General features: G+C 37.7%; 20 protein-coding genes, 1 long non-coding RNA gene, 1 other non-coding gene and 1 pseudogene across 24 annotated transcripts; 11 read left to right on the forward strand and 12 right to left on the reverse strand.

The window, feature by feature from the left end:
• Positions 1 to 18,692: 18,692 nt before the first annotated feature.
• On the forward strand, positions 18,693 to 21,281 carry LOC18010801. Its single transcript, XR_002897437.1, has 6 exons — positions 18,693 to 18,925; positions 19,024 to 19,205; positions 19,719 to 19,792; positions 20,033 to 20,244; positions 20,392 to 20,537; positions 20,848 to 21,281. It is a non-coding gene; the product is annotated as an uncharacterized LOC18010801 (long non-coding RNA).
• An 8,038-nt stretch (positions 21,282 to 29,319) lies between these two features.
• On the forward strand, positions 29,320 to 31,699 carry LOC18010418 (protein MANNAN SYNTHESIS-RELATED 2). Its single transcript, XM_006392962.2, has 6 exons — positions 29,320 to 29,540; positions 29,889 to 30,039; positions 30,133 to 30,203; positions 30,301 to 30,386; positions 30,475 to 31,054; positions 31,154 to 31,699. The coding sequence occupies exons 1-6, from the start codon at positions 29,439 to 29,441 to the stop codon at positions 31,430 to 31,432; spliced, it is 1,269 nt and encodes a 422-aa protein (XP_006393024.1). The 5' UTR covers positions 29,320 to 29,438; the 3' UTR covers positions 31,433 to 31,699.
• A 1,112-nt stretch (positions 31,700 to 32,811) lies between these two features.
• LOC18010419 (putative B3 domain-containing protein At2g27410) lies at positions 32,812 to 33,774 on the forward strand. The gene has a single exon (XM_006392963.1). It carries the CDS (start codon positions 32,812 to 32,814, stop codon positions 33,772 to 33,774), a length of 963 nt encoding a protein of 320 aa, XP_006393025.1.
• Positions 33,775 to 34,476: 702 nt separating this feature from the next.
• On the reverse strand, positions 34,477 to 36,179 carry LOC18010577 (probable LRR receptor-like serine/threonine-protein kinase At1g51820). Its single transcript, XM_006392965.2, has 6 exons — positions 36,112 to 36,179; positions 35,811 to 36,031; positions 35,591 to 35,717; positions 35,436 to 35,498; positions 35,164 to 35,356; positions 34,477 to 34,813 (listed from the first exon to the last, which is right to left on the reverse strand). Exons 1-6 carry the CDS (start codon positions 36,158 to 36,160, stop codon positions 34,477 to 34,479), a joined length of 990 nt encoding a protein of 329 aa, XP_006393027.1. The 5' UTR covers positions 36,161 to 36,179.
• A 662-nt stretch (positions 36,180 to 36,841) lies between these two features.
• On the reverse strand, positions 36,842 to 40,516 carry LOC18010411 (metal tolerance protein C4). Its single transcript, XM_006392967.2, has 13 exons — positions 39,932 to 40,516; positions 39,766 to 39,820; positions 39,160 to 39,292; positions 39,012 to 39,067; positions 38,796 to 38,910; positions 38,607 to 38,664; positions 38,399 to 38,517; positions 38,137 to 38,256; positions 37,951 to 38,052; positions 37,783 to 37,855; positions 37,542 to 37,609; positions 37,361 to 37,421; positions 36,842 to 37,266 (listed from the first exon to the last, which is right to left on the reverse strand). The coding sequence occupies exons 1-13, from the start codon at positions 40,197 to 40,199 to the stop codon at positions 37,136 to 37,138; spliced, it is 1,359 nt and encodes a 452-aa protein (XP_006393029.1). The 5' UTR covers positions 40,200 to 40,516; the 3' UTR covers positions 36,842 to 37,135.
• A 2,738-nt stretch (positions 40,517 to 43,254) lies between these two features.
• LOC18010567 (GATA transcription factor 28) lies at positions 43,255 to 45,979 on the reverse strand. 2 transcript variants are annotated; one of them, XM_024150590.1, is made up of 8 exons: positions 45,728 to 45,979; positions 44,942 to 45,268; positions 44,686 to 44,778; positions 44,480 to 44,613; positions 44,240 to 44,371; positions 43,813 to 43,918; positions 43,631 to 43,699; positions 43,255 to 43,533 (listed from the first exon to the last, which is right to left on the reverse strand). In XM_024150590.1, the coding sequence occupies exons 2-8, from the start codon at positions 45,245 to 45,247 to the stop codon at positions 43,468 to 43,470; spliced, it is 906 nt and encodes a 301-aa protein (XP_024006358.1). In that variant the 5' UTR covers positions 45,248 to 45,268; positions 45,728 to 45,979; the 3' UTR covers positions 43,255 to 43,467. The 2 variants fall into 2 exon arrangements, with proteins under 2 accessions (XP_024006358.1, XP_006393030.1); XM_006392968.2 differs by having other exon boundaries at positions 43,263 to 43,533; positions 44,692 to 44,778.
• Positions 45,980 to 46,119: 140 nt separating this feature from the next.
• Positions 46,120 to 50,584, forward strand: LOC18010702 (mannosyl-oligosaccharide 1,2-alpha-mannosidase MNS1). The gene is made up of 14 exons (XM_006392970.2): positions 46,120 to 46,471; positions 46,842 to 46,889; positions 47,111 to 47,272; positions 47,547 to 47,659; positions 47,793 to 47,858; positions 48,009 to 48,183; positions 48,738 to 48,827; positions 49,001 to 49,125; positions 49,212 to 49,277; positions 49,374 to 49,482; positions 49,580 to 49,678; positions 49,767 to 49,847; positions 49,938 to 50,108; positions 50,199 to 50,584. Exons 1-14 carry the CDS (start codon positions 46,313 to 46,315, stop codon positions 50,415 to 50,417), a joined length of 1,683 nt encoding a protein of 560 aa, XP_006393032.1. The 5' UTR covers positions 46,120 to 46,312; the 3' UTR covers positions 50,418 to 50,584.
• Positions 50,427 to 53,147, reverse strand: LOC18010752 (KH domain-containing protein HEN4). Of its 2 annotated transcripts, none has more exons than XM_024150240.1 (7): positions 52,484 to 53,147; positions 52,023 to 52,400; positions 51,682 to 51,933; positions 51,378 to 51,594; positions 51,190 to 51,251; positions 50,887 to 51,072; positions 50,427 to 50,787 (listed from the first exon to the last, which is right to left on the reverse strand). In XM_024150240.1, the coding sequence occupies exons 1-7, from the start codon at positions 53,105 to 53,107 to the stop codon at positions 50,650 to 50,652; spliced, it is 1,857 nt and encodes a 618-aa protein (XP_024006008.1). In that variant the 5' UTR covers positions 53,108 to 53,147; the 3' UTR covers positions 50,427 to 50,649. The 2 variants fall into 2 exon arrangements, with proteins under 2 accessions (XP_024006008.1, XP_006393031.1); XM_006392969.2 differs by having other exon boundaries at positions 51,378 to 51,591; positions 52,484 to 53,107.
• A 421-nt stretch (positions 53,148 to 53,568) lies between these two features.
• On the forward strand, positions 53,569 to 56,352 carry LOC18010564 (FT-interacting protein 1). The gene has a single exon (XM_006392971.2). The coding sequence runs from the start codon at positions 53,841 to 53,843 to the stop codon at positions 56,175 to 56,177; it is 2,337 nt and encodes a 778-aa protein (XP_006393033.1). The 5' UTR covers positions 53,569 to 53,840; the 3' UTR covers positions 56,178 to 56,352.
• A 326-nt stretch (positions 56,353 to 56,678) lies between these two features.
• On the forward strand, positions 56,679 to 59,139 carry LOC18010756. The gene is made up of 9 exons (XM_006392972.2): positions 56,679 to 56,998; positions 57,362 to 57,559; positions 57,676 to 57,778; positions 57,871 to 57,950; positions 58,030 to 58,107; positions 58,205 to 58,296; positions 58,379 to 58,490; positions 58,581 to 58,706; positions 58,813 to 59,139. The coding sequence occupies exons 1-9, from the start codon at positions 56,729 to 56,731 to the stop codon at positions 58,939 to 58,941; spliced, it is 1,188 nt and encodes a 395-aa protein (XP_006393034.1). The 5' UTR covers positions 56,679 to 56,728; the 3' UTR covers positions 58,942 to 59,139.
• Positions 59,140 to 60,181: 1,042 nt separating this feature from the next.
• Positions 60,182 to 62,082, forward strand: LOC18010753 (F-box/kelch-repeat protein At1g51550). The gene is made up of 2 exons (XM_006392973.2): positions 60,182 to 60,629; positions 60,860 to 62,082. The coding sequence occupies exons 1-2, from the start codon at positions 60,182 to 60,184 to the stop codon at positions 61,861 to 61,863; spliced, it is 1,452 nt and encodes a 483-aa protein (XP_006393035.1). The 3' UTR covers positions 61,864 to 62,082.
• LOC18010596 (kelch repeat-containing protein At3g27220) lies at positions 61,982 to 64,023 on the reverse strand. The gene is made up of 6 exons (XM_006392974.2): positions 63,712 to 64,023; positions 63,139 to 63,560; positions 62,863 to 63,033; positions 62,672 to 62,777; positions 62,375 to 62,581; positions 61,982 to 62,288 (listed from the first exon to the last, which is right to left on the reverse strand). The coding sequence occupies exons 1-6, from the start codon at positions 63,892 to 63,894 to the stop codon at positions 62,118 to 62,120; spliced, it is 1,260 nt and encodes a 419-aa protein (XP_006393036.1). The 5' UTR covers positions 63,895 to 64,023; the 3' UTR covers positions 61,982 to 62,117.
• Positions 64,024 to 64,363: 340 nt separating this feature from the next.
• LOC18010886 lies at positions 64,364 to 67,156 on the reverse strand. Its single transcript, XM_024150366.1, has 3 exons — positions 65,654 to 67,156; positions 65,436 to 65,566; positions 64,364 to 64,949 (listed from the first exon to the last, which is right to left on the reverse strand). The coding sequence occupies exons 1-3, from the start codon at positions 67,154 to 67,156 to the stop codon at positions 64,364 to 64,366; spliced, it is 2,220 nt and encodes a 739-aa protein (XP_024006134.1).
• An 836-nt stretch (positions 67,157 to 67,992) lies between these two features.
• On the reverse strand, positions 67,993 to 70,260 carry LOC18010448. The gene is made up of 2 exons (XM_024150367.1): positions 68,538 to 70,260; positions 67,993 to 68,390 (listed from the first exon to the last, which is right to left on the reverse strand). The coding sequence occupies exons 1-2, from the start codon at positions 70,258 to 70,260 to the stop codon at positions 67,993 to 67,995; spliced, it is 2,121 nt and encodes a 706-aa protein (XP_024006135.1).
• Positions 70,261 to 70,763: 503 nt separating this feature from the next.
• LOC18010449 lies at positions 70,764 to 73,571 on the reverse strand (annotated as a pseudogene).
• Positions 73,572 to 75,966: 2,395 nt separating this feature from the next.
• LOC18010638 (RNA-binding protein Y14) lies at positions 75,967 to 77,984 on the forward strand. Its single transcript, XM_006392984.2, has 4 exons — positions 75,967 to 76,348; positions 76,758 to 76,894; positions 77,235 to 77,386; positions 77,662 to 77,984. Exons 1-4 carry the CDS (start codon positions 76,075 to 76,077, stop codon positions 77,705 to 77,707), a joined length of 609 nt encoding a protein of 202 aa, XP_006393046.1. The 5' UTR covers positions 75,967 to 76,074; the 3' UTR covers positions 77,708 to 77,984.
• Positions 77,985 to 80,760: 2,776 nt separating this feature from the next.
• LOC18010767 (ABC transporter G family member 12) lies at positions 80,761 to 84,119 on the forward strand. The gene is made up of 8 exons (XM_006392986.2): positions 80,761 to 81,085; positions 81,519 to 81,598; positions 81,699 to 82,163; positions 82,248 to 82,370; positions 82,450 to 82,581; positions 82,679 to 83,239; positions 83,400 to 83,507; positions 83,600 to 84,119. The coding sequence occupies exons 1-8, from the start codon at positions 80,836 to 80,838 to the stop codon at positions 83,963 to 83,965; spliced, it is 2,085 nt and encodes a 694-aa protein (XP_006393048.1). The 5' UTR covers positions 80,761 to 80,835; the 3' UTR covers positions 83,966 to 84,119.
• Positions 84,120 to 84,802: 683 nt separating this feature from the next.
• On the reverse strand, positions 84,803 to 87,360 carry LOC18010635 (myrosinase 4). Its single transcript, XM_024150489.1, has 12 exons — positions 87,172 to 87,360; positions 86,992 to 87,052; positions 86,806 to 86,864; positions 86,624 to 86,699; positions 86,405 to 86,482; positions 86,233 to 86,320; positions 85,878 to 86,121; positions 85,648 to 85,766; positions 85,315 to 85,532; positions 85,199 to 85,230; positions 85,015 to 85,111; positions 84,803 to 84,915 (listed from the first exon to the last, which is right to left on the reverse strand). Exons 1-12 carry the CDS (start codon positions 87,358 to 87,360, stop codon positions 84,803 to 84,805), a joined length of 1,374 nt encoding a protein of 457 aa, XP_024006257.1.
• Positions 87,361 to 94,747: 7,387 nt separating this feature from the next.
• Positions 94,748 to 95,589, forward strand: LOC112082831. The gene is made up of 3 exons (XM_024150368.1): positions 94,748 to 95,304; positions 95,385 to 95,403; positions 95,515 to 95,589. Exons 1-3 carry the CDS (start codon positions 94,748 to 94,750, stop codon positions 95,587 to 95,589), a joined length of 651 nt encoding a protein of 216 aa, XP_024006136.1.
• Positions 95,590 to 97,211: 1,622 nt separating this feature from the next.
• LOC18010770 (myrosinase 4) lies at positions 97,212 to 99,783 on the reverse strand. The gene is made up of 12 exons (XM_024150487.1): positions 99,595 to 99,783; positions 99,401 to 99,461; positions 99,215 to 99,273; positions 99,033 to 99,108; positions 98,814 to 98,891; positions 98,642 to 98,729; positions 98,287 to 98,530; positions 98,057 to 98,175; positions 97,724 to 97,941; positions 97,608 to 97,639; positions 97,424 to 97,520; positions 97,212 to 97,324 (listed from the first exon to the last, which is right to left on the reverse strand). Exons 1-12 carry the CDS (start codon positions 99,781 to 99,783, stop codon positions 97,212 to 97,214), a joined length of 1,374 nt encoding a protein of 457 aa, XP_024006255.1.
• Positions 99,784 to 104,419: 4,636 nt separating this feature from the next.
• On the forward strand, positions 104,420 to 109,146 carry LOC18010782 (ABC transporter G family member 13). The gene is made up of 9 exons (XM_006392989.2): positions 104,420 to 104,704; positions 106,339 to 106,418; positions 106,543 to 107,004; positions 107,093 to 107,215; positions 107,300 to 107,461; positions 107,555 to 107,839; positions 107,927 to 108,199; positions 108,291 to 108,398; positions 108,480 to 109,146. The coding sequence occupies exons 1-9, from the start codon at positions 104,494 to 104,496 to the stop codon at positions 108,834 to 108,836; spliced, it is 2,061 nt and encodes a 686-aa protein (XP_006393051.1). The 5' UTR covers positions 104,420 to 104,493; the 3' UTR covers positions 108,837 to 109,146.
• A 370-nt stretch (positions 109,147 to 109,516) lies between these two features.
• On the reverse strand, positions 109,517 to 111,668 carry LOC18010529 (protein TRAUCO). The gene is made up of 2 exons (XM_006392990.2): positions 110,368 to 111,668; positions 109,517 to 110,088 (listed from the first exon to the last, which is right to left on the reverse strand). Exons 1-2 carry the CDS (start codon positions 111,566 to 111,568, stop codon positions 109,823 to 109,825), a joined length of 1,467 nt encoding a protein of 488 aa, XP_006393052.1. The 5' UTR covers positions 111,569 to 111,668; the 3' UTR covers positions 109,517 to 109,822.
• A 467-nt stretch (positions 111,669 to 112,135) lies between these two features.
• Positions 112,136 to 112,244, reverse strand: LOC112083205. The gene has a single exon (XR_002897502.1). It is a non-coding gene; the product is annotated as a small nucleolar RNA R71 (small nucleolar RNA).
• Between the last annotated feature and the right edge of the window lie 19,190 nt (positions 112,245 to 131,434).

The following is a 131,434-nucleotide window of genomic DNA, read 5'->3' on the forward strand; positions in this document are numbered from 1 at the left end:
TTGAAGCTTTAAATGCTTTTCAACTGATTTTTAAATCTGTAGTAACTAAATAACAAAGCTCATAAACTCATAATCTTTTTAATTATCTCCAATTTCATCTCCGAAACTTCTAGGTTGATTTACAATATCATGGGTGATGTATTTTTGGTGATTGATGCATAACCATGACCAGAGTTGTTTTTTTTTTCGGTGAAATTCAGAGTTCTTGATTCTTGAAAGAACTGATAACAAGCTCAAAAGATATAGATAATGATACATTTCATTTTCAATAGTTTCTATATTTGTATCGCGAAAGTAGACTTTACCGTGAAGTCTACTAGTCAATGAAGAATAGTTTTGCAATTGACCTTTTAAAAATTTCTAATGAGTAGACTTCACCATGAAGTCTATTCATTGAAGTCTACTCATTATCCTTTCGAAAAAAATAAAAGTAGACTTCTATTGACTTTGGATGAGGGAAAAAGGCCGATTAGTACCTCAACACCATCATCTGGTACCAATAAATACCCAAACAATTTTGATAGGTTAATCAGTACCTGAACTTATTAAAATCGGTAAATACATACCTCAATAATGTTTTTTTGGCCAATTAGTACATTGACTTTCTCTCTGTTAGTCAAGCCCGTTAATTTGCATACGGAATCCGACTCAGATGCCACGGTGGATGCTGTGTTCGAATGAAACCAATATGACGTCATTTAAAGTTAAAAATCAGGGGAAGAAAAAACAAAAACGACGTCGTTTTAAATTTATTATACATTAAAAAAATCAAAATTGAAATTTTCGGAATCAAAATCAACACCAAAATTGCAAACCTAAACCTACCATGAATCTCCGAAGAAGCGTTAGAATTTGACGATGAAGTCATTCCGATTTGATTTTGAACACCACCCAAATCCTAACTATCGATGTTTTTCTCCCACGAAAGAATATATAGATGGTGTATTTTTTTAATGGATAATAAATTTAAAATGACGTCGTTTTTGTCTTTTTTTCCAGATTTTTAACCTTAAACGGCGTCGTATTGGTTTCATTCGAATAGAGCATCCACGGTGGTATCCAAGTCGGATTCCGTTTGCAAGTTAACAGATTTGACTAAGAGACATAAAGTCAATGTACTTATTGGCCACAAAAATATTGTTGAGATATGTATTTACCGATTTTAAAAAGTTCAGGTACTGATTAACCTATCAAAATTGTTTGGGTATTTATTGGTACCAGATGATGGTGTTGAGGTACTAATCGGCCTTTTTCCCCTTTGAATGAAGTTTCCAGAAAATATATATTATTTTTGTAGTTGACGGAGAGATGAGAGAAGAGGCAAGAGGGAGAGGAGAGAAGTGCCATTTAGGAGAGAGGAGAGAGTTTTTTACTATAAAATTAGGTTTCATCTTATATATAATCAGATAACAGTTAGATTAATTATTTTTGGTTTAGCAGACTTCATACGAATTTTTCAAAAGAAAACTTCATAAGAAGACTTCTTTTTTTAATAAATATTTTTGGTTCTATTACCGTTTATATCTCTGTTTGGAAAATTTTATCAATTACGAGAATTTTTTTTTGAAAAGGATAACTTTTTTGGTTTAATAGACTTTTACTATCTTTTATAATCGTTGGTTCAGTTGTGATTTAAATCTTGATTAAGATAATTTTTTCAGTTTAGCAGATTTCTATATGAAATCTAATAGTGACAAACCTTAAATCAAATATTTTGGTCTCAATATTCTAAATCATAAATTAAAACTTATGAATATGAAAAAATAATTAATATTCATCAAAATTCCATATATAATTTATGATTATAAATTTTAAATTAAAATTATTTTTTATTATTTTATAATTTAATACATAGTAAACTTCACCTGAAATCTACAAACAGACTTCTATAATTTTTAATAGACTTTTGGAAGAGTTACAATCGTAATTGAGACTTCTATTTTTTATTTGTTCATAGATGATTGTATTATAATTTTACTACTCCTTTAACTTACTTTTGATTTAAGTTGAATAAAGAGTATATTTTTGTTTGTATTTCAAATCAAGTTTTATGTTAGTTTTAGCAAATTCTCCTATATCTTAAAGGATACAATAGTATTCTCAATTTGTCCTATATTTACAATTTTTCTCATGGAGCTTTGGAGACGCAAGGCTAGATATTGGCTCTAAGACTAAGCATTGCTCAAGGTTTTGAATCTCTTTTTTGTTTTGCTTTGTTTTGTCAACAGTTTCGGCAGAGCTGTGCTTATAATGTATTAGAAAAGACATTTGTCTCAATCCTATCCAAAAATATATAAATTTAAGAGCCCACTAATTTTTAAAAGTTAATCCCTAATTTTAAAAATTAATCACAGTATAGTGGTTAAAGTCAATTTCTAACTAGGCCAAACGTACTGATTAGTTTACAATTACAGCTTAGTCTGGTATTTTTTTTCAGACAATTGTGAAAGTTTTATCCACATTTTTCAACAGTAGTTATTTTTTTACCACAAATTCAGATATCTAAATTGTTTTAGTCAACACTTCTTCAATTCTTACACTTTGCTCTATTTTGTCAAATTAATTTTTATCCTTCTTTCTATCTAAATTTGTTTGTACTTAGTGACTGAGCCACATGAAGTAAGTCGGGGTCATTCGCCCCCAATATATTTTAAAACATTGGTATATTTATTGAAGCTTAATATTAATACATCCACTTATAAAATTCTTATTCATTTATTTATGTTCCCAATGATGAAAATTTCTGGCTCCGTAAATTGTTTTTTGAATTTTTTTTTTGTCTAACCGAACTGCTGCGTTTAACATGAATTTAATAACTTCAAAAAAACAACTATGTTTGTGTTTTTTTCCAATATTTTGACATATAAGACTTTTATCCAAAACATATATAGTAAACCTTAGATTTTTATATGTTAATTTTTTTTTCAATATTTTGTAATTATATGACAAAAACTCCACTTTTTAATTTTGCCTTAAGCCCCTAAAAATCTTCGAACGGCACTGAGTTTCAAAACTATGAAAACGAAAAAAGAACTCTGTTTCTTCATTTTTAAGATAACAGAGAAGATGCGTTTGGGCGGATATGGTTGACACTGCTCTGCTCTAGCTTGAACACACATACAGTATCAATTTTCATATAATACATGTTGTTAGTAAAACAAAATGAAAAAGTTTACCCAACTAATTTTTTGATATTCAAATCTGATTTCCATTAGTGCTGATATATGATATCACACAAAGAGGCAAACACAGTAATTTAGATCAGAAGTTCGGCTTTTATTAGATCGGAGAAATACAAGTGAGTTCGTTTATAGAAAAAATAAACGAACTAAGACTTAAGAAATTAAGAAGCTAGCAATATCTTAAGTTCTCGGTTTCTAAGTCTCTCGGGATTTTCTTGTGTCCTCTGGTGTCGATTCCTCTCCCTTTATATATGTACTCTAAGTCAGTCTTCGCGAGACGTCTCCTCAATATGGGACCGAGAAGACTTTCTTTTTTTTCTCGATAGTTTCCTTTTCCCTTCGGAAAATTTTCTTTTTCATCCGAACTCAAGATCCTTCTCGATTCCTTTGAGAAGTTCCGACCGACTTTGTGTTTAATGGGCCATGTTCGGCCCAGGAGCTCGCTTGGCCCGATTTTCACGGTACAGTTCCTTTGTAAACCGGGCTTAACTCGTGCCAATCTTGGTTTGTACAAGAGAAAACCAGAGATGCGGTTTTCATCTACAACAGTTAGCCCCCCCCCTCTCAGTTCGGCGAAAGGGGATTGCTTTTTGTCAAACTCATTCGAGTTAGAATTCGAAATAAGGTCACAAATCGAGTTCGGCAATCTCATTCGATTTGTTTTCACGGGCGTTTCAAAACCCTAATTTAATGTGGCGCGTGAAATCTGGAAATTTGTGAAAATCGAGGATCCACGACTCCCACTGTTTCTTTATAACGCGAAGTCCACCTCGCATTCATTATCTCTGCTTCAGCATATATAAAGTACGCCGCTCTCACTTCTCTCTATATTTACTTCTCTCTCAAGTTTTTCATTTGTTAGATCTCTTAGTTCTCTCCGCCGTTCTCTTTGAATTTTCCGATCAATCTTCAAGCTTTTCCGGTCCATCTTCAATCTTGCCAATCCATCTTCAATCTTTCTGATCCATCTTCAAACTGTTCTTTAAAATTTCTTCATCCGACCTCATACCCCGATCTTAAAATGTCTTCTGATTCCTCTCCAAACAACAAATCCTTTAACCAAATCCTTCCGGAAGATCGTCGCGACTCCTCCGAGCCGAGCTCCTCATCTCAGAGTTCTAGGTCGGTGAGTAATCCTCCGACTTTAACTCGCAATAACTCCAGATCGGCGGGTGCTAGCAGTAGCCGACCTAGGCCGAGACTTGAGTCACCCGAACAGTTGACGAACGAGGCTAGAGAAACGAGGGTCCAGATTGCTTCGGATGCCGACGAAGATGATAACGATGAGATCGAGGAGGTTAACGAACTCGAGGTAGGAAACCTCGAGGAGGAAGACAACGTCGAGGTCAACCGCCAAAGCTCAACCGTCCTTGCGATGTGCCTGCGTTATCCTTATCTCTAGGGATGATTTGCTCCGTACTTGAAGCGTGCAGACTCACAGAAGGTTCTGCTTACATTGCCCTTGATGCCGGAGACTGCCCATGAGATGTCCCCGAAGACTACATCTGCATCTACTCGGACTACTTCACCCAGTGCGGACAGACGCTTCCAACCCCATCTCGCCGGCTCGGCTACTGTAATCGTCAAGGTGTGGCTCTCTCGCAGCTGATGCCCGCATCGGTGACGAACTACACGGGATTCCAATCCCTGTGCACCGAGCTCAACGAAGATCCAACCAACCGCCTCTTTGAAGACCTCTTCTCAGCCAATCTTCACCCGAATAAGGATTGGTTCTTCGCAGCTAACGCCAAGGCTGGGAAAGATATCGTGACCGGGGTGAAGCTCAGCAAGTACAATGACTGGAAGTCACATTACTTCTTTCTCGAAGTTAACAAACTCACCATAAGCGAGACTGACATACCAATTCAGTCAAAGTAGAAGATTCCGATCGGTAGCTTTAGATGATCTCACTCTTCTTTCGATTGCCTTTTACTTTCTTTTTAACCTATCTTGTTTGTTTGTGTAGGTTGTCATCTTTCGAGTATTTTCCTCAACTCCAGACTTACAACAGAATTCCAAACAGCCTTTAGCGAAGCCGGTAAACGCCGTTGGCCTAAAGCTTGGGAAGAAATCCTTCGATGCCAAGCTAAGAAATCCAATAAACGTTACTTAGTCATTTTTCTTTTCCTCTTTACTTGTATTTATCCAAACTCATTCTCACATTCTCCTTGCTTTTCTTTCTTTTAATTAAGGAGCCGAAACCTCTTAAACCAAAGAGCTGAGCTAAGAAGCCACGTCCTCCTTCCAAGCGTCCAGCACCAAAACCACGGACCAAACGCTCAGCCAAGAAACGCTCGACGATGCTTTCACTCAATGAGATCCCGACTTTGTTCGATGACGATGAGCCGAACGATGCGGTTAAAGACCCTATTCCTACCACTGAGGGGGTCGAACAAAGAGTCGATTAGGTGCCTCCCGTTGTAAACTCTCCTGACCAAGCCGGTCAGAAAAAGACGGAGAAGAAGAAGTCTTCGAAGAAGTCTAGGAGGGCAGAAGGCATTCTTCAGCTTCAAGATGCAGATGCCGACCTCAACCCTGGTGGTCCTACGGCCTCCGAGCTTGCGACTCGCTGCGATCAGAACAAGCCGTCCAATACTCGAAAGAGGCAGGATCGAGAGCGCACCGATGAGTCTCCTCAATCCAAACCGGCAAAGAGGTCCAAAGTTCAATTTGAAGCGTGCGCCGACCTTTATCAAAAAATCTCTGGCGAGGTGCCCAACATGCCGAAAGTCTCTGAGCTGCGGTATCCCAATATGTACAAGGAAATCGCCAAGACGACCGCCGTGGTAAGTTTTCAATTTGACTTCCTCTTCGTTTCTAAGTATTTCTTCTTATAATTCCTGACTTTCTTTTATGTTCGTAGCTCGCCAGTCAAACCAATACTCTGGTTGCTGGGTACGAGCTCGCCTTGTACGAGGAACAACTGAGGATCCAGGAGCTAGAGGACCAGTTAATAAGGTCGCAGAGCGGCTTGGAACCAAGCTTCAGATGAACGATGAGCTTCAGAATGCCGTTGAGTTGCTGAAGCAGGAGAGCTCCGAACTTAAGGCCGTGAAATCCAAGCTGAAAAAAGCTCAAAGCTCCTATCCTGGAAATTTAAGCAGGATAAGGAATGGCTGCAAGGGATGGTGGCTTGCGAGAGAGATCGGGCAAAGAAGGTTCATACTAAGGCTTGTGAACGCTTGGAGAAGGTCATTCGGAGCTTGGATGATGCTGATTAAGCCAGGAAGCCTTACCTCATGGTGAATCAGCTTACCGGAATCCTCGGCTTCATCAAAAATCTCAAGAAGAAGGGACTGTACGAGGTGTCGGCTGAAATGGTGGCGGATATTGAATCGAAATACGCAGCGGCGATGCAAGAGTTCAGGTCGGTTGACGCGTGCATCCTCACTGAGGAAGATAAGCGCATGTCGCCCCTTACAGAGTCGGATGCTGGCGAGCCTGCTGAAGATCAGAACCAGGTCGAGATTAAGCAGTTCGGGTCGAACAAATATATGATTAACGCTGAGCAGGCCGACGCTTCAAAAACCACTTAACTGTTTTTTATCTTCTATTTTTTCTTTGTTTTGTCGAACTCAATTGTCTTTGGTGGGTTTTTATGTGTTGAATATTTTGCTCTTGTTGTGCTTTTATCATTATTTTATCTATCCAATTTCTTTATCGTTCGCAAGAATTTATTTCAAAAATTATGCTAAGTGTCAGAACAGTCTTAGATAACCTCGGATGAATGCTCTAGCTCGGTCCGAATATGTTTATATCTATCTTTATAGCGAGTTACGTTAACTCGGCTTACGCTTGCAAGTTTTGAGAACTTGGTTTACGATGCGAATCTGAGGAGTTCGGCTTTTGGTGCGAGCGTTGGGAGCTCGTCCTGGGGGACCCAAGTGAGTTTTACCATACTGGAAAAGCGAGTGATCGAACCCTTGTAAACGCATGATATGAACTCAAGGTCTCCTAAGTTGAACTAAGTGTGCGAGATGGGCTTGTCTTATTGTTCTTGGTGACTTAGAAATTTTATTGTGGGGCTGGTCCCAGCTTAATAATGTGAAGTTTACAACGACACCGTGCGGGTGTTAGCAAGACGGATCTCGACTTTTTGAGTTTGCATGCATGTGGAATGCTATCGAACAACTGGCCAGGAAGTCGATGTAATAAATTTTTAGTTCGGTCTTTTGTAAGTACGGACTTAGGTATCTCAAGATTGCACTTAATGAAATTGTATTGATTTTATAGCTGGACTCGATGACGAACTGCCTACGTACCCCTAAAACGGGATCAAGCCATTCGTAGTTCTAAGTACAAAAGATGTTCTCTCCGAACTTAAGAGTTCGAAGGTTTTTTTTTAGTTCGGAATCATCAACCTAATAATAGTAACGCCTGAGATGCATAGAGTTCCATGATCTTGGAATTGGGGTTCCGTCCATCTTCATGACTTCGTAAGGTCCTTTCCAGTTTGCGCCGAGTTTTCCTGCATTCTTCTCTTTGGTGTTCTGGTAGACTTTGCGGAGGACAAGTTCGCCGTCTTCGAAGATGACCCTTAATCTTTTTATTGTAGTAACGAGCTGCCAGCTGTTGGTAGTTCTGTATCCTAAATAATGTCCGTTCGCGGTGCTCTTCGACTAAGTCGATCGTGTGAACCATCATGTCTATGTTGATGTCCAACTGTTGTGTGAGCAATGTTCGGAGAATACTGGGAACGTTCATTTTGGTGGAGCACATGGCTTCTGTTCCATACGCGAGAAAGAAAGGTGATTGCCCAGTGGAGTGACGAGGCGTAGTTTGGTGAGACAAAGAATGTTGTCGAGTTCGTCTGCCCATGTTCTCTTTGCCGTGTCTTGCCGTTTTTGGAGGCTGTCGATGATTGTCTTGTTTGTGGCTTCAGCCTGTCCGTTTTCTTGTGGGTATCTCAGAGTGGAAAAGTTCAGACAAATCTTCTACTTAGCGCAGAAGTCAGTAAAAATGATGGAAGTAAATTGAGTGCCGTTGTCCGTGATGATTTCATACGGTACACCGTGTCGACAGATAATGAACTTCCCGATAAACTTTTTGACATTGATGCCGTGGATTTCAGGATATACTTCAGCTTTGACCCATTTGGTGAAGTAGTCGGTAGCGACGAGCACATATTGCTTATGGCTGGTTGATTGACAAAAGGGTCCGATAATATTCATTGCACATCGCATGAAGGGATATGGTACCGTAGAAATCATTAGGAATTCAGTAGGAAGGTTGATCATTGGACCGTGTCGTTGGCACTTCTCGCAACGTGCGGCACATTTCTCCCAGTCCGAGAGCATCATGGGCCAGTAGTAGCCAGCTTTTTTATTTTAAACGCCAAGGAGCGAGCTCTGGAATGATTTCTTCCTTCGCCTTCGTGCACTTTTTGCATGACTTCATGATGTCGTTTCCGTGGACACAGGTTAAGAGCGCGCCGGATGCATCACATTTGAGTAAAGTATCCTTAATGACAATGTATCGAGCTGCGCAAGCTTTAAGGAATCGAGATGCCCACTTGTCTGCAGGGACCGAGCCATCGCCGATGTAACCAACGATTTCCAAGGTCCAGTATTCAGACTCGTCCTCGCCTTTAGCTTCAATATCGATTGGGACGTGTTGGCCTTCGGACTCATCGTCAGGATTTGACTCGGTGTCACTTGGTGCTTCGGGTTCAACATTAAGGTCAGCGACAGGCTCTGCGATTTTTTTCTTCCTTGTTAAGGGTGGTGCTAAGTTCGGATGTGTCTTGTAATCGCGGCGTCGCGTGATGATGTTGTAAACGGGCACCGGGTCGATACTATGTCGATCGATTGCCTCCTGGGATCGTTCGTCAAAGTTCGAGATCCAAATTAGATGCCAGAGCAGCTAAGGCATCGGCTGAGGCGTTCTCGTCGCACGGTATCTTCATGAGCTCAAAGGTTGAGAAGTCTGAAGCAAGGTCTTTTACGATTTTCAGATACGCATCCATGCGATCATTCTTAGCTTTGTATTCGCTGTGAAACTGGTTTGCCACAAGCTGAAAGTCGCAATATGCATGAACGTGTTCAGCGTCGATTCTCTTAGCGAGTCGTAATCCAGTGATAAGTGCTTCATATTCGGCTTTGTTGTTTGATGACGGGAATCTGAGACAAAATCATTGCTCGTGGATCTCGCCCGATCATGAGAAGGTGGAGGAATGCTATTTCAAGAAGTGAACGAGGGTCTCCCGGATCTTTGGGTCGAGCTCATCGCCGATACCGACCTGGCGCTCTGGTCAATTCTCATCAATGCAGACTTGAGTGATGACCTCCTGCTTAGGTTTTGTCTTCTGAAATGACGAGGTCGGTTGTTGAACCCTGTGAGATAATGATGCAGGCTTGATTGACTGATCGGTGTTTGCACTTGTTGATGTAGCACGACCGAGCGATGGCTTGGTTGCCTTTGAGGGTGTATATACCGTCGGAGATTGGGAACTTGAGGCACTGGTGAAACATTAAGAAAAAGGACTTCATCGCATGGAGCCATGACATTCCCATGATAGCATTATAGATCGCTGGTTTGTCGAGGATGAAGAATTGGATGATCTTTGCGACTTCGGCGAGGTAGAATAGGATTTTCACTGTGCCGACTGTCATACAACGTTCGCCGTCAAACCCGGTGAGTGATTCGATGAAAGGTTCGATTTTATCAGCTGGGATGTCAAGCTAGTCGAGTTCGTCTTTGAAAATTATGTTGACTGAGCTGCCGGTATCGATTAGTATTCGGCTGATTTCGACGTTGTCTAGAAGGAGTTCGACGACTAGAGCGTCATTGTGCGGCTTATGCAGTCTGATCGTATCGGCTTCAGTGAATACCAATGGAGTTCCTTTCGGGGTATCGTGCAGGATTTAGGCGTGATGGCGGCCTGCCGGCTGTACTCCTTGATCGCTTGAACTGAGTAGCTGTAGGCTTCGATGGCTATCATGATCATATTAACTCGCTTTCTGGCTTTGGGGGCATGGTTCTCGGGTGCAGGCTCGTTGCTATTTTGTTGATCGGGTTGGGCGGGTGGATTCGGTAACATCGGTGGAGGATGTGGTAATGCTGGGAGGTCCTTTGCAAGTGTCTGCAGTCTTCGATTGTGGAATTCACAGAATAACGTCTCATCTTGGTCCTCATTCTTACGAATCCATTTGTTGTTCCATTGCTTGTTCGGCTGCTAGATAGCGTTGGTGTAGAACCTCTTATGGTTCTCGTATCCTCTAACGTAACCTGATTAGGGTTTGTAAGTGTCAGCTTTAGGTTGTTCGGGATGTTTGGCTGTGTACCTTTGATCGTGAGCTGCTTCTTCGTCCTCTTCTGTTATGTAATTATTAGCTCAGTGCAAGCTGTCCTCCAGGGTTTGAGGTGGATTATGTTTGATCGCGCTTTGGAAACTTGTTTTCATCCAGGCTCCCTTCTGCAGACATAGGAGGGCGGCTTCATCGCTCATTGTACAATGAGCGACAACTGTTTTGAAGCGGTGGATGAAGTCGCGGTGGCTTTCGTTTGCACCTTGAGCTATTTGTCACAGCTCGGAGTTTTTGGTATTCTGTCCGATGAAATTAGAGAAGTGCTTGACAAAAGCCATGGTTAGCTCCTTGTAATTATTTATCGACTTCGCCTCGAGTTGTGAGAACCAGTCGAGAGCAATTCCACCTAGACTTTCAATAAACATTTGGCATTGGACTGCGTCCTTTTGCTTCAGTAGACCTGAACTGGTATCGGTTCATGCAGATCCCGAACGAGGTCAAAAAGTGTTGTGGATCAGTGTTGCCTTCGTAGATCTTGATTTTAAGTTTTTCCATGTGTCGAACGGGTGTGCCCGCTATGTGCGGGGTGAAAGGCATTTTCTTTGTCTCCTGGATTACACGGTCAATCTCCGGCGACGCGCTCGTTGCTTGATGAATCTTTGACATGATCTGGCAGAGTTGTGCCTTCATTGCATCGAACTCAGCGTCATGATTTGTATCCGTCGGTGTTGGACCGTTTGCTGACCCGAGAGCGGCAGATCTGTGCCGAGGGCTCCGACGGCGGGGGGCGTTTGTCCATTCCCGATTTTGGCGGTTTCGTTGGGGGTTCCCCCTGTTCGGTTGTCTCCGTGCTCATGTTCGAGGGGATCCTGGTGTTGGGTATTGATAGGATCTGTCATTGCCGGTCCAAATTTTCCGTACTCCGATCTAAAAATTGAGTTTTCTGTTAAGCCTCCCTATCTGGCGCACCAATTATTGATATACGATATCACACAAATGAAAAAAAAACAGTAATTTAGATCGGAAGTTCGGCTTTTATTAGATCGGAGAAATACAACTGAGTTCGTTTATAGAAATAATAAACGAACTAAGACTTAAGAAATTAAGAAGTTAGCAATATCTTGAGTTCTCGGTTTCTAAGTCTCTCGGGATTTTCTTGTGTCCTCTGGTGTCGATTCCTCTCCCTTTATATATGTACTCTAAGTTGGTATTCACGGGACGTCTTCTCGATATGGGACCGAGAAAACATTCATTTTTTTTTCGATAGTTTCCTTTTCTCTTCGGAAACTTTTCTTTTTCATCCAAATTCAGGATCTTTCTCAATTCTTTTAAGAAGTTCCGACCGACTTTGTGTTTAATGGGTCATGTTCGGTCCAAGAGCTCGTTTGGCCCGAATTCTCCGGTACAATTCTTTTGTAAACTGGACTTAACTCGTACCGATTTTGGTTTATATCGGAGAAATCGAAAATGTGGTTTTTACCTCTAACAATTAGTCAATTGATTTTTTGTCATTTTTAAAAAGGAAAATCAGATTTGAACTAGAAAAGAGATTGGAATATATTTTTTTGTACTGAGCTTTTCTTCCCCTTTGTTTTCCAAGAAACGGTGTTCATATCATAACAAATACTACCCGTGCATGAGATATTATCAATGTAATTAATAAATGTGATAACTTGGGAAATAAACGGTACGAAAATTGCACCACAAAAAAACGGTACACAAGGATGTAATTAGGAAAAGTTAAACACTTGAAGACGTCGCAGGCTTGTATACATAATTAATTTTGACTTGAGTAATCTATACTATAAAAGTTGGCCAACTCTCTCCAGTTTTGTGCCACGTGTCCAGTAAACTTAAACCTTTTTCCTCCTAAAATTTAAGATTTGTTATAACACATATCATATATGGACTCTTATACCGGCCCATTAGGCCCATCAGGGCATTGTACTTAACCTAGATTCCCTATGTACTCTATATATACATTCCAGTGATTAATAAAGTTTCTAAGTTTTCACAACACGTTATCAGCACGATAAGACTCTCTGAGCGAAAAACCCTAATAAATCCGGCCACCACCAAAACCCTAAAAGCAAGTCGAAACTTAAAAGACGCATATCTTCAAACCGTGAGGAACCAGAAGACGATCTACATATCAAATCGAAGCCCTCGACGAGACGAATCTACTGGTGAAAACCGTTTGTCGATCCAACGTCGGACGCGCCCTCACGCACACTTACAGTACACGACGATCAACCGAAAAAAAAAAAAAACCAGATCCGAGTTTTTCCTTCTTCAACCAGCAGCTTCTCCAGTTTTGGTGATCAATCCTTGGAATTTGTAGCGGCTAACTGAGGTCTATTAGCTCCCAGTTTCATTAGTCTGTCAGAAATCCAAAGGTGGAAAAGGTATCTTCTAAAACTGAGAGCCATAGAACCTGTTGTTTAAACACTTCAAAACCCTATCGATCTCTAATTGATTGAAAGTGTTTGATACTCTGATGATTGATTGATAACTTGTTGATTGATTGTTTAAATTACAAGTTTATGCATGTTCAAAGGTTTTAAACTCGTTTTATAAAACCCTAATCTACAAAAACCTAACAACCGTTTTTGGCCATGTTTATGGCATAAACCTATTCGATTTTCTTCATGTTTAATAAGCTTGTTGCAGCTTATTTGATTGTTGATTCTCTTGCTTGAAACACTTGATTGAATAAACTAAGAAAATCAACCCTAAATCCTAAGCTTGATTCACGATTTTGTAATCTTCAAAATCGTAAGTCATAATGCTTAAACCCTAGTCCTTTTCACGTGATTTCTTTGTTGTCCTTGTGAAATTATTAAAACCATCGACCACAGATCCTATAGATCTCGAAATCACATCCAAAATATGTTTTCCAAACCGTTAAAACCCTAGATAAAACCCTAATCATATTCGGTTCCCCTAGGGTTCCTCCTAAACCGCCTAAAACCGGCTAAACCTGGTTCTCATTAACCGAAATTATATTCGGCTTTAACCGATTAAATCACAGCTATTAAACCGACATCATGTTCGGGGTAACTAAAACCATACCCTTTAAAATTTACTATTTCCGAGAAAGTTCCCTCTAATAGAAAGTTTCCTCATATAAAAACTTTCCTCATATAGAAATTTTCCCGACATAGAAACTTTCCTCATTTAGAAAATTACCCAAATTAGAAACTTTCCAAATTTAGAAACTTTCCTAAAATAGAAATATTCTCAAAATAGAAAGTTTCATCATCAGCATTCAAAATTTTCTCAAAACAATCCCTAACAAAATCAATCTCATGTTTCAGATGTCAAACATTCAGAAATGTGAATTCGAGGCCCTTCACGTCTCCAGGGATAACTACCTCGAGTGGGCCCTAGACATGCGCTTGTTCCATGCATCGAAAGAACTCGATGCGTGTATTACCGACGGTAACACCGCATCCCGTAAGGGACAGTCTCAGGCGATATGTCACATACGCCATCATCTGGCCTCGAGCCTTAAGCAGCAATATCTCACTCTTGAGAATCCACTTGAATTGTGGCAAGCGCTGAAAAAGCGATATGACCATCAGAAAATGGTCCAGTTGCCTCAGGCAGATTTCGACTGGAAGAACCTTCGGTTCCAGGACTACAAATCCGTAGATGATTACAACAACGAACTCTTTCGTATTGTTGCCATCCGGAAACTCTGTGGCGAGGATGTGACAGATAATGATCTCCTCGAGAAAACATTATCCACATTCAGCATAGAGAATGTTGTGCTCCAACAACAATACCGTGCAATGAAACACACATTGTACGAAGACTTGTTGTCCTGTCTTCTCCTCGCTGAGAAGAATAACCAGCTGCTTATGAGGAACAGCGCTATGAGGCCCCCGGGATCGGCTCCTGTCCCAGCTTCTCGTCAAGAGTCCTACCATGTTCAACCCGATAGATCCTCAGATCACCGCCGTGGACGTGGTAATGGACGTGGTAATGGCCGAGGACATGGACGTGGAAGACGTGGACGCGGACATGGTCGTGGCAACCGACCTAACCTCAGTTATGGTCCTGGTCGTGGTCGAGGCATCACCAAGCCGACCCGCCACACCAACCCCGATCACTCTGCTTGTACCAGATGTGGGATGTTCAACCACCCAACAAAGCAATGTCGCACCCCCAAGATCCACTGCGATCTATACCAGAAGTACGGAAAAGCTCCTGCTGAAGCCAACATGACTCAGCCAGTCGATGCTGCTAACCTGGAAGGTGACGACCTCTTTGATGATGAGAACACCACAAACGAGCAGACCGACCCCATGGACTATGAAACAGCTGATCTCCTCGATTAATTCAATCATCTGAAACTCTGATACAATTTGATTTTGTTCTTTATTTTTTTTTCATTTTGGGATTTGTTTCATTTTTTTTTTTTTTTTTTTCCATTTGCCTTTATTCTCAGACACTGCTTTACTTTATGATTTATCACATTTTCTGAATTCCTCAATACTGAATTCTATCTTCTATTCATAATGAAGCACACCAGCAAATGGAAACCATAGTCGTAGATAGTGGATCCAGCCACACTATCTTAAGAAACAAAAGTTACTTCATAAACCTAACCTATCAAACCACAAATATTAGCACCATCGCGGGTCCCTCAAACCTTATCGAAGGATATGGCCATGCCTATGTGTTGCTATCAAATGGCACACAACTTGAAATACCAGATGCTCTATATTCTCCTAGTTCGAAGAGAAATCTTCTGAGCTTCAAGGATATAAGACAGAATGGTTTCCACATAGAAACCCAAGGTCAAGGGAACAAAGAATCCCTCCTAGTCACTAAAACCGTAGACGGCCATAAACAAATCCTCGAAACCATACCCGCGCTCTCTACTGGACTTTACCATGCTAAAGTCAGTATGATTGAAGCTAATACCACTCTCAAAGCCCGGTTTACTGATTATACTATTTGGCACGACCGGCTCGGTCATCCCGGTGCAAATATGATGCGTAAACTAATTCAAAACTCTCAAGGGCATACCCTCAAAGAAAACTGAGCTTATCCTCAACACCTCATGTGCACAGCTTGTTCTCAAGGCAAATTGATCACTCGGCCTTCACCAGTTAAAATCTCTAAACAAACACTTCATTTCCTAGAAAGAATCCAGGGCGATATCTGTGGACCTATACATCCATCTTCCGGACCATTCCGGTACTTCATGGTCCTTATAGACGCATCGACCCGTTGGTCATATGTTTGTCTCTTGTCCTCTCGGAACCAAGCCTTCGCTAGGTTCTTGGCCACTAAAGACTATCCGCCTTGACAATGCTGGTGAATTTACCTCACAAGCGTTTAATGACTACTGTATGGCCATGGGGGTAACCGTGGAACATCATGTAGCACATGTCCATACTCAAAATGGATTGGCTGAATCATTCATTAAACGCATTCAATGGATAGCCCGACCATTACTCATGAGATCAAAGCTCCCGGCCTCAGCATGGGGACATGCAGTATTATATGCTGCTGAACTCATACGCATCCGGCCATCTAGTGAACACAAATATTCCCCATCCCAACTACTCTCGGGTCATGAGCCAGACATCTCCCATCTCAAAACATTTGGGTGTTCAGTATATGTACCCATTGCTCCACCACATCGAACCAAAATGGGACCTCAAAGAAGGATGGGAATATATGTTGGTTTTGACTCTCCCACCATCATAAGATATCTCGAGCCAACCACTGGAGATCTCTTCAAGGCCAGATATGTGGATTGCCAATTCGATGAATCGGTATATCCCTCTTTAGGTGGTGAGACAAACAAGCTGGTCAAAGATCTTTCATGGAATCAAACATCATTAAATTGGCAAGATCCTCGGACTCTAGAATGTGATTCAGAGATCCAAAAGATTATTCATTATCAAAAGCTAGCTAATCAATTGCCAGATTCCTTTGCTGACCCGACCAAAGTAACCAAATCGTACATCCCAGCTTGTAATGCACCAGTACGAATAGCTGTCCCAACGGGACAGACCCAAGTTGCTACAGAGTCTGCACCACGTCTCAAACGGGGCAGACCTCTCGGTTCCAAAGATAAGAATCCCCGGAAATCAAAGAAAGGTGCAATAACCGAAACCGGGATTCCTGCAATATCAGACATAGCCGCGGCTGAGACTCAATCTAATGAACCCTCAATAGAAGTTCGGGACGCCGAATCTCCAGGTTCAGAAGATAACAATGAGATCTCCATCAATTACAATATGTCCGGAATACAATGGAATCGAAAAGAAGTCGACTTAAATGCACTCTTTGCATACAAAGTAGCACTTGATGTTGCGCTCACGCAAGAGGATCTAGAACCCACGTCAATAACACAGTGTACACATCGAACAGATTGGCTAAAATGGAAAGAAGCCATAAACGTGGAGTTAAAGAGTCTCAAACTCAGAAACGTGTTCGGTCCGATCATCCGGACCCCATCACACATCAAGCCAGTGGGCCACAAATGGGTCTTTGTGCGCAAAAGGAACGAACTCGGTGAAGTCGTTCGATACAAAGCACGGCTTGTAGCACAAGGATTCTCACAGAGACCCGGAATCGATTATGAGGAGACTTATTCTCCAGTGGTGGATGCAACAACATTCCGATTCCTCATAAGTCTGGCCATAAGAGAAAATCTTGATCTGCGGTTAATGGATGTTGTAACCGCATATCTCTATGGGCCCCTGGACAACGAAATATATATGAGACTCCCAGATGGCATTGAACTAAAAGACAAAAATGCATCTCGAGATCAATACTGCATCAGGCTGAACAAATCCTTGTATGGACTGAAACAAAGTGGGCGTATGTGGTACAACCGCCTCAGCGATTACCTCATCAAAGAAGGCTACAAAAATGACCCCATCAGTCCATGCATCTTCATCAAGAAGTACTCAAACAAAGGATTTGTAATCATAGCAGTATACGTGGATGATCTAAACATCCTCGGAACATCTGGTGAGATCTCCCAAACAGTCGACTGCTTAAAAGCAGAATTCGAAATGAAAGACCTAGGCAAAACAAAGTACTGTTTGGGATTACAACTTGAGTACATCAAAGGAGGAATCCTTGTGCATCAATCGGCTTATATCGAAAAGGTACTCAAGCGATTTAATATGGACCAAGCTCACCCATTGACCAGCCCAATGGTAGTTAGAAGCTTAAGTGATGACCCTCTTGGTCCCAAAAAGGATGATGAAGAAATCCTTGGTCCTGAAAAGCCATACCTCAGTGTTGTAGGAGCGTTAATGTACCTGGCTAGTCACACTAGACCAGACATATGTTTCGCCGTGAACCTCCTCGCTCGATATAGTTCATCTCCAACTCAGAGGCACTGGAACGGTATAAAACATCTCCTAAGATACCTTCGAGGTACTCAAGACTTAGGACTCTTCTATACTAACCAAAATAAAGATGGGTTAGTCGGCTTCGCCGATGCAGGATATCTATCAGATCCGCACACTGCCAAGTCTCAAACTGGCTACGTTTTTACGCATGGAGGAACAGCCATCTCTTGGAGATCAATGAAGCAGACACTCACTGCCACTTCATCAAACCATGCTGAAATCCTAGCCATTCATGAGGCTAGTAGGGAATGCGTCTGGCTGCGCTCCATGACTCAGCACATCCGCAGAGATTGTGGTATGGACGAAGACACACAGCCCACGGTGATGTATGAAGACAACGCGGCATGCATAGCTCAGCTCAAGGAAGGATATATCAAAGGAGATCGGACGAAGCACATTCTACCGAAGTTCTTCTCAACCTCAGACTGGCAGAAGGACGGCACTCTCAGCGTTCAGCAGGTCCGATCCAGTGAGAATTCAGCTGACCTCTTCACCAAATCATTGCCTACTTCAATACACCGGAAGCTCGTCAAACAGATAGGAATGTATAGACTTAGAGATCTGCAGTGATGCTACAATCAGGGGGAGTAATGCGTGTTGTACTCTTTTTCCTTCACCATGGTTTTGTCCCACTGGGTTTTTCCTGGTAAGGTTTTAATGAGGCAACATTCCCCAGCGCATTATCGAGATCCCGATTGAGTAGCTGACCCGGTTCACTCGTCCAAGGGGGAGTGTTATAACACATATCATATATGGACTCTTATACCGGCCCATTAGGCCCATCAGGGCATTGTACTTAACCTAGATTCCCTATGTACTTTATATATACATTCCAATGATTAATAAAGTTTCTAAGTTTTCACAAGATTCCTTTAGTTACGATTTCATTTCGTTTCTTTCTTTTCATCTCCCCTAACTTTTTCCCATCTTTGCATCTGCCTCTCTTCTCGACTGCTCAAGTTCCCAATAATCATAAATTTGCTATCAGATGAACGAGAGTATAGGAACCCAGCGAGAAGGACTCAAGACCCATATTTATATAGAGCACTTACATCGGAAAAATCTACGCTACTCATAACTGGACGCTGTAGGAGCTTGCCACAATCAGGTCGAAACTATCTTTGTCTGAGTCTGATGTTGAGCCGTCTTCCATTCATTGATTCTCTTAGCGATTTTTTAAAACCCTAACCATTCTTTTCATTGCAGCTCAACCGCAGCAGCGAAGCGTATTGTCCATTTCGTGGCGGAATTTGCTTGTCTGCGTAGTAATTCAGATGTTGATTTTGATTGGGACGATTTTTTTAGATAAATTTCTCAAGTTTCTAATTACTGGTTCTGTGGATGTAAATAGAAACGCTAGGTTCAGGGCGTGTCAGATAATTTCTGAGGTATAAGCATTAGGGTTCTTTCTCCTACAAATTGTAGCATTTAATTTACTTGGCAAAGGTCTTTGAGGTCAAGTATAGGATTATCTAGAGTTCTACCACCATTGTCTTCGTATTTGGAGTTAAATCAACTGTTTAAGCATACTAATGTTGGTATTGATCATATTCTAATAAATGTTAGAAATGTGGAATATAATTTACTGACCTTTGGATTGCTTCATTGGGTGGAATAGGATTTGTGGTCGTGCTTTCGTCATGATTGAATATTTTCTTGGTTGCCATGTTCTTCACGCGTATGCTGAATCAGGCTTGTTAAGTAAAGTCGTCGAGGTTTTTAATTATGTAGTTGAGTTTTACGGTTCTGTGGCCGATGTTATTGCTTGCAACTTGTTGTAGGGTTTATAACATATTCTTACATGATGCCTTTGATACCAGTTGAATTAGCACATGCATTTCGGTATCTAGCTTCTGTTTCTCACAAAGCTTGTGGTGTTTGGTGATATTCTTGAATTACAGAAGAAGTCCCTTGAGCTCTCTGCTGGTAAATAGAACTTTTGAGCTCGATGAATTTTTGGATGCTTTCCAGTCAGGTACTACGACATTTATAGGTTCAAACTTTAACAAGGCGTTACTAAGTCTTGGTGCTTTGTGTACTATACGTTCACGCACTCTTTCCATATAGACAGTCTGTACTTGGGTTGATCATATATATTGGAACTGTTTAAGCATAGTAATGTTGGTGTCGTTTTCGATTCTCAAGATCAACTTTCCTTTTCTGGGGTGGATATCATTACCCCTGTTTAGAAATTGATGGCTAGCAAATATCTCAGGTCTAAATGGTAGTGGAAAGACATATCTGGTCCACTGTATGTGGAAGACTTGACAAACCATCATTGGATATCAAAGAATTTGGATTAGGGAATGGCATATTTTCTTCCCCCTTACTGGCCTTATACATGTTTAAGGACACTGAGAGACCAAACTATACACCCTCTATCTAAAGAAGAAGCAGAGAAAGGGGTAGCAAAGTTGTACACCGATGGTAAGTCCGAAAAGTCATTTACTTTGAAAGGTCTATTTGATTCTCAAATTACATGATCTGTATCTATTACCACCATACGAGAACTAAAGTAGAAGTTATTTGATCATCCTATCTCTCATACATGTGGAATATTGGTGTAAATAACAGGAGAAAGCTCAACAGAAGCTGGAAGCGTTCTGGATGCTCATTTGAAAACCATGTTGAGAGACTACTAAAGTAAGCTCTTCATCTCCGATTGGTCCAGCTCTGCATCTCTATTCCAGCTCAGCAACAGTCTTCTTTGCTTTCCTGAAGTAAGCTCTTCTTGGCATATCACATTAGCATTAGTTATTAGGCATTAAGTTCGAAAGCATATGAGTTTGAAGATTTAGGTCGGAGCATTGGGATGACATTTTAGAATTATTATTTAGTAATATCCACTAAAAATTATTGTGTAAGATTTGATCTTGTGGAGACTAAAGATAACAGCAAATCTTTTTACATGAATGTGTTTATGTGATCTGTCTTACTGGTCATTTTGTACATCACGTGAGAGTTTTTGGATTCAGTTTAGACAGGTTTATGCATAAGTCAAAAGCTGATTGTTGTTTTCTCTTCTTACAGGTGAGCTATTAACTACAGAAGCACGAAGACGTCAAAATATCTACGACAAACTCAAATCAACACAATCTATCACTTCAGCTCTTTTGGTCATACGTGAACACCTCCCTTCAGGACAAGCTTGTTTAAGAATAAACATCGACGCCGAAAAAATTGGGAACGTTGCTAGATTCATCAACCATTCTTGTTGAAAAGTGGAGACTTGATGCACAGAAGATGTATGACTAAATCTGCGAGAGAGGTGATTGTTATGATAATTACAGTACTTGAATGCTGATCAAGGGTAATTTTAGTGAAGGGAAGGTAGAAGAAGATAGAAAAAGATGATTGAAGACCGATGGGGAAAGGTTGGAAACAATTTTAATTTTGATGGCATATAACGTAAATACAAAGAGAGTCTCACATCAACAAGGACAATATATTATCAAACAAAATAAATTAAGCCTACCAACGATTATATTACAAATCATTAACAATGAAAAAAAAAACAATTTAAAAACAACATGACGAGGGAAAGCATCAATCGGCAAGCACTGAAACATGAGAAAATTCTAAAATCTTTCACTTGGAATATAATTTTTTTTTTTTTAAAATGATATGGCTGTGGACATATTGGAGAAAGAGAACGAATGGCATCAAGCAAAGAAAGAAGCATTACAATGGGTTACCCCAGATCAATTGAAAAAAAACTATTTGTCACGATGATAATACATTGTAAAGTTATCAATCCTTCAAGGTTGTGGAATAATGTAACTCGCCCATTGAAAGATCTTCGTCAAGTTCAAACAAATACAGAAGAATCAAATAACAAAGAAAGAAACCATAACAAAGAATAAGATGAAAAGTAGGGAAAAGCAAGTCACATTCAATATTACAAAAGGTATGAATAGTTACTATGTAGCAAATATGTATTGGAATATATCCAAATAAATAAAATATAATCAATTACTATCTCATAAATGATAGAACATTAGACCAAAGAAAAATCATTTGAATATATCCGCATGTCTATGCGGGTTTTTTTTCTAGCTAAGTTGCTCAGCTTTCTTTAGCTAAATGTCATATCAGCAGTGGAGAAAGTGATATTTGTCCTCTTAAATTATAATTAATAAATTTAAAGATTAAGTTACCATTTAAAAAAATTTAAAGGCTTATTATTAATTAACTCTTAAATAACATTATATAAATGTTAAATACAAATTTATGTTATAATTAATTTAAAATATTGATAAATTTTTTAAATTTTTTATATAATTCTATATTACTTAGTAATATTTAATATATATTCTAAAATTTTAAATTTTAAAATATATTTATAATAACATACAAATAAGTAACAAATCATTATTATATTAATTTTTATGAAAATATAATAATATATTTTTGAAATAGTTGAAAATAAAAACCCACACGTATGTGCGGGTATTCACCTAGTTATATCATGAAATCAGTAATGCAAAACGCTTAATACCAGGTTCTGTATGTTACAATAAGAAATTTATTCAAGTTTACACTCCAAATTTTGTGACTTTGTGAGTGTAATAAAGTTTTGATTATTACTCGTATTGGTGTGTAAATAAATGTATTCTAAATCGTTCCTTTTTCTAAGAAAAATGTGGAATTATTTATAGGGAATTTATATATCTTCTGTTCCATTAGATATAAAATTTTAGTTAAAAATACAACATTTGAGAAATACATTACTTTTAATCTTTTTATTTAGTGAAAATATCATTTAAGATCTAATTAAATAACTCAATCAAAAAAAAAAATATTTCAGAACACAGATAAAAAATAAAAAATTAAATTAAAATTAAATAAGTTCCAAACAATACTAATTTAAGGAGTCTGACGGTTTTCTATTAGAGCATCTCCAATGTATTCCCCCATTTTTATCTCCAAAATGGGGGAACTGCAAAATGAAGTTGGATTTCTCTCCAATGTATTCCTCCATTTTCAACTCCAAAAAGAATATTCTGAGTATATTCTTTCTTTTTATTTTATTGTTAATTACTAATAATGCACTCTATTTATAAAAATTACAAATGAATTCATTTATTTTTTTTTCTCTTAAAACTTTCATAAATTATAATATTATTCTAAATTCAACCACTATAATATAAAAATAACATTACACACCATTTAAAATAAGAATATAAAGTATATTTTAATTTAAATATCACCATTTTAATTTAAATATCACCAAGTGGCATAAAAAAATCTAAAATGAAAAGAAAAATCGATGATGGAACATCAGCTGTTATCAACTCAGCAAAATCCGCTCAATCTGGTTCATTTGGACAATATTTTAATGATCTTGGTGGATCTGGAAGCAGTTTACCATATTTTTATTAATCAGTTGTTGTAATAAATTTATTTTATGTTATTTGTAATTTCGGTACTTCTTATGTATTTTTAATTTTATATTATTTTTAGTTTCAGTTAATTTTCTTATATTTTTTATTTTCTATTCTCAAATTTTAAATATATCTATCCTTAATTTTAAATTAAATATATATAATATAAAGGATTAAATTATAATTTAAAAATATAGTTTTAAGAATTAATGAAAAGTAAAGGATTATCTTGTAAATAAAAAAGTACACCTGCAAAATGGAGTTGAAAATGGGGTTACTCCATATTTGGAGGAAAAAATTTGCAGGTGAAAATGGGGTAGGGTTGGAGAAGAATTTCCTCCAAAATGGCATTTGAAGGAAGAAATAGGGTAGGGTTGGAGATGCTCTTAGTAGTGGAAAATTCTGTTGTACAAAAGAAAATAATCGAATAACTTTCTTAATATACACAATTGTGCAAAATTGCTCATTTTATTCAGATTTTATTTTCTATATCTGATAATCTAATCGGTACTTTAAAGTTTTAAACCAAAGAGAAAGAAATCTCAGTTGTACTCCATTTGTCAAAAATGCAAACTTGCTTAACAGAGACTACAATAGTAAATGATGGTGGCAACTGGCTAGGCACTTGTCAATTTTTATAACAAAGAAATGCAAGATTTTATTACTAAATTGAATTGTAGAAGATGGTAATTAAGGGAAATTATTTTTATATTTGAGTTTTACAGGTCTTGTTTTATCAACACCAGTACACCACCACTTGGTAAGACAAATGACTAAGGGGGTGTTATTCAATCATGGTTTTTAATAGAGTTTAAATCCATCTATAATCCATTGTTATTCAATAATTGATTTTGATTTCTCCTTCAAAATCCAATGTTATTGGTTCATGTATTAACAATCTCTTCATTAATAGAGTTTGAAATCCATTGTTATTCAATTAAAGAGTTGAATAAGTCAATTAAAATCTTATGTTATTCATGTTTAACAGATTCTTACAACTGATTTTAAGTGAAAGATTTTAACTGAATTTGAACCTATTTTTATGTGTTAAATATAGCAATCAAAATCTAACCTTTTACCCTCAGATTTTGATAATTATAAAATTCAATACAAATAATTATTAACATTTGTTTTTTTCTTTCTTCCCTCCATGTATTAATCCATCGAATACATCATTCTTCATCCCTCCAATTTTTTTTCTTTTCCCTCCATTTTGTCTTTTCATTATTCATACGTCTTCTTTTTTCCTAGTCCATTTCTCTCTCCATTCTCTCTTTCCATAAGTCAACAAGCCATTTATTATGAAAACTCAATTTCTCACTATTCTCTCTTTTATTTAGCACATATTTCTCTCTCTTCTCTCTCTCCATAAGTCATCAAAGAAAAAATAATATCTTTCTGGATTAGCAATTGTTCTGATTTTTGTTTTGATAATTTCTTTGCCATGTTTATAGAGACTAGTGAGATTTTTTACTTCGACAAATTTTTTTGAGAATTCTTTTCTATTAGATTTTAAATGATAGCATGTAACTTTCTAAATACACTGCTAAGTAATTTAAAATTTTAAACAACCCATATACATTAGATTCTAAATGAATTAAAAATTTTTAAAATCTGATATACTCTAATCTAGTGGAGTTGATTTCAACATACAGATTGAATAACACCCCCTAAATGAGTCTGTTTCTAATATTAGTTCGGTACAAACCCGTATTTAAGTGAAACCAAAATCGGCACGTATCCGGTTTAGTCAGATTCAACTTGTTGAGTTAAATACCAAAATTCACGGCGAGAGTGTCGGTGGCTGTGTTGGGTGTTTTTAGAGAGAGCGTAAGCAATGACTTGAACACTGACAATTGGAGCGCGCGGCTGAAAAGCCATAAGAGACCAAAAAGTTGGCTGATAAACCATATCTTTAAAAATTAATTTCTTTATGAATTAATTTTATTAACAAAAACCAGGTAAATTATACCCTTCTCCCTATGTGTCTTTTTATTACAAAAATACCAAGGTAAAACCCATCCGATTTATGTCCGACCCGAATACCCAGAAAAAATGGAATTTCTGTCAAAAAAAAAAACTTTATCAATTGAAATCAGAAATAAAAAATTGAAATTATTAAACCGAAAATTAGGTAAACAAAACCGAACCGAATGGATTTAATTTCTAAAACCAAACACATTCGATAAACTTACCAAAAATCAAATACGATCTCCTCTTTCTCTCTTCATCTTCCCCGAACGGCTATCTCCACTTCCTTCTTTCTTTCGAAAATTCTGCAATTTCCCCTTTAACTTGAAACGACACTTGATTTTGTAACTGCTTCTTCTTCAACTTCCCTTTCTTCAATTCCCGTACTATATATTACATAATTTAGCCTTCTAACTTCATCAAGACAAACCCTAAATCCAGCCTAACTAGATAGCTAAAATTCGACTTAAGGGCGTGGTATATGATTCGAACGAATCTGTACCCAAGCGCAGCGAAGAAGCAGATATGAAAGATAAAGAACCCGGAATAACACCAAACCCTCTGGCGAATGATGAAGAAACAACCCACGAAGAAATTCGGGGTGAAGAAGAACCATTGAAGGAAGCAGAACCAGCCGGTACGGACAACTGGGACAACTAGGACAACTATTTGCACAAAATTACGTTTGGCATTTGGACAACTGGGACAACTGGGATAACTGGGACAACTAAATCTCATATGATTGTGTTTCTTGTTTTTATCTCAGGATGCCGATGATGGTAGTCAACTGATGGTGCCTGAGAAGCTTTACTTCGGTCCAACCGAGTACAGCCAGGGTTTTTCACATGTTCAAGGAGCCCAACCACATGAAGCCAAGAAGTAAAATGTCTTGTTTATGTTTAAGATTATGTGTTTTTCTTTGTGGTACAATCTTATGTTTTCTGTTTAGGGTTTAGGACAGCTGGTAAGATTTCCTTGTTTTATTTAGGACAACTCGTACAACTTCCTTGTTTTATTTAGGACAACTCGTATAACTTAATGCGATATATTAGGACAACTGGTACAACTGCGTTGTTTTATTTAGGAGAAATAGTTCAAAATAAATCAAAGGAGAGTAGCAACATAACAAGGGGAAAAAAGGTCAATAAGAAACTGAAAAGCTCATCTTCTTCATCCTTAACGCTTTTTTATAGCTTCTTCAATGGATGCCACCTTTGACTCTAACTGATTTAACTTGGAGAAAACGGTGTCAAACAAAGCCCACATGGCTTCTTGAGTATCATTCAACATTTCAATTTCTTCGAGTATTGCGAGATCCCACCATTTCTTGAAGCCACAACTGGGAACCTGAAATCCCGAAACTCAGAAATTCAGATGAGACTCAAATTATAAATCAAAATTGAAAACCCAATTGACTTACTTCTGGGAAATTTTTTGGACCACAACAGCCGTAGAGCAACCGTAATATTTCCGGCCCCTGTCAAGCCCGGAGTTGTCAGTTAAACACCCAATTGGAGCTAAGCCGCAATAACAAACCTTTGGAATTCCCTTTTGTACAGGGCATGGCAGAATGGTCTTGACTCCATTGACTTCGGGTCCCCATCTAGTGGTCATCCCGTAATCCTTCTTAGGCAAGACAGAAGAAGAGCCATCATTCTTCTTTTCAGCCAATTTCGCGAGGGCTATCTGATATTTATCCATTATGCGGTGGAAACCCTAAAAAACCTATTTGGGGGCAACAATTAGGAAAGAGAATAAGAGGAGAAGAACCCTTTGACCCTTTTCTATGAAAGAGAAAACGGTAAACGACAACCAAAAAAGACAAATACAGAGGAAAATAACTTATAATATTATCCTCAGCCGCCATTCTCACACGTGCATTTTCTGTTGACATCATAGTTGTACCTAGTTGTCCGGTTGTCCCAAAATTGTCATAGTTGTCCTTTGGACGATTTTTAAGTTTTTTCAGTTGTCCTTTAAGAAGAACATTCTTTTTTTAGTTGTCCCCTTAACCCTTGAACATTTTATACTTGCCCCAAGGGTTTCGCGCCCATACTTTTGTATTTCCCATATTTTTACGTTTAACCTCTTATAAGATGGAAACCATTGTCAAAGAATGCCTTATACCATAAGGGTTATTTCATTAGAAACACAAATGGTATATCTTATTTTCAGAAAATAATGGGTTTATTTTAGTGTTTAGTGGTAGTCGTTGAGTATACAGTATTTAAGGGTTTAGGGCTGTATTTGTTTAATGTTTAGTAATTTAAAGAAATTAGTTTGTCCTGGTTATCATAGTTGTCCTAGTTGTCCTAGTTGTCCAAATTGTCATAGTTGTCGTAGTTGTTCTTGTTGTCCTAGTTTCTCACAGTTGTCCCAATTGTACCAATTGTCCACTTTATACTAGTGTGCCTTCTTTTGTCCTAGTTACAAATAGTTGTCCTAGTTGTTCGTAGTTTGCCTGGGTTTGGACGTAAATTTTTAGGTTGCACCTAATTTTTAGGTTACAAATTACTCCAAAATACATAATATTGCAAGAAATCCAAGATAATGAAAATATTCCATTACTCTTGAATCTTATCTCTTTCCAAATCTTCCATTATCTCCACATGCAATACAGATCTAAGTCCCTCTTTATCCACAATTGTTAGATAGACATACACATCACAATCATCAACAATACATGACTCATTGAGTGGCTTAGCTACCAACGGAATGTAGCTTAACTTGAGCTTCTTCTTACTATCGTTTACCCCAATCTTCTTGCATATACCATCTACAACCATCGGATATGTTATCTCATCCAAAGAGGTTTTAAATGATATAGCATAGATGGAGCTTCTTGATATCCATTTAAACTCCTCTCTTTCCTTATAATAACATCCTCCATACTCAAAATGTATGTTTGTGTGGCCGCTCATCCTCTTTTGTTCACAAAACCAAAAAAACTAAGTCATTAACGAATAACAATATTTCCTATTTTCTCACAACTGTACCAATTGTATCAGTTGTCCCACTTATCTCAATCAGTTATCCCAATTGTACCAGTTGTCCCAATACATTCCGGGTCCCAATTGTCCCAATTGTCCCAGTTGTCTCATTCCTTTTAGTTAACCCAATTCAACTCAGTTATCCCATTTGTACCAGTTGTCCCAATACATTCCGGGTCCCAATTGTCCCAGTTGTCCCAGTTGTCCCATTCCTTTCAGTTAACCCAATTCAACTCAGTTATCCTAATTGTACCAGTTGTCCAATTCCATTCAGTTAACCCTGTTGTACCAGTTGTCCAATTTCATTTAGTTACCCGAATTGTACAGGTTTTCCCATTACATTCAGCTACCCCAATTGTACCAGTTGTCCCTTTCCATTCAGTTAACCCAATTGTACCAGTTGTCTCTTTCCATTCAGTTAACCTAATTGTACCAGTTGTCCCATATCTCACTGATTCACTATACAAACCTACGATTCAGCTCGATTCAACGGCAACAAGTTCAATTTTAACACTCAGAAGACTAAATCGACATATATACGCCACTCTACTATCCAATGTGCAACCTAAAACGAACGGAATTGACAAATCGATTACTAAACCCTAATCCCCAAACTGTAGAAGAAGTTACCTTATTACCAAATGACGGCTCTGCAACGAGATTTGGCGAACACCATGGGTTCAGAGAAGGCCGGCGCACCGCGCCGAGCGATAATAAACGAAGACGGATCGGAGATTCGATCGGACGATTTCTGGGAAAAGATTTTCGATTTCGGATTTCGGTTTAAGATGTTAACCCAGAAATTCAGAGAAACCAGATTCGGTTTTGGTATTAGAATTTTAGAATTTTCATTTCTCAATTTTTTTTTTGATTTTCGATATAAAAAAACAAACAAAAAATCAGCAATACCATATCCCTTTTTCATTAAGGGTATTTTCGGAATATCATGTGCTTTATGGCACTTAAACTTGTTTATGGCAGGATAGATCAATTTTTTTTTATTTATGGCTTCTCAGCCATTAAACCCAATAATACCCAAAATTATTTAAAAAGAAAGTATCTTTTTGACAAAATCTTCAAAATGGACTCAGATTTGTGAAATCTTGTCTCTTTTTCTTTCTTCTTTTGTTTTTAACCATTCCTCATTCTCCTCAATTTCCGTGAAACCCTTCAAAACCCATTTTTAGAGAGAGAGAAGAAGAAGAAGAAGAAGAAGAAGAAGAAGAAGAAGAAGAAGAAGAAGAAGAAGAAGAAGAAGAAGAAGAAGAAGAAGAAAATGGGTGTGGATTTGAGGCAAGTGGTGGCTGGAATTCTCACCATCACCATGTTTGTGATGCTGGGGCAAATGCTTCACAGAGATTACTTCGATCCTGCTCAGGTATTCACCGACATGTCTCCGCTCTTATGCGATAGTGACTGAGCTAAATTCAAGCGGGCTTCTGATCGATTTTCTTCTGTCTGTCATTTGTGGATCGCAGATCTAATTTGTAAGAGTCCTATGATTAGTTAGGGTTCCTTAAAAAAAATCCAAAGTTTATTCATGTTGGATCGAATGTGGGTTTTGCACTGATCATAAAGACTCAGACTTTGGAGATAACGATTGAATCAGCTGTTTTCGTCTCAATTCATCTTTGAAAGCTTCAAGCTTTTATGTTTTTTTCTTCTTCTTCAATTGGAATGCTTCGATTAACTTCTTTTTGTGATTTGTGTGATTGTGCTTTTACAGGAAAAAATCCAAGGAGATTCACATGATATTGAGTTCCAAGGATCAAAAGTAGCGGTTGAAGATGGACTAGTTAGAACCTTTGAAGGAAATAAAGGGCCTTGGATGGAGGATTGCCATGAGCTTAAACCTTGTTGGTCAATATCTCAGCCTGGTATGTTGTGCCTGCCTTTTTCTTTTTTCCTCATATCACTTCTGTCTTCAAATCTTCTCTGCGGTTTTTGATTTGGCTTGCTTGGTGTTGCAGATGAAGCGGTATCTTCCAAGGGTCATGTTACATTCTCCTTAACGAATGGTCCTGAATACCATGTCTCTCAGGTATCCTTTAATATAAACTTTAAAGTTTCGCAATTTCTTGTTTTGGTTGTTTCTTGTCCCTGAATATCATGTTTGTCAACTTTATCATCTTGTTTAGATTACTGATGCCGTGATGGTGGCGAAGCATCTTGGAGCAACTCTTGTGCTTCCCGACATAAGAGGAAGCAAACCTGGTGATGAAATGTTAGTAGTTTTGTATTTTCGATACACGGTTTGGTTTGGCCTAATTGTTTCTCCGAGGTTTATGAACAAACTTAAATGAATTTACTAGGAACTTTGAAGATATCTATGATGTGGATAAACTCGTTAAAAGCTTGGAAAGTGTTGTCAAAGTTGTAAGCAAGTTGCCAAGCCACGTATCTCTAAGAGATATCGCCATTGTTAAGGTTCCTACTCGAGTTGCAGAAGATTACATCAAGGAACATATTGATCCCATCTTCAAATCAAAAGGGAACATAAGAGTTACAACCTATTTCCCTTCCGTGAATCTGAGGAAATCTTCGCGGGATGCTGAAACCGACCCTGTCTCTTGTTTGGCGATGTTTGGTTCCTTGGAACTGCAAACCGGAGTGAATGAACTGGTTGAATCTATGATACAGCGGCTGAAGTCACATAGCAAGAAATCCGGTGGCCGTTTCATAGCCATAGACTTGAGAGTTGAGATACTTGAAAAGAAAAATTGCCATGAAACAGGTGCAGTGGGATCCAAAACCTGTTACAACGCTCAAGAAATCGCATTGTTCTTGAGGAAGCTTGGATTTGGCAGCGATACAACTATATATCTGACTCAGCCAAGATGGGACAGTAGCCTCAATATTCTTAAGGACATTTTCCCGAAAACGTTTACTAAGGTGTGTAAAAATTCTTCATTCTTTTGGTCTCTGAAGATTTGATTTCACCCTTTTGCTTATCTTGATGATATTTTGTAAAAAAAAAAAAAAAATTGGCAGGAGGCGATAATGCCATCAGACAAGAAATCGAAGTACCTCGAATTAGAAAATTCCGAGTATGAAAATGTTATTGACTTCTACATAAGTTCGAAGAGTGACGTATTTGTGCCAGCCATTCCTGGTCTGTTTTACGCAAATACAGTTGGAAAAAGGATAGCTTTAGGGAAGCCTCAAGTTCTGGTTCCAGCCGAGATCTCAGGAACATCCGGTCTTTCAACTGATTACATATCTCCTTACATCTCAAAGAAGAACCATTTGGCGTATTCGTGCTTTTGCTGAACTTGTCTGGTGGAAACTTATGAGGGAAATGTTTTGACAAAAAGTGATCTTTGAAGCAGAAAAATCCATGGAAAGGTCTTGTCACCAAGTGTAAGCCAATTTAGTTACCAGGTTTTTCTTGGGTTGTTTATTGATAAAGTTTAGCTCGATACCAGTTCGATTTTAGTCAAGTGTTCTCTCATTGGGGTTGTCTTGTTTAGGAAAAGAAAACTTTTGTAAGTTACATTCTGATTCTATTGGCCCATAGCTTTTGCATCCTATTCAATATATAACCATGGTCTTTAGCGGATAGCTTACTAGTAGTTAGGAGGAAAGGATACAGCGAGACAATTGATTTGCTGTTCAACAATTCTGAAAATCAACAACTGTAAAATGCAGCAATTGAATATGCGATCTATCTTTTACTCTGTTAGAGAGAAGTAATAAAAGCAGCGAAGACAAGATGTTTCAGAATTTCCAAAAACACAAAAGGCCAGATTACTGAATTCATTAAGGTCATGTCGATCACCAAGTCTCTTGAGTGATCTCCCCTGTTCTTCCATGAGTCCGAGCCATCTCTTAGGCTCATTGAGCTCTACAACAACGCAACTCATCCTAAGCCGATTACCACCTATATGAACTGCACGAGTGAGTGCTATCTCCACAGCTTTCTGGTTTACTGAATTTGATCTAGGACCGATGAGCATGAGCTTTCTTTTACACCATTCTTTGAGATCTAGCTTTCTTGTTTAGAGTTGTGCCGTCATTGATTTGGGAGATACCTGCAATTTTGGTTCCTAGTGAGTTCTTTCTCCGAGGAAACATGGAGATATGCTTCAATATATCTAGTCAAGCTTGTGCTCAAATGGCCAGAAAAGCGGTTCCACAACGATCTTGCTCTCCAAAGTCGATGCCGGTATGGTTTTAGTAGGACCAGATGACCCAACAGTTGAGCTAACCGGTGACGAAGACACCTCTGATTCTAGTGAGAAGCTAATATTCTTTTTTCTTCGCATGATTTCTGTGGACAAGTCTTATTAGTTGTTGCTTTTAGGTAAAAGCCAAAACGGCTTTGTACTGTATTTATTTTAAAATAAAAATATAAATAGGAATTTTGGTTCACAGTTTTTAGGAAAAAGTCAGATAACGCTCGTTAACGGCCTGATTTGACTAAGTACATCATTAATTAAAGAAAAAAACAAATAGAAATTATGATGTCATATAACTTAAACCCTAACCTACTTAAACCCTAACCTATACAAGACTTCATTGACGAATTATCTCTCTCTAGGGCTCTCTAAACTCTTCTTCTCTTTGGAATAGGAAAATTTCTTGTTCTCGAGCTGACTCAGTTCTTCTTCGATTTTCTTTGATTCTCAGTATTCTTTCGTTGACAAAGAATGAAGAAAGATGATTATTATCGGGAGTTTTCATCACAGTCGAATAAATATTGGAAGCTGGATATTTTGGCAGATGTGGCAGCCGAAGAATACAGTACTATGACCAGTGAGGAAGACAAGTCTAAATCGTCTTCTTCTTCTTCAACAGGAGTGAAACCTGATTACAACCTCAGGGATGGTAGCAACTCGAAGCTAGAGATTTTGGTTAAAGTCGCTTCTGATATGTTAGAGCACGAAACACCAAAAAAGAAGAGAAGTCAGAAATCAACTGCTTGCGTGGATTACAAGCAAGAAGAAGAAGATAGAAGCTTTAAGAAACGCAAAATCATAGGTCGTTGTAAGGTGGGATCATCTTCGACATCAACAAAAGAGAAGCAAGTACTAGAAAACCTAGATTGGGACCCTGAATCTCTTCCTTCTTCTTGCATCACCGAGTGCAGCAAGAAAAAATGTCCTCCTACTAACATCTCCTGCAAGAAACTCAAAATCGTTCGTAGTTTAGATTTTGGACCCACGCAGACGATGAATCCGCCCGGGTGGCTCTTGAACGTGATGAGAGAATATAACGGACACGATCCAAAGCTGATCATAACAAAGCCCCTGTTTCAGAGCGATCTCGACAAAGGCAAAAATCGTCTCCAAATGCCTATAAACCAACTGGTGAATACCAACTTTTTGACGGACGAAGAGACAAGAATTATACACAAAAAATACTTGTCGTCGACTCGTAAGACTCGTAAGACGACAGGCTTAAGTGTGGTTCTTGTGGATCCTTTGTCGAAGAGGCATGTCGTTGATTTTAGGAAATGGAAGATGAATGGAATCTGGGTTTACGTCTTTAATACTCGTTGGTGGAATGTGGTTACAGCCAACAAGTTTAAAGTAGGTGACATCTATCATGTCTGGTCTTTCCGTTCAGGACAAGGAAAGCTTTGTTTTGCTCTAGTTCCCAAAAATTCATAAAGGCTTTGCCTAAAGGCTTTTTGATGCAGATTAACTTTTTCAGGATCTTTTCGTTTTGGCTACTTACTAGAGATTTGTTAATTAGGTTTTGGAATTTTTTTTTCTTTTTGTCAACGTATGGATCTTACATGTAAAAGGTTTAACCTCAACAACGATTTTTTTTTGGGTGGGTCTTGATGGACTTCTCTTTTGTATGATAACCATGTTATATAACTCAATAACAACAATGTGATCCGATCTTTTATCGAATCTGAAATTAAGTTCATTGTGATATGTATACAAATATGTTAATTAAAGACTCCATACCTGTGATATACCTGTAAAGACTCTAGACCTGAACGAAATGGTGCACATTACAAGTTTCAGTTTCAGCTATGATGAGAGAAACTCTGTTTTCAATAACTGCAGCTTACGTTACTTGCTAGTTGAACACCACAAGAGTTTTGTCCAATTCGACTCTTCTAAAACAGTGTCAACTTGATTTCATTTTTGTGTGCTCTCGCAAAGTGTATGTATGAATCAACTTTGGTGTTTTAACTAGTGTATATGCCAATGATGTGTTGATTAGACAAAGACCAAAGACTTTCGTTTCTCTAAATAATACCAAATAACGAGAGACTAGTTTTGTGTACACATATAACACACAAAGTGATGATAATAACATATACAACAACATAAACCAGGAGAACCTTGAGTTGCCTCTCAAGTTCTTCCATGATCACGAGCCATCTCTAAGGCCAGGCATTCATTGAGCTCTATAACAACCTGGCTCATTCTTGGCCTATTTCTAGCAGGAGCTGCACAAGCGCGTGCTAACTCCATAGCTTTCCTGACTGAGTTAGGCTCAAAGTCACTGTTAAGCCTGGGATCAACCATCTCTAGAGTATCGCCTTTCGTAGCCTTTTGATCGACCCACTTGGAAATGTGAGGACTTTCACGGTTGACGTCAACCACATGCTGATTTGTTATCATCTCCAAAAGAACGATGCCAAAGCTATAAATGTCGCTTGTTTTGGTTAACCAGTTCGAGTTGAAGTATCTGCATTACCCAATACGCACAGTGAATAGCTTATTAAGGATTATTTAGAGATTTTTGGGCCATGAGCCGTAATCTCTGTGGATTGTGTGAGAAATAATTTAGTAGAGATCTTGAATAGTAGTATATAAGAGACTTTGAGCCAATCCATTCAAAACCAATTAGCAATGAATGGATTGGCTCAAGTCTGTTATAAAATACTCAAGGTCCCTCTCAATTTCCCATGTGTGATACTTCTCACACATTCTTTAAAAAAGAAAAAAAAAAAAATCAAGGCTATAATCACTAATGGTAACATCTTGATAAGAGTCCATTAAAATTTCAGTAAGGAATTTATTTTATCTTCTACTTACTGATCATGTAGGTATGGATCTCTTCCAGGTTTAACATAAATCTTGTTTGACGCCTGTATGTCAGGGTTTGTTGGTGAGGATCTAGACAGCCCAAAATCAGCCAGTTTCGCTTCAAAGTTTTCGTCTAGTAGGATATTTGTAGGCTTAACGTATCTGTGAAGGATTCTTAACTCGCTATGCAAATACTCCAGGCCTGTACGTGAATGCACTTTAACAAATATCAGTTTTAGCCATAAATGAGAGAACCTATCACTGAAACTTAAGTTATATACCCTGTGCTACTCCGATGAAGATTTTCAATCTGTTTTCCCAGCTAATGACATGGCCAAACTTCCCTGTTAGATCGAAAACGCAAATGTGGTTGGTTATCTTCTGGTGTTCGTACAAGTTGATGAACAAACCAGAACAAGATATTGTAGTTCATTACCACATAGATGATCCTTCAAGTTTCCATTTGCCACGAATTCGTAGATTAAGGCCAAGTGCTCACCGTCATCGCAATACCCAATGAGACTCACCAAGTTTTTGTGACGAACTTTTACAAAGTCATGAACCTGATCCACCAAGAAAATAGTCAACTGATGAATATCTGATGATAAATTGGCCCTTGTTTTTTTTTCTTCTTCTTTGGTTTAAAACCAAATTACCTCTCTAGTAAACTGTTCAATGTTATAGATGGATGCTCGGTTTAGCATCTTTACTGCTACTTGTTGGTTTTTAAAAACTCCATGGTAAACTACACCAAACCCTCCTTTTCCATGAACTCTATTGAAGTTGTTGGTAATTTTCGTAACCTGCGAGTAGCTGTAACTATTCGCTGGAATGTACACATACGGTTCGTATTCAATCGGATCATCGTCTGCATAACCTGCATATAAAAATGGTTAGCAAAAACGAATGTACTGGATGTAACTTAAAAGTTCCTAAATAATTTGATCTTGTGCACACAGCAAATAAACTTAGAGACGAGACGCCTCAGGCCTGTCACTTCCGCCATTACCAAGAATGCAACTTGTTTGTCTGCTGGCTGTTTATTAGAAACACCAAGGCCATATAATGCTAAAGAGCATAGGAATTTTTCCAAGTCAACTTCTTTTAAGACAATCTCAAGTTCTCAACTTCTCTCGTGGATGTCAACTTACGCGTTTCCACGATAGAATGTGATCGTGTTCGTGTAAGTAATCATTATAATACAATTTTTTTTTAAAAAAAACGTAATTATTATAATACCTCTGTAGAAATTTTAAGACAATGTCAACATCTCTTGGTGGATACCATTTTGTTGCGGTTGTTAAATATGAATCAACTTGCTTTTTAGCTGATTTTCTTCGAACAACTTGTATCTATTCCAATGTTCAGTAGACAAAGACAAGAGACTTTCGTTTTTTGTTTTCTATGGTTTGATCAAGACAAAAAGCTATGTTCATACGAGTTCTTTTCTCTGCAATAGACATGGGCAGATCTACCTTATTAGCGCCGATCGGCCGATGGTGGTACTCATTTTTTTTTTTCCTAGTTAAATTATGCTTGTAATTTTGTCATATACTAATCCTACGATACTTGATTAATTTGATTATATTGTAGTGATTAAATGCAAATTTATATATACACCAATTCACTAAATACTGAAAACGAAGTACCAAAACACTAGTTTTGTGTACATAAAAAAATAATAATAATAATGTCTATCTGAATTACACAAAACGTTTCTACAAGTAACAAGCCTTTTTTGTTTGAGGGCATAGAATTTTAAAGTCACAGTCATGAGACTTCTACTATATCAGAAACGTGACAGAGAAGAATCCATATGCATGTTTTGCCAATCAGACAACTGAAATAACTCTCTTTCTATTTCTCCAAGCGGCCAGGCTTTTACTGCAAGTCTGCAACCATACTTGTGACTTGCATTTCTTGAGGCCAATTAATTGTATCGATAACTCAAACCTTGAAGAAAGCAAATTATTCTTTTTTTTTAAGATAATAGAGATTGGTCTATGGGATTGTGTGCTTCGATGTCAACGTGCTGGATTCCAGGGACAAGCTCTTGGATCTCTTTCTCTAACCGGTCTACTTCGCTTCCTAAAGCCGTTACAACTTCCTCACCTGCAACAGATTGATTACTCAGGTTATCTTCAAGCTCTGAACATATATAAACTATGACAAAACCACAAGTTGAAGAACTTGGTGCATTCCATACCGTAGTTTGACATAATATTGAGCATTGCAGAATCATCTCCTTTCTTTGCAGCCTCGCGAAACTGAACAAGTACACAATCAGATTTTCAAGTAACTAACCATATACAATTTAACTAATGATAGTAATGTTCATCAGCTAAAGAGACATAGCTATGACTTTAACAGGCTGCAAATTTAGTTACCTGTTTCGCCCACTCTTCACGTCCAGTTCTCTTCAGATAGTTTTGGACAACAACCTGCCCGTTAAAATCTGTTTGCATATAGCAAGTTAACAACAACACAGTGGAATCACTCCAGAAATCAGAGGTAGGACAGAATTATCTTCAATCGCTAAGGTTTTGGCCTTTAAGTTTCTTATTTTCAAATTAAGGGAACAGTGCAATCCTCTGAGAGCGGAGAAAAACAACAGTTCAAGAAACTCACCTATTTCAGCTTTAAATCTGAAGGATCCAGGACCAATCACTTCACTTTTGCAATCATATAAAGCATCTACAACCTACTCACCAGAAGTTTCTTATCTGAATCCGAGAACTCACCTTCATATCCATTACATATATAAGATTTCTGAACTATGAAAAGAAGGATTTGTACCGAGTCGTTCTTCAAAAACTGAAGAACTTTACGCATGTCTTGATCATCCATTGCTCTTCCAATCAAGGCATGTCGGTTCCGTTGAATGAGAAATATAGCCACCTAGAAGAGAATCCATACTCATAGGTTCGGAAAATGTAATATAGAGTATCAATATCAACAAGTTAAGGAGAGTCCAAAAAATACCATTCCAAGTAAATTTCCAACTACAATCGATCCTATAGGATCATAGATGGGATTCCCTGTCATCTTAACAGCAACAAGAGATGCTGCAGCAATTGCCAAACCTGTCACTGCAGCGCCATCCTGCGTGTTTACAATATTGACCAACAGGTAATTATAAAACATGATATATTTAGCAGTGATTTTCAACGATTCACTCTAAACAACAATCGTTTGCCTCTGTTTCTCAACATATTTAAAAACTGATCCAAGAATAAAGTAATACCTCAGTCATAACAGCAACAGAAGTAGGATCATGACCACGCCATATATAATCTCTTACGGTCATGCCTTCTTGTGCAGCTCCCTTTTTGACGGCTTGAATTGCAACGAGAAGTGAAGCACCTTTAAAAGAATAAGAGATTAACAAATAGCATTGAGAGTGTAGGCTTGAAGCATAGCAAGATGCAGAAAGATCAAGAAGAAGTTATTACCTTCAATTACAAAAGAGCCACCAATTACCAAAGCAGCATATTCCATATTTGGAGGTGGCTGATAACGATTATCAAAACTGATGAGGATCCAGCATAGACAACCGAGGAAATGTGCAAAGAATATCTAATAACCTAGACGATCAATTAGCAGGTGACATCAACGCCACAAAATGTTTCAAGCCAAATTACCTGAGAAGTCCACAAGTTCTGTACTCCATTAACTATGGTAGCACCAGAACCAAGGCAAAAGATGCCAACGGCAGATATCAAAGACCATACAAATCTTTCCTTTGAGTAGCCATAGCTGAGCAAAAAAAACAGAAGTTGGTCTAAGAATTTTTGAAACAAAAGAAACCTGTTCTGTTACAAAACCATATAATAACTATAAGATCAATGAAGACTCACGGATGAAGTGCATCGGGTGCACGCCTCGAGCTACTGAGTCCATAAGCAAGAAGTGCCTATAACATCAAAATTTATCAGTTTCTCTTCACTCAATAGGTAATACATTAAACTGGACAGAAAAAAAAAGAAAAATATAATAGCAACAAACCTGGTTAGCAAAATCAGCAACGGAGTGAACTACTTCAGCCATTATGACATGGCTCGAACTTGTCCACCAAACTCCAAACTTAAGTGAAAACACAAGGAAGTTGCACCATAGTGCAGTAGTGACAGCTCTTTGACTGCAAGATGTTCACGAAAACATAGCTCAGGAAAAAGACACCGAAAATAGATATAGCTAAAAGAGCTTCACAAGTTGAGAAGCATGCCAAGTACATGTAAAATTATCTCTTATCATGATTCATAGACTCAGGGAACTTAGGCATTACACCAAGAAACAGCACTATAAAACCACAGCAAAAACTATGAAACTAATCCCAAAATAGAAGCTAGCTAACACAGGATTCTACCCCAAAAAGAAAAAAAAACCAGACTGAATCTTCATGAGGATACAACAACAGATAAAAGTTTTCATTTTTCGAACTCAAAACAACCAAATGTATCTAGCTAACGGGAATTCAATAGATGTAATCAATTTTCCATGCTTTTGTTAACCACATCCCAATAGAAAACAGAACTACTTAAACCAAACATACATAACATGATCACAAACTGATACTACTCACATTACAAGCAAAACACTAACGAGCATTACCTATGTTGGTCACTGATCTCAATTCTCTTCACTTGTTTTGCCCGAGTGAAGAAATCTGAATACGAACAAACCCAAAAGACAAAAAATTCTCCACACTCAGCATCACTCAGTAAACCAATAAAGCACAAAAATTGAAAACTTTAGGTCAACGAAGGAGAAGACATACTCCGGCGAGTGGAATACGAATCAATTAAAGGAGTATCTCTATCGAGCGAAACAGAACATCGCACACCAACACCTTTCCTGGAGAGAAACCCTCTTAACTGCGGATTAGAACGGATAAGAGAGCTAAAACTCCGATGAGTTTCTACGGCTTCGTCGTTTTTCTCATCGAATTGCCACAATAAGTGAAGTGAGCCGCCGACACTTGCTCTGCTGTAACCCTTTCCTGGAGAATGAATGAGGCGGGAGAAAAGGCGATGCGATGATTGCATTTTGGAGTCGTTAGAGCATGCAAGTATGGGTCTTTCCAGGAAAATAAGTTACGGGTTTTTCCCGGGATTAAAAAGATGCCCAAAAGGAGAAAGAAAGCTTCTTTTTTTTTGGTCCCGGAGAGTTGGGAATCGGTAAGAAACAGAAACGAGAAGAAGAGTTTAGAGTCAGAAAACGAGGAAATTGATTTTTAGTTTCGTTTTCGTGGTGATTATTTCACAGTGATAGGTCTCGGCGGAGGTCTGTTTGTTCTCTGCGTGTTGCCCATGAAGTTCAGAAGACAAGCAAAAGATCTTTTTTTTTTGGTTCTTTACACCCGGAAAAATCCTATCTTTCGACAAATAACAAAATGAATTATCGTAAGAAAAATAGAAAAAAAAAACAATATTTGACCCAGAGAAAGAAAAGAAAATAAGGATTATAAAGTCTTTATATTTCAATTAACTCAATATACCAAATTGGAGTGGAAATTGGAAGAATGACCAAAAGCCCACCAAAAACTGAATTTACTGTATTTTTGGTCATCAGCAAAAACAATATTGCCCCTCATATATTTCCTCACAACAAAAACGTCTGACAATAAATATCATAATTTTGGATATGGTAACTAAAAATATAAGTAGAGTAGGCAATATCTTTGAATAAAAAATCACAGGAAAAAATCAACATTTTTTCCTCCAGACATGTCATATACATTATAATAACAAGTTATATATTTTGTTATAGATTAACAGTTATTATATCATATATAAACATATAAATTTAAATATAACATTATGTTTTACACGATAAATATAATGTTAGATTGATAACAATAATTAGTTATATAGATGATTAAAGATATTATTGATATACTCATCATATTACATATAAATTAACGTCTAACATTATATTGTACTAGATAAAAAATATGTTAGATTGATAACAATAATGAGTTATATAAATGATTAAAGATGTTATTGATATACTTAGCATGTTACATATAAATTAACGTCTAACCTTATAAGTAACAAGGTAAAAAATATGTTAGATTGATAACAATAATGAATTATCTAGATTGCTACATGTGTTATTTTGGTAGTTAGTGCGCTACAAATACATATAACACTCTATATGTATTGTTAGCAGTTTAACAATAAAATTATAAGAGTAATTCAGATAGATACACACAATTATATATGTTAGCATCAATCTAATAGGATCATTGTTTATTGTAGCAATTGAACACGAAGTTGTTTTTACTTACAAAGAAATCAAATCAATGTTAATTTTTTATTAAAAGTTCAGATTAGAGGTGAAATTTTAACCAGCTTTGATCATATCTAATTAACTTTAGATCTGGCTTCCAATAAGCAGATTTGTGATGGTGATTTTATATTGTTGGAAAATATTTTTTTGAGCATACAATCTTGAAGATGAATGTGAAGAAAATTATAAGAGAAACTTAAATAAATAGAGAGATGAACGATGGAGAAGATAAAAGTGAAAAAAATTTACATAAAGGCATAAGAAAATACAGACGAAGGAAAGAGAAAGGAAAATGAGAAAGAGAAAGAGAAAGAAATATGATAGACATGAGTAGAGGAGTGTAGGGATGTATTGGTATTAAAAAAATATTAGATTTTATCCCGTGCATCCGCATAAGATTTTTTTTAGTTAAAATTGTAACAAAATTTATGTTTTCTTTATAGATTTATTTTTTCTAATAAATGACAGAAAATTCTGTTTGCGTTTAATTATAATTTGTTTTTAGTTCCTTTTTAGTATTATTATGACACTATAACAAAACCATAATTCTAATCCGACCATTCTATTAACTAATGACTATTATTATAAAAATATATTTCTAAATTATTTATTTTATCAATCCGAAAAGAATCATGGTTAAAAGACCATAATTCTAACACACTTGTTTATATTACTATATAATATAAATATTTACTAATTTTGAAATAATTTTTATCTTAATATCCAGCATGTTTTAATAACCTAACCCGTATAATAGCACAATTATAAAAAATATCTAACTCATCCCATCAAATTATTATATAGTATTAATATTTATCAGATTTTAATATATGAAATTTTAGTTTGATTGAATATGATTGAAAAAAAAAATTCGTTAATCATATATGTGTTATTTTGAAATTATTTAAATTTCAAATGTTAAATCAAATCTAACCTATATTTAAGGAAGTATAGAGTTATTTTAATTAATATCTATTTTTCAGAATAAAATTTATATATAAAAATATGTTTTTAAAATAATATTACAACAAAATAGGATAATTTTAAAACAGTTTCTAAACAATTTAAAAAAAAAAAAACTTTGGGAGTGTTTAGATGCAAGCACTAAAAATGCTTCTGTTTTAATAGAATAGATAGATTGAACAATTACCCAAATAGTGCATGGTCATTCTTGCAAATACGAGTCTAAAGTTGGTCATTTGTTATAATTATTCACAATCATAACTAGATGTAAACTTTTTCTGTCCATAAAGAATCAAAGATATAATATCAGAATATCCTCTCTTTTTTCACTCTTATTTTGATAGCTTAGCTCACAAATGAAAAATGGAATGACTGTCAAATGAAAAATGGAATGACTGTCATAAAGAAAACTGAGGTGTTATACATGACATCTAAAATTCTAATTGGTAATTGAATAAGTCAAATATTATTTCTAAAAATGAAATCTTAAGAGTTTTTCCTGAAAATATGAGATAATTCCTGATATTTCCTACAAAATAAATTGCAAACTTTGTATGAAAACAAGTATAAAATATCTTTGAGCATTGGGATATTGTCAAAGAACCTATCGACAACAAAATTTATAGAAAAATCTTTTCTGCCCTTGAAAACAAAAGTAGCAGTCACAATCTTACTGAAAGATTTCTTTCTCTCTTTTTTTGTTTGGCATTTTACTTTGGCAGCTATTATCACTAGCAATAAATAGATTTTTTTTTTTAAATATCTTAACCTAAGTTTGTTTTGATATTTCATTTCCTTTTTAAATGCTTTTTTAAATGTGAAATTGAAAATTAAAAACTTGGCATCTCTCTTTTAAAATCTCTCTTTTAATCTTCAACAATACAAATGAGAGCTTCAAGTTATAGTATACTGTATGTCTTGGAAAAAATAAACTTTTCAAGAGTATCTTATTAAAATTAGGCCCTAGGCCAATGTTTTTTAATCCATTACATAGACACGGCCTGATGATAACTCTGTTGAGATCTTCTCTTGCTTGTAATGGCAAGGGCCAAAGTATTCTCACTGTGAGTTGCTTATGTTACTGGCCACTGTTATCATCATTTGATCAGCCTCAAGATTTGCATCCTGCAAAGATAAGATCATATGTCCTATAATAAACTTGTACCCATAAAGACGAAAGAATTCGTTTTGGCAAGTTTGGTCAAGACATGACGTTGCTTACTTCATTCTTATGTAACGGAAGATTTTGGGCTGTTTGAGGAGCACCTTTGGATAAGTCTCTAAGAGCACCCTGAAATTATGTGTCGTCATTTAGACAGACAAGTCAATGAATCAAATGTGCTACAAAATGAGCAATGTAGAGAGCGAGTGAGTTGATCAATTAATAAATAAGTATTAGCTTGCCTTGTTCGCCCACATTAGTCCACATGCATTGCAAAGTGTTCTTGGCCCTTCAGGTCCACGCCGCATCATTGGAGTTGACTTCTCACCGATTCCACAGTGTCGACATCTTACAGTTTCCAGAACCATTCGAAGGAAAAAAGATCAGTATGTTCTTAATCAACTACAGAATGGCTATGCCTAGAAAATTTTATTCATCATCTACAAAGACCCAAATGAAAACTGTCTATTCCCTCCAAAGTTATTATCCTCTTCCAAGAAACAAAGATTCGTTCATCACCACCTGTCCTACCCAATCATCTATGTTTTTTGGAAGCAAAAACAACTTCTAAAGGTGCTTAGCAAACCCATAATCTCTACGTTAAGTTGGTCCAGGTTAATAACTAAGTCAGATACTTGCAGTTTACATTCAAAGCCGTTATTAACTTACGAGATCTCTTGATTCTGAGCCTCGCTACCCTCTATAGCCCAGGTTTGATTCGACCCCCAGCTAGATCCAGCAGATGGAGCTTCATCATTGCTTGACTTGGCAGATGTGAACTGACCTTTATTGCGTTGCATCCTGAATACCGGAGAAAAAAAATCAATCAAGGTGCAAACCTTAGTAACGAGAGAGCAATCTCAATAGATGTATAACTAGACCAAGTTGTTGATTTAGACATAAATGTACCTCAAAGCTACCTCCTTGCGAACTGTATACCGAATCTTCTTATCAAAATTCCTCCCTTTTCGTTTCTCTCGAAATCTGACCAAAGAGGCTAACCGCTGTGGCATACTAAACCTTTGAGGAGTATTAGGTAAACCCTGTTTCATTGATTAGTCAGCAACGCACCAAGGAAGTGAGCTTACGCCCCAAAAATGGTATCAAAATCTTACCAGTACCCTATTATTCTGATGAGACGATCCTAGGCCTGTAGGGGGTGCCTGAGGTAATTCACGTCCACCCAGTAATAGAAGCACAGCTTGCACCTGCTTCAGATGTTGAAAAGAAAGTGAGAGGCGCTCGCAAATTAGACTCGATTACAAACAAACTAGATCCTTCAACCACATGCTGCAGTGTCACTAATACTCAAAAACAGATCAAAATGTAACGAGACAATCAAAGAACCAACTCAGTATCAACTTCAATCACCTTTTCAGGCAAGACACTGTCAAAAACGTAGACTTGGCCCTGAAAAGACAATGTCAATTGATCTCCTTGATCGCTACCACGGTCGACCACTTCACCACGATTGTCAGTTATATTTCCAGGGTGAGAAGGAATGTCAGTTTCCACTCCCTCACTGATCCTACCAGCATTACCATCATCAGCATGGTCATCGACCATACCGCTTCCATTGTGGATGTGGTTCAAAGCCTGATGATCATATTGAACATGCATAGGGTCTTGAGCTTCTCCAATGTGCATTCGAGCATTGTTTTCATGAAGGTCATCCATGTTTGCTTTTCATCAATTTACCTGGTTCATAAATTTACATTAAAAGTAGAAAATTTCATATATAAACACCTAGGCATCTTGTGGATTTAATGTTTGTTTTCAAGAGATGAACACAGACTTCAAGCTTAATGAAAAACATTAAAAGTCAGTGTAGAAGGGCAGCATCTTCTCAAGTGAAAACAACCAAAAACCTATATTTTCAAAGATAAAAGAAGCAACAAACTTTAAACTAGCAAGCAACAAAACCTGTTAGCATCAATCAGATCCAACCAAAAATTCTAGCTTTCCACGTTTTAAGAATTTACACAGACCTTATCATACCAATTCCATAACCCCCACACTTAATTTAGGCAAAAAAAAACCCTAAGAAACAAAAGCAAATCCTGCAACAAAGCCACCCAAAACGAGTACACACTTCCACTCTTGAGATTAGCTTTCTCATTTGACGAAGGAAACATGATAATAGTTCGTGTGAGGTACCTATTCGTGGGAGGAACACCGGAAGACAAGAATGAAGACCCAACGAAGAAATCAAATAACGCGACGGAAACGGTGAAGATGACAATTTCAAGCTCGGTAGCGATGAACAACGTCCGGAAAAGGAGATGAGAGACGAACGGCCGGAGCACCGGCGGGTTTATATCGGCGAGGCGATTTGTAGAGTGAGAGAAATCGAAGAAAGAAGGAGAGAGAGAGAGAGAGAGAGAGACGGAGCGGTGAAATGAACCATTTGGGGCTAAAGAGACTCCATTTATTATTTTATCAGAAAAACAATAAATAAAGAAAAGTGACGGACAAATAAATAAATAATATATATTTTTTTTTTTTATGGTGTGTTAAAGACTTGAGTTTTTTCCTTTTATTCTTTCTTCGTCTCTTCCTCCTGCTAAACTTAAATCGGATCTATAACTTCGATTTCTTTGAAAAAGCTCATCTGATTTCTCTCTGTTTTACTCTTTCTCGGATCAGAGGATTTGAAATTTGAAAGCTTTTCGCTTCTTTTGCTTCCTCTGTTTCATGGAAACTGACTTCCCAATTCGTCTCTGTTTTTGCTGAGTGGGTGAGATGGCGAGAAGTAGATCGATTAGTGGCTCTGGGATATGGAAATATTTGAATCCAGCGTATTATCTCAGAAGGCCAAGGCGTTTAGCTTTGCTTTTCATCGTGTTCGTATCTGTTTCTATGGTGGTTTGGGATCGTATTAATCTTACCCGAGAACATGAGGTATGTTTTGTCTCTTCATGGAATCTAGATAGACTCTGAATCTCTCTGTCTAAGAGACACTTTTAGTATCGATAAGCATTATCGAATTTTACAAAGTAGCCTACGTTTTAGGCCTGGTATGTGTTTATTTCCTTCGTAGCTTAAGGCCTATAAAGTTAGAAAAGTAAGTTAATTATGGATTCACCAGAAAATGGTGCCCTATTTTGCTAGAAAAGATTTGTAATTAATGGTTTGGGGCTCATTTCATAAATTCCTCCGGAAGAAACTAGTGTTCGTTAGATCAAAATAATATTAGAAGTGATGATACTTTTGTTTCAAGGAAGTGAATGTCTGAATGATTCTCTTGTTTAACAAATTTTCTGTCTTGCAGGTTGAAATTTATAAATTAAATGAAGAAGTTTTACGGTTGGAACAGATGGTAAGATGGATATTTTCCTCTCACTCTATAGCATTCGATGATTATTTTGTTAACTCAGGACCCTTGCGTCTTTTCTTCAACATTGTATTGCAATGTGGTTTTTGTTTCTGTAAATATGCAAGTCAAGGCCTTTTGGTATTTGATAAACACTGAGTAGCTTGAGACCTAATGAATTTTGAGGACTATTCACTCTTTATCTGACTAACTATATTTTCTGTTAGTTAGAAGAGCTTAAAGGTGTTGGCAGTGCTAAACCTTTGAAGACTCTGGGGGATATTCCAGAAGATCCAGTTGATATCGAGCGAAGGCAGAAAGTAAAAGAGGCAATGATCCATGCTTGGAGCTCATATGAGAAGTATGCATGGGGAAAAGATGAGCTTCAGGTATAAAATTATTTTCCAAATTAATTTCACCCTTGCCAATACATAATGTAGTGACGATTGGATCTCAAATCAATATTAGTCATGACATTTGGTGCCTCCTCTTTGAATGTTGTGGTGAGCCTTTTGCCATGAACTTGTCTGAAGTTACCAGATTTTCCATAGGCCTGCAAGTATTGTTCTTGTTTAAGTAGTAAGATTATTTTCTTCCTGAACTCTGCAAAAAAATCTTTTGGTCTGAAGCTATTCTTGTTTTCTTTTCATTTTTTATTGTTAGCCTCGGACTAAAGATGGCGCTGATAGCTTTGGTGGCCTTGGAGCAACTATGATAGATTCTTTAGATACACTTTATATAATGGGCCTAGATGATCAGTTTCAAAAAGCCAGAGAGTGAGTAACTAACTTCAGACGCTTCATGATAATGCGTCCACATAACTGTTCTCGTCTTCATTAACAACTGCCAGTTTTTTTTTTCTTGTCCGTCTTTGCCAATCTTCGTTTGCTTATTGTGTTTTATATTCAGGTGGGTTGCCAGCTCATTGGATTTCGACAAGGATTATGACGCCAGCATGTTTGAGACAACCATAAGGTTGCTTTAGCAGGTTTACTGTGGTTGTTTTCTGTATATGTCATAGGAAGAGTCAGATCAATTGCGACTATTAGTTGGTTCTTAGTTGACATAAGATGTGGAACGGATTTATTGCATCTGCTTATGCTGTTTCTCTTTATTTGCTTCCAGAGTTGTTGGCGGACTTCTCAGTGCATATGATCTTTCTGGGGACAAACTTTTCCTTGAAAAGGCTAAGGACATTGCAGACAGATTGTTGCCTGCATGGAACACTCCAACGGGTATACCTTACAATATCATCAACTTGAGAAGTGGAAATGCTCACAATCCTTCGTGGGCGGCGGGGGTGAGTCCTAGATTACACTTAGTGCTCTGTCTGTTGTATAGTGTCATCTTGAGAACAATACAATAATTATTCATGTAGATCCTTTAAAGGCCCTTAACATTGGATGTAAATCTTAGTCGTTTCTAGAGATAATAGCCATTTGCTCCAGCAGCTGAGTGCTCGTGTTCTCTAGTTGAAGGTTCTGATTATGTTTGTAAAGAAGTCTTTAGAGGCTGTAGATAGGTTAGAACCAAATTCTGAACACTTTCTTAAGAGGCTTTAGCCCTGTGTAAAAACTTAGATCTGGACTCCCAGAAACAGAATGTTCTGGTTTCTCTTTATGCAACAATGAACATTCTTTTCTTTTTTTTTTGGTCTTAACAAATAACATTCTTGTTTGAGGCCTAGACATTAATTAAACAAGTTTGTGTTAGAGTTGATGGTAGTTATAGTTTCTTAGCCAACTATATAATATTTCACTAGCAATCACATGCTCGGTATTTTAGTGTGATCGTTCATTTAGTACATGCAGTCTGCCAGTTTTATCTGATTGTTACATTTTTTTGCTGTACTAGGGAGACAGCATTCTTGCAGATTCCGGCACTGAGCAGCTCGAGTTTATCGCCCTTTCCCAGAGGACAGGGGACCCAAAATATCAGCAGAAGGTACATTTCTCTTTTACTTTCATATTGATAATATTTTTGAGTTTGTCCAATGATTATTTGTTATATTCTAAGGAATTATGAAAGGGCATTATATCTGCATTAGTCCTGTCTTAATGCTGAGGAAATCACTTGCTGCTTAAGATTGATTCGTTTGTTAACTCTGCATCTCTCAGGTAGAGAAGGTTATTACAGAACTGAATAAGAACTTTCCTGCGGATGGTTTACTTCCCATCTATATAAATCCAGATAATGCTAATCCATCGTACTCCACCACGACATTTGGTGCCATGGGAGACAGGTAATTTGGTCAATTTTGTGTTGGTTTGGTCTTCTGATCCTGACTTTGCTCTGTAAACAGTTAATAAATATTTTGGTTTTTTATAGCTTCTACGAATATTTGCTCAAAGTTTGGGTGCAAGGGAACAAAACGTCAGAAGTAAAACCATATAGGTAAGTAAAGCTCGACGATGTATATATATATACCCAAGTATTTCAATATTAGCAGAATTGATAAAGACTTAAGTCTTTCTTATGGCAATGAATCAGAGAAATGTGGGAGAAATCTATGAAAGGTTTGTTAACCTTGATCAAGAAATCAACACCCTCATCATTTACATATATATGTGAGAAGAACGGAAATAATTTGATTGATAAGGTAAAGACTATCGAATTTCTTTCAGCTCTCTCTCTCCTTCGAGAGCTTTGTTTGATTGACATTGTCGATGTTTATTTCTTGTTTATGTAATATTCAGATGGATGAATTGGCATGCTTTGCTCCTGGGATGTTGGCTTTAGGAGCATCAGGTTATGGTCCTGATGAAGAAAAAAAGTTTCTTCAACTCGCTGAAGAGGTACATTTAGAGTCTCAAAATGTCTTATGAGAGCTTTTAGTTTAGTTTCTGCTCTCTGATTATTGCAATTTTCTTCACTTTACTGCAGCTTGCCTGGACTTGTTATAACTTTTACCAATCGACACCAACGAAACTTGCTGGGGAGAATTATTTCTTCAACGCAGGGCAGGTTGGTGAATAAAAGGTTTTATTTTGAAAATCATTTTGTAACTTAGCTGGTTTGGTTTGGTTATATCGGCATGCACATGATTTGTTTCAGGACATGAGTGTTGGAACATCTTGGAACATCCTAAGACCAGAAACTGTTGAATCGCTGTTTTACCTCTGGCGGTTAACTGGAAACAAGACATATCAAGAGTGGGGATGGAATATATTTCAAGCATTTGAGAAGAATTCTCGTATAGAATCTGGATACGTAGGCTTGAAGGATGTAAGTTGGTTCTTATAAAAAAAACTCATTTCCATCTTCCAAAAAAAAAAAAAAAACTTATGTTATTAACGTTTCCTTCTTCATTTTCAGGTCAATACAGGTGCTAAAGACAACAAGATGCAAAGCTTCTTCTTAGCTGAGACCCTTAAGTATCTATATCTTCTCTTTTCTCCTCCATCGGTTATTTCATTAGACGAGTGGGTTTTCAACACAGAAGCTCATCCGCTTAAGATCGTGGCACGAAATGATCAGCGTAAACCAGCAATTAAATTACGTCAGAGGCGGTTTGGTGGGATTAAGGGTTTCTAGACAGTTTAATGTCCGCATGGCCCAATATGATATTTTACATACAACAAAGCTTGAGGCACATTGTTGTATTAGTTTGGATAACAGATAAAGAACAGATGGACAAGTTTTTGCCACAGCAATTAGTAGAAGAACTTACTGTTTTTCAATCAGAAATTTGGATTTGTAGAGAAGAGCTTCCTACTTGACTATCATCATTGTAAAGATTGTTAAACGCTTTGCAAAATGAGAGCAATCAAGATTGACCACAGAGAATGAAAGCGTGAAGCAGGCTTTGAGCAAAGTGAGCTTGATCTGATGTCCCTGAGACCACCACAAGTCCTTCTGTAGTCCCTGCCTTTGGATCATGCACCACTACGTTCGCTCCTGATACCTGTTTGTTTCGGTTTACAAACGATACTCAGATGAAAACCTTAACAAAAAGATCGTCTTTCATCTAAATAAATCCATTCTCGGATGAGTTTCGACTGACCTGCTTGATGTAATTGAGATTACTGCAGTTCTCACCATAGACATGGCCTAAGTATGCTTGAGGAACCACAATCTCCACATTTGCGCTTGACATTGCCGGATTCTCGCTGCCAATGGGCTCATTTCTCAAAGCAAACCCGTGGTTTACATCAGGAACCATACCACCGGGATGGCCATCGATAGGTGGCTGGTAATTGAGATAAATTAAATTAGAAACAGAAAGAAAATATATGGTAGAAACAGAAAGAATAATAACCATTTGCTGCTGAATCCAAACTATAAAAGACAGATTGGTTTCACATACCTGTGGGGTCCAAGACATTGGAGAAGGTGGTCTGTCAAATCCAGGACCATGACAGTGCCTCTCTGTATCGTATGGAATAAGTAGACAATATAAAGAACTGAGATATATGAAATAAGTAGGCATTATCAAGAACTGAGATAGATGCAAGTATCAACTGGTGATAATGGGTTAGGAATTGATAAAAATACCATGGAATGATCCTAATGGAGAATGGTAACGATCTGGTGAAGATGGATATTGCCGTGGTCCAAAAGGAGGAGGCGGTTCAGGATATGGACCCATGAACGGAGGAGGTGGACCACCCATTCCCTGAAAGGGAAGTCTTCCAGGAAACATTGCTTCCCGAAGCCTACTTGTTATTTGGAACAACGCATCTTGAGCAGTCTTCAAGTTGCCAATGATCTGCTAATGGAACGAAATGTTGTCAATTTTCAAAAAGAAAACTGCTGAAAGTGGAAAACTTATGAAACCTATATGATACATCTAATTTACCTGCACAATCTCATCATGTTGAGATTCATACTTTGTAGCTTGATCTTTTGCAAAGACGCGGATGCTAGCACCAGTGGCTCTCCTCATTTCACTTATTACATGACCGCCTTTACCCAATAGACGTCCGATATACGGAGAATGTACAAGAAGCCGAGCAACAACTGCAGCACTAGGTTCAAATCCAATCTCAACGATTCTATTATGCACACGCATCACAGCATCCTGAGCGAGAGAGTGCCCTCTCTCCAAGTTCTACAACAATGTAGACTTAAACCGATTAGAGACAGAACTGAAGTCTACACGATGTACATAAACCAGTTCCTTGGATCGAATCCACATACCTCTCGTGCTGATATCACAACTATTCGCTCCTCTGAATCATGAGTCGGATCAGATACCTTGATTGATGCACCGGTATCGTTTTGCAGAGCTCGAACCACGGCTCCACCTTTCCCTATCAAGCTCCCAACTTTATCAGCAGGGCATAACAGCCTGTATGAGACCTCCTCTTCAACAACGGGTCTATTAAAAGGTCCAACGTCTTCAGGCATTGGATTAGGAGGATGATCCCATTGATGATAGTCCATAGAATGATAATCAGGAGGATAACCAGGCTGCGGAAATGGACACTCGTCCCAAGTTGGAGGTGCACCACTCTCTTGAAGACAATTTGTGATCAACAAAAGGGCCTTCTTCACAGAAGAGAACTTTCCAGTTATCTATACACACAAAAAACATAGCTAAATAACTCAAAAACTGAATCGCCAAGATACCAAGTTCATCACAGAAGCTCTATTATTACCTGAATCACAACATCTCCTGGGAAAGCACAAGGAGGAATCTGATCAGTGGAAGCAATCCTAACAGTAGCTCCACTATCTTCTCTGATCCTCTGTATCATCTTCCCTCCTTTACTCATCAAGAAATCGACTTGATTGCCTCTGACGATCATCCTACACAAACCCTCGCACTCGGTTTTGTCCAATTCAACACCGTCTGCAGAAGCAGCGTCGTCACCAAACACTATCCTTTCCAAAACCCTAACTAAAGCCATCTGTGCCGAAGACGGCGCTTCCGCGTCGCCGGATTTGTCTTCCACCACACACTCGTTTCCTTTGCCTTGCTTCGGCTCCTCCGAGCTTGGTGGGTTTTCCGAATCACAACCATTAGACTCGTCTTTCTTCGAAAGATCCTTCCTTCCGTTTGGTGCGATTATCAACACTACACGCTCTTCTGAAGGGACGGGGATATCATCGATGACGCGGATTTTGGAACCAGTTACAGATTGGAGGTGGCGAATGACGGAGCCGCCTTTTCCGATTATTGCACCAGTCCTTGAGGCGGGGCATAGGAGGCGGAAATGTACAGACTCACTCGCCGCCGTCGCCGCCGTCGTCGCCGGGCGCTTGGAGGAAGAGAACTCCATTCACCGAAGAATCTCAACGGCGTCGTTTCTCGTTTACCATTTAACTCGAGAAATTAAAATGTTTTTAAATTGCATTAAGGAACTAGCTCCTCAACAACGAAAGTATATTTTACAAAATTATATCATTTTAATTGCAATAAAAAGTAATAGCCATACAAAAATTCTAATAATTATAATGTGCATTTATTTTCTAGTTAAGAAATTTCAAAATTAATATTTTCTAATCCTTTTCATATCAAAATAGATAACATACTGAATTTATATATTAAAAAGTACCATATTTTTATTACAGAAATGTTTAAAAACTAAAAATAATTTAGAATAATTAACAAAAAACATATTTTCTTCTATTTTATAAAAAAATCATTTATAAATCCAAATTTCAAAACAATTTGTTTCTATTAAAACTGGAGAAAAAAGCAAAAGTAGGAAGAAGACAAACTACAAAAACACACCTCTCTGTCTCACTACTTCAATGTGCTCTGAAGCCCTCTTTCTCTTTCTCTAGAAATTTCCCAGTGCTTATCTTCTGCTTTTAACGAGGAAGAAGAGAAGATCCTTACTCTTTATTTTTTCTATTTTCTGGGGGTTTAACGTTAAAGGCACTGATGGAGTTGGAGATTTTCTCGGCGGTTTAAATCATTTTGCTGGGGTTTTGTTTTTCAAGATCTAACTCAGATCTAGTGCTTTGAAACCCACTCGCTGAAAAATCAAATCTTTTCTACTTTCAAAGATGCAGAGACCACCTCCTGAAGATTTCTCCTTGAAGGAGACTAAACCTCATCTCGGTGGAGGCAAAGTCACCGGAGACAAGCTCACGTCCACATATGACCTCGTCGAGCAAATGCAGTATCTCTATGTCCGTGTCGTTAAGGCTAAAGAGTTACCTGGTAAAGACTTAACTGGTAGTTGTGACCCTTATGTCGAGGTTAAGCTCGGAAACTACAAAGGTACCACAAGGCATTTCGAGAAGAAATCGAATCCTGAGTGGAACCAAGTTTTCGCCTTTTCGAAAGATAGGCTTCAAGCTTCTGTCCTTGAAGCTACTGTCAAGGACAAAGACTTTGTGAAAGATGATTTGATTGGTCATGTTGTGTTTGATTTGAATGAGATACCTAAGAGAGTGCCTCCTGATAGTCCTTTAGCTCCTCAATGGTATAGATTAGAAGATAGGAAAGGGCAAAAAGTGAAAGGTGAGCTTATGTTAGCTGTTTGGTTTGGTACTCAAGCTGATGAAGCTTTCCCTGAAGCTTGGCACTCAGATGCTGCAACAGTTAGTGGAACTGATGCCTTAGCCAACATTAGGTCTAAGGTTTATCTCTCCCCTAAGCTTTGGTATCTTAGGGTTAATGTCATCGAAGCTCAGGATTTGGTACCCAGCGATAAAGGAAGATATCCTGAAGTTTATGTGAAAGTGATGATGGGAACTCAGGCATTGAGGACGAGAGTGTCTCAAGGCAGGGGTATTAACCCAATGTGGAATGAGGATTTGATGTTTGTTGTAGCTGAGCCATTTGAGGAGCCTTTGATTCTAAGTGTTGAAGATAGAGTTGCACCAAACAAAGATGAAGTCTTGGGGAGATGCGCAATTCCGTTGCAGTATTTGGACAGACGGTTCGATTATAAACCGGTGAACAGCAGGTGGTTTAACCTCGAGAAGCATGTTATAATGGAAAGTGGAGAGAAGAAAGAGATCAAATTCTCCAGCAAGATTCACATGAGGATTTGTTTGGAAGGCGGGTATCATGTGCTTGATGAATCTACACATTACAGTAGTGATCTTAGACCAACTGCAAAGCAACTGTGGAAGCCTAACATCGGTGTGCTTGAACTAGGGATCTTGAATGCAACGGGTTTAATGCCTATGAAAGCTAAAGAAGGTGGTAGGGGAGCCACGGATGCATACTGTGTTGCAAAGTATGGGCAGAAATGGATTAGAACTCGGACAATTATTGATAGCTTTACACCGAGATGGAATGAGCAATATACCTGGGAGGTTTTCGATCCGTGTACTGTTGTTACCGTTGGTGTGTTTGATAACTGCCATCTACACGGTGCTGACAAGAACAATGGAGGTGGAGGAGGAAAAGATTCGAGAATTGGGAAGGTGAGGATTAGGCTCTCTACCCTCGAGACTGATCGCGTCTACACACATTCATATCCTCTTTTGGTGCTACATCCTAATGGAGTCAAGAAAATGGGAGAGATTCACTTAGCTGTGAGGTTTACTTGCTCTTCATTGCTCAACATGATGTATATGTATTCCCTGCCTCTCTTACCGAAGATGCATTACCTCCATCCTCTCACAGTTAGCCAGCTCGATAACTTGAGGCATCAAGCCACTCAGATTGTGTCAACAAGGCTAACAAGAGCTGAGCCGCCGCTGAGGAAAGAAGTTGTTGAGTATATGCTTGATGTTGGTTCTCACATGTGGAGCATGCGTAGAAGCAAGGCAAATTTCTTCAGGATAATGGGAGTTTTAAGTGGATTAATCGCTGTAGGGAAATGGTTTGAGCAAATCTGCGTATGGAAGAATCCGATAACAACGGTTTTAATCCACATTTTGTTCATAATCCTTGTTGTCTATCCTGAGCTCATCTTGCCCACTGTTTTCCTCTACCTCTTCTTGATCGGAGTTTGGAACTATCGCTGGAGGCCGAGACATCCTCCACACATGGACACACGTCTCTCACACGCTGACTCAGCACACCCTGATGAGCTCGACGAAGAGTTTGACACTTTTCCTACTTCACGACCAGCAGATATCGTAAGGATGAGATATGACAGACTAAGGAGTATTGCAGGTAGGATTCAGACAGTTGTTGGTGATCTTGCAACTCAAGGAGAGAGACTCCAGTCGTTGCTGAGCTGGCGTGACCCACGTGCTACTGCTCTCTTCGTCTTGTTCTGTCTGATAGCTGCAGTGGTTCTATATGTAACTCCCTTTCAGCTTGTGGCTCTTATCATTGGCTTGTATGTGCTTAGACATCCGAGGCTCAGATACAGGCTCCCATCTGTTCCACTTAACTTCTTCAGGAGGCTTCCGGCAAGAACTGATTGCATGCTCTGAGTAATTGAGTTACTTACTCTCTGAAAATTTCTCCATTTCAAGAAAGAATCCTCTGGTTTATTTTGTTATCGTTTTAAGCGTCTACCTTTTCCTGATGGTGATGTCTTCTTCTGTTTGAAATTCTTAAGTTAAGACCTTTTTAAAACTTTGTTTTATAAGTAGTAAGAGAAGTTTATGTGTGGTGTTTGCTGGTTAAGTTATTTGTTCAACAAGTCTCTGTTTATTTCTTTAAGATTTATTTATAAACACATATTCCGTGGCCAAATCAAATTTTGCACTTTAAAGAAAGAAAGAAATAGACTTTGAGTTTCGAAACGAACATACAATGATACAAAATTGATGAATAAGGGATACTAACAAGGGACTAGATGACTTGGCATTAGTACGCAAATGAATCGAACACAGAAATTTCAATAAACCGAAATTAACCAAATCAAACCGAAAAAACTAATGCCCACTGATAAAAATCACCATCATCACAGTGACATTTTTAACAAGGAGATTCTTAAAAAGCTCGGATTTTTTTTTTAAGCGATCTTGTTCTCTCAATCATGGAAGCTGCTGTGTTTACTTCAGTATACGTTTCCAATTTACCAAATTCAAAGGCAATTTTTAACGCCAGTCCAACTCCTCTATCTTCGTCTTCTTGTTGGCTCTGCAATTTTCCAGCCAAGCGAAGCACCAAACTGAGACTTAAAGATGGATCGAATCATGGGCATCTTCGTCTACATGCTCTGTTTCAAAACGAGGAGGCACCAAGTGAGAGCGAAGATAATTTGGCGGAAGATAATGGGTTTAGTGACATATTCTCTTTGTCTGAGGTACATTTTTACTCCTCTCTAGTAAATTGTCGAAAGAAATTGACTAAACGAGGTTATCAAGTTGCTCTGAAGACCTGCGAATTTGATAATAGGATCTTGTTTTGTCTAATTCTATGTAGGTTTTAGTTAAAGACACTAATTTTGTGGTGGTATACGAAGTTCTGAGCTTTCGATTGATCCAAACCTGAACTTGTAGTTGATGTTCTGTCTAATCCTATGTGGATTATCAGTTAAATACACTAGTTTTATGATGTTATGCGAAGTTTTTGTGAAGTTTTGAACTTTCGGTTGATACAAAACCTGAACAATGGAGCTGATTCTTTTGGCATTAGATTGATTTGCTTCTTTATGTGTTTTCTGAAGGAAAAGTTTGGAAGTAGTCTAAGTGGTGAAAAGGATAGTCGTAATGTAATCGATGTGGAGACATCTCTTGCACTTCCTTATGGTGGAGGAACTCGGGCTGGGCTCTTTAGAACCCCGATCTCTGGTGGTGTTCAAAGCGCAACCTCTGCTCATGGTTTACCTCGACCCGCTTTAGCTGTTCGGAACTTGATGGAGCAGGTAAAATGTTTATATTAGATCACTTCAATTGTTTCCTCTTACCTTCCATGTGGGAAAGATGTTAAAATTTCTTTTTATCTGTTTGGTTTCTTGGTGTTACTGTTTATGGTTTCAAGGCCAGGTTTGCTCATTTATGCACAGTGATGTCTAGAATGCACCATCGCCGAGAAGGGTACCCGTTTGGATCTTTGGTAGATTTTGCACCTGATCCAATGGGGCGTAAGTCTCTCCCTTAAAACTGCATTTTAAACTTTCAACAACTTTCTCTTCGCATTTGATCATAGAGCTTCTTGCTTACTTCTTGTTTGTAGACCCAATATTTTCATTTTCGCCGTTGGCTATCCACACTAGGAATATATTAGCTGAACCTAGATGCACCCTCGTTGTTCAGGTAAACATCATCTATCGTCTCATAACTGTACAAAACAGAACGGTGTTTATTCCCTTTTTTGTGGATTTTTGTTTTGCAGATACCTGGATGGAGTTGCTTATCAAATGCAAGAGTAACGTTATTCGGCGATGTGTACCCATTGTCAGAAAATGAGCAAGTAAGTCTCCATGTAACCTGAAATGAAATGTTGCCTGCTTAACACCCTTGTCCCTGTTACCGTTTTTCTTAATGTCTCTATTGATCTTGATTTCTAGGAATGGGCCCATAAACAGTATATAGCTAAGCATCACCAAGGACCTTCCCAACAATGGGGAAACTTTCACTATTTTAGAATGCAAAACATAAGGTTTCTGTCTTGTTATTCAAATATAGCCACGCCATAGTGTAAATAGCGAAACATAATAACAATCTGGATTTGTTTTTCTCAGTGATATATATTTCATTGGAGGTTTTGGCACTGTCGCGTGGATCAATGTCAATGAGTACGAGGCTCTTCAACCTGATAAGATAGCTGTTGATGGAGGCGAGCAAAATCTAAAGGTTCGTTTTTTCCTTTTCCAAACCTTTTAAATAATTGAGCCTGCTTAGTGACTCAGAGTGGATTGTTAATTTCATTCTAAATTATGATAGGAACTAAACACCATCTTCTCAAAGCCACTTAGAGAGTTATTGTCTACTGAATCCGAGGTAGACGATGCTGCTATCATTTCTATAGATAGCAAAGGGATTGATATAAGAGTTCGTCAAGGTGCTCAGGTAAGTACTCAATAGTACAAAATTAAGAACCTTTCTACTATGATTCTGCAACAGAAGCTCTATTCTGTTTTTTTTTTAATGTGTATTGAATTTGTTATTTGTGCAGTTTAACATACAAAGGCTAGCCTTTGAGGAAATTCTTGGTGTTGAGACTTTAGAAGAAGCCAAATCTGCACTGTGGAAAGTGATAGAGAAGGGCAAGTTGCACAATTTGCAGAAATGGCCACAGGTTTGATGAACTTGCGGAAATGGCGCGAAGCTTTGAATGTAGAGAGCAGCGTGCCAGCGTGTGAAATTCGTTGTGTCATATTTGATTTCTCAATTTATCTTCTTTTGATAGTTGGAATCTGTACAATTACATAGACTGGTGATATGAAGAATGTTATGATACAAGATGCTAATAAGAATTGAAAAATTTGTATCAACACTACTTACTAGGAGAAAATACAATTATTGGCATATAGGGCTGGCTAGAAACAGATATTCTCGTGAATATCAGGCGTTTGTTTGATATTTGTGACACAGGAAGGAAAATACATTTATTGGAATATAGGGCTAGAAATGAGATTCTCAGAAATAATGGGCGTTAATTTAAGTGTTCAAAAAATATATAAATTTGTCAAAACTTGGAGAAAAATGCACTTTCTTGGAATATAGATTGGCCCCATAAAATTAAGTACTTGTTTTGATCTAGTCGAGTATCAAGTATCTTAAGAAAATTATTTACAATTATAAGGGAAGTATCAAAGTATTAAACAAAAAAGATACTACTTGGTTTTGTTGACCCTTTACTCGTTTATAATCTCTGATTTCTTCTTAATTTTTTCCAACATCGATTACAACATAAAAAAACTAAAAAAAACTCTTTTTATAAAAAGACAAATAAGTAGCTAGACTTAATATCTAAGGCTTTTTAAAAATCCAAAAATCAAAATATTATATATTATCATGAACTTTAAATAAATATGGTTTGAAATTTTTAAAATTTAATAATTTAATTTGTATTTTTATAAGTAACGAGACAAACTAAGTAACTTGCAAGTAATGAAAATTTTGGCAAGTACTTGAAATTGTAAGTACTCGATATTAACGGATTAAGTACAAATATCTTGATATTTGAATGAGGCGGGTCAAATATCAAGTATACCAAAAAAAATGGTAAGTACTTGTCCCGTGTTCAAAACTAAATATAGGGCTAGAAAAAGAGGTGGAAAAAGTTTGAAACTGTAATTTGTTGTAATGTATGGGTAGAAAAACGAATTTCTCATATATTTCGAAGTATTTACAAAGTTTCTAAAAGTTTGAAATTTGTGCGGGCAATTTTTATCTGAAGGGGAGCTAAATGTTCAAAGAAAAAATCAAAAGAGGAAAGATTTTTTTTTTTTTACCGTATACAGTAACGAGAGACAGTGACGATAACAATCATCATTCCCAATAATTCTCACCAAGAATCAATCTTTCTCCGATTTCCTCCAATGGCGGCGGAATCAACCAGAAACCCATCTCCGCCGTCGACTTCGCCGTCGTCTCAAAGCCCAATAACGAATTTAGCCGATGACCATCTCTTCAACATCTTGCTTCTTCTTCCCGTAGATTTAGTCCTCTCTTTTTCCATGACCTGCAAGAGATACATGGCCTTGGGTTGTTCCGACAGTCTCTGGGAGGCTCTGTGCGAACGAGAATGGGGCCCACAAACTGTGGATGTCTTAAAGTCGTCGTCTTCTTCTTCCTCTTCACGAGATGGGTTTTCATGGATGATGATGTTTCAGCGACTTTATAAGATGGATTCCGTTTGTTGTCACAAAATCTCAGACCCGGATGATGGTGATGAGGAATCTTCTTCCTTTCCGATCCCTAGAGCTTCTCATTCTCTCAACTTCGTTAACGATCATCTTGTTTTGTTTGGTGGTGGCTGTCAAGGAGGTTAGCTTATCTGCCTATTAGCTAAATCATCTTCTGAAATTCTTAATTTTGTTGGAAGCAGTCGATTTTCGATTTGATCCACTTGCCTTTTTTGTTCGCTAGATGAGTGTGTTAAGCACACGCCATTTCATTAAGTGACTCTGATGCTAGTTGGATTAGAGAATTGCCGAATTGCTTGTATCAATTTGAGATCTTTGTGTTTATTGCTTTGTTTTTTTTCTTTTCTTCAGGACGCCATCTTGATGATACATGGACAGCTTATGTTAATAAGAGCGATCCAAACATAATGAAATGGAGAAAAGTTGAATCGGGAACTCCAAGTGGGAGATTTGGTCATACCTGCATCGTTATAGGCGAGCATCTACTCATATTTGGAGGAATAAACGACCGTGGAGAGCGGTTAAACGATACATGGATCGGTCAAGTCTCTTACCACGAGAGACTCTCTTGGAAACTCCTCAATGTTGGACCTTTGCAGCGTCCTCGTCCTCCTCCTCGTGGTGCTCACTCTGCTTGTTGTATTGCAGAGAAGAAGATGGTTGTACATGGAGGAATCGGGTTGAATGGAGTCAGGCTTGGAGATACATGGATTCTAGAACTTTCAGAGGATTTCACCTCAGGGACATGGCACATGGTGGAGTCTTTTCTATCACCGCCACCACGCTCGGGACATACTTTGACCTGCATTAGAGAAAACCAAGTGGTTCTATTTGGAGGCAGAGGATTAGGATATGGTGTGCTTGATGATGTTTGGATCTTGGATATTCAAGAACAGTGTGAAGAGAGATGGGTACAGCTCTTCTACGATTTCCGGGATGTTCCTGAATTTGCATCGTTGCCTCGGGTTGGTCACTCGGCTACTCTTGTATTGGGGGGTCGGATCTTGATTTATGGAGGTGAAGACTCTTATAGGCACAGGAAAGATGATTTCTGGGCTTTGGATGTTAAAACTATTCCTGCTTCAGGTTTGCAGCCACAAGGGGTTAGTTTAAACGGATCATCGGTGTGGAAAAAGCTTGATCGAATCTCATATGGACCAAAAAGCAGGTCTTTTCACCGAGCCTGTGCTGATAGTTCAGGGAGATTTGTATATGTGTTTGGCGGGATGGTTGATGATCTTCTTCAGCCTGCAGCATCGTCTGGTCTAAGGTTTGATGGAGAGCTTTTCATGGTGGAGCTTGTTCTTGGCTTCTCTGATCTAGATAATCAACAAAGACCTGGAAAAGGCATATGATAGTGGTGGTTTCTTTCTTTTGTAAAATAGCAGGTTTTCTATAAAACCATATCGATTAACCAGAAATGGAATCCAACCTGACCAATTCTCTGATTGTAAGTTAAAAACACAAAAGATGTGTTGGAACTGAAATTTTCTAGATAGATTCTGATTCAGTTTACAATATACAAATTGTCATTACATGGGATGTATACATATAATGTAAGGACTTGTTTGAAATAGGGCTCAAAGAATACAGAATAATGTTGCTTGCTTCATGAGTTAAGTATCAGTTTGGTTCTCCACATCTCTGCCATGACCTTCTTTGGGGCAGGATCATCTGGACCTTTGTCTCTTTGTCCTGACGTGAAGTATATATGTCCGTCCCAATACCCAACCAGCGTTGTTTTCACACGGTATGGTAACTTACCAATCACATACCATTTCTGTCAAAAAATGGCAAAAATCATTAGTGACACATTCAATCACGAATCTTGGACAGGTTTGAGCATGAAGGCTTTCGGGATTTTACCAATGTATTCAAGTTGAACTGGAAGATTTCACCAATGAGAACCATCTTTTTGGTTTCAGGATGCTTCTCTGTTGTTCCCCCAACGATTACAATGGAGTTATTAACGACTTTCCAAGCAAACTCAATATGGGAGTCCGGTTTTGGCATTGGTGGCATAACTTTCCATTTCATTTCTCCATCCAACATGTAGACATCACTGAATACCACCTAACAAAAAGTTGAAGAACTCATGATATCTTGAACTTATGTAACGGAATAACACCTTGATTTGCTCGTTATAAGCCATTAATCCAATACCTCCATACGACGTGAGCATTTGAAGATAGGTGATCCAGGTTTAGCCATGAAATCACCTTCTTGACCACCAATCACAAATAGTCGGTCATCAACTACTACACAAGCCCTACAATGACAAAAAAGAACCAAATGCTTTGAAGTGCAATTCGTCTTTTGTTTTACCGGAGATAGCATCGGAATAAAACAAGAACCTGTGAGGTCCTCCACGAGGGATTGGAATTTCACTTCTCCACTCGTTTTCTAATGGTTTGCCATCTTTAACGCCGATGCTCCAATGCTCAAGCCCTGGTGTAAATCGATTCTCCTTGCTTCCACCCATCACATGGAGTCTTCCTCTCCAAAGCTGAGTAGCCGGTGCATACCTGAACGTATAAACTAGTTTTCAACATTGAACATCATCGAGAGGTGCATAATGTGATCTGAAACTTGAAAAAAAAGACAAATCGTATCCACTTGCTACACAGTACCTAGGAACTGGTAAAGGAACAAAGTCGGTCCATGTATTAGTATCGGTATCAAGCACAAATGTTTTAGCTGTAGGTCCTCTGCATTGCGGACCAAATTGACCAGTAACAATATAAATGTATCGCCCATCTGTTACCATCCCTAAATGAGAATGCGCCATCTCTTTTGGCATATCGAATCTTCCTCCCCACGAGTTATCAGTGAAATTGTAGATATCAACAAGTGAATGCACAAGATCAATGGTTCCGTATCCAGCAAAGACGTATAAAAGATCCCTAATCTGAATTGCAGCTCCGTCTAGACGAGGCACAGGTGAAGAGGCCATCTTCTCCCATTTCAATTCAGGAGCTGGCAAATCTTGAAATGTCGCTGATAGTTTCCTCTCCTTAACACTCTCCTTCTTCTTCTTCTTTGTATTTTTCTCCTAAAAGCAACAAAACAGAGTTGAGTTAAGAACCCACAATGATAGTGTAACATTGAAGTAGGAATCATCTTCCTGAAAGCTAGAATTGCTAATTTCAGATGTCGAGATCTAATTACATCAACAACAGATCACAAAAGGACGGATTTTTCACCTGGTCGGAAGCGATTACGGTAGTGACGGAGGAGGGAAGAGATATTCCGGCGGACCAGTACGAGATCGCGGCGGAGGAGAATCGATGAGAAGTAACCCAGAGAAAGTCGGCAATGAGTCCGGTGGCTAGAAGCGCGATGCACGAAACCAACACTACTCTGCCGAACTTGTGCTTCTTCGCCATATCTATGTTCCTTCTCTTCTAAATTGACTTAACCCTTTCTAGAGTTTCACGAATTTTACATAAATTTGAAACCTTTTTGGCTTTTCGAGATGAGTTTAGTGAAAGATTGAAGAACATATCGGATCTTGATTTCCCAGATTCTGCTTCGTTTTTATTTCCTCTTTATATACTGTACACATGCTTAAACCAACGAAACCAAATTAATTAAATAGAGATCTACCTAAACCGAACCAAACCGTATATAAAGTTTGAGGCTTTGAGCTGCGCCAAATTCAAAAGCATAAGTAATGATGATTCTCCTCCAACTCAAGAGATCTTTCAAATACGTACTAAACTAAAACCCACAAAACAAAACATCAGAAAGATTTGTGTCTAATAAGTAAGTTCTCAAGAATATGCAAAAGAGCAAAAGATATCACACCAAAGATTGATAATGTGTGTGACATTGTTGTTTTGTTTCCATGAGATCCTAAGCAGAAACTCCATTTGTGGCCTGGTTTCTTCTGGTTTTCCATTTTCTAATCTTTGCAAAAGTATTCTCCACCTTCATTATACGTGCCTCTAGATTCGATGCTATCTCATATATTGCAAGCGTTCTCTGCTTCAATCTTTCATCATCATCGTCTTCCTTCTCATTGGATCTCTGCTTTTCTCCATCTTCATGAAGCAAACTCTCTGCTTCCTTGGTTCCATCATCGACCACAATCTTCTTCTTCTCAGCATTGATTCCATTCACATCAACCTCATCATCATAGTTTTGTCTTGTCTCTGGTGGTGACACAACAAGTTCAACTCCTCCTCCATTAGGACCGAGAAGAGGATCCGAAGGGTTGTTAACATTAGCTTGGATCAGAACCGTATTCTTCCCTCCTTTGCTTCCAGTTTCTTCTTCTTCATCATCTTCTTCACTCCTTTGCTCCATTTCTCGTGGTGCTACAGTTTCATCTTCAGATTTCTGTAGCTTTTGACAAATCCATGAGTCATTGCTATCCGCCTCAAGTCTACGTTTTTTTCCATGTGATTCAGAAGCATCTCCTCCACTTTTCTCTCTGTATCTGATCAACTCAAGAGTGGTAATGTTATCATAGCAATCCATAAAACTCTCATCATCATCCTCACGAGCTCCCTTGTGTCCCAAATGCTCACTTTTCCTCTTCACTAAATCCTTTTGAAACAACTTACTAAGTAGCACTTCTCTTGAAGCTGATTCACCACAAGCACCAATCTCGTCTTTCTTCATTTCAGATCTCACATTTTTCGTTGTTCTAAGCTTCCTAATTTTTTTGGGGTTTTCAGGAAACCCTTCTCCCAACTTCTGAAGACTTAATGGCAGTACCTGAGGAGGATCTGAAGAGTTGTTTTCGTCAGTATCTTCATTCCTTTGGTCTAGTTCTGGTGGTGATAGAGTTTCATTTTCAACAGTCCTTATCGAAGCAAGCTTTTGACGAGGGCCTGAATCACTGCTATCTTCCTCAAGTCTATTTTTTGTACCAAGCTGTTCAGAAGCATCTCTTCCATCATTCTGATCTGAATCACCATACTTCTTCTTTTTAAGTCTCATTACTTGACCAATGGTAAGGCTATCATCTTCTTCATCATTGTCTGATGGAACCTTTGTATGACAACGACCCATAGTACTCTCATCGTTCTCACGAACTCGTTTCAAATGCTCCTGTCTCTTAGAACCTGAAGGAACATAATTAGATGTATCATCATCACCACCGATGTTTCTCAATGTCAATGTTTCAGCTGATTCAACAACTCGGTTCTCCTTCTGATAATACTGAAGTTCTAGAGACGACTTCAAATGTTCCTGTCTCTTAGAACTTGAAGGAACATAATCAGATGTATCATCATCACCACCGATGTTTCTCAGTGTCAATGTTTCAGCTGATTCAACAACTCGGTTCTCCTTCGGAAAATACTGAAGTTCTAGAGACGACTTCTTCCACCACTCGCAGAACTCCGGAGTAAAACGAGGTTTTGCAGAACGAGAAGGGATGTACAATGTCAAAACATCAATAGGCTTGTTGTATTCATCCCAAGCTGCCTCCCTTGAGAGATTGTTCCGAATAACAGGACAAGGAACATCCTGAAACAATCCGAACTGTGAAGCCACTCGGTTGGGAAAGTAATGTTCCACGCAATGAATTCCAACAAGTTTAAACACCTTGATGCATCGAGCAAAAGAGATAAACTCATCATCAAGATTGGGACCAACCGGAACCCACATTGCTTTCTCAGGGTAAAACTGAGGAAACTTCCAGTTTTCAACAGCTTTTGTGTAGGGACGCCACTCAAAACTGTCCATTTTCGACTTTTTCAGAATCTCTCTCACATGGCTCGTTTCCTGTCGTTTCGGGTAAACCCAACGAGCCATTCTTGGCTCACCTTCTAGTATCATATTACGTTTTGGCTGAAGTTCCCTGAATCTCTCCCATGTCCAAACTTGAACCAACTTAAACAAGGAGCTCAATTCAATTTTGTGGGTAATGGTTGCTAAGGTGAAATCTCGAATGTGGTTTTTCAAGAGACTTAGCTCTCCATACAAATGTGCAAGAACAGCTGGAGCAAGAGCAATCTTAGTACCACGTGAAAGATGAACAGCAACTGAAAAAATGTCTCTGCCTGTGAGATGATAGTAGCGTGATGGAAACACAAAATAGCTAAGCCACAACGAAAGGAAAGCCACATGCTCAAGCTCATCACCACTGTCCATGAATCTCACCGTCCATAATACTTGAGTTATGAACTGGACTTTTTTATCTTCCTTAAACTTCCGCGCTTCTCTAGCCAGTTTCCTCCTAATCATCTCTCCTGAGCTATCCAGAGCAGCAAAATATGGTGAACCCAAAACAGAGAAACCTAGAAGCACCATAACGTCTTCAAGTGTTATGGTTGCTTCACCCCAAGGGAAGACGAAAGTGTTGGTTTCAGGACACCATTTCTCAGCAATACCCAGAATGAGATCTGTGTTTTTATGGATACTGAGTGTGGATGCCATAACAGCTTCGAAAATCCCAGCTTTTTCCCAAGTGGGTTTGTGCAAAGCAGACATTTTTCTAGCCCAAGACTTGAAATTTGGGCACGCCCTTCTCCACCCATTGAAGGAAACACTAAAAGACAGAACCTTTAAGTCAGGAGGAGACGTAGCTGATCGGTCTTGAAGAGGAAGCATAGCTTCAGATCCGTCAAAGGAAGTGGTGAAACAGGGTTCAAAAGATGAGTTTTTGGCTGCTAGGTCGACTTCTCTCTCTCTCATTTTCTGGAGAAGAAGAAGTTGAAAGAGAAAGTTTTGTTCTTTTTCTCTCTCGGTCTCTCTTTTTGATTTAACGTTTGAAGAAAGCCAGAGGCACAGAAATGATGTTGCAGAGAGGTGCTGGAACTGGAATGCAAAAACAGTTCCTTTTTAAGGTAATTGGAAAGACACTAATTGATTAAGGGAAAGGTCTCATCATCAGTCAAAATCAAATAAATATATTTCTCTTTTCAAATCCTTTGAAAATTGTTTCATCGTTTGGCAGTCTGTGTCTTATCTCTTATTAGCCTGCAACAACAATATTAAGAAAAAAAAATGATTTTTATGAGAGTGACAAATATTAGAAAAAGATTAATACTAAAAATATAATTTGTTGTAACAAATCAGACCTGAATGGACTTTGTTGACCAAACACAATTATTCAAATTCTCAGGGACCCAAATTCTCATTAACCGATCGAATACATCCGACTTGAACCAAACTTAATCAAACAAACCGAACTATATAAACAAAAATTTCTGTTAAGTATTATAAAGCCTGATGTTTTAAAAAAAAAAAAAAAAAGATAAGTATCATAAAGCCATGACTAAAAAGTTTCTTGTTTTGAACTAGAGATGCTGTGTCCTTTAAAAGTTTCTCTGCACCTAATTCAAAAGCAGAAAGTAGTGATTCCCCCCCATTTGATAGATCTTTCAAATACTAATACCATACAGCTTTTGCGTCTGATGTGTTCTATACATATGCAAAAGAGCAAAAGAAATTACAACAAAAGATTGATAATGTGTGACATTGTTGTTTCCATGAAAAGTTTCAGATCAGAAGCTTTAGACACGATTAGCTTAAGCAGAAACTCCGTTTTTTATCTGGTTTCTTCTGGTTTTCCATTCTCTAATCTCTGCCAAAGTCTTCTCCACCTTCATCATACGTGCCTCTAGATTCGATGCTAGCTCATATACTGCAAGCTTTCTCTGCTTCAATCTTTCATCATCTTCTATGTTAGCTTCACTGCACAACTTCTCATTAGACTTCTGTTTTTCTCCATCTTCATTGAGCAGACACTCAACTTCCTTGTTTCCATCATCGATCATAGTCTCCTTCTCTGCATTGTTTCCATTTACATGAATCTCACCATTACAGATTTGTCTTGCTTCTGGTAATGACACAACAATGTCAACTATTCCTCCATTAGCACCGAGAGGAGGATTTAGAGAGTTGTTTTCATTAGATAGGATCAGATCTGTAATCTTCTCTGCTTCACTTCCACTTTCTTCTTCATCATTCTCTTCACTCTTTTGCTCTATTTCTTGTGGTGCCACAGCTTCATCATCTCCAGAAGTAAGGTTTTGACCAAGGCCTGAATCATTGTTATCCGCCTCGTGTCTACTTCTTTTTCCAAGGGATTCAGAAGCATCTCCTCCTGTTTTCTTTCTTGATTTGTACAACTGAGCAATGGTAATATCACCATAACAATCCATACGATTCTCATCATCATCCTCACGAGGTCGCTTGGTTCTCTGGTTTCTCAAGCGTGTCCTCTTTGCTAACTCCTTCTGAAACAACTCACCAAGTGGCACTTCTGTTGAAGCTGATCCACCACAATCACCACTCTTGTCTTTCTTGATCTCAGATCTCATATTTTTCGCTATTCGACGCTTCTTACATCTCGTGAGTTTTAAAGGAAACCCTGCTCCCAGATTCTGAAGCACTTGACCCAATGACAGTACCTTAGGAGATACATCATCATGATCAGCTGTATTTCTTGCGTTAAAAGGTTCACTTGATCCTGAAGAATCCAAAAACTCTGAAACTGATTTCAGCCACCAGTCTCGGTATCTTGCAGTAACAGAAGTTGTAGCGAGACGAGAAGGCACATAAATCTTTAGACCATCGAGTGACTTATTATAATCATCCCATGCCTCTTTTTCTGTGAAGCTGGAATGATCACTAACCAAACCAGGAAGATCTTGACTCAACCCAAATTGCATTGCCACTCGATTCGGATAGTAATCCTCTACAAAACCAACCCCAACAAGCTGAGAAACTCTCATACATCGAGCAAACGAAACAAACTCATCGTCAAGATTGTCATCAACAGTAATCCACATAGCTTCTTCAAGGTAAAACCGAGGAGGAATCCAATTATCTAAAGGTTTAGTGTATGGCCGCCAGTCAAAATCATCAAAACTCAAACTCTCCTTCCTCTTATTTAAACAGCTCCATCGAGCAATTCTCGGTTCACCTCTTCTTATCTCTCTAGCTTCTGGTCTTATGTTTCTGAATCTCTCCCACGCCCAAACTTGGACCAACTTAAACAGCGATTTGATAATTTGAGTGGACTTATCTCTAGCAAAAGCTCGTATTTGACCTAAATCTCTGTATATACTTGCGAGAACAGGAGGGGCAAGTGCAATCCTTTCACCTCTAGCCAAACGAACAGCAATGGGAAGAACATATCTCGAAATACAACGACGAGACTTGGGTGGGAAAACGAAATGCGAAAGCCACATTGCAATAAAAGCTTCATGCTCTTCCATCGAATCGCCTCTGCCTCTGAAACTCGAAATCCATTGAAATTGACTCACGCGCCCACCTTTGGTTACTTTATCTAGAATCTCTAGCCTCACTTTCTCCAGTTTCTCCACGGAATCTCTCATCTCCGAGCTTTCTAAAGGAGCAAAAGCAGGAGAACCCAAAACAGAAAAGCCTAGAAGCACCATCACATCCTCGAGCGTTATCGTTGCTTCACCCCAAGGGAAAACGAATGATTTCGTCTCAGGACACCATTTCTCAACGAGGGCTTGAATCAAAGACTGGTTTTTGGGGATTTTGTATGTTGATGCTTTGATTGCCTCAAAAATCCCAGCTCTTCTCCAAGTGGGTTCATACAAAGCTTCCATTTTTTCAGCCCATGATCTGAAATCTCCATCTGGAAACCAAAACCCAGTGAACGAAATCCTGGAAAATGAGTCTTTTAGATCTGATGAAGAAACAGAGGAACGGTAACGAGGAAGCTCGGCTACAGGACCGTCAATGGAAGTTACATAGGGTTTTAGAAAATGGGCTTTCATCAAACAAGTATCTTTCTGATTGTCTGCATTCGAATCCATCTGTAGAAGAAGATGAAAAGTGAAATAACGTTTTTCTGTTTTCTTCTGAGACCAAGAGGAAGATCAAAAGTTTCGTTCTTTTTTTTCTTTTGTTATTTTAAAGTTTGTTTGAATAATAAAAATATGACGCATGCAGCTGGTACTGGAGTTGAATGGAATAGTTTCTTTAAATGGTAACTGCATAAGGAAAGAGAAAACTGAACCAAAATTTGAAAACAAGCAATTTTTAGTATCAAAAAATTCAAATTTCTTCAACTTGGTGGATAGACTAGAGTTTTGATTTGATCAAGAATGAACCGAGGAGTATAGCATTTGGATAATTCGCTTCAGATTTGTAACTTGCTTCGATTGAATTAGATTCAACTCCATTTTAGTTCAATTTTTTCAGTGCTAATTTCGGTTCGAATATTTCAACTCGGTTTAAATGAACAATTTTGCTTAAAGTTTCAACCTTTTGTTGTCATCAAGAAAAACACATGCATTTTATACAGTCATGGTAAGTATACAAAATGCAGCTTTTGCCCATACCAGAATTTTTGACTTAGTAGAGTAACAGGAAAAAGAAATTACCAAAAAAAAAAACCTACTTCGAGTTTAGGGTTTAGAATTAGACTCAGTTACTGTGTTGATCTGAGTCGTCGTCGAGGTTAGTTGTAATATCCTATTTTGTAGATGACATAATACCCTAAAACTGATCTCTTTTACCTTCACTTTTGTGTTCCATGTTAAAAACCTCTTAAAGCTTTTTCTATATATAGACAATTTCACTTCTACTTCCTTCTTTTATCAGTCTTTACCTTTCTGCAAATCAAAGATGTATAACAAAAAAAAACGAAATGGAGTGTTAGCAACAAAAAAAAAAGTTTCAGGTTTGCTTTAAAGCGGAAATTGCTCACCTTTCACTCATACACTTTTGTCGAGATCTTTCTACAGTGAGCCTGAAAAAGGTTATGGGTTTAGAGAATCTGGCTGTCCATAGTATGAGACAATGTCTGATTTAGGGAGGTTTTGAACGTACCCATGTGCTAGGCTGGTTGACCTGATGAGGCTGCCTTATTCTGCTCGGTATCAGACTCAGTTTGGCGGGATTCATCAGACTTTTTGGGGGAACCAAACAGGCTTTCAGGAAGATTGCTCTCAAGACTCGTCTCTTGCCTTCAGAAATGATAAATAAACCGCATGTAAGAACTAATGTAGCCTATATGGGTAACAAGAAGACTTAAAGCCATGTTTCATATCATTCATTTACCCTTTGTAGAAATCGTTCCTGTATCCACGTTCTTCGTTGCTGTCTGCTACTAGCTGAGAATGTTTCTCACCTCTATCAATATCGCCTGACCAAAGGATAACAAGAGGGGAAAAGAATGAATAAAGACCGGAAAAAGAAAAAAGCTTAAACCTTGAGAGCAACAACAAAAACAACAACAACCTTCCATGATTTCTCCAATGTTGTTTTCTGATCGAAAGAGAAGGCTATGATTAAATCGAGGCGGGAAACGAGCAGGAGAGCCTATAGAAAGACTACGCTGGTGATGGTGAAATGGTTCCTTCTCCATGTCGGACATTTGCAGATTCAAGAACCTTCTTTGGAGTTCTACTTCTATGGCTTGTTGTATTTCAGCTTCCTGCTCGGCTTTCCTTCTCAGCATCTCGTGTGTGCTGTTTGAAAACATCCTTGGTCCTGGTAACGAAAAGACAAATGCAGAGTTAGTATCTGAGTAAGAAAGAAACAAACCAAAAAATCGGTTTCTAAGCTCAATCGAAACTAACCCAAGTGACAGTCATATAGATCCATTCCAGAAGGACTTGACGAAGGAGAATAGTTCCCTCTCTCTATGAGCTGTTGCAGCTGCTGCTGTTGCCTCTTGCTATTGTTTTACCAAACTACAGTAAGTAAATGAACCCAAGAGACGATAAAAGATGAGGAAAAAAAGAAGGATCAAGAACTGGTGGTTTACTTTTGAAGAATTTTTCCTTTCTCCTTGTATGGTTTAACGAGCACACGTGAGCCACAGATGAAATGAGGTTTCCTCGAGCCAATATGCTTCTCACAGTTTCAGCATTAGCGAAAGTAACAAACCCATACATCCGTTGCTGCTGATATGGAATCCTCACATCTTCCACGGCTCCAAATTCGCTACACATTCAAGAAGAAACAATCACTATCAAAACGAACAAGAAACATTCGATAACCCAATTATGTCCCAACAACAACATTCAAAATCCTATATTACCTGAAATAATGGGAGACGTCTGAATCGGTGAATGAGCTTTCAGATGGAAATGTCAAGTAAATCTGTCTAGCGACTGAATCATCTCTTTCAAGCCTCCCTGGATTATAGTAGTAACCACCTTCTTCTCCAAACTGTCCTGTTCCTTGTCTGCAAGAAACAAGCCCCCAAAGCTCAAAAAGTCAAAATTGTTGATACAAAACTTGTGCTCACCAAATGCTACACCTTTTTTTCTGTAAAGTCTGAGTCTTTACTAACCAAACATATACAGAGAAAGCAAACAAACAATGAGAGCCCAAAAATCCAAAATTTACCTTTGCCGGAGGAATTGAGCAGCAGCCATTCTCTGTTGCTGAGCTAACTTCATCATCATCATCTCCTCTCTCTGTAAACAAACGTAGCCCCTCTCACCACCAGAGGAACCGAAATCATCAACTAAACCGGCCTGTGGGAACCGGTAACCGGCTCCTCCAAACCCTGGTTCCTCTGATTCGAGACAAGCATCGTTTGCCGAGAAGCTCCTTTTGTGCAGATAAGCGAATGGATCCTCGTTGTTGAGAAACGGAAAGTGATTACTCGGTTGTTGTTGTTGTTGCTCGTCGACGAAATCTCCGGAAGAAGAAGCGAAAAGAGATGAACAGTCACGAAATGGGCTAGAATCGAAGTTAGGGTTAGCGTTGAGAGTTCCCGCAGTTAAGGAAGGAGAGAAATGGTTAGGGTTTCTCGAAAACTCCAAGAACCCATCCCTTGGAGAAGACTGAGACAATGGCTGGTGATGGATATTGATGGGTCTCGAGAGAGGGTTTGGTGAGAAACCGTTCGAGGAAAGACCCAAATCGGACTTTGCTTTTCGACAGAAACTCTGTAAGAGAGTGTCAGGGCCAAAAGCAATACGAATCAAATCTCTCTCTTCCATGTCTTGCAATAGAAAATAGCCAATGATTTTGGGAGCGTTCTCTGGTTCTAAAGTTCTGATCTTTTTAAAGATAATGGAAGTTGGATCGTCGGGATCCATGGCCGGCAAATTTTGTTTATTTTTTCCGAGAGGATGGTGAAGAAGACGAAGGAAAAACCAAAAGCTTTTTTGCTTTTACTCTCTGAGGAAAATGGGTTTTTTTCTCTTCGGTTTGTGTTAAATCATAAATGTATGTTTCCTTTAGGAATTTGTTATGATTTTGTCTTGTAAAAAGCATTTAGCAAATATTATATAACAAAAACAAATATAAAGATCCGAATTCTCTGTTGTATTTCTTTTTGGGGTTTTGTTTTGTAATCGCGTTTAGGGTTTTTGAAGTGGGTAAAGAGCGGGATTAAGAGTGACCAAAAACAAAATTCATTTTCTTCCTGAATTTTTGGTAAATTAATTAAAAATATATTAAAATATTAATTGCGATTTTTTTCCCGAGTAGCCTAGTAGGCATCAACGCTATTTCCCCTTTTCTTGGATAAAGAAGCTTTTCGATTTTTTTTTCCATTTTTTGAAAAATTGTAGTCATTCTTTCTATGTTTATTAGATTGATATGATTGGGTAGAGATAGATAGATACGCTTTTACATAACCCCTAAAGAATAGTTAGGTATTAATGGGTTTGATTTGTAACTATTTACCTCAATGGTTAGAGAGGTAGACGTAGAACTTATACTATTTTCGATAGTCACAAATAACAAAAGTGGAAATAAATAATAATTATATTTCTATTTCTTCTGATATCTATCCTTACTTTCTTACAGTATTTTGCTACCACTTCTTGTTCTCTTATTCTTCTAAAATAATTTCTCAAAGGGCTCGCTCATTAACCATAAAATAATTTTTTTTGTCACAGAGCTCTTTGCTTCTCTTCTCCCGTCACACCAAAACCCGCGCGTGACATTAATTATCCTCAAGTCAATTTATTTTCCTCAGTAGTAACGAGTGTAGGGGCTTCAATTACTCAACTTTATATCCTAGCCGTTCAAGCTGTCTATTTATATGTATATAATTAAACGGCAAAGATTGCTTGATGAGAACACGTGTGATGTTAAATAGTTGTTGTCCATTGACCGTGGTTTTTGGAGTGTTCCTACTTGTTTGGTCAATAGAATCAGACAAGGCAAAATAAATTTTATACGAGAAATGAGTCAAATGACGAAAGGCTAACACTCTATTTTCTTTATAAAAGAAATGCTCTTGTTCTTTAACCAGTCTAAAAAAATGTTTGGATGGCAGATTTATTCGTTAATATTTATTTTATTTTTCGTTTTGGGATATTAGAAAGCAATACTCGACTGGAATGATCATGTGTAAATGGATAAAACAACGATGATCACCATCAAAATAAGAACCGATATCTATTGTAAAGGTTAAAGTACCAAAAATATAATTGTAGTATCTTAATTCTTAAGTGATTAAATAATCTGACATCATCGACACAAGATAAATAATTGAACATCATGAAAGCTAATAAAAGGTATGCCATGATTCAATCTCGAGTGTGGTATCTCTTTTCTTGTGATAAAGGTTATGAAGGTTTACAATCCTATTTATCAAAAAAAAGGTTTACAATCCTTTTCGTTGCTTCTAACTATTTTACCATAAATTAACGTTTGTAATAAAATGTTTTCTACTAAAACACAAACAAAATTTGATGTGTTAAGATGACATACTCGAACCCGGCGCTGAGATGAAGGAGAGAATCAAATTGCTTTCATTTATTTTTTTTTTTTTTTAAAGCATGCTTCCAGAAACTTCTGATCCCAAAACGAGAAACGGACGTTCAGCCTTCGATAACTGTTACACATGCCCATAAAGTTCTTTAGACGGAATCATCCACTAGACCACTATACTGTGAAAACTGAAAATAATAATGTGTTTAAAGCTCTTTTCTTGATTTTCCTTGTACTTGAATTCTTTTAATTTACTTTAGGGACATCGGAATACATCACCAGTCTACTCTCCAATGTTTGATTCATCCCATAAGATGATAAGAAATGTCCCGAGTTAAAATCTTCACGAGATAACCAAAACGCAGCTCTGGCGAGCATACCATATTAATATATACTGAGCTTTTGTTACCAACAATTACATAGATGCAAGCTTCTTAATTAAGAAGTTAGAACCGAGGTTTCTTTAGTAAAACTTTCTATTTAATTTTATTAAAATTTGCATTTTTTTAAAAAAGCATATAAATCTTAACCACAAAAACATCACTAGAGTTAGAGTTAATTTCTTAATAGTAGTAGTAATTTAGCTGCGAAAAATTAAATGTTTCAGCAGCTATTTTATGTCTTCATTTAGGTATGATGAGACTGAGATAATGCAAGTTTGCACCATTTGAAAAGAGGATTTTAATCAAAAGCTGTTAGAAGAAGCCCAAAAAAAAAGAAAAGGCTTAGTTAGCTTTAATTCATAAGCGTGCAAAAGCCCATAAACGGCCCAATTAATGCCCAATTAAGGCCCAGTTTCATTGGTATAAACCACTGGGAGAAATATCTAGATTAGACGAAAACTCTCCCTAAGACAAAGGAAACAAACACAAAAGAGTTGTGGCTGCAGTAGAATAAACGGGAAGAGATTCGATCGGCATCAGACGGCGGCGGCTTAAGTTATGGCGAACATGGAATCTGAAGCAGTCGATTTTGAGCCGGAGGAGGATGACCTTATGGACGAAGATGCCGGAGCAGTTGACGCCGGTGATGTTTCCCCACGCGCTGGCCATATGAGGCTTAGGTCAGCTATCGCCGGAGCAAATGGCGAATCGGCGCAGAGGAAGACCAAAGGCCGTGGGTTTAAAGACGACAAAGATTCCGATCGCCAGCGTCCCCTTTCCTCTCGCGATTTCGAATCACTCGGTTCCGATGGCGGTCATGGCCCTCAGCGATGTAATTTCTCTCAGTCTCTCCCACTTTAGGGTCAGATTATCTTTGTTTTAGTAATGTGAGCTTGCTTGATTCCTTGCGTCGTTGATTGATTTGTGTTTCTAGGGTTTCTCTAAGAATTCAATTTTGACCTAGATATCTTTGTTTTAGTAGATTGGTCTAGAAGTTGTTCTGGATATATCTGTTGCGTCCTTTTCTCTCCATCGACTAAGTGAAGAATTTCACCTGTAATGGTTTTAGCTAAACTGAAGCGTAGTTTGTGAGTACTGAACATAGTTTCTTCGAGCAAGAATAAAGTGTAAAATGTTTGTAGACGGAGAAAGAGATACAAACTTTTTGTTGTGTTCTGATTGTAGACATTGGTAGATGAGACTTAGAACTGTTGTGGATGATTGTTTGTGTTTATGTGTAGCCATTGAGGGTTGGATTATTTTGGTCACCGGAGTTCATGAGGAGGCACAGGAGGATGATTTAACGAATGCTTTTGGTGATTTTGGTCAGATAAAGAGTCTACATCTCAATCTCGATCGCCGTACTGGTTTTGTCAAGGTATGGAGTGTCTCCTTTGTTCCTCGTGGCTCTTGATGGTTTAACACCCTTTTGGTTTTTGCTAAAATCAAGCTAACTCTTTTGGTGTGTTAGATTATCTGTCATGACTAACATTAAAGATATGATATTCTGGATAGTGCAATAATGTTTTATCCCAGATTACAGTCCTCTGGGATAATTAATACATCATGTTGAGTATATCTTAAACGAAGAGTCAGAATGATAAGATGTGTGTCAGAATGCTGGTGTACTGAGTCTGGTTTTTCTTCAGTTTTGGTGAATATCTCTAATGGAAGTTGTATTGATTTGTTTGCCCACTTGGTTTTGTCTTGTTGTATAGGGCTATGCTTTGATAGAATATGAGAAGAGTGAAGAAGCACAAAGCGCTATTACAGCAATGAATGGTGCTGAGATTCTTTCTCAGACTGTCAGCGTTGACTGGGCCTTCAGCAAGGGACCTAGTTTTGGATCTTACAGGAGAAAGAACGCGAGGTTTGTTTCCTAATGGCTCTTCTGTATCGACTCTCATAACCAAGTAGGAGTAGAGTTGTTTGCTATTTTGTTGAGTTGAAGTCGAGTGTTGATAAGTATGAAAAGTTACTAATTAAGCACAAATGCGAGTGAGAAGAAGTCTTTAAATTTAGAGTTAAGATTGTGTATGTCAAATCTTTCAACGGAGTAAGTGACTTTTGAAGTCATTTCATGTTAGTGTTGGCAGTTATATTCATATCATCCTTTGATCATTGGGTTCTTCTGCGGTTTTGAAGGTCTGGGAGGTCACAACGTTCACGAAGCCCGAGAAGACGTTACTGATTGTATGATTTGGTTTAAGAGTTGTCTCAGTTCGCTCAGTATTTGTGATTTTCTCTCTTATCTGTAAGGTGCGGATATAAGTCCCGAGTGTGAGACTTGTTTTGTTTTCTCTTTTAGTAGGTTTGGCTGTTTTTACGTTGTTTGATCTTTATGCATTTTGCATGGGATTGTCGCGTATTTAACACCATGAGCTCTGTTTTAATGCTTGAATTTGGTTTGGGAGAAAAAAAAAACATTGGGAAGATGATGCTTTAATTACGTTATCAATATTGCTGCATATTTGGGTGAAAGAAAGTGAAAACGAAATTTTGATTAGTTGTAAATGTTAAAATGATCGACCATTCATGATTCTACCCCAAAAAAAAAATTCGTATTGCCTATTGGCTGCTATATTAATTTAGAACATTAGTTGGAGTTAGCTAATTTGTTTTACATCTAATAACTACGGAAGTCTCCACCATATTGCATCATTCCTTAAGAGCCGTAACTAATTGAATTTAAAATAAATATGTTAACAGAAGTCATCAAAGGTTGATGATTAGAGTTGTACTTGCTTGATACTCACAGTATGCATGATTTCTTGTACGAACTATAATCATCAATATTTTGTGCATCAAGCAAGTGCCACATTATTTGTATTTTACATAGATATATTTATCTATATCATTTTAGTCGGTAAACCATATAATAAAATACGATGTTTCATTCAAACAAAACGTAATGATAATATAAGTGAATTTACCAAGACAATAAACACAAGATTACACATAGCTGACTTTTTATGCTTTCAGTTTTTATATTGCAAACCGAACTTCTTGTCAGAAAAAAAAAAGAAAAGCAAGAAAATTACAAACGGAACCGTTGGAACAGTTAATACTTAATACTCGAACTACTTAATACTTTAACATTATTCGTACAAAAGTAAAATGTTTTACTTTTTTTAATAATGTATATTCGTAAAATAGGAACTTTAATAAGGGTTTGTTTGATAAGACTATACCTTAGATTCAGTTGAATTTAGAATCTGGGTGTCTATCTCTTTTCTGGAAACTTTTATTACGGTTTTTATTTCAAAAAGTATATATAAATCGTACTCTAGATATCTACCAAAAGTTTGTGAAATGTAGCTGCTAAATTAGAATAGTACAAGTTTTTTTTTTCATCTTAAGAAACCAAGGACACAATACACTTAATAATATTAGATAGTGTTAGGAAGTAGTAATAGACCTATAATTTATGTTTGTGTTAGATACTAAAAAAATGTAGTTAGACCTAGTTACACACCAAGTTAAAGATAACCATAAATCATGAAAATAATAAATGGACAGACCAAAAAAGAAAATAATGACCTATAAATAACTATATCGGTGCCAACTACCACGCATTTAATTCCTTTCCCTTTTCATTTAACACCTGTGAAGGACTTGTTGTGAACTTGTGACTTGTGTGCTTCTCTTTCTTTTCATTTCATCAAATTATCATTATCTTAATTCTCTTTATTTAACTTTCATATAAGAATTAGGAAAGAAACCGCGCATATACGCGGATCTTGTTTTAATTTATATTTTAAATAATACATTTTTAGAATTTGTATTAAATTTTATTTTTACCATTAATATTCTTTTCTTTTAAAATATTTATATTTTCTGATTTCTTCTAGGTGATAAATTATTTGTAATCTCTTCCACACCGGTTGTACCAAATAATCCAATTTTTCTCCTACGGTAATGAGGGATTAAAAATCTACCATTTTAATTTATATATAAAAACGTAATAGCTCATAGAAAAATTTACCATTTGAGTTTTTTGGTTATATATATTTTATTGATTACATCTTTTTAAAAATTACTAAAAAAACTTTGTATGACATTTTTATATATCCACTTTTTTTTACTATTATTTTTTAATAATTTTTTATTTCTTTAATCATTTATTGAATATTTTTTGTGTGTTATAATTTTATTAGTTAGAGTTTTATATACGATTATTTAAAACTTCTTAACTTATTCAGTCTGATAATTTTTTTCACTTTCATAAAAATTTAATTATACTTTTAGTTTGAAAATGTAGTTTAAATCACTTAGAAAGAAGAAATGGAATGATGTATTTCAAAAAATCTTATATTATATAATATTTATAAGTTTTGATATATTTAAAATAAATTTGAATTTATTTATTTAAATATATTTGTTATACATATTAATATTTATTTATGTTCTTTAATGCTTTTTCTTTAAATATGATTAATTGTTTATTTCATTAAGATTTTAAATGGACAGGTGGCGCTTTCTTCAGTGCTGATGTGGCAAGCAGCTGGAGAAAGTTGGTCAAATTTTATATATAAGATAATCTCAATAAAGTATTTAGAATTAGTCTAATCTAGCAAATTTTCTTTGATAATCAAAATATCACATTTCTATAGCTTTTAGTTACAAAACTAAGATAACAAACGATAATGCTATGTGTGAACAAACGATAATGTTTTGTGTAAACAGACGATAATTTTAATGAAAAAATAAAATTTGAAGTGACAAGGACAATTTGTAAGGAAAGTTATCACAGAGTTTCATAGGTTTCAGGAATTTCTCCTTTTTTTGTTTGTTTTTGTTTTGTATTGCATTATTTTATATACCAAACTATCATTATCAGTCCGCTGGGTAAATTAATAACCATCCATTTAAGACTTCCTTAATTGCCGTAGCTAGCTATTTGTTTCAGATCAATCGAAAACAATCGCATGGTTAGATTTCATTTCACAAAAATATATTTTGCTCTCGGTGTCGGAATATCTTGTTAGGCAACATTTATTGTCAAGAACCGACACACAACAAGTATTTTATACTTTATATTCATAAGTATATGTCAATAAGTGGGTGGTTTTCTTCATGAAGAAAAACTATATTCTATACGTGTATACATATATGGTTATCATATTAAAGCCAACCATTAAATGTGATTAGTTGTTTGTTGATTGTTGCTATCACCTAAGAAAATTCTTTTAGACCTACATGATTAATCTCTCCATCTTTATAATTCATTCTCCAACAAATAAAACAAAAAACTTAGAAGAAGAACAAAAGTCTATCTCTCTCCTCTCTCTCTAAGTTCTTATTCGAGATCAAACACAAATGGAATTAGAGAGTACGAGCAATGGCCGGCCTTCTCGTCGTCCTCCTCCTCCTCCGCCGCCGCCGCCGGAGATTGGACGTGGAGCGTACTTGGCGTGGGAAGATTTAACGGTGGTTATACCAAACTTTAGTGGTGGTCCGACTCGACGGTTACTCGATGGACTCAACGGGTATGCTGAACCGGGTCGAATCATGGCCATTATGGGTCCTTCCGGATCCGGCAAGTCCACGCTTCTTGATACACTCGCAGGTTGGTTTTTTTTTTTTTTTTTGTAATTTGAGAGAGTGAGAATTATTTGATTAGAGAGACTAATAAACATTTTTACAAATTCTACTCTCTTTTAATTGGTTTTCTTAATTTTACTATTTTATCACTGTTTTTTTTTTGTTTTGTTTCACATCTATATTCTGTTTAATAACATCCTCTTAGTTAATTCTAGTTTTTAAGAGTTTTTAAGTCACTCACAAAACTGACAAAAAAGAAGAAGATATATATGAGTTCTTGGTTTTAAGTCGCTCATAATTCTTGGTCCTAGTGTCACACTCATAATTCAAAGCCCTAATTGGTTCTTTTTTTTTTGTTAAAGGCCCGAATTGGTTCTTATTCGTGATATAAGAATAATAAAGAAAAAATCAGATCTTAACTCCAATTTTAATTGTTCTGAATTATCCCACATATATAGGTAGACTTGCAAGAAACGTGATTATGACCGGTAATCTTCTATTGAACGGAAAGAAGGCAAGATTAGACTACGGCCTCGTCGTAAGTAAAATTATCCGATCATCAAATATTGATCATAATCAAATTTTAATTTTAAAGTTTTGTTGTCTTTAAACTTTGTTTACTTAAAAATTATGAATAGGCTTATGTAACACAAGAGGACATTTTGATGGGAACACTAACGGTGAGGGAGACAATAACGTACTCAGCTCATCTAAGGCTTTCAAGTGATTTGACCAAAGAAGAAGTCAACGACATTGTCGAAGGCACAATCATGGAGCTTGGTCTTCAAGATTGTGCAGACAGAGTCATAGGTAATTGGCACTCCAGAGGAGTGAGTGGCGGCGAGAGGAAACGCCTCAGCGTTGCGTTAGAGATCTTAACGCGACCGCAGATTCTGTTTCTTGACGAACCCACAAGTGGTTTGGACAGTGCTTCTGCTTTCTTTGTGATTCAAGCGCTTAGGAACATCGCTCGAGAGGGAGCTAGAACCGTTGTGTCATCGATTCATCAACCTAGTAGCGAAGTTTTCGCTCTCTTTGATGATCTTTTCTTGCTCTCTGGTGGTGAGACTGTTTACTTTGGTGAAACCAAGTTTGCTGTTGAGGTAAAAAAAAGTGACATCTTTTTGTGTAGGGTTTCAAGAATCGCGTTTGTCTGACCGCTCTAAACGCTAATTTTGTTGATGCAGTTCTTTGCTGAAGCGGGTTTTCCTTGCCCTAAGAAACGGAATCCTTCTGATCATTTCCTTAGATGTATAAACTCTGATTTTGATACAGTTACAGCTACACTCAAAGGATCTCAGAGGATGCGGGTGAGAATTCCAAATCTTTACACTTTGTTGAGAAAATGTTCTTAGAGTCTTTTGAATCAAGAATTCATCTTTATTGCAGGAGACACCAGCTACATCAGATCCTTTGATGAATCTAGCAACATCTGAGATCAAAGCTAGGCTTGTTGAGAATTACCGTCGTTCAATCTACGCCAAATCTGCAAAATCTCGGATCCGTGAATTTGCTAGCATTGTAAGCAATCTCTTCTCTGTCCCACACGTTCAAGAATCCAGACAAGTGTGTGTGTATTGAAGATTTCTCTGTTCTGTATTCTGTTTTTCTATTACAGGTAGGAGATCATGAGATGGAAGTGAGAAAGGGAAGTGAAGCGAGCTGGTTTAAACAGCTAAGTACTTTGACAAAGAGGTCGTTTGTGAACATGTGCCGCGATGTTGGATACTACTGGTCAAGAATTGTGATATACATCGTGGTATCGATCTGTGTTGGGACAATCTTTTACGATGTAGGACACAGCTACACATCGATCTTGGCTAGGGTTTCTTGTGGTGGATTCATTACCGGTTTCATGACTTTCATGTCCATTGGAGGGTTTCCTTCTTTCATTGAAGAGATGAAAGTGTTCTATAAAGAGAGATTGAGTGGTTACTATGGCGTCTCGGTTTATATTATATCAAACTATGTCTCTTCTTTCCCGTTCTTGGTAGCGATCTCCGTCATCACAGGGAGTATTACTTACAACATGGTGAAATTCCGTCCAGGGTTCTCGCATTGGGCCTTTTTCTGTCTCAACATATTCTTCTCTGTCTCAGTCATTGAGAGTCTCATGATGGTTGTGGCTTCTCTTGTTCCAAATTTCTTGATGGGTCTCATTACAGGAGCTGGTATCATTGTAAGCAAAACACATTTTCTCTGTTTCAAGATTCCTCTGTTTTTGTAATCCTCTGTTTTTTTCTTTTTCTTCTTCACAAGAAGCCCATAAGCTTATAAATGGAGTTTTAAGGTTTTTTTATGTATCTAAACGCAACTCTTGCTTCTTCTTTTTTTGGCAGGGAATCATCATGATGACTTCTGGATTCTTCCGTCTGCTTCCTGATCTTCCAAAGATTTTCTGGCGCTACCCTATTTCCTTCATGAGTTATGGTTCTTGGGCAATTCAGGTACTTTCTTTGCTTTATCTGGCGTTTTAGCCTTTATATACTATGAATCTATGCCTAGAGTCTTAGCCTGTATATAATATGAATCTATGCAGGGAGCATACAAGAACGATTTTCTTGGCCTAGAGTTTGAACCTATGTTCGCGGGAGAACCCAAGATGACTGGAGAGGAAGTGATAAGAAAGATATTTGGAGTTAAAGTCACACATTCGAAGTGGTGGGACTTAGCAGCGATCGTGTTGATCCTTGTGTGTTACCGCATTCTCTTCTTCATAGTTTTGAAGCTCAAGGAGAGAGCAGAGCCGGCTTTGAAGGCGTTACAAGCAAAGAGAACGATGAAGAGTCTCAACAAAAGACCTTCGTTTAGGAAAGTCCCATCACTATCTTCTATATCTTCTAGGAGACATCAACCTCTACATTCACTTTCTTCTCAAGAAGGTCTTACTTCTCCAATCAATTAAAGATTATATCTGTATATGTGTATACACTTTGTTTCTTGATTTGATTTGCACATACAATAGTTTCAACATTTATCAATATGTATCAGCACCTGATGATTCTATGATTTCAGCATTGTTATTTTTGGAGAATCAACATACTATTCTGAATGTTACAGAATGATTTTACTTTGCCTTGAATTAGCCATTACATCATTGCTTGAATATTTTGTTACGCAATTACGCAAACGTGGTAATGATATCAAACTATAGAGCTAGTACGTTAACCATTTTTTTAGAAGTTATGCTTGGCAACATTGGCAAGTGTATATAAAAAAAAAAAAGAACAATACAAGCTACATATAAGTAATTTATTGAATTGACCGAGGATTAAGGTCCGATTATTACAACAATACTAACAACACAAACACAACCACATTAACTTAAGTTTGATTATAAAATAAAATTACTTATACATCGTTATTAGATTCAAGGAATTTGATTTATATATATATCACTTCCCTTTAATTTACTAAAAAAAAAATTACATATACATCGTTATTAGATTCAAGGAATTTGATTTATATATATATCACTTCCCTTTAATTATTGTTGTTACCGATAAATTTAGAGAACCATTTGCCAGAAGCTTTTTCTCTTCGATCAGCAGGATTAGTGAAATTGACCCAATTCATACCAAACCGGAGGGTATAACCATTTCCGAATTCGTAATTGTCCATCAATGACCATGCAAAATATCCTGCTACATTGCATCCATCCCTATAATATATATTTTTAAAAAGTTGACGTGTTAAAATTGGTACTTGTCAAAAGAAGTATATGGATATGAGATATTATAACTCACTCGATGGAGCATTTGAGACAAGAAAGATGGCTGCAATGATTTTGAATTCGTCCTTTATCGGCAAGAGCATTTGCCAGCGTTAAGTTTCCCAAATCAAGATCAGCAACTCCTGAAAAATTATAATACAAGATTGTATAGTCAAACACACATGCATTAAAGGTTCATTTACATTAATAAGCATATATATATGGTATGATATGTGTAATACCGTTTTCGGTGATGTAGGTAAGTGGGTTTTTATATTTGTTTTTGATGTAATTTAGAATCTGGCGGAACCCTGGAGGATAGTAGACGAAGCTTGGTGCCTGTAGATGGAGAGAGAGACTCATATAAATGTTGTAGTTTTCCAAATGTATTAATGAATATACCAAATTAAAGTCGATGCTGCTAACCTGAACACCAATAGGTACTCCATTGCGATAAACTGTAACCAATATATTGAAGAAAAGTGGGTTTAGAAAATTAATATATGTTTTAGATACGTAAGAGGACATAAATTTTTACGTACATCCAATAGTAACCCGTGGATCGGTTAAGACATTAGGTTGAGTCGGAATAGAAGGAGGTGCATCGGTCGCATATTGTGTAACGTAATAGTTCAGCCCTAGAAAATCAAGTGATCCTTTAACTAAAGCTGATTCTTGACGTGTGAATTTAGGCAATCTATCTCCAACGATCGTTTTCATTATCCTTGGATAGTCTCCGTACACCAATGGATCCAAGAACCTTCATGTTGCAAAGTATGTTGATTACAAAGGTTTTATAACATAAACTCTATATATAAATAATGAGTGTATATATAAATGATTAGAGAATCAAATTGTTGAGAATATATATGTACCATCCGACGAAGAAATCGAATGCTCGTTTTGCAGCAGCCTTGTCAAGAATGCTAGTTTCGTTTAATGGAGTGAACCATCTTCCGATCAGGGTCGTTCCAATTTTACCACCTTGGAATCTCTGCATGCATAAATTAAAAGTTTTTAATTATAGACTACAAACATACCATGTAAAAAACAAATCATCTCTATCGATCTGAGAATAAGCATATGATAAGTTGTGTATATGAACCTGATATCTTCTTCGGTATAAAGATACAGCTTCTGCATGAGCTAGAAGCTGGTGATGTGCAACTATATAAGGTTCGGTTCCTGAATCTCCTCCAAATTCACAGTCAGTGCACCGCCCTGGTGGATATGATCCATCTCCATAACCTTTGCTTGCAAGTGAGTAAGGCTGGTTTAAAGTGATCCAAAATTTGACTCTATCTCCGAATCTTTGGAATAAAAGTTCTGCGTAGTTTTTGTAGTCTTCGCTGTTCATGTATCATAAATATTAGATATAGATAGATCAGATGATGTACATGTATAACCTTATTAAGGAAAAGAAGACACAAGTTTAAATTTGTTTTTGTTACTGTACTTACACTATACGTGGGCTTAAGAAGCCTCCGTATTCGTCTTCTAGAGTTTGGGGAACATCCCAGTGAAATATAGTCACATACGGTTCTATGCCTGTATTCACGTAAGTTAATTGTCTGTACACGTAAAAATGATTAGAATCATATGGTTAAGTATCTAAATTAATTAGAAATTTACCATTTGCCTTTAACTCGTTAATGAGATTGTTGTAGTATGTTATACCATTCTCGTCGATTCCTCCGGTCAGTCTCCCCTCTAAAAGTAGCATATAATCACAAGTTTGAGTAATAGAATATTGTATGATTTTACGAATTTTTTTGCCAACAAGATCAAGTCATCATGAAGAAAAAAGGAGATTATTAATTAAGTATGTTTTCTTTTTTCTTATGCATTTACTTGGTAAGACCCTTGACCATGCTATGGAGAGTCGGTATGCTTGAGCATTCATTCTTTTCAGTAATTTGACATCCTCCTGTTAAAGTCGTATACGAAAGTTTCCGAGTTAAACTACATTTCGAAAATGTAACCAAAAAACATATATTACACACACAATAGATTCATCATCGAAAGCCTCTCACCTTGTAAAGATCATACGAATCACAAGCAAGGTCTCCAGAACTACCATCTGGGACTTTTTCTGTACATAGTAGATCAGGAATATATATGAGCATGACCAGTTATTTTTTTCTAATATTTGTACACTTTCTCATACATGGAAGGGCATGTAATTAATTAATTAATATATAATACGGATAATTAATGACCTGGATATCGATGAGTGAAATAGTCCCATCCATTGAGTGCTCTATGTGCAGCACCCTCAATCTGGTAGAATAAACAAAATCATATTAGAAATTTTTATGAAAGTGAGCCGGCATAGCTAGAAATCGATGGCCAAAAGCCATATATGATATATATATATATATATATATATATATATATACCTGGTATGCAGAAGTAGCCGCACCAAAAGTGAAATTCTTTGGGAATCCAGATCGGTTGAATGTACGAATATTGTCACAGTTGAAAGGTTCTTTAGCCTTACATCCTGGATTGCAGACATTTTGGCAACTCGAAACGACAAAGAGAATGACAAGGACGGCTAATGAGTAGTGAGCTTTTGGAATGGCCATGGTTGAGAGATTTGTATTTTGTTTTCTTCTATAGTTTCTAGATTTTGTTTTGCTTTCGTTGATAGATGGGTGATGATGAAATGATGAACTTGGAGGGGTTTATATACAAAGGTTTGAGTGCATGGGAATTGTACATGGAAATTCACGTAAACTCGTTACGTACATTTGCATTCAATTTGATTCTCAATGCATGTTCTCCACCTCGCTGTCTATTTGTTTTGCTAAATAATTTAATAATGACATCTCTATTCAAGAACTGAATTATTCCTAATAAACAAATTAGACACTAGCTTGGAGGCATCAGGCATGCATCATATTTCTCTTACGTATACAGAGCTTCACACGAAATATACCTGTACATGTCTGCGTGAGAATATTTGTTAATATATGGTTTATTAACCTCAGACGAAGTTAATTATCATTTACGTACAATTCGATTGATAAGAAACCTAATTTTCTTTTCTGCTTAAGAATAAATCTAATTTTCGGTGCCCCTTCTCCTTTTTTTTGGGTGGTGCTATTTTTTTTTTGAATGAATATTAAATTCATTCCAACCGAAAAAAAAAAATTGTTTTTACATGAATTCATGCGAGCATATAAGTAAATACATCATTAAAATCCAAAGATCTGGTTGTCTTCTTCGTGAGTCAATTTGGCTGTCTCGATGCAAGCCATAGCTGCATTTCTTCCTCATACTGCTGGTCTCCTAAGCTTCAGATGGAACTGAATCTATTTCTGATCCCTTTGTCGATGAGATTTATCTTTTGTTCCACCGATTTAGGTAAAGAACCATGACGACTATCGTTGCGCTCCCTCCAGAGTGCATAAATGACTGTTTGAAACAGATACTTAATAAGAAACCCTCTCATCCTGTGCTGCTAAGATTGTGAAATCAAAACGACAAGAGTAGTCCCGGAGTAACATTCCTAAAGCCAGTTTTTTCCAGACCATTCTCGAATACGGGCAGGAAAAGAACAGATGATCGCGCATTTCCCAGGGATCACGACAAAAAACATACTCTGCAGAGATATTTGTGTTCCATGCTTGCATACGCTCACCAGTTGCCAGCCGATTTCGTATAGCAAGCCAGGCTATGAAGCTAAACTTTGGGATATTGTGCCGAAACCAGATTCCAAGTTCCTACAGCACCTTCAGCGAAACTTGTCGTAATTGCTCTGTTACTAAGCGAGTTTTGAAGGTAATTTTATACACTGTTTCACTCACTTTCCAACAGAGCATGTCATCCTTGTCAACTCGATATCTCCTTCTAACTGACTCAATCTCATCTTCCACCTTGTTTAGCATAGGAAGTCTATGTCTGCGACGCCGACGCCGGAGAATTACATCTTCAACAACTGCCTCCTTTGGGATTCCAAAATCGATGAGACCCCTCGCTCCAACCAGTTGTAACAGAGGACCCATCGATGACCAGTTCTCCAACCAAAACAGAGTACTTTGCCCATTACCAATATCCGTTTTGAGGAAAGGAGCAATCTGCTGTCTCTTCTTTAACAATTGTTTCCACATCCAAGATCCAGCTCAATTTCCCATAACATCAGGGAGGAGCCATATCGAGGAGTTACGAATAAGATTCATACGGGACCACCGAACCCATAAAGAAGTTTGTGTAGTAAGAACTCGCCAGAGAAGCTTCAAAATGCTGACCTCATTTGCCACCCGAAGGTTTTTAAACCCCAAACCACCCTCTGCTTTGGGTTTACCATCCTATGCCACCTTAGTTATCCTTGGGCTTAAATCCGGACCAGACCACAAGAAGGCAGAACAGATCTTCTCAATTTCATTAATACATCTATTTGGGAGCTGAAAGGCAGACATCCAAAAATTGGTCAGGCTCGCTATTACTGAAGACAATAGCTTTAATCTCCCAGCAAAAGATAACATCCTTGCAGTCCAAGAAGTAAATCGGCCTCTGATCTTCTCAATTATAGGATGATATTCAAGAGATCACATTTTTTTAATCAGCAACGGCAACCCCAAGTAACGAACGGGTAGATCACGCAAACCGCTGCAAGATAGTGCTCGTTGCTGCTTCAGTAACTCCTGCCAGATATGCAGTCGATTTTCCTATGCTTATTTTCAAACCAGACATTTGCGAGAAGTCATCAAATACCGCCATTATTCCCTCTAGAGATCGCAAAGTTCCATCAGAAAACACCATTAAATCGTCTGCAAAACAGAGATGGGTTAGCTGCATATTTGAGCATCTCGGGTGAAAACTAAATTGTCATTGAACTGCTGCTCTATCCAACATCTTTGAAAGTACATTCATGCATATAACGAACAGATACGGAGAAAGTGAGCAGCCCTGTTGCAGCCCCCTTACACTCCCAAAATATCCAGCTAGTTCACCATTGACTTGAACCGAAAAAGACGCAGTAGAGATACACAAACGAATCCAATGGACGAACTCGCTTGGTATTTGCAGCGCCTTTAGGACTGTCAACAGGAACCCCCATTGAACCATATCAAATGCTTTGGAAATGTCGATTTTCAAAACGCATCTAGAGGAAATAGAATCCTTATGATATCCATCGACAAGTTCAGTCGCTAAAAGGAGATTCTGTATTAGCAATCGGTCCTGCACAAATGCGGATTGGTTCGAAGCAATAAAGTTTGGGAGCAGACCTTTCAAGCGAGTTGCAAGAATCTTTGATATGGTTTTATAAATCACATTATAGCATGCGATCGGCCGATAATCCTTCATACTTTTTGCACCTTCTTTTTTCGGGATCAGAGCAAGGATAGTAGATTTGATTCCTTTAGGAAGAAACCTTTTAATGAAAAATGATTGAATGCTCACCACTAGGTCCTTTCCAATTAGCAACCAGTTTTCTTTAAAAAATTCTACCGTGAATCCATCAGGCCCCGGCGATTTGTTGGATGACATAGAAAAGATTACTTCCCTAATCTCCTGCTCGGTTACATCTTTCACAGACTCTGTTTCTACTCCGTAGAGCATCTATAGTCAATCAAATTCTCAATCTCGCTAACCGTCGTCGCACGCAGATCTTCCGGAACTATATTCAAGAAATCCCAAAAATGATTTACTGCAACCTCCTTAATCTCATCATCTCCCCTGATTAAAACCCCATCCGGAGACACAAGCTCTCTGATTCGATTTTTCACTTCCCGAGCTTTAACAGCCCTGTTAAAATATCTTTGTATTTTTATCTCCGACGTTCATCTAATGCAATTTTGATTTTTGTCGCATGAACTGTTCCTCTAGATTAGCCAATCGTTCCCATCGCTCATAAGCAAAACGTTCCTCCTCCTGAGCCACCTCACTCGGGTTTTGCAGAACTTGCAGTTGTTTGGTACACATGCTTTCATAATTGAGCAAAACTCTTTGCGAAATGTCACTCAGCTCCTCCCTTGCTATCATTGTAACTGTAGGTTTCAGATTTTTTAATTTCTTGGAGAACCTGAAAAGAGCAGACGTTGAATGAAATAATGGTGTTGTTTCATCCTAGTATTCCTTCAAAGCTTCCCTGAATCTTGGCATCCCCACAATAGCATTTGGAAACTTAAATGGCTTCTTTCTGACAGGTCTCTCTTAATTCACATAGAATCGGCATCTCATATGATATGAACAGCCCCCAGCATCAAACACACCATATGAATTTGAGTTATGATTTATCCAATGATCATTAACCAAGATCGTGTCCAACTTCTTGCAGATTAGACCCTCTGATCTCTTATTGCATCACTTCCAGACCCTCAGGTTGTACACCGTCAGTTATAGCCATCCTTTGAGTCTCTTTCGGGCTTTTTGGAGAATGTAAAATCCCATCACCCTCTTTAGCGACTGTTTCTTTCCCCTTCTGTATCGAACCAGCATCCCACTGGAGAATAATATTATCCCCCGGTTTTGCTCTGCAATCTTTGGTATCATGACCCCACTTGGTGAAAGAATTACACTTAGATGGCAACCATGGAAACTCGTAGTAAACAACTGCATCTAGACCCGAGCTAGACGTGAAACTGAACGATTCCGGAAGCTTTTTCTCTAGATTCACTTCCACAAATACCTTCGCCTCTTCAAAATTCGTAGCCCATAAAGTCTCAGGGTGAAGCTTCTTAGGTTCCTCCAAGGGGGTGGTTAAGAAGCTTAAACCTTTCCATGAAAACATCGCCTGAGGAACTCCCCGAACGACTACCCACATGGGTATAGTTTTTACTTCCGGTTGCGCTTCCTCCACTACCGGACTCCACTTCAAAACGATCATTGGAATATTCTTGATGCTCCACATACCTCGTCGGAGCACACGATTACGTATCGCAACATCATGAGTTTTAAACTTTATTGTTGTTTCATCGACCACAAAAACATCAATTTTAGAAGACTTGTCTCCCAAGTTCCATATCCTGTTCACCGTCATGTGTATGAATCCAACATGAAGGGCTTTAGAAACAAATTTTCCAACGATGCAATCTTCCCATAAGGGTGGCGCATTCTCAAACACTGAGTCAGGGACCCTGATTGTTTCCATTCCATTGATCTCTTCGACCACTACCGCATATTTTTGTAACCCTACTTTTGGCGAGACAAATGAGGACCACGATTTCCCATGATTCTGATTTGCCTGTCCCTCCACTCTCATCTCTTCCGATCCAGTTATCGCCGGAGATCCAACAACAGCTCCCATCAAAACTTCCAGCTGAGTCTCCGCCATGATCTCCTTGTAATCTCCTTTCTCCACTACTTCCTTTGAACCAGATCCATCCCTTTCCCGTACCTTCGACATCTCTCCTAACTCGCCTGCGATCCCCTCCCCCTCCTTCACCGGTGGAGACTCTTTCTCTGGCGCCGTCATGATAGCCGGCAGCCTAGCGTGGGCTAGACTCCAGTTGAAACCCTAGAAACTTTGTCGCCCTCCAGATCGCCTTTGCTGCTGATGTGGCTCTCCTTGTATGTGAGTTATCAACTATAACTAAATTTTGTGTGCTATTTTTTGCCCCTTATCATTTAATTAGCTTACATTTTATTTACATGTAATTTATTATATGAATCGTGAAAGCAGCAACCTTCTTCCCATAAATAACATACATACAGTTAAACCTCTATAAATTAATAATGTAGAACTGTAATATTTTATTAATTTATAGAATTATTAATTTATCAACCTGCGAGATCACCTTAAAAAATGGGTTCACATTCATTTACACCGCTGTTTATGGATCCAATCTGGAAGAGGAGAGAAGACAGCTTTGGATTTCTCCTGCAGACACTTACGCATCCTTCTCTTTCCAATCCAAACCATGGCTAATCTGCAGAAACTTTAACAAGATAATATCACCTGATGAAGCTTCTAACCCGAGCATTATCTCCTGAATTACTTCAATGTGTCGAATACGGGATTGTCTCTTGTATATTGGGTTATTCGACTTACCATCTCAGGGTTCTCTTTTCATTTGGATAAATAAGCGTCCATCAAACCCTCGAGTCATTGTTCATTTGAGCCCCCCTGAGTTTTCAGATCATACCCCTTGTCATATCAGGATGGTTACAAAGCCTCCCTCTTTCGGTACAAGACCATTTAAGTTTTTTTAACTTTCTTACAAAGCTCCCATCTTTTGCTGATCCGGTATCAAAAGCTTGGTCTGAGGTGGGTCCTGCGGCTGCTAACTGTGGTGATCTTGGATATAAGCTCCGCAGAATTAAGAGAGATCTAAAGGTTCTGTGTAGAGAAAATGCAATATTGAAAGAAGAGTGGCTGATGCGGCTGAAAATCTTTGCTCCCTGCAGATTTTTGTTCTGAATGACCCATCTTCATCAAATCTGGAGCAAGAGAAAATTGCCTCTGATCTGTGAGTTTCTCTCCGTTCAGCAGAAGAAAGCTTCTTCAACCAGAGATCAAAGGTGAAGTGGCTGGCTGAAGGAGACTCCAATACAACATTCTTTCACAACTACACAAAAATCAGGAATGCATCGAATGCTGTTAAGCATATTCTGAAAGAGAATGGTTCAAAAACTTCATCTCTCCAAGAGGTTCACGAACCTGCCGTGGAATATTTCTCTAGCTAACTTCATGAATAAAGTTAGAGGAGTAGTTTGCTGTGCCATTCCTGATTGTTTGCATGATCTCCAACCCCATTGTCTCAGCGCCTCGTCTGCTGCTGATCTTATTATACCTATCTCTTCGGAATTGATCAAAGACATTATGTTAATGCCTTTGGAGAAAACTCCAGGTCTCGATGGTTTCCTGGAGGAATTCTTCAGGGCTACTTGGGGGATTATTGGTGATGAGGTATGTGCCGCAGTTAAAGATTTTTTCAGTACCTCATTCATCCCAACAACACTAAACAATACTTCTCTAGTTCTCATTCCCAAGCAGCCTGGGGCTGAATCATTGTCAGAGTTTCGACCTATTTCCTGCATGAACATGGTTTATAAGATTATTTCTAGAGTTCTTGCAGATAGACTGAAGAAAATTTGACCAGTTCTGAAATCTCCGAACCAATCAGCATTCATGAAAGACAGATTCTTATTGGAAAATGTTATGTTGGCGTCTGAGGTCCTCCTGGGTTATTATAAGGATGATGACAAGTCAAAAATCACACTGAAAGTGGACATATCAAAGGCCTTTGATTCAGTAAGATGAGATTTTGTTCTCAGTGTGCTTCAGGAGTATAGTGCTCCTTCGACCTTCATTCAATGGATCAAGGCTTGTATTTGCTTGGCCTCATTCTCAGTCAGCATTAACGGTGTGACTTCAGAATACTTCAAGAGTAAATCAGGCCTCTATCAAAAGGATCCACTCTCACTAACATTGTTTGTGATGATCATGAATATTTTTTTCTAATGCTAAATAAGGCGGCAGATAGAGGTGTTTTTGATTATTATCAGGGTTGTCATGACCATAAACTCACTCATCTCTGCTTTGCTGACGACCTTTTGATTTTTCTAGATGGATCTGAACGCTTCCTTGATGGTACCTTAGCGATACTTTCTGTGTTTGAAAGGATCTCGGGTCTAGCGGTTAACATTGAGAAAACCTATATGTTTTGCTCTAGAGTATCAGAGGAAGCTCTTCAGCGCATTCACGCCAAACATAGCTCTCACCAAGTTGCCTCCCAGTCCGATATCTCGGGCTCCCACTTTGCTTGAAACATCTGTCTATTTCAGACTGTGTTCCTTTGCTTTCTCAAGTTAAAAACAAGTTGGATGGTTAGTCCTCTAAACTTTTAAGTATGGATGGAAGGCTTCAGCTCATATCTTCTGTTATCTTGGGTATCACTGGATTTTGGTCATCAGCTTTCCTTTTACCCCAGAAGGTTATAAAGAAGATAAACAGCCTTACCTCATCTTTGGCACAGCAGAACTGATAATCCCTCAGGTGCTAGAGTATCTTGGCAGGACATCTCAATGCCGAAAACGGAGGGTGGTTTAGGTATTCAGAACCTCTCCATATGGAATGAAACATGTGGCTTAAAGCAGATATGGATGCTCTTCTTCCACAGTGGATCAGTTTGGGTAGCCTGGATTCGGAAGGCCTATCTTTCTAGTGCAAGTTTCTGGTCCATTAATGAGAAGAGTCAGAGATTCTCTTGGATGTTTCAGAAGCTTCCAAGACTGAGGAAGAAAACTTTGCTATTCCTAAGTATTGATATTGGAAATGGAGAGGATTCTTTCTTCTGGTATGACCCTTGGACACCATTTGGCTCTCTCCTTAAATTTGTAGGCCCGAATGAACCTGCTCGGTTGGGAATTCCTACAGATGCTCTGGTCTCAGATCACATTTCAGCGAATGGGTGGATTCTTCCACCGTTGAGGCCAGAAGAGCATCTGCAGCTGTACACATTTATCTCTCAAGTGAGTCCTTCTGATTTTTCTGATTGTGCTATTTGGAAAATTGATGAGAAAATTCAGAACAGGTTCAAGTCTAAAGATGTTTGGGAGAGGATCCAAGTCCCAAACCAAAGGTTTCATGGTTTTCCTTGCTCTGGCATAAAGGGATCATTCCAAAACATGCTTTTACTACATGGTTGTTCATCCTTAATAGCAACCCGACTATGGAAAAGGTCTCCTCATAGGGGCTTGATATTAACAAAAGTTATCTGCTATGTGGTAAGGAGGAGGAATCGAGAGATCACCTCTTCTTTCAATGTTCATACTCTTCCGAAATATGGCAGAGGATTAATGTTTACCTGCAGTGCACTCTGCTCCTGCCTGTTGGAGTGATGCTCTCCTTTGGATTGGAAATGTGACATCTTTGAAATACCTATCTACTGCAATCATCAAGGTTACTGCAATCATCAAGGTTGGCAAGCTTCCATCTACGAGATTTGGTTGGAGAAAAATCAAAGATTCCACCATGGATTAACTCTTAACCCGCGTCAGCTTATCAGAAAAATCTTTACGGTGATTAGAAACAAGACGCAAACCCTTCTTCTTAAGGGATCCAAGTTCGGGAATGACCTGTCTAATGTCTGGAATTCCTCTTAACCTCTTTTGGTGATTTATCCTTCTCGACTGTAGGATATGATTGGTGGAAATTATTGTGCTAGATGATTTCTGCTATGCTATGTTTTTATTTCTTTTGCTCTGTACAGCTCTGGTTTTGGTTCATCTTTGATTCCTTGTATTTTGTAAATATTATTTATGTTTAAGTAAGCCCTTTAACCAAAAAAAAAAAAAAATTAATTTATCGATATAAAAATCAGTTTGAAAAACTAATTTAGGACATAAAAAAAATGTATTAATTTATCGAGGTATTAATTAGCTTTAAATAAAAAACGAAACAAAAATAATTTGTTATTAGTTAGTAAAAAATTTAAATAAAATGATTGAATAAAGAATGTCAATAATATATGATACATGGAAAATTTTCATATTATATATTTTCTATTTCTAATTATTGCTATATATATTGTGATTACAAAAAAATATAAAAAGACTAGGGGAACGTTTTAAAAATGAATGCCAAAGTTTTTGATATTCTAAATCACAAAGATTATATATATATATAATTATTTTTATATATATCATTTGCTATTTGTAATGAAAGTTGATTAATTTCATATATAACTTGAAGCCAATAGAGATACAAAACATTAAAATATACCAAAATTAATGGTTGTGAAATGTTTCCGTCCATGGAATTAGTGTATCATCCATAAAAAGTGATATACATTTAATTTTGTAAAATATGCTCTTACAATTTTCTTAATTACTTATCATCATTTGCTGCTCGAAGAAACCTAATCTTTCTGATTTTGCTATGGAAGTAGGCACTAATTCCTTTGTGTGGCTTTTAATGTATACAGACATGGTAATTATACCAAATTAGAGCACTTTATACATTTTTAAGAAGGTAAGCTTGGCAAGTGTATAAAACAAGAACACTATATACAAGCTACATATCTGTAATAGATTTTAAAAGTTCTTAACTTATTGAATTGACCGATGATTAAGGTCCCATTATTACAACAACAACACATACACAGCCACATTAACTTAAGTTTGATAAATTAAAAATAAAAGAAACATAAAATTACATATACATCGTTATGAGATCAAATGAATTTGATTTATTTAAATCGCTTCCCCTTAATTATTGTTGTTACCGATGAACTTAGAGAACCATTTGCCAGAAGCTTTTTCCCTTCGATGAGCAGGATTAGTGAAATTGACCCAATTCATACCAAACCGGAGAGTGTAACCATTTCCGAATTCGTAATTGTCCATCAATGACCATGCAAAATATCCTGCTACATTGCATCCATCCCTATAATATATTTAAAAATAATAATGTTGAAGTGTTAAAATTGGTACTTGTCAAAAGAGGTATATCGATATGAGACAAATTTTACGAATCATTTATTATAACTCACTCGATGGAGCATTTGAGACAAGAAAGATGGCTGCAATGATTTTGAATTCGTCCTTTATCGGCAAGAGCATTTGCCAGCGTTAAGTTTCCCAAATCAAGATCAGCAACTCCTGAAAAATTATAATACAAGATTGTATAGTCAAACACACATGCATTAAAGGTTCATTTACATTAATAAGCATATATATATGGTATGATATGTGTAATACCGTTTTCGGTGATGTAGGTAAGTGGGTTTTTATATTTGTTTTTGATGTAATTTAGAATCTGGCGGAACCCTGGAGGATAGTAGACGAAGCTTGGTGCCTGTAGATGGAGAGAGAGACTCATATAAATGTTGTAGTTTTCCAAATGTATTAATGAATATACCAAATTAAAGTCGATGCTGCTAACCTGAACACCAATAGGTACTCCATTGCGATAAACTGTAACCAATATATTGAAGAAAAGTGGGTTTAGAAAATTAATATATGTTTTAGATACGTAAGAGGACATAAATTTTTACGTACATCCAATAGTAACCCGTGGATCGGTTAAGACATTAGGTTGAGTCGGAATAGAAGGAGGTGCATCGGTCGCATATTGTGTAACGTAATAGTTCAGCCCTAGAAAATCAAGTGATCCTTTAACTAAAGCTGATTCTTGACGTGTGAATTTAGGCAATCTATCTCCAACGATCGTTTTCATTATCCTTGGATAGTCTCCGTACACCAATGGATCCAAGAACCTTCATGTTGCAAAGTATGTTGATTACAAAGGTTTTATAACATAAACTCTATATATAAATAATGAGTGTATATATAAATGATTAGAGAATCAAATTGTTGAGAATATATATGTACCATCCGACGAAGAAATCGAATGCTCGTTTTGCAGCAGCCTTGTCAAGAATGCTAGTTTCGTTTAATGGAGTGAACCATCTTCCGATCAGGGTCGTTCCAATTTTACCACCTTGGAATCTCTGCATGCATAAATTAAAAGTTTTTAATTATAGACTACAAACATACCATGTAAAAAACAAATCATCTCTATCGATCTGAGAATAAGCATATGATAAGTTGTGTATATGAACCTGATATCTTCTTCGGTATAAAGATACAGCTTCTGCATGAGCTAGAAGCTGGTGATGTGCAACTATATAAGGTTCGGTTCCTGAATCTCCTCCAAATTCACAGTCAGTGCACCGCCCTGGTGGATATGATCCATCTCCATAACCTTTGCTTGCAAGTGAGTAAGGCTGGTTTAAAGTGATCCAAAATTTGACTCTATCTCCGAATCTTTGGAATAAAAGTTCTGCGTAGTTTTTGTAGTCTTCGCTGTTCATGTATCATAAATATTAGATATAGATAGATCAGATGATGTACATGTATAACCTTATTAAGGAAAAGAAGACACAAGTTTAAATTTGTTTTTGTTACTGTACTTACACTATACGTGGGCTTAAGAAGCCTCCGTATTCGTCTTCTAGAGTTTGGGGAACATCCCAGTGAAATATAGTCACATACGGTTCTATGCCTGTATTCACGTAAGTTAATTGTCTGTACACGTAAAAATGATTAGAATCATATGGTTAAGTATCTAAATTAATTAGAAATTTACCATTTGCCTTTAACTCGTTAATGAGATTGTTGTAGTATGTTATACCATTCTCGTCGATTCCTCCGGTCAGTCTCCCCTCTAAAAGTAGCATATAATCACAAGTTTGAGTAATAGAATATTGTATGATTTTACGAATTTTTTTGCCAACAAGATCAAGTCATCATGAAGAAAAAAGGAGATTATTAATTAAGTATGTTTTCTTTTTTCTTATGCATTTACTTGGTAAGACCCTTGACCATGCTATGGAGAGTCGGTATGCTTGAGCATTCATTCTTTTCAGTAATTTGACATCCTCCTGTTAAAGTCGTATACGAAAGTTTCCGAGTTAAACTACATTTCGAAAATGTAACCAAAAAACATATATTACACACACAATAGATTCATCATCGAAAGCCTCTCACCTTGTAAAGATCATACGAATCACAAGCAAGGTCTCCAGAACTACCATCTGGGACTTTTTCTGTACATAGTAGATCAGGAATATATATGAGCATGACCAGTTATTTTTTTCTAATATTTGTACACTTTCTCATACATGGAAGGGCATGTAATTAATTAATTAATATATAATACGGATAATTAATGACCTGGATATCGATGAGTGAAATAGTCCCATCCATTGAGTGCTCTATGTGCAGCACCCTCAATCTGGTAGAATAAACAAAATCATATTAGAAATTTTTATGAAAGTGAGCCGGCATAGCTAGAAATCGATGGCCAAAAGCCATATATGATTATGGCAGAGATATATATATATATATATATATATATATATATATACCTGGTATGCAGAAGTAGCCGCACCAAAAGTGAAATTCTTTGGGAATCCAGATCGGTTGAATGTACGAATATTGTCACAGTTGAAAGGTTCTTTAGCCTTACATCCTGGATTGCAGACATTTTGGCAACTCGAAACGACAAAGAGAATGACAAGGACGGCTAATGAGTAGTGAGCTTTTGGAATGGCCATGGTTGAGAGATTTGTATTTTGTTTTCTTCTATAGTTTCTAGATTTTGTTTTGCTTTCGTTGATAGATGGGTGATGATGAAATGATGAACTTGGAGGGGTTTATATACAAAGGTTTGAGTGCATGGGAATTGTACATGGAAATTCACGTAAACTCGTTACGTACATTTGCATTCAATTTGATTCTCAATGCATGTTCTCCACCTCGCTGTCTATTTGTTTTGCTAAATAATTTAATAATGACATCTCTATTCAAGAACTGAATTATTCCTAATAAACAAATTAGACACTAGCTTGGAGGCATCAGGCATGCATCATATTTCTCTTACGTATACAGAGCTTCACACGAAATATACCTGTACATGTCTGCGTGAGAATATATGTTCCTCTATTATATTTTAATATGTTATAGATGCATATATTATCAAACCCGGTTAGCTTACGTTCTATATATTCAAATAATTTATTATATTACTCGTGAACGCAGCAACCTTCTTGCCATAAGCAAAATATGACTTGCCCCATTGTTTTTTTTTTTTTTTTTCCACGACTTGCCCCATTGTTATAAGTGTCAAATATAAAACTTCAAATCCTATTTTTATTAGTTGTGATAAACTATTATAATGGCGTCTACATAATATTCTGGTATTGAAAATATTATTTGTATACAAACTAGAGGTTGATAAAACTCAACAAAAGTTACCAGTTACGTACAATTCGATTGATAAGAGTATTTATTTATGGTTGGAAGTTTTAGTTCGGTGTCACCTCTCATTTAGCTTACATTCTTTCAATATAAGATATTATCTTCTTTGGTCTAAGTGATTAAGCACATATGGATTTGTTTTGGACTGCTTTTCAAAAAAATCTTATAATAATTACTTTTTGATATAATTTTTAAATTAGACAATCGTTCTCTAAACTTCCGATATGAAATTTGGATGAGATTTTCTTCTCAAAAAAATCTGGTACTAATTACTCTTAATTTTAAAGTTCTTTTAAAAAAAATTTGTACTAATTACCTTTAGACAGAACTTATATATTAGATATTTTTTATCTTAAATTTCAATGTAAGAATTGGATGGGACTTGGATAGATATTCCAACATATCTAAAAATTGCAAACCCTATTTTAAGGGACAAACATAGATATATAATGTAATACCAAAATGTTTTTTTTTTTTTGGTCCTTATAGAGAACCACATCATTTATCAAAATTTTCGAGAGACCTAGTTTTATATAAAGGTTTACTTATGTACCAACATAAATCATTTCTATGTATCTAGTGCAATTTCTCAGAAAAACCATTCGTTTTTTGCTAACGTCTTGAAAAGTGATAATAACTATCTTTAAAAAAAAATTGTTGCCAACAAAAAAAAAGGTGTTCACAAGTAACTTATAAAAAAAAATGTTCTGTTAATTGGCGGGTCAGGCCATTTAAAGAACTAGTTAAAGCGAAGGTGTTGGGTATGAGCTTAAATGAAAAGAAAAAGAATAGAGTAATACTGTACAATGAAGAAATAATGTCGGATGGCAACTTTGGCCACGGTAACAGTAACTAACAAATTGGAGGTAAAACGAGAAGGACGTTTACAAGTATAGACAGTTGAATTAAATAAAGGTGTCAGATATACGCAGTTTATGGTTGAGATGTAATTGATTTAACGATGGTTTTCAATTCAATTACCAAAAATATATGCATATAGATAGTACAGAATGTTTTACTTTCATTTCTCTCTTTATTTATATCATATCTCATAACCAAAAGAATCTGAGTTCGAAAACATTTTTGTGTACATTGATTGTCCCTCGTGCTTTCATTCTATTGACAGAGTCCATTAATCATGTAATTTCTTTTTCGTTTTCAGACTGGAATCAAATGCTTATTTTGGCTGCTGGTTCGTCACATTCTTTTATAATACAATTATCTCACGTTTCTCATCCTCCATAAAAATTTGTAACCAAGGAGTATTATGACTCTCAAAGATATAAAATTGGTGGACTACTCTATCTGGCGCTTTGTTACAATACCGTTAAAGCTCATACCAATGATGTCTTGCTGATATGGTTGTATAATGTTGTGAGTTTATGAGACCTTCGATGACTATCATAGAATCTGATAGATGACATTCCTATATTACAGGATTCACAATTTCAATCAGGATAGACGTAATAAAAAAAAAAAAGTTAAGCTAACAATCTATGATTAGGTTACCGGCTTACCGCAGCAATGAATTATTGTTGTTACAAATTACGAGAAGATTCAAACCTTGTAATATTGAATTTTCAGATTTTGTATGTGTTTATTAGCACGAAACAATAACAAATAATAAGATATAATTAGATAAAATTACGTAACTATCTGGCTACGTATCCCTTAATTGTTAAATAATAATGTTTTGTTATCAATATGTGGTTATAATGTATAATGTATGCAACTTTGTTTTTCTAAAATTTTCACATACACTATCAAAGTACGATGTGCATTCATTCAAGGATGTATGAACATGTAACAAAAATGAAACAAAAATAAAAATGTAATGATTTAGCAAGATCATGGACTCGTGATTAACTATCAAATTAACAAAGAACAAAATTCGGGAATCCAGAATTGAGTACAAACAACTCATTAATAGTAAAATGTATATACCAAGATATGTTTATAACATTCATTTATTTTACACAATTTGGCTTTTTTTGTAACCGAAAAAAAGTTAGCCACATAATATAATGCATATCGATCTTCCCTCGTTTTACGAATAATATATATATCAGTCGGGAATCTCACTCATTTCAGCCCTTCTTTTCGAGTTTTCGGAAGATAAAACATAGTATAATAAGAGAGTTAACATTTAGTAATATTTTGGTTATACATTGATTAATTGATGTTCGCTACCTGCTTGGTAATACTTTTTACGGTGCAAGTAAGTCGTCTAAGATTAAAGCAGTGCATGTGCGTTTAAGATTGTCCCAAACGTGACGTTTAAAATATAATGGACAATTCATTTGACACAAGTGGATTAATAAATTTTGTTGGTGAAGAGCTATTAACATAAGAAATAGTCTTGTAATGAAAACATAAATCTTGTTTCAAATCAATAAAGATTAAAATTTTCAGAATTTAAGATACCTAGCTTCGGGTTTAGCAAAAGGGTGTCATCAGCCGGCGGCAAGATCCGCTAACTCCGGTCAAGGGTTTGGCGGCGTCCTCCTTGCTTCAAAGGAGTAGTTCTTGTTAGCACTGGGTGTGGAGGGTCCTTTGGTGTCACCGTTGTACCGCACATTCGTCGATTTCCTATTTTGGTGATTTCTTCGAATAGAATTTTTCCTATTTTGTAACCGTTCTCGCCCGTTTATGTCCATTTTGCAAGTTCATTTTGGATAGATTTATAAAATGTTATATTTTCTTAAGAAAATAAATAAATTCTTATTATAAAAATCAAACGTCGTTAAGAAACAGGCTTTTTCATTTATTGACATTTCTTTTTTCATCATAAATTCGGCCATTTATTGTAATCGCAAACATGTGAACCACAGAGAAATTCAAATATAACTGTAGCGTCTGCAATGTATGTTAGAAAATATTGATAAATTATGAATCTGCAATATATTGATCAACATATACAATTATACATAGCTATAGGGTCAATTTTAAAGAAACGTTTAGATAAAAGATCCGAAATAGCCAGAAAAGAAAGTTATTGCAATTTAAGTGATATATATGATATACACTAAAGTGTTATGTTTCCCAAATCGTGAAACGAAAAGCATAGTTTTATATCATTCGCATGTCTTTAGAGCTCGACTTATCTGGTATCTAATGGGACCAACGAGTTAATGAATCTAACATCAAACGTCAATTATTCTGTCACATGCCTTAGTCTATAAGATCATGTCCATTGAAGTTTTTAAAGAATTTCATAAGGGGTTTATTAGTAATTAATTGGATTTTTAAAAAAAAAAAAAAGACCCAATTTTTATGGATCGATCCTTATAAAACGAATTTATGGATCGATCTTTGAGAAGTTTTATAATCTAGGTGGCGAATTGATATTGGTTTACTGCTAAAAAAAACAGAATGGCTTCTCTCTCCAGTTGAGCTGGTGAATTGGTATTGATTTACAGCTAAAAAAAATAAATTTATTGGACAAATTAAAAAAAAAAGATTAATAAAATAATATTAACAACTCTTTTTTGAATCTCTTTATGTACATGCTCTAAGACTATGTATGCATGCATGTTAATGGATATACGCAGAGAAGAAAAAAACATATATATATATGTATATATATATAAAGGTTTTTGTATCTTGCATGGTATTTTATATTTTCTTTTTTTTGGTAAAATATTTTAGATTTTCTTCTGCTTTATGAAACCTAAAAACCAATATCATTTAGTTCGGCTTGATTTTTTCTATACGGTTTTTTTTTTCTAAGAAAAAACTAAAATTATTTCATTTATACGGTTGATTTCTTTTTTGCAATTCAATTCACTTTTCTTGGTACAGTTTCGGTTTGACTCAAATTGGTTTAAACCAGTTGGGCCACCCTAATTAATATATTCACCAGACAACACCAATTTAAACGATAAATAAGACCATAAACATTTACACACATTGCACTCTTCTTCTCCCAAAAGACCCTAAGCTACAACAAGTCTAAAACCCTTAACTTATCTATATTCTACAACCACCTAAGTTGTTTCGATTCACATATGGCTACTCCTGAGGAGATGGAGCACGGTGGTGATAAGGCGGCGATGTTTGTGGCCTGGGAGGATCTTACGGTGGTGATTCCAAACTTCGGTGAAGGACCGACAAAGAGATTATTGAATGGAGTGAATGGTTGTGGTGAGCCAAATAGGATCTTAGCCATTATGGGTCCTTCTGGTTCTGGTAAATCTACACTTCTTGATGCTTTAGCAGGTCACTTTCTCTCTCTCCCTCTCTCTCTCTCTCTATATATATATATACACACACATGACACACCCACACGTGTGAGGTATAGCCCGACTTTTATGCTGCATAAATCTGTTTAAGTGTATACTTTGTGAAGTGTTATACTCGATGTCTTACTATTATTTATTAACAATACTACATGACGATGTGTAACGTTGTCTTTTGAAATTCAACAATAAGGTTTATCCAAGGAAATTCTCGCATGTATATAGCATTTTTTGGGGAATACAGTATATATCACTTTTGGTTAAGCACAAATTTATTTTTAAGTTCACAAGCATTTAAATCCTTGGATCGATTATTATTTATAAGGAAACATTATTAGATCCTTGAAAGGATAAGCATTTGTTTTCATTCGTAACCACATTTTAAAATATGTAAAAAATTGTTATTAGTTTATTTCATATCTTATATACTTGCGACGAAGAAAGAACTAAAAAAAACCTCATATACTAGAACAATATACATCATTAAATATAACTATATAACTTCCCTATTTGAAAGCAGCAATCTATATCGTGTATCCCATGTTGGTGGAAATTAAAACAGTAATTAAAGTTCCTCTTACTTCTGTAGCTTTGACCAAACCCATTTGTTTTATTAAGAGATTATATATCTATCGTTCTATCTATATATACATATATTTATAAATATTTTAAACAGTGCTATATTTATATCTAAGTCTCATATACACGATGATACATATATACATATATATATATATATATATATTCTTAACTTTGAAATTTATGGATATTAGCTACCGATTTTTTTTTTCTTTGTAGCTCTTGATGGTATGAGGCTAATTAAAAGTGAAACATAGTTGCGATTTTCATGTTCCGTACGTACATTTAATGTTGAACAAATTGATGATAGCTACGTTTCTCTAACACATACCTTTTAAAGAAATTCTGCAGTAACTTTTCTTATTAACTTATGATTTTAAATGTTAACCAACTACCAAATACCCAACAACCTGACACAAAAATTTAGAATTGAACGATCCGGATTTCGGTACGGTTTGAAACAGTAGAACCGAATTGGAATCTCTAGTAAAACTGTTAAACGCCAATCTGCGTAAGCCTGGAGATGAACCGGGTATTTTAATTGGATTTAAAAGTTTTTTGTTCTATGTCTATGAAAACTCGAAACCAAATTTTGATACAAGTCGAAATAATAATAAACAACCCAAAAATTCATTTTGAAAAACAAGGCAATACAAGAAATAGTATCTACGACCACACTAAATAACTATAAACTTTATTAAATTAGATAAATGACCATGAAATTTTCTTATTTGTAAAATACTCTCAACTGGATTGGGAGTTATGAATGTTTTGAAAATATATCGTCTTATTAACTCAAATGACATCGTATTTTATTCATGCAATAGGTGTAGAGAAAATAACACACAATTTTGTCATAAGTGTTCGACAATGCGCTTTTAAACAAAATGGTATATAAGTATGCAAAATACAAGAAGTATATTAGTCAAACAGTTTTATTCTCTTATCAAGAACATTATTCTGAACATGAAAGGCTAAATATTAAATATCATCAAGAGATTGACTTTGATTACAAGTTATTTGGTGATAATACAGGAAGATTAGCAGGGAATGTTGTAATGAGTGGCAAAGTTCTTGTCAATGGCAAGAAGAGAAGGCTGGACTTTGGTGCTTCTGTAAGCAAATCTTAACTTTTTACATAATAATCAAAGCTCTTATTCATGTCCTAAACCCTCAATCATAAAATGATTGTTTTTTTTTTTTTTTGTCATTTGATACTGTACGTTGAGAAACTCTCAGGCGTATGTTACACAAGAAGATGTGTTGCTAGGAACTTTGACAGTGAGAGAATCCATAGCTTACTCAGCTCATCTCAGACTCCCATCAAAGCTCACCAGAAAAGAGATCAATGACATTGTGGAAGCTACAATCACTGAGATGGGTCTGCAAGATTGTTCAGACAGGACTATTGGAAACTGGCATATGCGCGGAATAAGCGGAGGAGAGAAGAAACGTCTCAGTATTGCGCTCGAGGTCTTAACCAAACCGAGTCTCCTCTTCCTAGACGAGCCCACAAGTGGACTGGACAGTGCCTCAGCTTTCTTCGTGGTTCAGATTCTCAGAAACATCGCTAGCGACGGCAAAACCGTGATTTCTTCGATTCATCAGCCGAGTGGTGAGGTTTTCGCACTCTTTGATGATCTGCTACTGCTGTCTGGAGGAGAAACCGTTTACTTTGGAGAAGCAAAATCTGCAACCAAGGTAATAAGCAAAATCTGAATTTGCAAATAATATATACGAAACCATCATGCATGCTCATTTTGTGTTGTTACTGCTTCGACATTTGCAGTTCTTTGGTGAAGCGGGTTTTCCTTGTCCAAGCAAACGGAATCCATCAGACCACTTCCTTCGCTGTGTCAACTCAGATTTCGATGATATCACAGCAACTTTGGTTGAATCTCGGAGAATCCACGTTTGTCTTCTTCTACCCTTTTTTGTTTCCATGTAGATTACAATACACTCAAGCTTTTGACGTCTGCGCTATTTGCCTCTGCAGGATTCCTCTTTCTCTCTTTATCAACTACATGAAACGTCAAACACATTAGATCCCCTGGATGATATACCAACAGCAGAAATTAAAACAATACTCGTCAGAAAATTCAAGTGTTCAGACTATGCAGCAGCTTCAAGAGCAAGAGTTCAAGATATAACATCAATCGTAAGTTAAGAGCTACCAGTTTTTTTTTTAAAACCACAATGTATCATACAATCAGAGTCTCATAACCACATTTATACCTCCCTCGTGCAACAGAAGGGACTTGTCAATGAAAGGAAAAATAGGAGTCGAACAAACTGGTGGAAACAACTCAGAATACTTACTCAACGATCTTTCATCAACATGAGTAGAGACTTGGGGTACTACTGGATACGGATTGCAGTCTACATAGTGTTAGCCATCTGTGTCGGGTCAGTCTTTTTCAACATCGGGAAAAACCACACAAATGTCATGAACACTGCAGCTTGTGGCGGATTCATGGCAGGTTTCATGACATTTATGTCAATAGGAGGTTTCCAATCCTTCATTGAAGAAATGAAGGTAAAAGAGCTAAACACAAAACTTCTGTCTCTTTCTTTCACCTTGAAAAGCATCTTTACGTTTTAACATATTGTTCCCTATGACCAGGTGTTTTCTCGGGAAAGGCTCAATGGACACTATGGGGTTGCAGTGTACACTGTGTCTAATTTCCTCTCCTCATTACCTTTCATAATCCTCATGTGCCTCGCCACAACCTCAATCACTAACTACATGGTGAAGTTCCAACCCTCAGCTTCTCACTTTTTCTACAACTGTCTCGACCTCATCAGTGCAATTGCAACCGTGGAGAGTTGCATGATGATGATAGCTTCACTGGTTCCTAACTTCTTGATGGGAGTCATAATAGGAGCTGGCTACATTGTAAGAATTCTCTCTGTCTCTCTCACACCTTTCTTATATATCTTGAAAGAAAAAATGTAAATCGGAAACCGCTCTCTTCTTCATGTCACAGGGAGTTATGGTCCTGAGTGCGGGTTTTTTCCGACTGTTCCCTGACTTACCTATGGTGTTTTGGCGATACCCAGTGTCCTACATAAACTACGGTGCATGGGCTCTACAGGTGACCAGGTTTTCCAAACTTTACGATGCAGATTATATTGCCAAATAGATATCTAAAACGAGCACACCTGAAAAATTGCAGGGGGCATTCAAGAATGAGATGATAGGAGTTGAGTATGATTCTCCATTACCTTTGGTACCAAAAATGAAAGGGGAGCTCATTCTTGAAACCGTTCTAGGCATAAATCCAACACAGTCCAAGTGGTTGGATCTAGGTGTTGTGATGATGATTCTCATTGCTTATAGGCTTTTCTTCTTCGCCATCCTCAAATTCAAGGAAAAGGTTTTCCCGTTGATTCACATGCTATACACAAAGAGAACTCTGAGCCATATCCAGAAAAGGCCTTCTTTCAGGAGAATGGCACCTTTCCCTTCCAAGCGATACCATGTTCACCATGCCCTCTCTTCCCAAGAAGGACTTAACTCTCCACTGCATTAGAAGCATATGCAGCAGTAAGCAATTTCCATGCGTGGAATATATTACTCGTTAACCTCATGCTAGAGGTCCATATATTTTAATATGCCAGATGTTACTCTCTTCAAACTTGTTAAACTATTTTGTAGCCTGCTGTGTAAGGAAAAAGAGAGATATTATCGTTCTGACTGATGAGACCTGTTTAACAAGTGGATATAACTCACATGCATACCTAAATTACCAAAAAAATGATGAAATACTAAAAAGGTAAGTGCATGGCTACGTTCTCAGATTTAAAGAGATGATTGCATGTACTTCTTAGAGGGAGACAGAGAGTATAGCAAACCACAGAAAAAAACTATAGCAAATAAGACATTTCCTTTGCTAACAACAGCTACAGATAAACTTATTACCTGACAGTAGAAAGGTAGTCCTTCTTTTGATAGCATCGGTAAGCAGCCTGCAAATCTGCGCAGCACATGAACAGGAGGAAAACTTTCCGCCATGCATATTTGACTACAAGCTTCAGATCTGACCTATTCTAGGGTGCAAGTCTAATTTACGTTAATCACTAAATTCCATGAAATTTCCTCTTTCGGCATATAGCTGCCAAGGGATACAAACAAAAGTCCCCAAAAAAGTCTGTTGACGAAAAACTGGATAGACAGAGAACAATCAACGAGATGCTGAGCAAAAATGTCAAGTATCAACCTTTGAAAAAAAGGCAAATATAAACTCTCTGAAAAAAGTTACAGATGAAGGAAAAGATAACATACAAATGAACAATCAATAACTTTTGACGAATATGGCTAATCCAGAAAGAACAACATCCAGTTCTGAAGAAAAAGAAAAAAGAAAAGGGCCTAAATTTCGGCGTATCAAAGCACCTTTGCTCGTTTGCTAGTCCTCTGTTCGTACCAACTCAACTAAATCTGAACCACTATCTAAGTTTGGAAAAATATGTTAAACTGTCAAGAATCCGCCTGCTTGTTCTGCCTAACTCTTCATGCCTAACTCTTCATATCATCAGATCCATTATTTTCAAGGTTACCATTGAATCCATGATACGGAACCTCCCACATGGGCCTCGGGGTTGCACGCCCACCAAAATCCTCGGGGTAATATTCAAAATCAGGGCCAAAATTGAACTTCACAACACAGTTTGACTGGTCAGGGAGAGTGTACATAGAAGCAGCAGGGTAGTAACGACCGCCAAAAAGATCTTTGAAGGCAACTCCCTGACATACACCATTTTTGAAGAACGATATTTCACTGCCTGCATCAGAACAGAGGCATTCGTTAACAAAAGGTTGGTGATAAAGGTGAACATCTACATCATAGATGTGGAGGCATTTAGCCATGTAAGAAACCCTACTAGTACTATCTATAAGAATATAACCACATGTCAATTATCTACAAAATCAAAGGAAGCTCTCTACTGTCACCAGCAGCAGCATGCATAGGCAGTTTATTAGTCCACTTAAACATAGGTGACTACGCAGAACAGGGACAGCAAAAACACGAACTTGTATAAATGAGTAACGCAAACACATACCTGGTACAGCTTTAGGAGGCTCCTCTTTAGCGTCAGGTGCACAGACATATCTCTGCCCTTTATAGAACACATAATGAGGTGGCTTTGGAGCGAATGATTCACCATCAGGAAGATTTATGTAGAATCCGATAACATCACCTTCCTTATACCCTTCCTCTGCATACTTCTCCCTTAAAGCCTTGTGTATCTTACACCCATCAATGTCCCTGAACCCGAAACTATTCCCATCGTACCCTACCGGAGCCTGCAAATCTCCTTTATCAGTCGACCACCCGAGTCTAGTATGGCCCGTCTCACCCAAATTCACAACTTTAATCTCAAAGTACCAAGCTCCTTCTACAACTCCTCTTGTAGCTCTCACCATTCTATACCCTTTGCTACTTCCTGCGGTAAGCCTATCTTCGCTTATCTCAACTTTCTCAGCTTTGTAGACTTTAGAAAGGCAAATTTCCAAGTCTGGCGTGTCGTCTCCCTTATCGGGAAACCTAGGAACCGGAGTTATCAGCACCTTGTCTTCTACAGCGGCTGGATTCGGCGTGTTGGTTTTGCTCTTCTTCTTTCCCTTGCGTGTACTCTTCGTCACCCAAACATTGTTATTCTTCTTCTTCGATTTCGATTTCTTAGCCGCAGTCGCAACTGGAGTCATCGCCGTCCCTTCCACGGCCATTGCTTCCGGTGGCTGCACTTGCTCCGGATCCTCCTCGTCCTTCACGGCGGCTGAAGTAAGAGAATCAAGCTGCTTCTGCTTCTTAGGCAGTGGTTCATCTTCCTCTTCGTCTTCTTCCATCGCGCTACCGTTCTGGGCAGCGGCTGAATCCAATTTCGGAGATTTAGGGTTGTCGGAGGAAGAAGCAGTAGGACCTTCTTCAGAGAATGAGTCGGATTCGATCTTCAATTCGGATCCGGGTCGATCAGCATCCTTAGCTACATCTGATTTCTCCAAATCAATATCCTCTGGTTCGATTGCAGCGGATAACTCCTGTGGCATTGAATCATCCATTCCAGAGAGTAGAGCGGTTCCTGTAGGGACCTGGGGAAGCGAGATTGAAGCTTCTGCTTCTTCGCCTTTCGAAATTTGTTCTGCTTCTTCGCCTTTGGGTTTTTGTGTTGCTTCTTCGCCTTTGGAATTTTGTTCTGCTTCTTCGGGTTTGGAATATTGTTCTGCTTCTTCGGCTTTGGAATTTGATTGAAGAGAATCCATTGGAACAACGTTTCTTCGGATTCAGAAGAGATTTCTGAGACTGAGGGACTCGTCGATTTGGGAAGAAGCAAGAGGAGAGAGATCGAAGGAGGAAGTTTTTCAGGGGATCTCTGGGCTTTATAAGGCCCAATAAGAAACAAGAATTGGGAACTTCGGTCCCGATAGTGTTTTCTCCACTTTCATTTCGTTGCATTCCTTTTTTTGTCGCCCAAATTCATTAGATTTTTTTTATTTTACTTTTTTCTTTTGTTAGGTTCGATTTTAAGATTTTAGATTCGCAAATTTTATCTAATATAAATACAAAAAAAATCCAAATATCCTTTGCGTTTTTTTTCTTCTAAAAATGAAGTTGGTTTTTGGAAATGAAATATAGACACTTATCATATTTCTTTAGATCACAAAGATAAATGATGTATTTAAAGATAGATTTAAGCTGAAACTTTTCTCTTTCAACTTTGGATATAAGCCGAAACAGTGGGAGAAAAATCTTCCTCAGGGTTCTATACATATTTGGAGCAATGCAAACAACCTTTCTTTTCCAAGTTCTTTTCAACCTTCAAAACATTAAAGCTCAGGAATCAGATCTCATCTTTTTTACCCAATACCACAATGAAACTTGTGGTGAGGGTTGGGAGAGATTCAGGATCTACACTAATCAATGTTTTTATCATGGATTTTCAAAGGCATCATTGTTCAGCACTCTTTACAGAGGTGCCCTACCAAAGTTTAAAAAACAGTTTGAAATTATCTCTAATGGGAACTTCTTAGCCAAGGAGATCAATGCTAACATTGAGTTAGTTGAGAATTTGGCAATGAGCAATGATATTTATGGTGAAGAATATGATAAAGCTAATATAGGAGAAAGCTCTAGTGAGAAGCAAAGAATGAGAAAAGATATCAAAGAGCTGCAAAGCAAGCTAGACAAAGTCTTAGTTGCTACTCAAAAGCCTCTTCATTTTGTTGGTGAATTTGATGGGCAAGCTCAATGTTTTGAGAATATGAATGAAGAGGGTTTGACTCAAGAAGACCTCCACTATATTGGGAACCAAAAAAAGTTCAACAGGTTCAACAATTACAATCGGAATCTGAGCTATAGAAACCCAAATGTAGCTAACCCTGAAGACCAAGTGTATCATCCTCAACAAGTTCAGACTCAGGATTATGTTCCAAAGAATCAGTTCCAATGAAAGTACCAAGGGCAGCAAGCTTTTCAACAACCAACAGTTCAGAACCAAGGAAATAGCTTCCTAAATCAAGTCAGTTTCCAGCAACATAAGTTTTACCCTCCAGGCTTTGGACAGCCACAGTTTCAACAGGATACTTCTCAAAAACAAGGTTCAGACATCAGTCGGGTTCTACAACAGCTTATGTAGGGACAACAAAAACTGGATTCTCGCACCAGTGACCTCAGTTCCAAGATGGAGATACTAGAAACCCAAATAAAGACTCTTCAGAAAAAAAAAAAGGCATTCCCACTTCTGAATCTCAAAGCTCTCTGCCAGGCAAAGTTGTTCCAAACCCCAAAGAGTATTGCAATGCCATATACTCAACTGATGAGAATTCTACTGCTGTTCAGATAATTAAATACTTTCTTTATGGCAAATCTCTAATGAGTTAGACCCCAACACTAAGGATGAGGACGCCATAATAGAAGACTCTGAGAACCTGTTCTATGATCTTAATGAGGACATTGAGACAGAAGGTGGGGAGGCAGCTTGTTTTGTTCAGGAAAATGGATGATTCTGAGTCTGTTGAAGCAAAGGGATAGCAAGTATTAGATCAAGCAAAGCCAAAAGATAGAGTCTCTAGCCTTGATTCAAAAATGGTGAAGCTTAAATCCCTCCTAAAGCTAGGAAGTCCAGGGAAATTCTCCATCACATGCTCTCTTGGAAAATTCAAGGTTGAGAATGCTTTGTGTGATTCTGGATCAAGTGTTAGTGTGATGTCTTTAGACATGGTAGAGAGACTAGGGATCAAGACTCTCAAGAATCACCCCACTTCAATTACCTTTGGAGATTCCCACTCAAAAAAACCATATGGAACCCTTGAAGACTATCCACTAAGGGTTGGAAAATGCATAATCCCCACGGATTTTGTAGTCATGAAGATGAAGAAAACCAATGAGCTTCCTCTATTGCTTGGAACTCCATTTCTCAACACCACAGAAGCAAGAATTGACTTTGATACCCAAAGAGTGGTGCTCACAAAAGTAGATAAAGAAGTCTCTTACCCTGTTAAGCCCCCATCAGCTGATTTTGGTGGTACTATTGTTGAGGAGGATTGATGAGTTCAAGGATTATGAGATAAAATATGTGGGAAGCATTGGTATTATAGAAGAAGCTCAACCCTTTCCAGCTATGGAGAAGAAGAAAGAACCCCAAATCAAATCTGACTTTAAGTATGAAGATGGGGATCCTTTTGTTAGGGATGAAGCTTGGTTGAACTCTTTTTCTCCTACACTAAGTGAGAAAGAGCTGAGCAAGAACAAAGGCAATGGTTCAGGATCCAAAAGAAAGAATCCAAAATGCACCAAACCATTCACCCTTGGATTCTTCTCAAGCCTTAACTCTTACTCCTTGGAAGTTTGATGGTGGAGCTGTAGACTACAAGATTCAAGGCAATAGAGGATCAAGACCATTTGCTGAGGTCAGGGCAATCCTCACACAATAAATCATAGACAAGGGATCTAAGGGTGTTCAAGAGCTGATGAACAAGGGCCTCATGTTTGAATTCAAGGACAAGACAAGAAGCATCAATGCTCTCCCTCTCCCTCACTAAGAGAAGAGTAAGAAAAGTCAAACTTAGTGACTTAAAAAAAATGCTCTTGGGAGACACTCCAAGCTTATCCTTGTACATAGCATTTTAATCTTTTCTTTTTATGTTTTAGGATGTTTTGATGTGTTTTGTGGAGTAGTCTCAGGTTGTAAATGTCTGGGAAATCATATGGCTCAAAGACAAGGTGAAAAAGAACCAGCACCACAGATGAGAAATGAGCTTAAAGGCATGGAACCAAGCTGATTCGGCCTTTGCTGCTGGTGAGGTGCTTCTGGTGAACCAAGTCGCAGCAGGGGTCATTGCCTAGAGCATTTTCATTCGCTTGGGGCTGCTAGCTGGTGGCTGCTGGTTAAGCAAGTCACAGCATGTGTCTAAGCCAAGGAAAATACATCCGCATGAGGCTGCGACTTGGTGGCTGCTGGTGAGCTAACTAGCAGCAGAAAAAAAAACTCATGAAGAAAAATATTTGCATGAGGCTGCGACTTGGTGGCTGCTGGTGAGCTAACTAGTAGCAGAGATAAAGGACAATGAAAAATCCATTCGCATCAGACTGCGAGTCAAGTGCTGCTAGTGACCAACCCGCAGCAAGGAAAACATGGCCAAGGTAAAAGAAATTGCTTCAGGCTGCTGGTGAGACAAGTCGCAGCAAAGCACATATGGCCAAGAAAATTTACTCGGTCAATGTTGCTGGTGAGATGTTGCTGGTGAGCCAAGTCGCAGCAAGGAGTGACATCGAAACTAACCCACCTCCAGTGATGTCTAGCCTCCACTGATGCACATATTCACTCCTCCTTTTCATCACCTACACATCAGGTATCACTCTAAAAACTTTGTACATAAGCATTTAGCATTTTTCTTTGTCATTTGCATTTTATGTTTGATTTTTCCTCTTTCTCATGCTTTTATTACACAAGGGACTGTGTAATTTAAGTGTGGGGGAGGGTTGGTTTAATGTCTACTAATTATGTTTGTTCTTGTTCTTATTTTGATTGCATTTTGAGTCTGCATTTAAATGCATAGAAAAGACACTAAAAAACCAAAAATTTTGAAAATTTTCACAAACAATGTTCATTTAGATGCATTCACATTTTATGATTGAGTCTAGATTGCATTTTCATATTGGTTTGCATAATTTGCATGAGAGTAATGATATGTTTCTTTGAGAGAGCATCATTTTAAGAGTTTAGTTCATGGCCCTAGTTATTAGTTCTTTGATGCTTGCAAGTGATGAAATGTGTAACATTGTTTAGGCCTTAGTTGAACAAGCTTTGAATTGAACTCAGCCCTATACAAATGGAACCTTAATTTGAAATGAAAATATCATGTGCTGTTTGAATGAACTTGTGGATAGCATATACATACTTGAATTATCTTTCCCTTTTAACCACCCTTGTTAATCCAAGTAGCTGATCTCCATCATTGGGACAGTTTTTCCCTGCCCTTAACTAAGCCATCTTTGAAGCCTAAACACTCTAGTGAGTGATGTGAGACCTTGTTTTGAATGAACTTGACAAAAAGTGTTGGGTTTAGAGCGACAAGAGTAGGCTTTCATGTAGATCTAGCTCTGCATCATGAGACTAGAGTAGGTTAGGAAGGGATCTTGGGGAATCAATGAGTAGAAAAGAGAGAGAGAGTGAGATGAGAGCTAGGGGATTGCAAGGTGTGAATTGGATGGTGTCTGAAAAGAAAAAAACTCTAAGTGTTAAAAAAAGGGCCTCAAAGTGTGAAAAGAAAAGAAAATAAGCCAAAAGGCTTCAAGCTTCAAAAATCAATGAGAAAAGAGGCTAGGGATGAAATGTGAATTGAAAAGAGCTAAGTGAAAAGAGAAACACCAGCCATTGTTTTTAAAATAAAAAGATCCCCTAGTGAGAAAGAGAATGAGATTGAAATGAGACATGGATTGAGAAGACAATGAAAGCCTTGAAAAAATAAGGGGTAGCTAGGGAGTGCTCTTCATGGGTTTAGAGTTCGGGTGAATTCAATTTGGGAAATTCGGTAGACGAGAGTCTATTCTTGTCTGCATCATTTGCCTTTTAAACCCACATGTGCATCAATGAGATCATTTTTATCTCATAACCTTACCCTTGGCCAAAATTGTTTGTTTGAATATGAACCATTTTGATCCACATGATAACACTTAATGAATGCTAAAGGGCTGAAGGATAAGAATGCTTGTGTAGATCATGGCTTGAACTTGTTGCATTCAGAGTATTCTTTGCATTGCATTTCAGAACTAGTAACTAGAACCATGAGTTTGAATTCTTTTAATAATCATCTCTCTCTTTAAAGAAATGTGAACTCCCAAAATCCAAACCTCTCTCTCATTTGTTCTAGTTTGTTTGAGGGCAAGCAAAGGATAAGTGTGGGAGAGTTGATATATTCATATCTTTTCATGACTAAGATGCATTTTTGGTCCAAGAATAGAGTCTCATGCATGCATTTTAGATATAATCTTCATTTTTGGTCTTTGTTTTAGAGTTTTAAGACTTTGCATTAGGTCATGTTGGGAAAAATTTAGTCATCTGGGCTAGGCCCAATATGATTAAAGTCCAGAGGCAACTAAGACGGTCTGCGAGATACGTATCAAGGACTGGCCGCAGAAATCGCACGCAGCGATAACATTCAACCAAAAAAGAGAATATTCCTAATAAGAAAAGGATAAGAATGCTAATTCCCACACAAAGGAGGAATAGGAAAACCTAGACGCAAGCCCTTTAAATAAGGGGGATGGGAAATCCGAAAGGGAAAATTACAAAACAGAGAGAGAGTTCTTGCACTCAATACCTTAAACCCCTGAGACATCGATTACTCACGCTCTTTGCTGTTGTAAATAAATCATATTAATAAAATATGTTTGATTGCTTGGTCTACTTTCTCTTTGCGCATTGCATAGGCTTGTTCAGTGAATCACATATTTTACCCCAAACAGTTTGGCGCTAGAAGGAGGGGAGAGTTTTAACTACGTGAGACATGACTGACAGAGATAACCAAGAAAACCTTACTGACAGCACCCATGCTGATTATGCTGCTCAACTGGAAGCACTCACCGCCCAGATGAAGCATAATGAAGAACGATTTGCACAACTTGAAGCAGAAAACGCTTCATTGAAAGAGGTGAATGCCTCCTTGAATGGTGACGGAAACACCGACGTGGATCCTCGCGCCAGGTTTCGGACACGAGTTCCTCCGATGTTACCATTGGATGGCACTATTCGAATAACGGATAACAGATCCACACAGCAACATGAAAACGGCACACAAGAAACTGATGGAGCTCATCCGACAGAAGACGTCCAGCTAAATCACATGATTTCAAAACGACTTGAAGCTATGGAAGCCTTAATCGGACGACTTCCAGGAGTAGCTCCCCTAATCACGAAAGTTGCTCCTAACTCTTACGCTGATACACCGTTCACAGACGCAATCGGGCTGCTGGAGATGCCAAGGAAGTTTACACTTCACAATGAAGATATACGACGGAACCACGGATCCGGATAACCACATAGCACAATACAAGCAGAGGATGTTTACGACAGCCGTTGCAAAGGAACTTCGTGAAGCCACCATGTGCAAAGGATTCGGTTCGAGTCTCACGGGACCAGCCCTTCAATGGTTTACGAATTTGCCAAATGCTTCAATCGACTCCTTTGCGTCACTAACATACCGCTTCGTTGAACAGTTCGCAAGTAGCAGGAATTTGGAAAAAACAGCTGATGATCTTTACGAAGTCATACAGAGAAAAGGAGAATCACTGCACAGATATGTGGGACGATTCAATAAGGAGAAAGTGTCTATACCAGCATGTGTCACGTCTACAGCAATCTCAGCATTCAAAAGAGGCCTGCTTCAAAACGGTGATCTATACAAGGAATTGACGAAATACCAGTGCCGAACAATGGAGGACGTGCTATCTAGAGCGTGGGCACAAATTAGGTGGGAGGAAGATCCTGCTTACGATCAACGACACTCACCTCGTTCTGACTCGCGTGTGATGAGGAACGAAAGATCAGGTAAGAATGATAAACCATACCAGAAGCCTCGCAGTGAAACCGCTGGCAGAAGAAGCGATTCTAGGGATACACACAGACCCCTCGACAGAGTTGACCGCGAACAACGTTCTCGACAGGGCCAAACATGAGTAATATTTCAATCTCTCCTGCGGAGCTAGTCAACATGCTCAATCGGATGGCTGGGTTGGTAAGATGGCCACAACAGATGAGAACACCAGGCGAAAAGCGAGACTTATCTAAGTGGTGTGACTTTCACAGCGATCATGAGCATAGAACAGAAGATTGTGTTTCATTGAGGATGGAAGTAAACGATCTGTTAAAAAAAGGTCACTTGAGAGAGTTTTTATCCGAAAGAGCTAAGAATCAAATCGGTGACAAAAATAACGAGAGGACACAAAGAAAAGCCACTCTGCCAAAACATGATCGTGTTGTCAACGTTATCACGAGGGGATCAGAGGTTAGCGGAATTATTCATTCCGCTGCAGAGAAAAGCACCAAAACAGCTAGAAACCATCATGACAGTACAGCGGTTGTAAGCGACCAACTATCAAGATGTTCGATTAGTTTTATGCCAAAAGATGGCGGACGTGTTTTAGCACCTCACCATGATGCGCTCATGATATCATTGACTAGTGAAACAGACACTAATCGATAATGGAAGTTCAACAAACATATTCTTTATCGAAGCGTATAAGAAGTTAGGCCTAGAAGAGGCAGAGCTAACGCGAAAGTCAACACCTCTGGTAGGATACAGCGGGGAAGTGAAGCAAACAGTAGGAAAAGTGACACTTCCAATGTATGTAGGAGGAATCAATCGACGAACAAAATTTTTGGTGTTAGACTGCATCTCTGCCTACAATGCTATAATGGGACGCCCATGGATTCACGACATGGAAGTAGTACCGTCAACGCTTCACCAGACCATCAAATTCCCGACACCATGTGGAATACAAGAGATCAGAGGAGAACAAGAACATTCATGATCATACTATCAGACTACATTGAAGGGAAATAGTCAGCAATTATAGCAATTACAGAACCATCTACGGTACCCCACGACGAAGAATTGGAGGTGGAACAGCTGGACGAGATCCCACTGATAGAAAGCGATCCTGAGAAAAAGGTTAAAGTAGGTTCAAAGCTGTTGGCGGATGTGCAAAAGAGGCTTATTGATTTTCTACGATCGAATGCTGATTGCTTCGCATGGTCACATGCTGACATGCCTGGGATAGATCCCGAGATCATCATGCACAAACTCCAGTTAATCCCGAGCATCAACCAGTGAGACAAAAAAGAAAGAAATTTGTGCCTGAACGCGATATGATCATCAATGAAGAAGTTCAAAACCTGTTGAAAGCAGGGTTCATACGCGAAGTACGTTACCCAGAGTAGCTAGCTAATGTGGTGGTGGTCCGCAAGAAGAATGGAAAATGGAGAGTATGCATTGATTTTACTGATCTTAACAGGGCACGTCCTAAAGATCCGTTTCCTTTACCTCACATCGACAAATTGGTGGATGCAACAGCAGGTCATCAGCTAATGAGCTTCATGGATGCATTTAGCAGTTACAATCAGAATCTGATGCACCCAAGTGATCAAGAGAAAACATCGTTCATGACCTCTCGAGGCCTATATTGTTATAAAGTCATGCCTTTTCGTCTAAAAAATGCAGGCTTTACCTACCAGAGATTGGTAAACATGATGTTTGCTGACCAAATCGGTCACACTATGGAGGTTTATATCGACGACATGCTTGTGAAATCACTCATAGCAGAGGATCACATCACACATCTGCATCAAGCATTCAGTATACTACGAAGATATAACATGAAGCTCAATCCCACAAAATCTTTGTTCGGTGTAAGTTCGGGGAAGTTCCTTGGATACATTGTTACTCATCAAGGAACAGAAGCCAACCCTGAGCAAATCAGGGCGATTCAAGTGATTCATTCACCAAAGAGTGTGAAAGAGGTACAAAAGCTGACTGGAAGGATGGCTGCATTAAGCAGATTCATCTCCAGACTCTCGGACAGGTCTCATGCTTTCTTCGCCGCCTAGAGAAATCCGCAAGGATTCATATGGGACGATCAGTGCGAGAAAGCGTTGGGAGAATTAAAAAAATACCTTACGTCGCCACCTCTTATGTCAAAGCCCAAAGACGGAGAAGTATTGCTGCTCTATCTGGTGGTGTCAGAGCATGCTGTAAGCGGAGTGTTGGTCAAGAAAGAAGGAAACAAACAACATCCGGTATACTATGTCAGCAAATCGTTGTTGGACGCAGAAACAAGATATAGTCTTTTAGAGAAGCTCGCCTTAGCACTAATAACAGCCGCCCGAAAGCTCTGTCCATATTTTCAAGCACACCCCATTGTGTTAGTCAGTTCAGCTCCTATAAAATCGGTTTTACATAAACCAAAAATATCTGGGAGATTAGCAAAATGGGCGGTCAAACTTGGAGAGTATGACGTAATATACAGACCAGCAACAGCAATCAAGTCGCAGGTCCTTGCTTATTTTGTGGCAGAATTCACACCGAATATGCTTCTTGAAGTACAAGAAGAGGTAAAAACGTTGCTAGAAGATGCACGTAAGGGAAATTGGAAACTGTATGTAGATGGATCCGGCAAAATGCGAGAAACTGGTTTGGACATGGTCCTTATCTCACCAACGGGTGAGCTCATTCTGAGAGCCGTCAGATGTAATTTTCGAGCCATGAATAATGAAGCAGAATATAAAGCATTGATTGCAAGATTAATTTTGGCTCACGATCTTGGGGTTCAAAACGTGAATGTTTACAGCGACTCACAATTAGTTTTCAACCAAACGCAAGACGATTACCAAAACCGAGACTCAAAGATGACGCGGTATCTGAGCATCGCCAAAAAACTGCTGGAAAAGTTCGAAAATTGCACGATTTCGCTAATTCCTAGGGAAGAAAATAACCAGGCCGACGCCTTAGCTAGCCTCGGGTCAGCCTTGAAGTCTGAAGCTACACTCACTATCCCGCTACTTGTGTTACAATGGCCCACCACCGATAACGATCTGCCAACCACAGAAGTAGCGATGGTGCAAAAGACGCCTAATTGGATGACTGCAATTTTCAACTATCTACGTGATAATTAACTGCCGGTTGACCATTCTGAATGCAGAAAGATTAAGCAACAAGCAGCACGCTACTGCCTTCTGCGAAATCGATTATATCGTAGATCTTTCTCTGGTTCATATTTGAAGTGTTTAAGCCCAGAAGAAGCAAAGCAAGTCTTAATGGAGTTACATGAAGGTGAATGTGGATCTCATTCAGGAGGGAGAAAATTAGTGCTACGAGCAAAAAGAGCTGGATACTACTGGTCAACCATGAACAATGACGCGATGAACTTTGTTCGTCACTGCAACAAATGTCAACGGCTTGCTACAATCTCCAAATTGCCACCGGAGAACCTGAAAACCATCAGCTCGCCATGACCGTTTATGAAGTGGGGCATGGATATAGTGGGAAAATTACCTAGAGCCCCTGCACAAAAAGTATTTCTGTTGGTAGTAACAGACTACTTTTCAAAATAGGTAGAAGCAGAAGCCCACAGTCAGGTCACAGACAAAGAGGTTCGAAACTTCATATGGAAAAATGTTGTATGCAAATTCGGTGTTCCGCACGAGATTATCACAGACAATGACACCCAGTTTACAAGCAAGAAGTTCAAAGAATTTTACAACACTTTTAAGCTTCGCGACGCCGAGACACCCACAGTCCAACGGATAGGCCCAGTCATCACAAGATTTAAACCCTCCATGTACTACTTGAAAGCAGAGTATCAAACAAGCAAAGCTCTGTGTTCCTTTTTAACAAGAGAGGTGGTGAGCGAACTCACCTAGTTGTAAAGAGGCTCAATTTGTATGGTGGCCCGCCGTCTACTATCAAACGCTGAAAGCTGTGAAGCCTGCATCAAAAGGAAGCAGCAGCAGACAGAATCAGCTAGGAGAAATTGAAGACCATCCCCATTTGCGTTTAAAAAAAACGAGCTGGAAGCTTAGGCAAAATAAAAAAATAATAAATAAATGATAGTTATATGGAAAAAGACAGCAGCAAATAGCAGGTGGCGTCACAAGTAAAAGGGAGGAAGAAAGGAATATAGTAGACTACAAAATGTGAGAAAGGAAATGGAGGAGAAGAAACTCACGGTGAATACTCTTTGGGAAGGGGAAACAATGGCTGCATCTAGGTCATTTGAGGGAGAAGAGTCTTTTAAAAATAAAAAAAAAAGACCCAGCAGACATGTTTTCACGATGGGCCAAAAGTATAATGAGGCCCAATTTATGGTTTTAATCTCTTTTTAAAGAAATTAAATCAGCCAAGCCCGCTAATATTTATTGAGAGCTAAAGTTTTAAAAACAATTCTAATGGAGTTAAATTAACTAAATTTCATTCCCTAGAAAAATTTACGAGAATGCTGAGGTACGTGATCCATCCGATCCAAATAATGATACTTTGTTACTCTCTAGTTTATATTAATAAAAAATTAGAGAGTGGGGGGCAAATTGTTGGGAAAATTTTAGTCATTTGGGCTTGGCTCAATATGATTAAAGTCCAGAGGCAACTAAGACGGTCTGCGAGATACGCATCTAGAATTGGCCGTAGAAATCGCACGCAACGATAACATTCAACCAAAAAAGAAAATATTCCTAATAGGAAAAGGATAAGAATGCTAATTTCCACACGAAGGAAGAATAGAAAAACCTAGACGCAAGCCCTATAAATAAGGGGGATGAGGAATCCGAAAGGGAAAATTACAAAACAGAGAGAGAGTTCTCGCACTCAATACCTTAAACCCTAGACCCCAAGACATCGATTACTCACGCTCTTTGCTGTTGTAAACGAATCATATTAATAAAAGATCTTTGATTGCTTGATCAACTTTCTCTTTGCACATTCTGTAGGCTTGTTCATCGAATCACATATTTTACCCCAAACAGGTCCAAGGGAGTCTTGCATGTTTGGAGTGATATTCAGGTGCTTTGGAGCTTATTTGGAGCTGAAAAGATGGAACTAGTGGAAGAAATGGTGAAAGAAGGTGAAAAAATGATGAAAATGGGCATTCAGAGTTTATTGGCCAATCTGGTGTACTGCGGAAAGGTTTTCTCGGCCGAAAAGCTTACCGCGGATTGCATTCTGTCGGTTAAAACCTGAACCGCGCACATGATCATCGGCCAAAATTCCCAGGCACCAATAAGCTTCAAAGATCGCGATACCGGAAAGCCTTCCTTTCCGAATCAGCCTCCAGTGTCTTCATAAAACATCAATAGGATTGAGTCACGGTTTCATAACACTTATAATCAATGGATTTGGGGCAGTGAGCTGAAAGATATGGCCAACATAAGATGAACCTGTCTCGCATCCATTCCGGACCGATCCAATACGCCTCAAAGATCACCCAAGATGAAGCCCTTCCCTTCTGATCCAGTTTCCGTGCCTTATCAAGATATGAGAGCTTTGAGTCAACTTTTCATAACGCTTAGAGTCATCTCATTTTGAGTAGTGAGTTGGGAGATATTGCAAGCGGGAAACAGACAGGTCTTGCAGCAAGAAACCTGAACCTCCTGAGCCGATGCAAGGAACTGCTTACCAGAAAGCCTTGCTCCCACCGGATGCACTCGCACTATTCAGAAAAGTTTTAAAACTTGAGCTGTCTTTCCTCTGAATTTTGAATCAAGTCATTTGGATCAGTTTCTCAGAAGTTATGGTGCCTCAAGTGCGAACTGGTCCGACTAAAAATGAAATGCTGCGAGTTGGTTGCTGCGAGCGAAGAAGGAAGAACCTGACCCGCAGCAAGAAAGAAGTGAAAAAGACAAAACCATTCACATGGGGCTGCGACTTGAAGGCTGCGAGTCAGGTGACCAGTAGCATGAAGACTTGGAAAGCATTCGCTTCAGGCTGCGAGTGAGCTGCTGCGGGTGAGGAGAAGGAACCAAGTTGTAGCAAAACATCATCAACCCAACAAAGCCAGGTCAGTACCCAGTTTGTCTTGGGCTGACCCGGTTCGAACCAAGACATTATATATATGTTTTAGGGTTTTGCCCAATAGATTATCCTTCATTCTCTGAAGCTTTTTGCCTCTTTTGTGTTAAGATATACTTTTGTGAGAGAGATCTCCTTTCTTTGCTTAATCCAAAAGAGTTCTTGAGAATTTAATTATCAATCCATAACTATCATCCATCTTTTACATTTCTTCATCATCTAATCATGTTTAACTTCTCTTTTTGCAAAGGAAATAGAGAGTTAAATATGATTAGTGAGTAGTCACCTCATTAGAATTCTATATATGTAGGTTAGGGTGCTTAGGGGTTTGATTAGGGGTTCTTAGGGCTAAATTTCTGCATCTTCTTCTTGTTTAGCTAATCTTAATGTTGGGTTTTCTTATAATCACTTAAATACAGATTTTAGGCATTTCTCCACCCAAAAGGTGTTTGATGAAATACATGAACCAGCTAAGTCAAGATTCTATTGTTTGATTCACATGGGAATGTTGTTTTGAGCATAGATGGTATATTGGGAATTATTTCTAATGCATTCTTTTCATTGTGTCGCTAAAGATGATTATGTATGAGCAATGTTTGGTTTAGTGTTTTAATGCATGAGAAAGATTAAGACATGTTTGGAATCCTAAGCTGATCAGATCATTCATCATCATTGTTATTAACTCCTTAGTTAGACCCTAATGCACCCTAACTAACTATCATGTCTAGAACTTTATGTTTTATCACATCTTATTATCATCATCATCTGTTTTGCTTGTTTTTGTTTGCTTTTAATCATTGCTTAGACTTGTTTAATTGCATTTTGTCTCTTGTTACAAACCAAATACTTTGTTTGCTTGGATTGAGATACACATCAATAGACTAGTGTTCTAAACACCACATTTATGGATTGATAACCCTTATACTGCACCTGCATTGGGGAATTGAACCCACAAGAGCTTGAAAACTTTTTGTTATCAATTGGCGCAGTTGTCGGGGGTCAAATTTGACTTGGGGTATTTAAGAATCCTAAACAGATTTTTTTTGTTAATATTCTCATAAAAGTTTGTCTTACAATTTGAGACCTCGATTTAAATGAGCCTAGCAAGAGACATATAGTTTTAAACACATTTTATGAGGCAGTCATATGAGATCCCAATTCTTTTTTTTTTTTTTTTGTCAACATGAGATCCCAATTCTAAAAGGGCATTATAGAAAATATATATAACAGGATATATTTAGAGTATATTAAAGTATATCAAACTGATTTTCTCATTAAACTTAATTAAAGAGCTTACAAGTGTTTGTATACAACTTCACCTTCGCTTAACTTCTATTCTAACATATACATTAGTAAAATAATCATAATACACATATCCAATACCTTTCTTGAAAATGAACAAAAAATAAGCAAAAATGAAGTAAAAACTAAGCAAAACATAAGGAAAAAAGTGATAAAAAAAATATAAATGAAAATTAATTAGTTAAAGAAGAAGAGATTGAACATTCAGATTCTATGAGCTTAATAGCATACCGAAATTGGTGTTGTAAGATCAAACATAATGCATATACTTCAAACTATATATTTCACTTATTTGTTTTAAAATTTTCCATATATATATATATATATATATTGAAAAAAATAATTACTTAAAATATTCTTTTTTAAATTTAAAAAATGATCTAAGTAGAGGAAACATGATCGGCCAGAGCAAAACGGGTTACTCGATCCAAGTAGGTGACGTCTCCACTAGCAAAATATAGCCAAGTGCCACGCCATATCAGCTCATCCCAAGACATATTACTTCCTTCCATCGACTCTGCATAGTTGTAGACCATCTTTGCACCTTAAAGAAGTTTCTGAGAGTATACTATTGTTGGAAATGTCGTAAAATTATTTGTATTTTACTCTAACTAAAGTTGTAATGTCGAGATTTGACAAACATATAATATATAATATGATAGTTATAATGTTTTGCTAAAAACTATTTATTTTATACAATTTTACAGGGTCATACCCCCAAACAAACTAGATAAACGAAATTAGGTTCAAAAATTATTATATATATATATGATATATAATAAATTATGTATATATGATAATTATATATATATATATTGAAGAATGGAAAATATATATGCGACATTAAATTTAGTTGGACTTGGGGTTTAGCCGTTTAGGCACTACACTTCCTCCAGATCCGATCTGTGAAAAAGGAAAGGAAACGTTTAATGAGTAAAATTCACTTATCAAAGGAAAGAACACTGGCAACAACATGTGGTAATTATAGGATTCACTTAAACAAACACAAGTATGCAAGGAGTAAAATTCTCTTACATGGGACACCATTTCATAGATTGTATCAACATTGCTCTGGAAGTTGTTGAGAAGGTAGCCTGTTCCCCTTTTTATGAGTCCCTTGACATGACTCAGCTCGCCGGAAAGTTGGTATACGGAGATGTATTCTATGACACTCCAACTGAGCATCGTCATAGCAAACGGCGTGGGATAATTCGTTTTGATTGAATCACCCCTTCCTAATACCCTCCCGCCAAGTCTGTGTGGAGGCTGCCTGGATATACTCCCTCTCTCAGGCAGGAGTCGCCTCTCCACGAGATGTTTTTGTCGTGAGGCAATCTCCCAGCTGAACATTAAAAAGAATTCAAGTCAAAACAAACAAAGATCAGTTTGTTAGAAACTGTTATTGCAGAATGGAGATACAGGAACAGAAGAGAGTGAGACAGAGGTTCTTACCATTGGGAGATTGTTTATTCTTTTTGTTTTCTGGGCGAGAAAGTGAAATTTGGAATGCTATAGAGAGAGAATGAGAGATCTGCTAGAGAATGAGAATAACGGGTAAGAAATTTGCAAAGTAAAGATATATATTTCTGGTCTTATACCACTAACACCGAGCGTGTCTGCATATAATCGACTATAAACCAGTAAACCTCACCCTAAGAAAGTTATAATACTTATATAATACACATTAATAACATTAGTAAAATACTCATAATACACACATCCAGTTTTGATTCTTGAGAATTAACAAAAGTAAGTAAAAAAGAAAATAAAACTAAGCAAAACATAAGCAAAACATAAGCAAAAAAATGACAAATTAAAAATGAAAAATCTAAACTATTAAAAGTGATACACATTTGAATTCTACAAATAGTATTTTAATCATTGCATCCAAATACTCTATATGTTTTTCTTTAATTCTGTTTGAAAACTACTTTAATATTAACTTTAACAAGAAATATTTCATAAGGCAATTCTTAAAATTTCTCCAAAAAACTAAATCTTCTCAAAAATAGTCCCTATTTTCCATATTGACAAATATAGCATTCATTAAACTCAAACACGATTAAAGCTCTAATTCTATCTTTCCCTCACAAACTTTCCAGAAAGTTTACAATTCTCAGAAAAAATCTTCATCGATCGCCATCATCGCTGGAATTTTGTCTTGGGTTTGTGGAACATTCGTCGGAGTTAACTACTCTTCACTCTGGAAATCGAGGTAATGTGCTAGCTCGATTTAGAATTACGATTTGTTTGATAGCAAAACAGCTCGGTTGTGTCATGAAGCAGAACACTTGGGCCTCACAAAGATGGGCCGTGAAGATACTCGCCAAGGCCCAACCTCCAGTCAGCAAACAAAACAGAGTAATGTGTCTTCTCTGCTTCAAAAGCAGAACTGTACGAACCTGAAAATGCTGAAGCCAGCTGTATCGGTGGACCTTCAGAACAAGTTTGAATTGTTAGCTTGTGGCTATGATTGTTCTTTTGTAAATCGACGGTCATGAAGAGTCCTAGGGTTTCTAGAGTCACCGTGAATCATCTCCCCACTATATAAGTTGTAGATGGTTCATTGCAAATGTCAAGTCACAAGTTTATATCAAATACATCCTTTTTTCCTTTTTCAATTCATGGTATCAGAGCACTTCTAAAACCCTAACCGGTTGCTGTCATGGCAGAAGCTCAAGATCCATACCCGTTTCCCTCTAGTCTTCATGTCTCGAGTTCGGTTACACTAAAACTCAATGAAACCAACTATCTGTTATGGAAGGTCCAGTTTGAAGCACTCCTCCGTAGTCAGAGGCTTCTTGGCTTTGTCAACGGCCAAACACCAGCTCCAGCTGCTACTGTCACCACCATCGTCAATGGTGCACAAGTCATCTCCGCGAATCCAGAACTAGAAGCCTGGACTTATACGGACCAACTCATCCAGTCATGGTTGTTTGGAACTCTCACTGAAGAGGTCCTTGGGTATGTTCATGGTCTCAGCACCTCACGTGAGGTGTGGCTAGCTCTTGCGGACAACTTTAATAAGAGCTCAGTGGCCCGAGAGTTTGATCTACGTCGTCGCCTCCAGTTCCTTAAAGTTAAAGATAGCGACTTTACTGTTTACTGCTGCGAGTTCCGAGCTCTCTGTGATCAGCTCAGTTCAATCGGTAAACCTGTTGAAGACTCGATGAAGATATTCACTTTTCTGAATGGGTTAACTAGAGACTACGACCCGATCTCAACCGTTATCCAAAACTCAATGTCAAGGCAACCTGCTCCTACTTTCACCGATGTTGTTTCTGAGGTATCTGCGTTCCATGCTCGCCTTAAATCGTATGAGACACCTGCAGAAACAAAACCCTTCACTGCCTTTCAGACTCAGCGCTCAAACTACAACAACTCTGGTCAGCGTGGACGAGGAAACAACAGATACAACAACCGTGGTCGTGGAGGTTACTCAACAAGAGGCCGGGGGTTTCCTCAACATGTTAACCCTTCTCAGCCTGCAGGAAGGTCAAATACCCGACCTGTGTGCCAAATCTGTGGCCGAACTGGTCACACTGCCCTTGACTGCTGGGACAGATTCGACCATGCTTACCAAAGCAGTAATGTTCCCCAAGCGCTTTCAGCATTTGCAGGTTCGTACAGTTCTGCTTTTGAAGCAGAGAAGACACATTACTCTGTTTTGTTTGCTGATTAGAGGTTGGGCCTTGGCGAGTATCTTCACGGCCCATCTTTGTGAGGCCCAAGTGTTCTTGGAAAATCCGATGCCAACACCCCTGCCAATTCGACTTGATGATGCGTCTAAAGACACAATCTTGTTTCCAGAGCCTACATACTTCAGGAGCATTGCAGGTAAACTCCAATACTTGACATTGTCTCGTCTTGATATTCAGTTTGCTGTAAACTTCGTTTGTCAGCGCATGCACTCACCAACACAATCAGACTTAGCTCTTCTAAAACGTATCTTGAGATATATTCGCGGAACAGCTCATTATGGTCTACAGCTCTGTCAAAACAGTGTTTTGTCCCTCATCTCTTATAGTGACAGCGATTGGGCAGGCTGCAAAGATACTCGCCGATCCACTACTGGTTTTTGTGTCTTCCTAGGTGATAATCTGGTCTCGTGGTGTGCAAAACGTCAGCCAACTGTATCGAGATCATCTAAAGAGGCAGAGTATCGGGCTCTTGCTTATACAGCTGCGGAGTTGACCTGGATCAACTATCTTCTACGAGACCTTCGGATTCCTCAGCCAACACCAGCTCTACTAAAGTGTGACAACAAGTCTGCAGTCCAGTTATCTGCAAATCCGGGGTTTCACAGTCGCTCTAAACACATTGAAGTCGACTACCACTACATTCGAGAACGTGTTGCCCTTGGTCTTATCAAGATCAAACACATTCCGGCAGCTGAGCAGATAGCAGACATATTCACGAAGTTCCTACCACGGAAATCATTCACGGATCTGAGAGCCAAACTCGGTGTTGGGATTCTCCCAAGCACAAGTTTGCGGGAGGGTGATAGCAAAACAGCTCGATTGTGTCATGAAGCAGAACACTAGGGCCTCACGAAGATGGACCGTGAAGATACTCGCCAAGGCCCAACCTTCAGTCAGCAAACAAAACAGAGTAATGTGTCTTCTCTGCTTCAAAAGCAGAACTGTACGAACCTGCAAATGCTGAAGCCAACTGTATCGGTAGACCTTCAGAACAAGTTTGAATTGTTAGCTTGTGGCTAAAATTGTTCCTTTATAAATCGACGATCATGAACAGTCCTAAGGTTTCTAGAGTCACCGTGAATCATCTCCCCACTATATAAGTTGTAGATGGTTCATTGTAAATGTCAAGTCACAAGTTTATATCAAATACATCCTTTTTTCCTTTTTTCATTCATTGTTTAACTTAAACTTTTATCATGTTAACCTTAGAAAATATTGAGTTATCAAGGTATTTAAGAATCCTCAAAGTCACTAGTTCAACTCTATTTAGATAGGGTGGTTTACGCCCTAAGCGTGGTATATATTAGCACGGCTAATCCTGAACATCATAAAAAAAATTATAGATCCATAACTTTCACGATTTATCAAATAAGTTTTGAAAAACTTTGCCTAAATGATCTTTTATTAAGTTGACATTTAAAATGTGTGTTGCCTCTTAAAATTCCACTAAAGTGTGTCTTTGTTTTCTTCCTGGAATCATCCACATCAAGTTGAGAGAGACGACCATTGTGCGAAAAGGTTCATTGTGTTTACTGGAATCCAAATTACCACTAAAGTAGAATTTGGTATTACCACTCAGAGTTTACAGTATTCCTCGAAAAACCAAGTGCTTCATTGATCACATCCACATTTAGTTGATTTTTGTAAAATTCAACCTAACATAAGCTTTTAGATGAATTTAAAATTATTTTTAATCTCTTTTAAGTTTCACTAGATTTGTTCTTGAGAATTAACAAGTTTTTTTCGATTAAAAAAGAATTAACAAGTGTTTTTCGGTAACTAATATTTCTTCGCTTAGACGGTCACAAGAATATTTTTTGTTGACTTATGTCTTTTGTTTTCTATTTATTACAGATATCATAAATGTCTAAGGAAAATCCATATTTGTGTGACTTTTGGACTAATGCATTGAGCATTGTTTTGTGCTCTGATCCATTAAGGCTTTTGTGGCTTAGATATGATCACGATTTATGAAAGCTTTATAGCACGAAAGGTATCTATCTCTCATTCTATTTTTAACGCTTTCTCTATTTTTCAATAGAAAAAGAAGGTAAAATCAAATCTGGCA

Source organism: Eutrema salsugineum, unplaced genomic scaffold, assembly GCF_000478725.1.
Source record: "Eutrema salsugineum unplaced genomic scaffold, Eutsalg1_0 scaffold_7, whole genome shotgun sequence".
Lineage (NCBI taxonomy): Eukaryota > Viridiplantae > Streptophyta > Magnoliopsida > Brassicales > Brassicaceae > Eutrema > Eutrema salsugineum.

Excerpts from the sequence above, each read along its gene's own strand:
- LOC112082831 (XM_024150368.1), top strand. The coding sequence starts at position 94,748 with ATGCCGAAAACGGAGGGTGGTTTAGGTATTCAGAACCTCTCCATATGG.
- LOC18010638 (XM_006392984.2), top strand. The coding sequence starts at position 76,075 with ATGGCGAACATGGAATCTGAAGCAGTCGATTTTGAGCCGGAGGAGGAT. Across the intron at positions 76,349-76,757 it reads CGGTCATGGCCCTCAGCGAT|CCATTGAGGGTTGGATTATT; the intron begins GTAATTTCTCTC and ends GTTTATGTGTAG. Across the intron at positions 77,387-77,661 it reads TACAGGAGAAAGAACGCGAG|GTCTGGGAGGTCACAACGTT; the intron begins GTTTGTTTCCTA and ends GCGGTTTTGAAG.
- LOC18010702 (XM_006392970.2), top strand. The coding sequence starts at position 46,313 with ATGGCGAGAAGTAGATCGATTAGTGGCTCTGGGATATGGAAATATTTG. Across the intron at positions 46,890-47,110 it reads TTTTACGGTTGGAACAGATG|TTAGAAGAGCTTAAAGGTGT; the intron begins GTAAGATGGATA and ends ATTTTCTGTTAG. Across the intron at positions 49,126-49,211 it reads TTTGGTGCCATGGGAGACAG|CTTCTACGAATATTTGCTCA; the intron begins GTAATTTGGTCA and ends GGTTTTTTATAG.
- LOC18010596 (XM_006392974.2), bottom strand. The coding sequence starts at position 63,894 with ATGGCGAAGAAGCACAAGTTCGGCAGAGTAGTGTTGGTTTCGTGCATC. Across the intron at positions 62,778-62,862 it reads CCTCGTGGAGGACCTCACAG|GGCTTGTGTAGTAGTTGATG; the intron begins GTTCTTGTTTTA and ends TTGTCATTGTAG. Across the intron at positions 62,289-62,374 it reads AGTTCAACTTGAATACATTG|AAATGGTATGTGATTGGTAA; the intron begins GTAAAATCCCGA and ends ATTTTTTGACAG.
- LOC18010418 (XM_006392962.2), top strand. The coding sequence starts at position 29,439 with ATGGGTGTGGATTTGAGGCAAGTGGTGGCTGGAATTCTCACCATCACC. Across the intron at positions 30,040-30,132 it reads TTGGTCAATATCTCAGCCTG|ATGAAGCGGTATCTTCCAAG; the intron begins GTATGTTGTGCC and ends TTGGTGTTGCAG. Across the intron at positions 30,387-30,474 it reads AGCAAACCTGGTGATGAAAT|GAACTTTGAAGATATCTATG; the intron begins GTTAGTAGTTTT and ends TGAATTTACTAG.
- LOC18010767 (XM_006392986.2), top strand. The coding sequence starts at position 80,836 with ATGGAATTAGAGAGTACGAGCAATGGCCGGCCTTCTCGTCGTCCTCCT. Across the intron at positions 81,086-81,518 it reads GCTTCTTGATACACTCGCAG|GTAGACTTGCAAGAAACGTG; the intron begins GTTGGTTTTTTT and ends CCACATATATAG. Across the intron at positions 81,599-81,698 it reads GATTAGACTACGGCCTCGTC|GCTTATGTAACACAAGAGGA; the intron begins GTAAGTAAAATT and ends AATTATGAATAG.
- LOC18010448 (XM_024150367.1), bottom strand. The coding sequence starts at position 70,260 with ATGGATTCGAATGCAGACAATCAGAAAGATACTTGTTTGATGAAAGCC. Across the intron at positions 68,391-68,537 it reads TGAATCCCTTGGAAAAAGAA|ATCTGATCCTATCTAATGAA; the intron begins GTAGACACGAGG and ends AGAAGATTACAG.
- LOC18010564 (XM_006392971.2), top strand. The coding sequence starts at position 53,841 with ATGCAGAGACCACCTCCTGAAGATTTCTCCTTGAAGGAGACTAAACCT.
- LOC18010635 (XM_024150489.1), bottom strand. The coding sequence starts at position 87,360 with ATGGCCATTCCAAAAGCTCACTACTCATTAGCCGTCCTTGTCATTCTC. Across the intron at positions 87,053-87,171 it reads CGGCTACTTCTGCATACCAG|ATTGAGGGTGCTGCACATAG; the intron begins GTATATATATAT and ends TTATTCTACCAG. Across the intron at positions 85,533-85,647 it reads TTCGATTTCTTCGTCGGATG|GTTCTTGGATCCATTGGTGT; the intron begins GTACATATATAT and ends TGCAACATGAAG.
- LOC18010756 (XM_006392972.2), top strand. The coding sequence starts at position 56,729 with ATGGAAGCTGCTGTGTTTACTTCAGTATACGTTTCCAATTTACCAAAT. Across the intron at positions 57,951-58,029 it reads GATGCACCCTCGTTGTTCAG|ATACCTGGATGGAGTTGCTT; the intron begins GTAAACATCATC and ends TTTGTTTTGCAG. Across the intron at positions 58,297-58,378 it reads TTTAGAATGCAAAACATAAG|TGATATATATTTCATTGGAG; the intron begins GTTTCTGTCTTG and ends TGTTTTTCTCAG.
- LOC18010753 (XM_006392973.2), top strand. The coding sequence starts at position 60,182 with ATGGCGGCGGAATCAACCAGAAACCCATCTCCGCCGTCGACTTCGCCG. Across the intron at positions 60,630-60,859 it reads TGGTGGTGGCTGTCAAGGAG|GACGCCATCTTGATGATACA; the intron begins GTTAGCTTATCT and ends TCTTTTCTTCAG.
- LOC18010567 (XM_024150590.1), bottom strand. The coding sequence starts at position 45,247 with ATGGATGACCTTCATGAAAACAATGCTCGAATGCACATTGGAGAAGCT. Across the intron at positions 44,372-44,479 it reads CGCAAGGAGGTAGCTTTGAG|GATGCAACGCAATAAAGGTC; the intron begins GTACATTTATGT and ends TCCGGTATTCAG. Across the intron at positions 43,534-43,630 it reads TTCCGTTACATAAGAATGAA|GATGCAAATCTTGAGGCTGA; the intron begins GTAAGCAACGTC and ends TTATCTTTGCAG.
- LOC18010529 (XM_006392990.2), bottom strand. The coding sequence starts at position 111,568 with ATGGATTCTCTTCAATCAAATTCCAAAGCCGAAGAAGCAGAACAATAT. Across the intron at positions 110,089-110,367 it reads GCCTCCTAAAGCTGTACCAG|GCAGTGAAATATCGTTCTTC; the intron begins GTATGTGTTTGC and ends GTTCTGATGCAG.
- LOC18010770 (XM_024150487.1), bottom strand. The coding sequence starts at position 99,783 with ATGGCCATTCCAAAAGCTCACTACTCATTAGCCGTCCTTGTCATTCTC. Across the intron at positions 98,892-99,032 it reads ATGGTCAAGGGTCTTACCAA|AGGGGAGACTGACCGGAGGA; the intron begins GTAAATGCATAA and ends TGCTACTTTTAG. Across the intron at positions 97,640-97,723 it reads TCCACGGGTTACTATTGGAT|TTTATCGCAATGGAGTACCT; the intron begins GTACGTAAAAAT and ends TATTGGTTACAG.
- LOC18010886 (XM_024150366.1), bottom strand. The coding sequence starts at position 67,156 with ATGAGAGAGAGAGAAGTCGACCTAGCAGCCAAAAACTCATCTTTTGAA. Across the intron at positions 65,567-65,653 it reads ATCAGAAGGAGAACCGAGTT|GAGCATTTGAAACGAGTTCG; the intron begins GTTGAATCAGCT and ends TCTAAGAGACAG. Across the intron at positions 64,950-65,435 it reads ATGAGACTTAAAAAGAAGAA|ATACAGAGAGAAAAGTGGAG; the intron begins GTATGGTGATTC and ends TGAGTTGATCAG.
- LOC18010752 (XM_024150240.1), bottom strand. The coding sequence starts at position 53,107 with ATGGAGTTCTCTTCCTCCAAGCGCCCGGCGACGACGGCGGCGACGGCG. Across the intron at positions 51,934-52,022 it reads TTGTGATATCAGCACGAGAG|AACTTGGAGAGAGGGCACTC; the intron begins GTATGTGGATTC and ends ACATTGTTGTAG. Across the intron at positions 51,073-51,189 it reads CAATGTCTTGGACCCCACAG|CCACCTATCGATGGCCATCC; the intron begins GTATGTGAAACC and ends CTCAATTACCAG.
- LOC18010419 (XM_006392963.1), top strand. The coding sequence starts at position 32,812 with ATGAAGAAAGATGATTATTATCGGGAGTTTTCATCACAGTCGAATAAA.
- LOC18010577 (XM_006392965.2), bottom strand. The coding sequence starts at position 36,160 with ATGGCGGAAGTGACAGGCCTGAGGCGTCTCGTCTCTAAGTTTATTTGC. Across the intron at positions 36,032-36,111 it reads CGTCTCTAAGTTTATTTGCT|GTTATGCAGACGATGATCCG; the intron begins GTGTGCACAAGA and ends TTTTATATGCAG. Across the intron at positions 35,718-35,810 it reads TTGAACAGTTTACTAGAGAG|GTTCATGACTTTGTAAAAGT; the intron begins GTAATTTGGTTT and ends TTGGTGGATCAG.
- LOC18010411 (XM_006392967.2), bottom strand. The coding sequence starts at position 40,199 with ATGCAATCATCGCATCGCCTTTTCTCCCGCCTCATTCATTCTCCAGGA. Across the intron at positions 39,821-39,931 it reads TTCGTATTCCACTCGCCGGA|ATTTCTTCACTCGGGCAAAA; the intron begins GTATGTCTTCTC and ends GTTCGTATTCAG. Across the intron at positions 37,267-37,360 it reads CAATATTATGTCAAACTACG|GTGAGGAAGTTGTAACGGCT; the intron begins GTATGGAATGCA and ends AATCTGTTGCAG.
- LOC18010782 (XM_006392989.2), top strand. The coding sequence starts at position 104,494 with ATGGCTACTCCTGAGGAGATGGAGCACGGTGGTGATAAGGCGGCGATG. Across the intron at positions 104,705-106,338 it reads ACTTCTTGATGCTTTAGCAG|GAAGATTAGCAGGGAATGTT; the intron begins GTCACTTTCTCT and ends GTGATAATACAG. Across the intron at positions 107,462-107,554 it reads TTCAAGATATAACATCAATC|AAGGGACTTGTCAATGAAAG; the intron begins GTAAGTTAAGAG and ends CTCGTGCAACAG.